Source organism: Carlito syrichta, unplaced genomic scaffold, assembly GCF_000164805.1.
Source record: "Carlito syrichta isolate Samal-C Ts95f unplaced genomic scaffold, Tarsius_syrichta-2.0.1 Scaffold314025, whole genome shotgun sequence".
Taxonomy (NCBI): domain Eukaryota; kingdom Metazoa; phylum Chordata; class Mammalia; order Primates; family Tarsiidae; genus Carlito; species Carlito syrichta.
The window spans coordinates 436,429-562,718 of record NW_007258121.1 but is presented as its reverse complement, the minus strand read 5'-3'; the positions used below and the strand labels follow the sequence as shown (position 1 = coordinate 562,718).

The window sequence follows — 126,290 nt, the reverse complement described above, 5'->3', positions numbered from 1 at the left end:
TGCCAGGCGGGTCTCGAACCGCGGGCTCAGGCAATCCACTCACCTCTGCTTCCCAAGGCACGGGATTACAGGCTGAGCCACCAAGCCTGGCTCTTTTTATTTTTATTATATGGATTTACAGCCTTAACTGCCTAGCTGTCTTACTTCTAGGAACACCATAGCTTAATAGCCATTTTAGGAGAAAACTCTATCACTTTTTACACTGGATTATGTCATGGTGACTTCTAAACAGCAATAAAAATGTCCAAACTCAAAAAAAAAAAAAAGAAAAGAAAAGAAAATAGCCATTACCACACCATAGATCCCTGTGGATCAGGCTATCTGGTTGCCATTCTGACCTGCTGTCTATTACAGTCATTGAATCCTCTTCCCTCTAATAGTTAAGTGCTGCCATCTGTTCTCTGTTATTCTGAAATCTCATCATCTCCATTAACACTAGGGATCCTAGTCCCAAAATAAGTATCTCCTACAGTCAGTTTCAGCCCGACAGAGGATAAGCCCAATGAAACTTTTCAATAATGGACCTCACCAGTGCATTTCTCTATCAGTAAAGGCAGTGTCCTCTGGCCTTCCTGGGGGACATATTCATCTGGTGGGTCTAATTGAATAAGTCTATTTTAGCATACCAAATTCTTTGAGCCTTTTGTTCCTTCCTCTACCCTCTGCCAAGGAAGTTCAATGCTTCCAGGAGTGATCCCAATGTCCTGAAGAAGTTCTTGGTTGCCAGATACCCTCTTTACAGCAGTAGCCATGGACACAGTGCTACCTTCCTCTGTGGGGGCTGTGATGGCCTGATGACCTTTAAACAGTCCTCTTCAAGAAATAATTTGGAAAAAATCATGATTCCTGGTTTACACCCCCTCTCATCTCCCTACAAGTAGCATAGGTTCAATTTGAATTCTGGCCAAACAAATAGAGAAGCCTTGTTTTATGAGACATGTGACATTTCTGTGCCTGTGATACCAGATAACATAAACTCCAGCTCCAGAGATATTCAGAAGGAAATGATATTCAATGCTCTTCATACAAAAATGAACAGGCACCCTTTGCACATCATTCTAGGTTTGAAAGGCCTGGGCATGTTTGGGACAGAAGAGAATAAAGGCAGCTGATAATGGTATAAATGTAGCAATTGCTCATTTGAGCAATTAAATATAATTGGGAGCAATTGGGTGAGTCAGGACAGGAACCAGGGAACACATCAATAGAAGAAAATGGAGGTTCTGTGGCTCTCCTCATCCCCAAGATATTTACTTCTGAAATATTAATAATTGGGATGATCTAATCATACATACTCAGAGGACACAGGCCAACTGACAGTATCCTCAGGGTCTTCCCACTCTCCCTGAGTGACCTCATCCATACTCAGATTTCAACAACTGTATAGAAGCCAACTCTTTATATCTTCAGCTTCAACATTTCTTCTAGACTCTAGAGGTTCTATGGGTATCTCAAACTTACCATGCCACATCCTGAACTTATCTTCACCTCTAAATCCAGTTCCACAGCCAATATTCTCGCCTTGATGATGGCACAGCCGTTATTCACCCATCACCTGAGGTAGACATTTCTATTCCTCCAGTCTCTCTGGTCACCTCATCCAATCAGCCTCTAATCTTGTGCTTTTATCTGCCAATTGTTTCTTGAACCTTCCTGTCTTCTCCATTCCTCTGCCACTTCCTCAATTACTGCCCCCATCATCATATACCTGAATTACTATAACAACCTCCTAGCTGGTTTCCCTGAGGCTTTCTGTTCTTGTCCTTCTCTCCCAATCTTCTCTTTACATTGTGCTCAGAAGGATCAACTTAAGATGAAAATATCAACAGTTAGTCCTTTACTTAAACCCCTAAGTGCCTCTTCAGCTAAGTGTCTACAGGAGAAATGCCCTAAAATACCAAGATCTGGCCTCTGTCTTCCTTCATATCAGCAGCACCCGCCTGCTGATGCTCTGGCAACGCTGCAACGCTGGTTCCACTCCACCCCTTGGAGCTCTTTTTTATTTCTGTGCCTTTGTTTATGCAGCCTTTTCTGCCTGGATTGATTCCCCACTCCTCTTCCTCCAGTGAATTCCCACTCCTCCATGGAAACCTACTGTGAGCTAGTCACAGTGGCTCATGCCTATAATTCCAGCACTTTGGGAGACCAAAGAAGGAGGATTGCTTAAGCCCAGGAGTTCAAGACCAACCTAGGCAAAATAGCAAGACTTCATCTCTTCAAAAAGATGTTTAAAAAATCAGCCAGGCATGGTGGTGCAAGTCTGTACAGATACTTGGGAGGCTGAGGTGGAAGGATCGCTTGAGTCTAGGAGGTTGAGACTGCAGTGAGTTGTGGTTATGCCACTGCACTCCAGCCTGGGCAATAGAGACAGACTTCTGCCTAAAAAAAAGAAAGAAAGAAAGAAAAGGATGAGGAGACCTATTTCAGAAAGACCAGGAGCCAGGCTCTGCTCCCTGGATTCATTCAGAAATAAATTTATTTCTATGAGTTCTCTGCCTCTCGATTTATTGTTGTTGAGGGAGAGCAACCGAGTGCTACTTGGACTGCCACACTTCAGTTCCTTACCACATGTGTTTGTTTTGTTTTGTTTGATTGCAGTTTCTCTCTTCATCCGAAAATAGGAATGATAGCTTTTCTTCTTTGGATCTTGTGAGAATGGTAGTAATTAATGTGCCTGATGCAAAATTTGTGCTCAATAAGTAATACCTATTACTGCTACTTCTGCAACTGTTGTTGCTACTTTAGTCCTTAAAGTGATTTATTAGGATGTCTAATTTCCCCTAAATCTTGAGCTTTTTAGAGCAGAAACTTTCATTTTCATCTCTGAGTCCCCAGCACTGACAATCACACCTGGCACAGACTGGGTGCTCGGTAACCGTCTGTTGACTTGAACTGAATGGCCATAGCACAGACATTGTGTGCTAACGCACACGCAGAGTCTCAGCTCCCTGCAGGAAATACTCCTGTAGCAACCTGGGAAGAGGCCAGATCACAACACGAAGATTGGAAGATGAAAGGATGAAAGACCAAAATGGGTTTAACACAGCCAAAGAGTAGCCATTTTAACATTGCTTAGCTTTGTCATGTTTCTCTACCAGTTCACTTTAATTTACCTTGGCTAATTTTAGCCAAGGACAGAACCGTTTTCCTGCAGCTAGCTATTGATAATTGTCTTACAACCTCCTTCCCCAAGCCTGCTTTGTGCTGTGTATTTTCCATTTCCAGTTTATCTTTCAGCCATAAAAAACCAGGATAACCTAATCTATTGGGATCAGCTTCCCATGACAAATTACAAAATCACTACCTGGAGTCATAAAATGTGTCACCCTGACCTCAAGGCACAAGATCTATGTTATCAACACCTAAGAATGCAGTTGCTGGAGATTTTTTTTCACTAGTCCTGCTCTCTTATAGAAACCTTAAATACATACTCTCCTCAGATCTTACATCACGCACTCCTTTAGTGCTAGTCCCTTCCCAGTCCCTCTCCCTGGGAAGTATAATAAATTATTTTGCTTTGTCTCTGCAATTCTTTGCTTTATTCCCATGGCACAAGCCTACCTCACAGATCTAACAGAGAAGGGCCTATGACAGAGGTGCTTCTCCTCCGAAGACCTTAAGGACATTGAAGGAAAGAGCAGAGAACCCCCGTTCCTGGTCAACTCACAGAAATGCATGCAGGGACAAAAGGAAGAGAGAAGAGAGGATGGAAAGGGAGATAAACGAGACCTGAAAAAGTTCTCAAAGAGGAGGGAAGCCTAGGGGGAATGAGATGGAGATTTATTATTTCAGAAGTAATGTCCCAGCAAGTCAATTTTTCCTGGGCTGTGCAGAGGAGAGGTGGGCTGCTAGGGTCTGAAAAAACTCTAAAGAAGGTAAGGATGGCTTTGTTCCAAAAACCTGTCAGTGAGCATTGTTTATTCTGGGAAAGTCTTTTGACCAAGCAAATGTCTAGAAAAAAAACACCATGGAAGTCTCTCAAGATAATGCTTTTAATTTGTCTGTTGGTTTTAAAAAGATGGTCATAGCAGAATGGAATACAAAGTTGGAACAGGTTCTCAACCTTGGCTGGATATAATGCCTGGATTCCATCAAAGACATTTGGATTTACTCAGCCTAGTATGTGACCCAGGAGAAGAGGAAAATTAAAAATTAGATCTCTGATGAGTTATTATGGGGCAAAAATGGGTAACCTGTTATCTATGCCCCCAGAGAACAGGACTAGCACTAATGAGTGAAGATAAAAAGAGACTTGGTTCAAGAGATGGAATATTCAGATGGTAAAAGATGTCTAAAATTAGAATAGGTTTCCTAAGGAGATAGAGAGATCTTCATGGATGGAAGAGTACAAGTAAACACTGGATAGTCACAGCTTGGTATACAAAAAAATCCCAGGTGGTCTAGATATTATTCACCCTTTCCAAGGTTGAAATCGTCAGAGTCAGGAATAAGGCACTAGTTAGACTTCAATGGCAGTGGCTTGAGAAACCTCACAGTGGACTGGGACAGAGATGCCTGTGGGGTTTTCTGGAGGTTAAGCTGATGGCTGTTAACCCAGTCTGACTTCTCAAAGTATTGAACCAAACTGCCCACGATAGCACTGCAGCTGAAAGGAAGGAGAGAGCCTAAGAATGCAACCATCCTCCACAAAGCATCTCCCAAGTGCAACCCCTCAACCTCTTTCATGAACTTGATTAGATGTTGCCTTCCACAGATGGCCTTCCCAGTCCACTTTGTCTTCCAAAGTTATCCATCAGTGCTCCGTCTCTGGAACTGTGCTCTGTGCATTCTTCCCTGAAAGGCTGTACATTTTCAGAGTCATGGATGAGTGCATCATGTTGACAAATGAAGGAGAGAGGAAGGTGGATAAAGGGATGGATGAGAAGATGGCCCTAGGGCCTGCATGGCCTATTATAGGAAGATGAGGGGAAGGTTAGAAAATGTTTCTATGGGGGTATGTGAGAAGAGAAAGGTCTGCCAAGAGCTAAAGATTCAAGGCCGATGATTCAACCAACCCTGGGGACCAAGAGTAAAAAACATGAAGTGAACCTAATCTCACTTTTTGGACCAAAGTTTAATAAAATTAGTTCACCATCTAGGTTATGTTTCTGTAGAAATGAGTATGTCTGATCAGGTAAGTTAAATTACCACAAAGACACTTCAAACCTCACACACAAGATAGCTTATGTTGACAAAGTAGATTCCTTTCCTATCTCCTGCATTTTACTTGGAACCATGAACAATCAATGGACAATCAATTGTTGAAGCTGTTTTCCTGTTGCTCAGCAGGGCGAGCATTCCTCACTGGCAAGCTGGCACTTCAGAATCAAAAAAGGCTAAGACTGACCTTCTGAGTTCCTGCAAGTGACAAAGCAGATCTACCATGGTCAAGTGCAGTCAGACTTCCTCTGTGATGGGATTTATTCTCCCGGGCCTCTCAGCGCAACCAAAGCTGAAGAAAACTATTCTTTGAAGCTCCAAGTAGACTTCCTTTCATGTCTCATTGACTAACGTTTAATTATATGCCCATTCATAGACCAATACCTGGCTAAGGAGAACAGAATTACCATTTTGGATAAGAACAAATCAGGGTCTACCTTCAGAGCTATATGTGGGATTTCGCTGAGTCATCTGAACACCTGAAAAAATGATGTGAATACCTGAACAAGTTTGGGTCCTGATAGGTTGGAAAAAGGAGGCAAAATGGGTTGGTTAGAATAATAATGTATCCACTGCCAATTTTTCAGAACAGATTTTTTTCCATGCAACTTAAAAAGGTGAAGAAACTGATTGTTGACTATTGTACTATTGTTCGCTTTAAATAAGAGCCCAGATAAAAAAGAAACCAAAATGGTTGAGGATGGAGTAGAGAGTGATCATGCTGAGAAATTCACTTCTCATTCTGGTGACAGTGTCTGACTCCTGCCTGCACACACCCATGTCCTTCTTCCTAGGGACCCTCTCCTTCTTGGATATCAGCTACACAACCTGGGAAAACATCTTCTTTGCAGGCTGCACCACGCAGATATATCTCTCCTTTGCCACGGGAGCCACATAGTGTACTCTCCTGGGCATGATGGTATTTGATCACCACATGGCTATCTGCAACCCCCACGAAGCTCTGTGACCATACACAAGGCTGCCTGTGTGCTCTGAGCAGCTGGGGTTGCTAGCTCCTGAGTAACTGATATCAACACTGTGGTCCAGATATCTCTGGCAATGTGGCTACCCTTCTGTGGGAACAACATCATCAATCACTTCACCTGTGAGATTCTGGTTGTCCTGAAGTTGGCCTGTGCTGGCTGATATCTTATCAACACCATCAGGCAAAAGGCCTTTTCCACTTGCTCTGCCTACCTCACAGTCATGGCATCTATGAGGCCATCTTCTTCATGTATGGTGTTACAGCAACTGTAGCAACTCACCGGGAACAGGAATGAATGCACTCAGAACAGGCACCAGAGACTGAGAGGAGAATCGAAGGTGTTTATTCTGGAAGTCTCAGATGGAGTAGCCTCCCAAAACCTGAGCCCGACTCTCAGTTTCAAACTGCTTTTATAGAGCTTTTTGGTCACAACATACATGGGTTTGTCATTGATGGGTTTACATTTTTAAATTTAGGACTGGGAACAGTTACTTCTACTTCTACAACAAGTATTGAAGCAGACATTTTTATGGACATTTTCATATGAGGTGTAATAAAGCATGTTTACAGAAACAGAGATTGCAGTTAAGGAAAATGGCTTGTAGCTACTTACAGAGTATTTACAGAAGTAGAGATGGCATGCAGTTGCTTACTGAAGATATGACCCTGAGGTCAGCTTTTCTGCTTAATTCCTGTTCTTTTCTATCCCAATGGGAAGTCCAAATCCAAGGACCCTCTGGGGGCAAAAGGCAAGACCTTGCAGACAAACTCATCTTTCTCTTCTACAAGGTGAGACCCCATGCTGAACCTCATAACCTACAGCCTGAGGAACAAGGATGTGACGACCACTGTGAAGATCCTGGTGTTTCAGAAACCCCTAACAGTGAATGGCTGTCATAGAATCCCAGACTGACAAAACACAGAATCTACAAGCTCCTCGCTGTCCCCATGAGAAATGCTAACCCAGAATAAAAAATGACTTTTCTAAGGTCCATGACATGGGCCGGGACTGAAAAACAAACTGATTTTTTTTCTGATTGCTCCATAGATAATGGAAACTTCTAAGAACCTGGAAGGAAAGAGCCCTCACATTTCTGCTTTTAATTTATTTCCCTTTGCCCCATGTCCTCAGCTATTTTTAATTTTTCGGCCACAAATATATTTTTGGGTTACCGCCAATCCTTTGTGAGATGAGGTTAGGCATAATTTGAAACAAACAAAGCAACAAATAGGCAAACAAACAAAAATAAGTGAAAAATGACAAAACATGGCAGTGGGCAGGACCGTGGACTGGCTATTGGAGCTACTTTCTTGGCCTCAGCTGTCTTTCTTCCCTGCTGGAAGTCAGTTTTAGGCTGAATAGCCTTGAGGTCCTTTCAAGGCTGACCTTCTAAGACAGGGATTCTAGCCGCAGGGCTCTGAGTACTGTGGAAAGTCCTATAACAAGACAAACTGAATTATTGCAACAGCTGCTCTAGTACTCCTGGAGAAAACAAGATAGCTGTGTAAGGAGCAACTGTGGGGAGGGAAGTGACAGGCAGGCATTCAGGTCAGCATAGACTGGGCTGACGCATCTACCCTGTTCTGCCTCTACAGAAGTGCTCCCAGCCCAGGCCAGGCGTCCTGAGTCCTGCCTTCCAATTCTGGCCCCAACACTATTTTCCACTGCTGAGCACTTGGCTGAGTCTTTTTCCCTCTCTGGGCCCCAATTTCTTTGTCTGTAAAATGAGAGGGTATCACCCATCCCTCTCACTAACAATGTGAAAACAACTGGAGAATACCCAGAGAGGAGGAATTCATGGCTCACACCCCATAATCTGCCACTCTTTCATTGGGGGAGGTCTCTTGCTCTCTCCCCCATTCATTTCCTCCACAGTTCATGAGCAATCACTTCAAACTTCCAATGCCACTCACAGGACGATTAGAAGGGAACTTGGGTAGCCGATTGAGGCTCTAGCTACCTATACCCGCTGCAAATTCGCCATCTGGTGGACATTTCTGAAGCTACCAATTGAAATTTCTGCAAGTTCCTGAAGTCAGCACTTCTCAAACTGTAACGTGCTCACAAGTCACCTGAGGATCTTGTGAAAATGTAGATTCCGTGAGGCTGAGGTGGGAGATTCTATGCCTACAACAAGTTCCCACGTAAGGCCCATGCTGCTGCCCTGCAGGCCACACTTTGAAGGCCTAGACGACTTGGGCCAGGTGCTGAGGGGCTAAAGGAAGAGGCAGGGTGGGAAGACTTCCTCGCAGACTTTGGCACTCCTACTGTGTGCCAAGCCCTCGGGCGCCTGCAAGCCAGCCAAGGTGTTTCCCCAGCCTGACAAATCCCTTCAAGGCAAAAGCCTAAAACTTTAATGCTTTTAAGTCTATGGGTTGCAGACTTAACTTCACTGGATTCCAGTTCTTGACCTCTGACGAATGTCTTTTACTTTCTGGAAATCTCATCAATGCATTTTTTAAAATGCTTTCACATTTTATTCCAAAATCAAGTTGCCCAGTAGCTCCCTTTGTTCAATCAATAGATTTTATTAATTCATGGGGATGAACAAATACTCCCTAGAACAAAGCATTTCCTAGAGTGCCAAATTAGACAATAGTCTTAAATTGACTTTCTGAGAGGAAAAAATGTTTAGAACTCTAGAATTTTTATTTTAGAGATTAAGAGCAAATTTAGGTTTATCAGCAGAAAGCTTTACTAAAAACCATCAAAGAGAGAATTCAGGATAAAATAATAAAGGTTTCCAACCTCCTACTGGGGAAATGGAGAACTTTATTGGCTAGAGGGTGGGTCAGAGTGACAATAAGAATCAAAGATAAAACTAGAATAAGATTCCATTGAGTCTTTGGGAGCGGAAACTAGCACCCTCTCCATCTTGGACTAGTACTCAAAACTAGAGGTGATGGAAATTCAAGATCTGTTAAGAACAAATTCGTGAACATAACTTCTTCTCTACTTCTCCAGAATGACCAACATGTTATGGAAGCTCAAGCCCATAGGGACTGGGCCTGCAACAGATCTCCACCCCCAAGACTCCCTCACCCCATGACACAGGAGATGTATCCAGAATTCCTGTGTCCCCTTTAGAGAGATACAGGGGTGGCTGGATGGATTATCTGATCCTATTTTTAGCAGGGTCACCATGGCAAGTGATGAGGTGATCTCATATCTCAAGGCTGTAGAGTGGAATAGCCAAGATTTAGAGTATATGGGAATTTTAGCCATATCTTCAGGAATCCACAGTGCCAGAGAGAGTCAAGGCAGGCCCTAGTCAGCTAGAAGTTGATGTTTCTAGGACACACCATAAACAAAACCTCATTTGTTTGTGTAAGAGTTATGCAGTGGAATAAAATTATTAAAATTTTAAACAAAACAAAACCTCATTCGAAATGAATCCTAGACCTAAATGCTTAAGCTGGCTTTATAAAAAGTCTAGAAGATAGGGGAAAATCTTTATGACCTTGGAATATGCAAAAGTGTCTTAAGATGCAAAAAAGCATGAACCCTAAAGGAAATAAGTGCTACACTGGATTTCACCAAAATTTTAAACTTTTATTCTTCAGCAACACCATTAAGAAAATGAGGGGGCAAATAACAGATTTGGAGGCAATAGTTGTAATATACATGTAATATATATACATGATAAAGGACTTGTAATCATAATATATAAAGAATTCTTACAATGCAATAAGAAGAGAACCTTCCAATTGGGAAAAAGATTTGAGCAGATGCTTCAAAAAAGAGTTTCAGAAAAGATTTATGAATAGCCAATAAGCACATGAAAAATGTTCAACATCATTTGTCATTATAAAAATTCAAATTAAAACCGAAATGAAATTCCATTATGCCCTCATTAGAATGTCTGAAATTTAAAAGACTGACAACACCAAGTGGTAGAGAAAATGTGTAGCAACTAGGACTCTCTCTTTTTTTTTTTTTCAGAAAGCAGGATTTATTGAGAGGACAGAAAAGCTCCCACAGTGGGAGGGGACACGAGGGGCTTGCCCACAACCAGGACTCTCATGCAGTGCTGACGGACGGGAATGTAAAATGGTGTGATCCTTTGGAAAACAACTACTAATTAAACACACGCTTTTTTACAACTCAGTAATTCCAGTCTTGAGTTGTTCTTACTGTGTTTTCTTAGATTCTGTGTTTGTCTGTTTGGTAACCATTAATTATAGGACCAAACTAACAACCAAAGTTGTTTACATCTTCCCTGAGATCCAGAGCCTATACTCTGAACCACCCTTAATCTAACACTCACACACCAAGCCAATATATCCACTGCTCTAAATCACCCAGGGCCAGGGACCAGACAACTAGAGACCAGTTCACATGGTATTTAAAGTCACCAATCCTAACTTGCTTACTCTGCCATGCCTTGCCCTTCCCAAAAAAAGGCTCTGGCTTAGGCTTTCCCCGCTTCTGCCTCCTGATCAAGGCCTGGTGCTTCCCCATGAGGCCCTGCATGGCATGACGTGCCCCTTTCCCTTGGGAAACATATGTAATAAAAATACCTCAAGTACTTTTTTTTTTTTTGAGTTGGAGTCTCACTCCGTCGCCCAGACTGGAGTGCAGGGGCCGCTCCCGGCCACTGCAGCCTCGACTTGCTGGGCTCCGGTGATCCTTCCGCCTCAGCCTTCCAAGTAGCTGGAATTACAGGCATGAGCTACCACGCCCGGCTGATTTTTTGATTTATTGTAGAGATGAGGTCTCGCCAAGTTGCCCGGGCGGGTCTCGAACCCGCAGGCTCAGGCAATCCACTCACCTCAGCCTCCCAAAGGCGCTGGATTACAGGCTGAGCCACCGAGCCCGGTTTCAAGTACTTTTTGAGACATGAGTGTTAACACAAGAGATATGAAAATATATGTCCACATAAAGTAGAATCTTTATTCAAAATAACTCCAAACAGAAAATAAGCCAAATTTCCATCAATATGTCAAAAGATAAATGGATTAGGGTATATCCATACAATGGAATACTAACCAGTAATAAAAAAGAACAGACTATCCAAAAAATGCTAAAGCATGAGATTAGCTCAAAAACATTATACTAAGTGAAAGAAACCAGACACAAAAAAGTAATGACTGGAATTCTAGAAAAGATAAAACTAATATAGTGACAGGAAGCATATCAATTGTTGACTAGAGTTAGGGGTTGATTTCAAGGGCATGAGGAAGTATTTGGGAGTGGTGAGAATGTTTTACATCTTGATTTAGTGATGGTAGCTATGTAAATGCATATATTTTTTAAGACTCATAGTACAATTTCTAGTATGCAAATTATATCTCAGAAAAGTTGATTTTTAAAAAAATAAGCAACTTTTTTCTTTCTTCAATTCTTGTTTCTTATCTGAATGCTGTACAGTTTTTTTATTTGACTGAACTAGTAATTTCCTTTAAAAACTATCTTCTCGTAAAACCATAAACTATAAGAACCTTAGAAAACACAGGAGACACCCTTATGGAAATTGGAACTGGCAATCAATTCCTGATCAAAACCCCAAGTTCCCATGCCATAAGGCATAAGATAGACAAGTGGGACCTCATCAAACTGCCAGGCTTCTGCAAAGCCGAAGAAACCATCAAGAGAATGGGAGACAGCCCACAGACTGGGAAAAAATATTTGCCAACTGTGTGTCTGACAAAAGCCTAACATCTAGGATCTAAAAGGAACTCAAATGTGCCGAAAAGAAAAAAACAAACAACCCCATTACAAAGTGGCCAAAAGACATGAATAGACACTTCTCAAAAGAAGACATATGAGCAGCCAACAGATACATGAAAAAATGCTCAGCCTTACTAGTCATCAAAGAAATGCAAATTAAAACTACACTGAGATAACACCTAACTCCAGTCAGGATGGTCATCATCAATAACTCAAAAAACAACAGATACTGGAGAGGACGTGGCAAAAAGGGAACACTTCTACACTGTTGGTGGGAGTGTGAACTAGTACAGCCTCTGTGGAAAACAGCTTGGTGATTCCTAAAATATCTAAAAATCGACCTGCCATATGACCCACAATCCTTACTGCGGATGTACCCAGAAGAACTCAAATCACTCTATAAAAAAGATACCTGCACATGTATGTTTATCACAGCATTGTTCACATAGCAAGAACATGGAACCAACTGTGCTGCCCATCAAAAGAGGACTGGATTTTTTTAAAATGTGGTACCTCTACATGATGGAGTATTATGCAGTTATAAAAAAGGACAAAATCATGAACTTCACAGCAACCTGGATGGATTTAGAGTCTATAATACTGAGTGATGTATCATAGAAACAAAGAACTGAGTATCACATATTCTGACTCATAAGCGAAACTTGGACAATTATCATAATACTATAAGAAGAGGATTGGCAGTAGTGGGAATCTGCCTGGGGAGAGGAGGCACACCTCATCAACAGGGGTACTTGCATAATGAACATTTGTATACCTAACCCTGAATTATACCCCACATCTTTAAAATAAAAAAAGTAAAAGAGATAAAAACTATCCTCTATCCTGCCACAACCCTAGTTCTCATTTCAAATAGTTCTGAAATGCAACCAACTGCAAATATATATTCAAATGTGACCAAATGCAAAATAAGAGTTCAGAAAAGTTAGGAGACAGAAATAACTTCCCCCAAATCAATTGTATGTCTACATGCCCACATATACATTCCTATATTCGATACACAACAAAACAAAGAAAACCAAAGGTATTAAAAAAAGGAGTACTATTTTATTCACAGTAGTAATAAGTATCAAATAATTGGGAATAAATAAATATAATTCCAGACATGACAGATCAAGTCAAGAAGAAAAGTATAAAACTGTTATAAGAGTATAAAGGAAGCTCTCAAATTGCAACAAACGAAATAACTCCTTTAATATAAATACCACTAAGATTCAAATTCCAATATGTCTAAGATAGAACTGATAGAAAAATCTGGCCTTATAAACATAGTTATCTGATGTTTTAAACCCACAAAAGATTCTACTGAACAATATAAATTGCCAGTGAAGAATAACTGAACAACACAAGGATCTTTTGAAGGTAGCAATGTTAGCTTCTCCCTAGCAGATTTGAATTTGTTTACAAAATAATTACTGAACTATACACCATTGGTTTTTAAAAGTTTTGAAAAATCAATGGTATCCATGATTTTTTAATCCAAAAATGACTTCAAGCTGTGAGAATTTAATACATACACATCAGATCAAAATTAATAGCCTTAAGAAGGAATCACTTTTTCATAAATAGTGGAACAGCAACAACATTCAATTGAATGAAGGCCTGCCTTTGATCTGAACATCACACCATACGCTGCCATAAACTTCAGCTGGACTAGAGTTAAACAACAAACACCAACATGATTACAAAGAGATAAAAGCAGAACAGAATGACATATTTATGCCAGCTGTGGAAGGGAGTGTGATTCATTATTTTGGAAGAGAAAGAGGGTATCAGAATTAAAATAGATATGTTCAAACACACATTGTACAAAGCTCTGTATAATATAGTCTAATGAAACCAGAATCAAATTTCTCCCAAATGGAGATTTGTCAGGTTCCACAAGTATTTGATTTGAATTTATTTAAAAATATAGACATTCAACCTGGGTAATGAACATTTGTATACTTAACCCTGAATTGTACCCCATATATTTAAAATTAACAATTAAAAAAAAAAAAAGACATTCTAGGCCAGGCACTGTGGCTCATGCCTGTAATCCCAGCACTTTGGGAGGCCAAAACCGGAGGATGCTTGAGCCCAGGAGTTCAAGACCATCCTGGCAACATTGAGACCCCATCTCTACAAAAAGTCAAAAAACTAGCCAGGTGTAGCAGCAAGCACCTGTAGTCCCAGCTACTCGGGAGGCTGAGGAAAAAGGATCAGAAGCCCAGAAATTCGAGGCTGCTGTGAGCCCTGATCATGCCACTGCACTCCAGCCTGAATGACAGAGTGAGACTCCAACTTAGAGAGAGAGAGAGAGAGAGAGAGAGATTCAAATAGATATTCTAAATAACTTTTAATAACTTTTAATATGCAAGACAATGGACACATGTTGATTTGTTATTTTTCCATTTTTTATATGCTACAGGCCACCACTACATTAATATATATGCTGTCGAAGTGACTCACTTTTGTACAGACTTCAGAATAAATCTTTCCCTGCTGTCTCTGTGCATTTATTTTATCTTCTTTAAATGTCCTTGATTAGAAAAAGTATAGCTTGCTCTGATCTTTTTTTTCTGTGTATTGCTAGAATAGGTTAGGATGTAAAATGATCTTTTCTTTAATGCAAGCCTATGCACATAGTTTATGTACATAGGCTATGTAAAATTATACAAAGAAGTACACATGTGCTGTTCTCAATTAAGCCTTGGGCAAGGCTCAGAATCATCTGCTTTGTTGCATGTTCTTTCTATGGTGTCATAGCCAATTGCACAATAACAAGTGAACATATAACTAGTCACACAAAGATAATGTTGCATTATAAATAGTATCAGGATTCAACATAAATTTGGGTTGCTGCTACTTTATAAATAGTATCAAGTTTAAACGTAAGTTTGCTTGCTACTTTGATTTTTTTAATATTCGTGATAAGGAATTTGAGCAGTTTTCAACTCTTATTAGTGAATCAATTTTTTCTGATTTTTTAATGTCTAACTAACATTTTTTAAATTAATAAATATTTTAGAGCAGTTTTAAGTTCACAGCAAATTTGAACAGAAAGTACAGGGCATTCCCAAGTACCCTCTGTCCCCATATAGGCACAATCTTTCCTACTCTCAACATTCCACACCACAGTGGTACATTTGTTACAATCAGTGAACCTACATTGACACTATCACCCCAAATCCGTAATTTACATTAAGGTTTACTCTTGGTGTTGTACATTATATAAGTTTTGACAGATGTATAATGACATGTATCTATCATTCATATTGTACAGGATCATTTCACTGTCTTAAAAATCCAATGCGCCTTGCCTATTCAACCCTCCTTCTCCCTAATCCCTGGCAACCACATTTTTTTTTTCTTTTACTGCCTTCATTGTTTTTCCTTTTCCAGAATCTCATATAATTGGAATCACAAAGTATGTACCTTTTTCAGATTGGCTCCTTTCACTTGGTAATACACATTTAAGTTTCCCCTATTCTTTTCATGACTTGATAACTCTTTTTTTTTTTTTTTTTTTTTTTGAGTTGGAGTCTCACTGTCGCCCAGACTGGAGTGCAGTGACCACTCCTGGCCACCGCAGCCTCGACCTGCTGGGTTCTGGCGATCCTTCCGCCTCAGCCTTCCAAGTAGCTGGAACTACAGGCGCACGCTACCACGCCCAGCTAATTTTTTTGATTTATTGTAGAGATGAGGTCTCGCCTGCCCAGGCGGGTCACAAACCTGCGGGCTCAGTCAATCCACTCACCTCAGCCTCCCAAGGGCGCGGATTACAGGCTGAACCACTGAGCCGGGCTGATAATTCATTTTTTTTTAAGCACTAAGTAATATTTGCTAGTCTGTATGCACCATGGTTTATTTATCTACTCACCTATTAAAGGACATCTTGGTTGCTTCCAAGTTTTGGCAACTATGAATAAAGCTGCTATAAACATCTGTGTGCAGGTTTTTGTGTGAGAATAAGTTCTGAGAAGCAAAAATTTCTCAGTACTTGGTACCATCTTAATTTAACAAGTTGTCTGAGATTGCAAGGTGAGTTATTTCAAAAACTGACCGTTTGCAAACTACTCACCTGTATGAATTAGGGTTTTCTGTAAAGCAGATAACCGAAATGAAAATACAAAAATAAATTAGAAGCTGAAAATTGTGTGACTTCAACAGCCATCCATAATTTCAGAATTCAAGTTTTTATGTTCATAAAAATCTCACTCATTGTCTTTGAATTCTTATTTATTATCTTTGAATGCATTAATTGTTATAAATTTGAACTTATAAAATAAAGGTGGCAATATGACACAATTTTTTTCTGGTTTATATGGCAGAAACTCTAAGATTTGTTTGGAAAAAATATTCCATTGCTAACAAAATAATAGTATTTTGTAAGCTTGCAAATTACCAAAATAGACAGAGTAAAGAATGGGGGCCAATTTCATACTCACAGGCTCATGTCTTTGGAGGACTTATTGGAAGCTGGCAGGATGTTGTACCAACATCACCAGTTAAGGTCACAATACTGAATGTCATAACATGTTGGATGCCTAGGATTAGGGCTTTTCTTCCTCCTCTTAGATCTTACTATAGAAGTCTATGTGGATATTAGAAATGCCAGTTCTGCTCCAAGGCACAGAGGCCCTTTGTTCTCCAGAACCATATTCCCAGTTATTAAATTCACATGAACATGACACATTTTCAGTTGGAAAATATTGTCTCTGGCTGGGTAATTGCTTTTAAGAAACAACTTCTAGAAGTGATGATCAAATTTGTAATGAACAGTTAGTTGACTCTGAACATCTTCCTGCGGAATGACTAAAATCTAATTTGAGTAAGTTCAATGGAATCTGTTTAGCTAAAGTCCCTCCCCAAATCACCCTCCTCTTTTCACTTTGTGAGGAATATATGGAGCCAAAACTAGCAGTCGAGACTGGAAAAGAAAGCAGGACATCTGGTCCTCAGTCATCATCAATCCCTGATGACACCTGCATTCTCATCTGGTGTCCAGCTGTCTAGACCATGCAAATAACAGCTAAAGCCTCCTCGTTTTGGTCTTGAGGCCTGTTCAGGCTATTAGCTCTCTCCTACTCTGCTCCTTATAAGGGACATAAAAAACATTTGGCTACTCTTCTATGTGGACACAAGAACAGGGCACACTTGCAGCCATTTCTATGCTACACCCATGTTATGCCAAGTGCAGGAGAATTTTATGAGGTCTGTCACTTTCCTGAGCTCCACATGGGAATTGGGGCTTAGATCTCTCTTATCTCATATTCTCAAGGCTTTATAGGGGTTCTATGTTCCATCGCACTGCATCCTTCACAAATAACCCCTTCTTCTCCTCCAGTAGCTATCCTCCTCCCACATAAGAGTACATCAAAGAGGGACTTTAGCTGGGGACTGATGGGAGTAGGAGGGACTGTGTCTGACTAATCACAGTGTTCTTCCATGTCTGTTGCTCATACAAATATTTTATGCTCTCAACCTTTCAGGTGAGATTCTGATATTTCAAAAGTTTTTTCTCTTAAAGCCACTGTCTCTGCCTGAAATTGTAAGTGTTTGTGTTTTAAATCCAAAAGCTAGGAATTATCCTCTTTGCCTATTTTTCTGCTGTATTGGTCATCACCAAAGAAATGAATGTCTTTCTCTCATGTTTTAGTTCTAGTAAAGAAACTACTGGGAATTTTTTTTAAAACATGAATTAATATTTCACAAAATTATTCTACTATATGCATAAGAGACCAGATGCCATAAAGTATTAGCTAAATAAATCAAAATGGACCCTTTCTTTTTAAGATAGGTCTATTCATCATGATAAAATGCGTTTATGAGCCAGGCTTGGTGGCTCAGCCTATAATCCCAGTGCTTTGGGAGGCTGAGGTGAGTGGATTGCCTGACCCACCTGGGCAACTTGGCGAGATCTCATCTCTACAATAAATCAAAAATTATCTGGGCATGGCAGCACGTGCCTGTAGTTCCAGCTACTTGGAAGGCTGAGGTGGAAAGGATCCCTGGAGCCCAGCAGGTCGAGGTTGCAGTGGCCAGGAGTGGCCACTGCACTCAAGTCTGGGTGAAAGAGTGAGACTTCAACTCAAAAAAAAATGTGTTTATGATCAATAAAGTCAAAAAATTATTTCCATTAAAGATCAGCTTTTTAAATTACTATGCATAAATTCTAGAAAACAATATATAGACTCCTATTTAATTAAAATTATTAAAATCTGCCATTTTCTTCATTTAAAAGTTTCTCTTTCTCAAAGAGATTCAGACTCTGTTGCAGGAAGCAGTTAAGAAATGAGATGAGGGCAGGCATGGTGGCTCACACCTATAATCCCAGCACTTTGGGAGGTTGAGGCAGGAAGATCACTTGAGCCAGGATTTCAAGACAAGCCTGGGCAACATAGTAAGGCCCTATCTCTACCAAAAAAAAAAAGTAGCCAGTTATGGTGGTACATGTGTGTAGTCCCAGCTATTTGGAACACTGAGAAGTAAGGATCACTTGAGCCCAGGAATTCAAGTCTTCAGTGAGTTATTATTGCTCTACTGCACTCCAGCATGGGTGACAGAGAAAGACCTTGTCTCTAACAACAACAAGATGAACAGATACTTAGTAGCCAATACTAAGCTTAATTGGAAACTGCATTCAATTGGAATCCCAGAATAAGAGATTGGGAGAAGGAAAAAAAAAATGACAAAATTAATGGCTAAAAATTTTCCAAATTTGATAGGAAACATAAACCTACAGGTCCCATAAGCTCACCATATCCCAAGCAGGATGAACACAAAAAGAACCACACCAAAGCATACCATAATCAAATTGCTGAAAACCAGTAGTTTAAAAACAACAACAGTGTTTAAAGCAGACAGAGGGGGAAAGACAGACACATTATCCAGAAAAGTGAAGACAATAATGACAGAAGACTTTTTGTAAGAAATTATGCAAGGCATAAGACAGAGGGGGAAAGACAGACACATTTTCCAGAAAAGTGAAGACAATAATGACAGAAGACTTTTTGTAAGAAATTATGCAAGGCATAAGACAATGGAATAAATTCTTTAAAGTGATGAAAGGCAAAAAAAGAAAAAGAAAAGAAAAGAAAGTCAGCCGACATCTCTATATCCAGAGAAAAGTAAAGAAAAAATATAGGCTTTTTTGGACAAACAATTTAAGATAATTTTTTGACAATATACCTACATTATAAGAAAATTTCAAGAAAGAAATGAAAAAATTATACAATAGAGAAATTTGAATCTATACAAATAAATGAAGAACACCAGAAATAGGTATACGTGGATAAATATAAAAGACATTATTTCTCATTTTATAATATTTCTTAAAATAATTTACTAAATAAAGCAAGATAAGAATATGTGGAAGCAAAACATATGAAAAAATTAGCACTAAAGATGAGGGGGAGCTGGGCTCAGTGGCTCAGCCTGTAATCCCGTGCCTTTGGGAGGCTGAGGTGAGTGGATTGCCTGAGCCCATGGGTTCGAGACCCACCTGGGCAGCGAGATCTCATCTCAACAATAAATCAAAAAATCAGCCGGGTGTGGTAGCGCATGCCTATAATTCCAGCTACTTGGAAGGCTGAGGCGGAAGGATCGCCGGAGCCCAGCAGGTCGAGGCTGCGGTGGCCGGGAGCAGCCCCTGCACTCCAGTCTGGGCGACAGAGTGAGACTCCAACTCAAAAAAAAAAAAAAAAAAAAAGATGAGGGGGGAAATGGAAGCATATTGTTGTCATGTTCTTACCCTTTACAAGAAACAATAATTACTTTAAGGTAGACTGTAATATGATAAAATGTATTTTATAAACCCTAAAGCAATTACTAACAGTAAAATAGCCGATGTCAGTACCTGTGCTTACCTGTTAAAAAAACAAACAGAAATAGCTAATAAGTCAATAAAGGAGATAAAATGAAATTGCAACACCAAAAAACAACACTGTTATTCCAAAAGAAAGCAGAAGAAAAAAGAATTCAGAGAAAAAATAAAGAACTAATAGCAAGATAGCACATTTAAACCTAACCATATCAATAATTATATTAAGTCTAAATTGTCTGAGCACACCAATTAAGACAGATATTGTCTGGTTAGATTAAGAAGAAAAAGACCCAACAATATGACTTTTGCAAGAAATTCACATTAAATGTAAAGGCACAGATATATTAATGATAAAAATGATGGGGAAAATACACCACACAACACTAATCAAAAGACTTGATGGGTTAAATTTACCTTAAAATACAGAAAGATGGTTTTCTGGCTCAGAACAAAAACATTAGTGAATAAAGTGCTCTAAGAATTAACCTTTTTTAGAATGATGATTACACTAGCACTATAGGGCTTAAAATTACATATGTGGTTCACTATGGACTCACAGAGCAGAGCCCAAAGTGAGCCACATACATAATTTTAAGTTTTAATAGTCATATTTTTAAAAGTAAAAGAAAATAATATTAGATACATGTCATTATGCATTTGTCAAAATCCACAGAATGTACCACACCAAGAATGAATACACCACACAATTTTGCTGGGAACTTAAAACTATTCTCAAAAACAAAGGAAAACTTTGTTTTTTTTGTTTTTTTGTTTTTTGAGTTGGAGTCTCACTCTGTCGCCCAGACTGGAGTGCAGTGGCCACTCCCGGCCACCTCAGCCTCGACCTGCTGGGCTTCGGCGAGCCTTCTGCCTCAGCCTTCCAAGTAGCCGGAATTACAGGCATGCGCTACCATGCCCGGCTGATTTTTTGATTTATTGTAGAGATGAGGTCTCGCTGCCCAGGCGGGTCTCGAACCCGCAGGCTCAGGCAATCCACTCACCTCAGCCTCCCAAAGGCGCAGGATTACAGGCTGAGCCACCGAGCCCGGCTCAAAGGAAAACTTTAAAAAATAGAAAGAAACAGGCAAAATTAATTTTAACAATAGTTTACCTTCTTGTTTTTGTACTAAGTCTTTAAAATCTGGTTTCAACACATTTCAATTTGAACCAGTCACATTTCAAGTACTCAAGAACCCCATGTGACTGGTGATTACCATGTCGGACACTGTGACTCTAGACTTTTTGACCCTCTCTCTTAAAGAGGAGGGGGCAGCGAGGTGGGAAGTGAATTTAGCCAATGAGTACTGTGGCCAATTTTGAAGGGTGTTCTAATTTCTCATTACAGTTTTAGAGCGTTTAACATCATTCACTATCTATCAAGCACTGTGTGAAACATTTTATTTTATTTTATTTTTTTCAGTCGGGATCTCACTCTGTCGCCCAGGCTGGAGGGCAGTGGCATGGTCACGGCCACTGCAGCCTCGACCTGCTGGGCTCAGGCAATCCTTCTGCTTCAGTCTTCCAAGGAGCTAGAACTACAGGCACACACCACCATGCCCAGTTATTTTTTTTTTTTTTTTTTTTTGTAGAAATGAGGTCTCACCAAGTTTCCCAGGCTGATCTCAAACCCATGGGCTCAGGCAATCCTCTCATCTCGGCCTCCCAAAGTGCTGGGATTATAGGCGTGAACCACCACACCTAGCCTGTGTTAAACATTTTAAATGCAATATGTCCTTTAATCTTCTCAAGAAGTGTAAAAAAAAAAAGTAAGGAAAAATCTGAGACCCAGAGGAGTTAAATTACTTCACCCAAGTCAAACAGCTAGTTAGTGCAGAGTGCAGTTTGAACTCAAGTTTGTTTTAACCCCATGTTGTTTCCACTACACTACATTACTACTCTCTGTCCCATGGGAAAGGGGACTGCCTCTGGTGATCTGAATGAAGGGAAACCGGAAGTAAACTATTGACTTCACCACTAAACAGTAAGGTAATTCCAAAATGTACGAGCTATTTTATCAAGCCCACTGACAGTGCCTGCAGCTAGTGTTAGGCCACTTGCCTCAATGGGAAATAGTCAATAGAGTCTCCAAATTCCACCTGCTTTATGGGATCCCCTTACAGACAAATGCAAGAGGCATATAGAGGACGCTTGACCAAGAAGGGCTTCAATTCCCTATTTCCTGACTTTCCTCAGTGATACGGTGGCTGGTCAGCAATCTTTCAGGGCAGGAGGATCTCAAGCAGCTCCCACTTAGCGAGACTCATCATCACAACTCAGATTTCAGTCTTCTAACATATTTATCCCAATTGTACATCTTGGTAGTAGAGGAATAACTGTTCTCTCCTCCCAGGCACCTCAGCCTCATTAGCATAACTACATTGATTCACTTGTCCAGAGCATCTTTGTTGCCATATTTCATAACAGTTACCTGGAGATAGTCATTTATGCCTTTATGGCCAAGAGATTTTTGAGTATCCAAGTTATATCTTCATGCATGAGACCCAGATATCACCTCTGTGAGATGAGCTCAACCACTCCTGTTATTAGGGGACTTAGCATATTTGAAATGCAAATTGTCAGTTCTTTATCCTTTCTTCCTTCAGTCTCTCCTTCAGAGTCAGTGATTTCTAAGGTACATGGGAGTGGTGGATAATCTTTCCTGCTATGTATGACTTGATTTGTGCCCCACCTCAATTTATATGTTGAAATTCTAACCCCTTGAACCTCAGAATGTGGTATTATTTGGAAAGTGGGTCATTGCAGACATAATCTGTTGAAATGAAGTTACAGTGGAGTAGGGCGGACCTCTAATCCAATATGACCGATGTCTTTAATTAAAAACAGTTAATTTGGACATAAATTAAAAGAGATAGGATTAACATCAAATCAAAGTGTTTTTCCTACTCTCTTCTATCACACAGTACTCAATGCAACACTTCTGATATCAGATTTGTGGAGAGTTTTTCCCCATACACCAACCAAGCAGTTCACCAACAGACAGCAACTGGGTTTCTTCTAATACAGTCTAATGCTGACACTATCTACCTGGAGAGAACATCAGATTCCACAGGTTAAGGGCTCAGTCCCACAAGATTGCCTCTCACTTCAAATGCCAGTAACAAGCCCTAGGATGTGACATGTGCTACACTGGTTGGCTATAAAGCCTGGTTCCCATGCTACCTCTTCAGGTCTGATTAATCTGCTAGAGCAGCTCATAGAACTAGGGAAACTCTTTACTTATGTTTACCAGTTTATTACAAAAAATATATAAGGAATACAGATGAAAAGTCAGATGGAAGAGATACATAGGGCATGACATGTGGAAAGGAGCATGGAGCTTCCATAACCTCTCTGGGAATGCCGCCCTCCAGGAACTTCCATGTGTTCACCTATTCAGAGCTCTCTGAATCCAGTTCTCTGAATCCATAAATTTTTATGAAGACTTCATTATATAGGTATGGGTGATTATATCAATGACCACTGGTGATCAACTCAGCCCACAGCCCTTATCCCCTCCCCAGAGGCTGGGGAAGGGGGTATGGAGCTATAAGTCTTAACCCTCTAATCACATGATTGATTTCCTGGCAACCAGTCCCCATCCTGAGGATATCCAGAAGCCCACCAAAAGTCACCTCATTAAAACAAATGATACTACTATCACCCAAGGAATTCCAAGGGATTAGAAGTTCTGACAGATTCTCCTATCACTCAGGAAATTGCAAAGTCTCGGGAACTCTGTATCAGAGTTGGGGTGAAAGACGAAATATAGAGCGTTTAACATCATTCACTATCTATCAAGCACTGTGTGAAACATTTTATTTTATTTTATTTTTTTCAGTCGGGGTCTCACTCTGTCGCCCAGGCTGGAGGGCAGTGGCATGGTCACGGCCACTGCAGCCTCGACCTGCTGGGCTCAGGCAATCCTTCTGCTTCAGTCTTCCAAGGAGCTAGAACTACAGGCACACACCACCATGCCCAGCTAATTTTTTTTTTTTTTTTTTTTTTGTAGAGATGAGGTCTCACCAAGTTTCCCAGGCTGATCTCAAACCCATGGGCTCAGGCAATCCTCTCATCTCGGCCTCCCAAAGTGCTGGGATTATAGGCGTGAACCACCACACCTAGCCTGTGTTAAACATTTTAAATGCAATATGTCCTTTAATCTTCTCAAGAAGTGTAAAAAAAAAAGAACAAAAGGTTCTTCTAGTGTCCCCATTGCTCAGAAAATTAGAAAAGTTTTAGGAGCAGTTCTAGTCAGAAACTATGGACAAAGACCAAATATGTGTTTCACAATATCACACACACAGGTGAGCATGAAAGCAGAAATTGAGGTGATGCATCTACAAGCCAAAGATTGCCAGCATATCAACAGAAGCTGGGAGAAAGGCATGGATCAAATTCTCCCTCACAGCTCTCAGAATGAACCAACTCTGCCAACACCTTGATCTTGGACTCTAGCCTCAAGAACTGAGACAATAAATCTCTGTTGTTTAAGCCATTCCCTTTGTAGCACTTTATTACAGCAGCCTACGAAACTAATACAAGAACTCAGTAGTCTAATGATCCAGCTCCATGGCTTATATTAATCAGTTTACCTATTGAATTACCTTGGAAGTGTTATCTATTACCTATCTAACCTTATTTTTTCATATTGAAGACTTTTTACAGGCCTTTCTTACGATATTTTCTGAAGTGCATAGAGCTAAAAGTGACCAAATGTCTCATTTTGTCCAGGATTGAGGGGGTTCCTGGGATATGGGACTTTCTGTCTTAAAACCATGAAAGTCCTAGGCAAAGAAAAAGGTATTGGTCACCTTACACCTAGCTCATTTCCTGCACAGGTCCTCACAAAGCACAGTTGGGACCAGAAAAACCATCTTAGCTCCCGCAGCCAAATTCAGTTATCACAAGAATTAGGCGTCTGGGCAAAGAAGACAAACGTGATTACAGAGGGATGACCTCAACTAAGAGTTCTGGAATAAAAGGTATGAGAGTCTAAGAGGATGATGGCAGGGATGAAGGGTGTATATGGAGATTAAGCTGGAAAAAGTGATTTGGTAAATTTTTACGAATCTCTGGTCCCATGTCAAATAATCACACATTATTCTATGCCATAAGAAAAGAGGTGGCCTCTCAGAGAGTTTGACTGTTAAAGTAAATTAAAATAGAAACCAGGTCTGAAGAACACTTGAGCAGACAACGCCAATTATGCCTTGTAAGTGTCCTTAACCTTGCTTGATTTTCAAACATAAGAGAAACTTAACCTGAGCTATTTCTTGTTAATACATATATTTAAAAAAAAACAAAAAAAACCTTAAGCTCAATCAATCAGAAGTAGCCCATAAACTTATACTTAAAGTAAGGTCTTTCTAATGAAATAGACCAAATAAGGTAACTTTATAACTTCAAGATCAATTATTTTATTTTTATTACTTTTCCATTCACTCTGTAAAAGCCTAAGCCTTGTACTACTTCAATGGAGCCCTGGAATCACTTCTGGTCTGGAGCTGTCTAATTCATGAATCACTGTGTGCTCAAATTATTTAAAATTGTATTGGGCCCCAGCTTACCTTCTTAACAGTTCTGGTGTCAGAAGTGAGGTCCAAAGACCACCACCTTCCCATTCGATAACCCCCAGAAGCAGAGTAACCAGGCATAGGTCTCTACTGGCCCTGCTGTCCAAATTGCTTTCCTACTGCATCTGGAGGTCATGGGTAAGTCCCCCTCAGATGAGAGGTCCACAACTTGCATACTGAACTCTCCAATTTTGAGCCTTTTTTTATCCAATGGGTCCAGATATCAACTGGGTCTGACAGAAACTAAACTGGGTCCAGTATGAGACTGACAGAAACTGAACTGGGTCCAATAAAAGACCTTAAAAAAATTGATCTGGGTTAAATAGGAGGCCAAAGGTAGATAAATTAGAGTTACAGTGGAGAAGCTTTAATCTAGACAAAACTGCTCATTTTGGGGGTGCATCAAAAAAGATGTCTCAGTAACAATGAGATATATTTTTGGATTGATATGCAGAAGCTTCCAAAAGACAGAACAACTTTTTTTAAAATAGCCATTCTAAGAGAATCTCTGTGGTATGCTAATACAAAATTATTCTTAACCTATTAATCCCTTTAATCTGTCTTCTTTTCCACCTGAACTTTCTCAACATCTTTTTATGAATTTTTATTTTTTAAAGTTGTGAGGTATGAGTCAGGATGGGTACATAATTGATTTAGGTAAAGGTGAAGTTTTGGGTCTACCATTGGACCTCATTTCATCTGGTTTAGGATCAGGCACCCTTACTGATGCTATTTGCCCCCCACCCTTCCTCCCCTGGCAGTGTCCCACTCTACCAATCCCTTTTTTGAGGTACCATGCTAGGTTTTCAGGGTCCAGTTATAAGAACATATGGTACTCAGTTTTTTGTTTCTGTGATAGATTACTGAGTATGATAGACTCCAAATCCATCCAAGTTGCTATGAAGTCAATAATTTTGTCCTTCTTTATGGCTGCATAATATTCCATTGCTTAATACCCATTTCCTTTCAAAATTAGACCCTCAAATGAGCTGGGTGTACCTACAACAAGTAAATTTACTTTATTTAATTAATGAATTCATTAATGTACTTATTTATTTGAGTAGGGGTCTCACTCTGTCACCCAGGCTGGAGTATAGTGGCATGATCACTATGATCACATCTCGTGGCAGCCTCAACCTCCTGGTCTCAGATTACCCTTTTACCTCAGCATCCCAAGTAGCTAGGACTACAGATGCATGCCAGACATGTCCCTCTAATTTTTTTTTAAATTTTTTGTAGAGACAAGGTTTTGCTATCTTGCCCAAGCTGGTCTTGAACTACTGGGCTCAAGCAATCCTCCTGCCTTTCCCTTCCAAAGTACTGGGATTACTGGCATGAGCCACCAGACCCAGCCAACAACTAGATTTAAATCTTGGTCTTGCACAAAACTCACAGACATTATAAAAGCAAGCCATCTGAGGCTAAAGGGGGAAAAATAATTATTGGCAATAGATTGAATGTCTCCTCAGTAACTCACCTAAAATTTAGTCTGCAGTCAACTTCTGATAATAGGTCAACATGCTGGAGAGGATGCAGGGGAAAGGGAACATTCTACACTATTGGTGGGAGCGTAAGCTAGTATAATCTCTGTGGAAAACAGCATGGCTATTCCTAAAAGATCTAAAAATTGACCTTCCATATGATCCAGTAATACCCCTCCTGGGAATATATCCAGAGGAACTCAAATCATTCTATGAAAAAAAAAATACCTGCACATGCATGTTTATTGCAGCACTATTCACAATAGCAAAAACATGGAAGCAACTGTGCTGCCCATTGAAAGTGGACTGGATAAAAAAAATATGGTACATATATAAAACAGAATATTACACAGTCATAAAGAATGACAAAATTATGGACTTCACAGCAACTTGGATGGATAAAGAGTCTGTAATACTCAGTGAACTATCACAGAAACAAAGAACTGAATTCCACATGTTCTCACCCATAAGCGGACCCTGAACACTTATAATATTACAAGAAAGGGATGGGTAGTAGTGGAAAACTGCCAGAGGAGTGAGGGCATATGACATCAATAAGCATACCTGATCAAACCAGGTGAATTGAGGACCAAAAGGAGACCCAAACTTCACCTGTAAGATGACCAACTGTATGCCCAACCCTGAAGTAACCCACATATTTAAAACAAAATAAAATAAAACTGTAAAAAAATAAAATAAGGCCATGTGCGGTGGCTCAAGCCTGTAATCCCAGCACTTTGGGAGGCCAAGGCGAGAGGATTGCCCGAGATCAGGGGTTTGAGACCAGCCTGGGCAACGATGAGACCTCATCTCTACAGTAAATCAAAAAAATTGGCCAGGCATGGTGGCTCGCACCTGTAGTTCCAGCTACTTGGAAGGCTGAGACAGAAGGATTGCCTGAGCCCAGTAGGTTGAGGCTGTGGTGGCAGTGAACGTGCCACTGCACTCAAGCCTGGGCAACAGAGTGAAACTCTGACTCCAAAAAAAAAAACAAAACAAAACATAAAATGAATAAAATAAAATGCAGGCTTCATGGAAAACAACCTACCAGAAGGAAAAAAATAAACAAGTGGAACTATTTAGAAGCAAACTGAACTGACAAATGAAAAATCTTAAAAGTCTATTACACAAATATTAGTAAAAAGTTTTGGCCATCTTAGCAGGTAAATTTACTTGCCTAAAACCACAATTTGGATCCAACTATTCCTTTATAAATGAGTGAGTTTTATATTATTGTGCCTGGCACATAGCTAAAATATTGTAACAAAAGCCATAAATCTCTTTGCATCTGTCTGTATGTTTATGTATGTCTGTATATTTGCATGCTGTATATATAACATGTTTATACCTCTGGACAGTATTAAAATTAATTCATAAAAGAACTCTATTTAATAGCCTAAAGAAACATAAGTACTTTACTTATATAAACTTTCTCTCTGAAAAAAAGGAACTAACCTAAATGGTTTGCAAATTCATATAACTTGGGTAATCATAAGTAAATTAGAATATTGTCAATTTAATACAAAATGAATATACCTTTAGAATTGGAAACCCTAAATATAATGCAGTCACACAACTTTTATTCTATCTAAGTTGTCAAATAAGTTCATGTATCTCTGTTACAAAATGTGTCAATAGGAAAAATAACTTGAACAGATGCTGGAGAGGATGTGACGAAAAGAGAACACTTTTACACTGTTGGTGGGAGTGTAAACTAGTAGTCTCTGTGGAAGTCAGTATGGCGATTCCTAAAAGTTCTAAAGATCAGCCTTCCATATGACCCTGCAATCCCCCTATTGGGAATATACCCAGAAGAATTAAAATCACTCTCTCAAAAAGATACCTGCACATGTATGTTTATCATAGCCTTGATCACAATAGCAAGAACATGGAACCAACTGTGCTGCCCATCAAAAGAGGGCTGGATTTAAAACATGTGGTACATATACATGATGGAATATTACGCAGCCATAAAGAAGAACAAAATCATGAACTTCACAGCAACCTGGATGGAATTACAGTCTATAATACTGAGTGATCTTTCACAGAAACACATGTAAGTATCACATGTTCTCACTCATAAGTAGACCATGAACAACTACCGTAATACCATAAGAAAAGGATTGACAGTAGTGGGAAACTGTGGTGGGAGGTGGGGTGGGGAGGTGAGAGTGACAGTAGTTGAAATCTGCCTGGGGTCCACACCTCACTAACAAGGGTACCTGCATGACGAATATTTGTGTACCCAACCCTGAATTGTACCCCACAATTTCAAAGTAAAAAATTTAAAAGTTAAAAAAAAGAATAACTTGAGATTACAGTTAACTTTGCATGATGTTATAATATGTCTGCCTGAAAAGTTTCCAAAATCTTTCTGATAACTTGAAACCTTATTCAAGCACTAAGTTAAATGATAGATATTCATTAAATATCTAGATCATTTCCAAATAAGGTAAATATAACTTGATGAACATAAATTAAGGTGATCTGTTTTTGGCTTCTTATTATGGAGGAACTAAAGATATTTAAGTCTGCTAGGAAATATGTCCTGTGCTACATTAAAAAGCCATACTACAAGGAGGCATATGCTTCCAAAAATTATGAAATTGTGTGTTTCCTACTTGTCACTAAACACTGATTACTGAAGGTTAAGAATTCTAATTAATACATATAATTTTAAAATAATAAAAATGAAAGAAAACAACTATATGAAAAATGTGCAAAATAGGATGTGCTTTTAATAAGGAAGTAGACAAAGTATGTTTTAATTAAAGGAAAAAGAGTGATTTTGTCTGAAAAGAGAAAGACATTGTTCTAGATAAAAAAGAAAAAATAAGACGAAAACTGAATGGATATAGAAAGCTGCAGAAGGTCTACAGAAATAAAATGTGATGTATGATCAAATGATTAAGATTAGATAGATTTATTTAAAAGTTTTTCTTGTTTTTTTTGAGTTGGAATCTCACTCCGTCACCCAGGCGGGAGTGCGGTGGCACGCTCACAGCCACCTCAGCGTCCACCAGCTGGGCTCAGGCAATCCTTCCGTCCCAGCCCTCCATGTAACTGGAACTACAGGCACATGCTACAGCACCTGGCCAATTTTTTATTTATCGTAGAGATGAGGGCTTGCCATGTAGCCCGGGGGGGTCTTGAACCTGCAGGCTCAGGCAATCCACTCACCTCAGCCTCCCAAAGTGCTGGGATTACAGGCTGAGCCAGTGTGCCTGACCATCCTTAGTTTTAAAAAACAGTCTAATCACAAGGAACCTTGATTAGACCTTTAAAAGTCTCTCCAGTCTAAGAAGACAAGCCAAGGACTTACCCAACTATGACTTGCTACAAGGAAAACAAGTTATTATTGAACTTACGTAAATACTGATATTGTCCTGAAAATAAGAATATTTAATACGAGTTTCTAAATTCTGTAGGGAACAGGTAGGGAGAAAAAAGATAAATGTCTTATTTTTGTTTCAAATTGCTACAAATTATAGACGGCTTAAGAGGAAAGAGAAAAAGTGATCCTTACAAATCTGGAAAACAAGACATTAAAAAACTAGCAATGTTAGAAATAAAAAGTAATAAAAATTATAATTATCCTCATCAGTTAATTCAGTCTTATGTAATTCATTTTTATTTTGGGTTAGGAGGTTTATGAGTCTACCAGTTTTCCATTAGAATTTTGAAATTCCTACACAGTACAATAACATGATCTTAAAGTTATCAGAAACTTGAATTTGTCAGATACTTTTTTATGAATCTCTTGAAATTGTATATCATAGCCGTTTGCAAAAGCTTTCAGGAAAGTGTCAGAGTAAAACAATAACTGTCTGTGGATGACAAAAGACAAAATGATTATGGTTAAAGATCTGATGAGAGTTTATTATAATGCAATTGCCAAGGAAATTTGGTTATTTTGCAACACACAGTATTTTAAGATAATATTTAAAACTATGACTTATAACATTATATTAGGATATATCGAATTTCTAGAAAGTTTGCATAATTTTAGAGTATTTATATTAATAATGTATTCTCATACAGATGTAATATAAAATGGTTAACCATCACCTGTATTTGACAATGCTGCCCATTTAATTTAACATATCAAATAAATCTAAGGATGATTTTATAGAGCCAATAAAGCCTCTTAGATATTATCAAAGGTTTGTCTTAAATGTTATACTTAGCAATAGTCAAATTGCGGCACTAATGTAAAAATCAGATCAAGTTTAATGAAACTAGATTTATACAAATTCATCTTACTGTGATCACTTTTGGTAAAAATGGAAATGACTGTAAAAATTATATTTCAGTAGAATACTATAGTGCATCATTATGAAATTCTAGTCATGTTCATTGTCTGTGAGGTTTTGTTACTATCTGTAGACTGGATTGGATTGTGAATTCTTCCAGTTTAACTAAAAACTAAAACTGATGTTTACCCAAGTCCTGTGCTAAAACTGAATGACTTGATAAAAACTTCAGAAAAATCACAAGACATCGTGTATAAACAACTGTCATGCCTGCTACTGTGTGGGTCACTCAGAATGTTCACCAGAACACCTGATGACATAACCAAAGATATTCAATCTGCAAACTCAAGGAGCATCCATCAGATTGCAACTGCCATCTTTGTTCCACCATCTAAAGACATGCTTCAAACTCAAATCTAAAAATCTTTTCAATTAGCTACCCTCCTGACTCAAAAACCAATATCATAATTTGCTATTAATCTTTGGGTCTTTTTGTTTTCATTTAATAATATCGTCAAGTGATACAACCTGAAATTAACAATTAAGCATCAGTAGTGAAATTACCTATATAAAATTAATATAGGCCACAGGGCAAAAGCTATAGAAGAGATCTGTGCCCTGCAAAACTGTGGCTGTGGTTAGAAATAAATAAATCTGTTGTTTCTAAGTTCACTTTCACTTCGATAAGGAGCAATTGATTGGCTTCATGTCCTGACCTTTGGGGAGGAGAGAAGATGTCTGTGAGACTGATAAGCATATTTTTCTTTAAACAATGAGTCTAAAGTCACACGGATCTTCTTGGTGGCATCCTGAAGTTTATATCTGCTGAAGGGCCTGGGCACCTCTAATCTTCAGGGATCCCACCGCCCACATACCTTACTCTTAAGCTACCTCTATAATGGTTTATTGCTCAGGGATCAATAACTGATAATTGTGGGACTTACATTATAGACAGCATATATTATAAAACCTAAGAATTGTGTCTGAGATGTTTTTTAAACTTTGTACTCTGATGGACCTAAGGCTCCACACAGACCCAAGACACATACCAAGAAGATGACTCCAACCATCCTGCAACATCCCTCCTTCCCAGAAACTGACTCTATGGCATGAAGACAGTTTAGACACCCTCATGACTTTACGTCCAATCAGCAACACCCATTCCCTATCCCCCCCCCCGCCCACCAAATTATTCCTTAAAAACTCTAGCCTAAATTCTCAAGGAGGCAGATTTGAGAAATATCTCCTGTTCTCCTTGCTCAGCTGCTCTGCAATATTAAACTTTCTCTACTGTTACATCTGGTCTCTGTTTTTCTGGGCAGCAGGTATAAGAACCCAGTCAGGCTGAAATGGTAGTACTCTAAAATGAGTCTTGATACTTTAACTGCTTAAGAAGGAGGATCTTTTGCTGTTATTGATAAAAAATGTTATTTCTATGTTTATGAATCGGGAATTGCCCCAAATTTAAAGGATCTTAAGGAACAAATAAAAGTCTCTCATCAGATAGGTACTATCTCCTCCACTGATTTATTTTAATAGGTTGAAACTTGGCTCCTGAAAATCTTTATTTAGGGAATTTTTCAGTCTTTGGTTATTCTCCTTGTAGTCATTGTATGTACTTCCCTACTGTGTTGTATCCTCTCAAAGGTTTTAAATGCTTTCTAGTAGCCACTCACACATCAAATGATTGCCATCAGAATTAGACAAAAGAATCCACCAACTCAACTACTCAAGACTGTGATGTCTATGTACTTTTGGATAACTGTGACTACATGACTCTACATCTCAATGCAACTGTTGATAATGATAGCATCTACATGACCCTTTAGCCTGTAGATACATCAATAGTGGTAAGCTAGAATAATGCTATACTATTTGGTCAAACTCCCAGCTTACTGAGAAAATGACCAAAAGGACAGAATTGTTGAAGTGAATTAAAATGGAGATTAGGCCTGAAGAGTCCCTAAGCAGGCAAAGCAAATTAATCCTCATAAGTGACCTAAACCTTGCTTAATTTGCAAACATAAGAGAAATTTAACCTGAGCTATTTCTTGTAAATGCATATATTAAAGAAAAACAGAACTTATGCTCAACCACTCAGAAGCAGCCCACAGACTTATATAACTAAGGACTGTTTAATGAGATAGACTGAATAAGTCAACTTTATAACTGTAACCAATCAAGTATTTTATTTTTATGCTTCCCCATTTACTCTGTAAAAACCTACTTCTTCAACAGAGCAGAGCCCCAGAACCACTTCTGATTTGCAGCTTCTCAATTCATGAATCTCTGTGTGCTCAAATAAACTCTTCAAAATTTTATTGGGTCTCAGTTTACCTTTTAAACAGAAACAAGAGAGTTGTCAAAAAAGATGTTTTAGAAGTATCATGGTAATTTATTGTAAACCCTCCAGGGAGAGAATAAATTTAAACAGATCTAAAAGACATAACAACTAAATATGGATTTTGTTTAGAACTTGAAATTTTGTAAAAAGAAATTATGAGACAATAAAGAAAATGTAAACATTGACTGGATATCTAATAATATTAAGGAATTTCAGGTTTTTACCCGTGGTTATGCTTTTTTAAAAATGAAAGAGAAAAACGAGTTTAATTCAGGAACCCACATACACACAGAGACAATGAATTAGCTTTGCTTGCCAGTGAACCTTCTCAAACATTCTCCACAGTAGTTGCTGGGGTGATGGGTGGAGTGGGACCCACCGCTAATATATCTCTTGAACAAAGTCTGTACTCCTTAGTCTGTAATTCAAGGCTCTCCATATCTAGATACACAAGCATTCTCCCATCCCCTTTTCCTACAGGCATTTAATAGGACATCAAAGGTACACTAAAGCTACATGTGCCAAAGAGCTTTGGTGGCAAATCCATGCCTCAGGCCCTAAGCCCTTGTCGGGGGCCGGGTCTGTGGGGAGGCGGAGGTGTTCTGGGTGACACCCCTTCTTTGGGTGTGAGGCGAGAGTACCGTAGAAGGTACGTGAAGGAGAGAAGCCCCATTTGGTTCAGTCTTGGACTAAGCCCTAGAACTCCGGCAAAGATCACTCTTGAAGCGTGATCTGGAGTAGGTCAGTCTCCTCTCTCAGTAGCCCCATCTGTACACCCAAGGAAGTGGCAGGGGTTTTCTAAGGACCCTTCCAGCTCTGACATCCACTGACGTCCCTCCTGGAGAACGCCGGCTGGTGGACGCGCCACGGAGCCGACACACAGCTGGGCCTCAACAAAGAGCCCGGGTCTGGGGCACGTTCCCGCCCCCAGGAGGTTTTGGAAACTCTGAGCTGCGGGGGGCAGGGCCTGAGCGCGCCGCAGCCAATCGCCAAGCGCCGGGGGCGCCGGGGGCGGGGCCTCGCGCGAGCTGTAGCGGCGGCCAGGCTGGGTCCGAGCATCCTGCGGCTCTGGACCCGCCCGGCCCGGACATGGCGACCGTCCGGGCCTCCGTGAGAGGGGCGCTGCTGCTGCTGCTGCTGCTGGCCGTGGCGGGGGTCGCCGAGGTATCAGGGGGACTGGCCCCGGGCAGTGCGGGTGAGTAACCTCTGGAGCAGCGGTTCGGGGCAGTCGAGAACGGCTGCCTCAGCGCTCCAAGATGGCGCGGGGCAGGGGGCGGGGGTGCGCGCGACCCCCAGACCTGGCTCACGTCCGGTGACCCCGGGTCCAGAGGTCTCGGCGGTCCCCAGGGCGGTGCCGAGGCGGGGCGAGTGAGGAACTCTCTCTGCCCCTAAGAGCTTCTGAACGGTGACCCGGGTTCAAGGCCTTGCTCTGTCGCCCACCGACATGGGCCCCCTGCTCGGCTCTGACCCCCTCGTCTGCCTCCGGTCCCTGTCAGATATGGGTGAAATGCCCTCGCTCAGGATCGTCGCCAGGCTTGGACGGGATTTCGGATTGGCAGCCGCCTTGCCGACGCCCCGGCCAGTTACTGTTACTTGTTACTTGACCCTCACTGGGTTCAGCGAGGCCGACCCTGGTGGCGGGGAGCACCGAGGGTCCCCACAGCCTGTCTGATGAGTGCACCGTCCGTCACTGACAGGGCTGGGGCTCAGGCGGGCGACGTTAATGACCAGTAAGCCCTGCCCACTGGGGGCTGGCAGGCTTGAGAGTTTTAGTGTTGCTCTAGAGGAATTCAAGCAAGGAGAGTTAGGAAGGAAACCGTTCGGTGCTTATCGATGGTCTTCTCCTGCTGGGCTTTGGAGTGCGACGACGCCTGCCCCCCAGGAGCTCTCTGGCTAGGAGATGGGATACAACAGAAGCTTGGAGTAACTTGACTTCAAGGCAGAGGTGTCCAGAGGAGGGAAGGGCTATGTGTGGGTGCACAGAGGGCGAGAGATGGCATCCACCTAGGATGAGAGGAAAATCGAATCATTCCGCCGACTGTACTAGCCTTTAAAAGATGGCTGGGATGTGTACGTGCAAAAGTGGTGCATTGCATTGCTTACGGGGAGAAACACCTTAAAAAAAAAAGCAAAGTCAATCCCGACAAGGTTTTAAGGTAGCTTACAGTGATAAAATAAAGATTTAAAAAGAAAGACATTGCCGGGCTCGGTGGCTCAGCCTGTAATCCCACGCTTTGGGAGGCCGAGGTGAGTGGATTGCGTGAGCCCGCGGGTTCGAGATCCACTTGGGCAACTTGGCGAGACCTCATCTCTACAATAAATCAAAAATTAGCCGGGCGTGTAGCACGCGCCTGTAATTCCGGCTACTTGGAAGGCTGAGGCGGAAGGATCGCCGGAGCCCAGCAGGTCGAGGCTGCGGTGGCTGGGAGTGGCCACTGCACTCTGGTCTGGGTGACAGAGTGAGACTCCAACTCAAAAAAAAAAGAATTAATTTCATGGTCTGTGAATTATATCTCAATTTAATTTTTATAGAAGCAAAGAAACTTGTTTGTTCATAAAGTTCTTTCTTATACCACCTAAAACTCACTTTAGAAAATGATGGACTAGCTTATTTCTAAAGGCCTTTCCAGCTCTAAAGGTCCATAACAACATATAGTTTGCATTGTTTGATAAAAAGAAAAGTCCAAGTTTGATCTAAAAATGAGCTTGTTCTTTGTACTGAATTGTAGGAAGCATATATTGACTGGTTCCTTACATAAAGGACATTGAATAATATAATGGACAAAGGCTTCCACTGTGGATATGTAGAAAGTGCAGAAAATGTTCTTCAATTCTGAACAGAGATTGAGAACACAATATAAAATTGTATTTCAGTGAAGGCCGGGCTTGTATTCTTGCTCAGTCTTCTTTCTCTTCTCCTTACCCCCATCCAAGGCTGGGTACTTTTCTCTCTGGTATAAGGCTTTGCAGGTTATTGACCCTCACCCCCCTACTATACAAGTTTTATCACCCCTGGCTATTCCTGTTTCTGGGGGGTGGAGGTGAGGGAATGCTTCAACTTGCTCAATGATTTTTTCTGTAGTGTCAGGATCTGTGTGTTATGGCACTTGGTAGTAGCTCTGTTTCTATTTAAGATGTTTTGTAAAAGTACAAAAGAGGAAAAGATGTAACATTAAGGGCCAGGTTTCAACAACTTAACATTTAAAGAATTACGTAATAGTAAGCCTAGAATCCTAAAAAAAAAAAAACCGTAATGAATTTTAAATTAAAAAAAGCAAACACCTTTCTGGAGGAAAGTAATAAGAAACAGGTTCTCTTACCAAAGAAGTATCTTGGCCCACACTGTAGAAAAAGCTAAGGTTGGTAATAGACCAGATATGAGAGTTTATTATGGTATGTGGCTAAAAGTTTCTGCCTTGCATCCATAGATTTAAGCAATTTTTCATTAATCATTCTTTTCACTGTATGCTGTTTATAGAAATATGTAGAAAAAGGTCAAGGTGATTTTTATGTATTACAAATGTGGCTTTTAAAAGAGCAAAACAGATACTATGAGGTTTGTCCAAAAAATACTGTATGAGTTCTTATTATATGTTGTCAACCACTATTTTAGGTCTAAAGCCACTGCTCCCAAGCAGCTTACATTGTAGGGAAGGTGAGATAGTAAACAAACCAACGGGGGAGCTGAGAGACAATACAAACATACATAAAATGATTTCTGGGTGTGATAGAACGCTATGAAGGGACTAAGCCAGATGGTAATATGGAGAATTCAATTCTCTATGTGTCAGTGGAGGGGGAGTAGTTCTTTACGTGGAGTTGACAAGAGTGGCTTCTGAAAAAGTGAAGTTTAGAGCTGAAATCTAAAGACTGAGAAAGTCCTATTCTTAGGAAAAACAGAGGTGGGATCCAGAAAGTACAGAGGACTTAAGGCATAAAGCTGCTTACCTCTTACCTGAGAATGTGATTTGGTCCAGTTTATCTTTTGATCTAGGCCAAAAAAAATCATATGATGTTTGCTAAATGATGGGTAGTACTGAAATGTGGTAACAAAGTAGCACAATGAGAGAAATAAAACTTTTTGCCTGTGAAAAAGTTTTTTGTATAACTATTGTTTATTGTATAACTATAGGGTATTATCACTTATTAATCAATAAAATTTTTTGAGCTGAGCACCACTAATTGTATGAAGAAGCTTACAGTCAATCTGGGGATACTGTAGGAGAACCCACACAAAATAATTAAAGAAGAGTTAAATTTTAAAGTTTCCAGTGCTGACTAGAATAGAAGGGTATTAAATAACCAAAAAATCAGCATGACCGGGAGTTGTTGGAGAAGAAAGATTTCTTACCAAGAGTTGAGATGGGATTTAAGCCTTGAAATATGTTTGGGGTTTAGGCCAAAGACTGTGTTCCAAGTAAATGTAGATTTTCTTTGCTAAAATAGTAACAGAAGTTTAGGGGAGGAAAGGCTAGAGTAAGACTTGGAAGATGTAGCATTGGAATAGCAGGAAGCCCTTGATTAGAAGAGTGACGTCATGAAATTTGTATTTAAAAAATGTAATCTGGCAATCATGTTGGCACTAGAATTGAATGAATATAATTGGCTGCTGCAGCAGTGTAATATAAAGCAAGCAATGGAGAAGGATATCTAACTTGTAAATGATTCAGATAAATACAATATATGTCACACAGATAGATAAAGCAGTATGACAAGATGTTAGCAATGTTGAATTGAGGTGGTGAATATATTAGTAATCATTTTGCTATTTGATTCTTCCTTAGTTGATTATATTTTATGTAGCTAAACACATACACCTATATTTAAAGGGATATAAATGTGGCAATTGCATGAATGTATTTATAAGTGAAAGTAGCAGTTGTCATTTAAATGTTTTTAAAGTAATTGTCATTTTCCAAGTTGTTTTGAAAATAAAAATGTGATTAAAAATAAGATTTCACATAATAATGACGCAGGGTCAGATTTTTAAATTAATTTTTAATATTTGCAATAACCTTTTTCCAGTGTCAGCTCAGACTTAGTTTTTTCTCCTCAACAGTGTGAAATATATGTACACGCGTGCATGTGTGTGTATTCTGTTCTAATTTTCTTTTTTTTTTTTTTTTTAAGTTGAGATCTCACTCTCTCTCAGGCTGGAGGGCAGCGGCACATTCACAGCTCACTGTAGCCTTGCCCTCTTGGGCTCAGGCAAACCTTCCATCTCAGCCTCTTAGTAGCTAGGACTAAAGGAGTACCACCACGCCCTGCTAATTTTTTTTATTTTTTGTGTAGAGATAAAGTCTCACTATGTTACCCAGACTGGTCTTGAACTCCCAGCCTCAAGCAATCCTCCTACCTCTGCCTCCCAAAGTGCTAGCATTACAGGTGTGAGCCATTGTGTCTGGCCCTAGTTGTTCTTTAGGAAAACATTAATTAGAGGGAAACTTTATTTTCTTTGGAAAAAACAAAAATGGCTTTTCATTAGCCAAATTGAATTATAACTTTTGGGAGACTTCTGTGGCAAAATTTCTTTTAACTTCAAAAATCCTATAATTCTATGGATTTTCTTATTTTTAGATTAGGATGTATATTTGCCTTTTTAAATCACAGCTGGCTTTGGGAGCTACATTTTTCTGCATGTGGCAGGAGCATGTGCTTCCTATCTTTAGTATACATGTGGCCAAAACCAACCAAATCTTTATGTTTCTAATTATCGGATAACTCAGCTTGCATATTTTCAGGTTACACCAATACCTTCTTAAACTCTAAAATATGGCCTTTAGTAGTCAGTTTTTAGTTTTTATTAATTTTGTAATCATAGACTCCTAGAATAAGAATGCAAGATATGATGCTAATCCTAATGTCTTTAATGAGGATAACACCTGTGCTTTTTATTTTTATGAAATCAAGTTTTATTTTGAACTTTATTTGTTTAATTAATTCTATTTTATGAGAATAAGCAGAGTTTTAAACTATTACTCTTGAAGAACATCCTGGGATCAAATTATAAAACCAAAACATTTCTAGAATTCATTGTCTTCTCTTGTAGAAAACATTAGGCCTTGGAGAGGTTTTTTTTTTCCTTCATTGTAATAGTTGAATGACCCGATTAATCCATTTTCATTGCCCTAAAAAAGATAAAGACTCTTAATTGCCACATTAATTGCATTTGAATTCTTTCCCCCATTCTTAATGATGGCATGTGAATTGATGTCTATTTGTAGACATTTATTTCTTGAAAAATATGCAATGTTAAAGATTCTAATAAGTTTTTATTCTTTTAAAGGTAGAAAAATGTATACTAACACAATAATGCCTAAGATTAAGAATAGGATGTCAAAAATGTGATAGAGCAGATGTCCCCTAGCTTGTTCATGGAAGGTGGTAGTCCTCTCAAAGGAGGATGTATACTATTACATAGAAATGCTTGGTTGGGAGGGGGAAAACAGTTATTATTAGAAGTCTTCAGACTGCCGTATTTCATCTCATTTTGTCAGAAATATCAAAAAGGCTTTTGGAAAGACTGGGAGGAAAAATATGCCAAAATGCCAACAGAGTCTGTGGCCGGACTGTGGAAATATAAATACTTTTTATTCTTACTTGCCAATTTTTTGTGAAAAAATAATTATTTAAAATTTTTAACTTTAGGGGGTCCTATAAATTTGACCTTTACTAGTAAGTAGGAAAAAAATAGGCCTTTATCTTTATAAAATGTTCTGTAGTTGGAGTTTTAATTATAACACATTTTGTGTTTCTGTTCTAAATTGACTTTTGCTTCAAGAAACTTTTTTTCCCCAAAAAAATCTCTATACCCGAATCAGACTCCTGTCTGCCTGATTGTTTACTTTTTGCTAAGTCTTTTTGTGTTTATTGGGACCATATGTTACCCTGAATTATCTGTTCGTGATCAGCTGGATTTTCTGCCCTTGTATGACCTTTGTGTTAGAGGCTAGTAGAAAGTGCCAACTTTTATAGTATTTCAGAAGAGCACATCAGTATCACACAGTATCCTGCCTGCCCTCCTATTCTAATGAGACTAGGGAAATGTAGAAACTCAGGAATTGGAGGCACTTTGGTATGCCATTGCAGGAGAAGTGTTGTAAGAAAGCCTTGAGTGCTTGGGCTCTCTCTTGTTTTAGCACTTCATAGAAAGTAACTACACCTAGCCGGGCATGGTGTCTCATGCCTATAATCTCAGCAGTTTGGAATTATGTATATATGTAATGTGCATATAAACACTCATACACACACATACATAGTTTAAAAAATATGGTGAGTTATATATATTTTAAACCACTGTACCAGATATAGCTGCCTGAAATGTAACATTTTCACTTCCATGTGTCTTTTGACTTGCCAATCCTAAACAGTCTCTAATCATTCCAGCTGTATCTTTTTTTCAGTCTTCTATACTCTAGAACAGTTTCATACTCCTGCTGATTATCTCTATAGCCAATAGCCAATGAATTCCTCTGGGCCCATAATTCTGCTTGGAAACCTTTTTCCCTTTCTTTTATTTGATGTTTCATTCTCTAATTTGATGAAGCGGTGTTCCTTTGAATACAAGTTTGAGAAATATATGCATAGTTGTTTCCTTTCTCTACTCTCCAAAGTAGCTGTTTCAGACCTCTATAGTTTTAACTCAAGCCCACAACCCTATCTCAGTCCTATTTATTTTCAGACCTAATCTTTGTTTCATAGAGAAAATAGATGTTGTCCACTTCCTCTTATTGGTGTCCTTAAATCCTTTCTTCTTGTCTAGACTTTGTCCTACCATCAGATTATAGGCTGGATAAAGTCAGAGAGCATACCTTTTGTTCACTATTGTATTCCTGTCCCTAAACACGATGAACCCACAAGGAATCACCTTGTTTCTCTGTATTTTGTTACACTTGCAACTATATATGCTATATATGCTATAGTTCAGTTCTGCCCTCAAGAGTCAGCATACATCCTACAAGTTTAAAGGGCATGGTCCCCAACAAGATGATCTTTACTCTAGATTCCAGCCTTAGTTCAGGGGTCTCCGGGCCACCCATAGTTTTGGCCAACTGTCTGTAAATCCCAGGATTCTCATTACCCCCTCAAGTTCAATAATTTACTGGAATGACTCACCGAACTCTGGGAAGCACTACACTTAAAATTATGGTTTTATTATAAAGGATACAGTTCAGGAGACCAGCCAAGTAAAGAGGGGAGAGGTTTAAGAGGGAATGCAGAACTTCTGTGTCCTCTTCTCATAGAATTAGGGAACATGTATCATCTTCTCAGCATATCATTGTGTTCACCAACCAGGAAAGCTCCACAGTTTTTATTGGGGTTTCAGTACATAGGCGTGATTGATTGAATTATTGGTCACATGGTTGAGTCTATAGTCCTCATTCCCCTGCTGGAGGTTGGAAGGTCAGGTTGTTATCATGTAGCTCAAAGCCCCAACCCTCTAAACATATGGCTGTTCTTTAAGTGTTGTCAGCCCTCCATCCTGAAACTATCTAGGTGAGACCATGGGGCTCGCCTCATTTGCATAACAAAGGCATCCTTATTACTCCAAAAATTCCAAGGAGTTAGAACTTCCTCCCAGGAACCAGGGGAAAAGGCCAGTCAGACTATTTATTATATAATACTCTACTACTACTCAAAAGTGGAACTCCTCAAAAGAACTGTCTGTGTTCTTCCTTGAATTCTCTCTTGAACTCATTCCAGTCAGGCTTTTGCCTTCACCATTTCACATTGATGACACTTAAAGGTCACCAATATCTTTCCCGTTGCTAAAGACTGTGATCAATTTGAAATCTTCAGTACCTGACAACAGTATCTACCACAGTTAGTGTCTCCTTCTTAAATTTTATTTACTTGGCTTTTTGGACACCATTTTCTCTCTTAATTCTTTTCCCAAACATTGGCCACTTTCTGGCATCTTTAAAGGATAGCATGCAACTCAGATCTCTTCCCTTTCATGTGCCATCATTCAGATACTGTCATGGCTTTAAATATCATATACACAGTGTGACTCCCAAATTTACATCTCTATTTTAGAGACTTCTGAACTGATGTATCCAACTGTGTACTCATTATATCCATTTAGATATCTAACTGGCATCTCAAAATTATGCCTAAAACTGAATTTCTGATCATCTCATCCTCTGCAGTCTCACCTGGTCTTTTCCATTTCAGTTAATGGCACTTGCAGATATTTCTGTCTTTTCACTTTCTTGAACCAAAAACCTTAGTCATTCATTATTATTTTTCTTCCTTGTTCCATGTCCAACCCAAAAGCATTTCCTATTAGCTTATATTCATATATATATATATTTTTTTTTCCTGGCTACTTAATACCACCTCTACTGCTACCACCCTAGTCCAAGACACCATAATGTCTTATCAGAACTACTGCAATAGCTTGCTGACGTTTCTTCTATAGAGTATATTTTTAACACAGGAACCAGAGTGGCTCTCTAAAAATGTTATTTAGATTGTGGCATCTTGCTCAAAGCCCTTCAGTGGTTTTTCCACCCATATCAGAGTAAAAGCCAAAGTCCTTACAGTGGCCTATAGAAACCTGTATGATCTAGTCCCTCTCTCTGCTCTCATTATGCACTACTCTCCCTGTCAGTAATTCTTTTCTAATCACCCTCCTTGCTATTCTTAGAACACACCAGAAACTTTGCACTTGCTGTTCCTGTGTGGAAAACTCAGTGTGGTTTGTTACCTTACTTCCTTTAAGGTCTCTGCTCAATGTCATCTTTTCAGGGAAGCTCCCTAGCCTGCCCTGTAAAATATATAATCTTTGCCACACACACAGCCTCCTTACTCTTTAACCTGCCTTACTATTGCCATTTAGATATCTAACTGGCATTTACCATCTTCTCATATGCATATCCTCTCTCTGTGTGTCTCTTTTCACATATAATAATTATATATGTTTATTTACATCTGCATTATGTATTTATTTATAACATGTTCTGCCAAGTTTTATTATAAAAAACAATTTTGCATGGTTTACTTTTCACCAATTTGTTTTGACATGCTTTTAATAATATCAGAAACACCTGGATCAATGATAGCCAGTGTGCATACTCTGTAGTCTTTTCCATACACTGTGCCCAATTCAATATTATTACCACTGTATTGATGGACACCTGTTTTGGCCAACATAACATACTCTACTTCAGATTTCCTCAAAGCCAGATGGTGGTTGGTGAGGATAACCAGTTTTGCTTTGCCTTGTCGGATCATCTTCAGAGTTTCCTTGTACCCCAGCACATACTTTCCACTTCCCACAATGAGTTGGAGCCTAGAGTTGATGGACTCCAGAGACTTTTTCATCTTTGCAGCCACCATCTTCCTGCTTTAGGTGTGGGATGGCCCCCAACCAAGAGCAGCCACCAAGATGATCGGGGAGCAACATCTGTCTCTTTAATTTCTATGAGAACAGAGACTTACGATCTTTGAATGAATGAATTGATGCTTGGTACTTAATAAGCTGCACATAACATATTTTGTAAGTTAATAAATATCTTGGAGGAAGAAGTATTCCCTGCTTCTTTCCAGGGATAATGTCGTCTCACATACACTTTATTTTATCCTCTTGGGACTCCTCTTGAGAAATTTTTCTATCAGAGAAGCATTAGCTCTCTACTACTTTTTTGTCTGTAAAAAAGCTCAAGTCTTTTCCACTCTAAAAAAATGTGTGTTGGGGGGAGCTTCCTGTGACCCTGCCTCCTCTTGTAACTACCACTTTTATCCTTCTGTCACTACCAGACTTCTTAAGAGTTTATTTTTGCTTTCTTATACTTTCTAACCTCTGGTCTGCTCCCTGATGACATTCACTACTACCAGCTCCATAAAAAGTACATGTAAGGCTCACCAAGTGGCCTTCTAATTCGTAAACCTATTTCCTTTTTTAATCTTCAGTCCAGTATGACTCTTGTACATGACACTAACTACTCCCTCTCCTGTGATGCCACTTTCATGGTTGACCTACCCCTCTAACTATTCCATCTCAATATCTTTCTCTGTTTCTTCCCATGTTTTAGATATTGATGTTCTTTTAGACTGGTGCCACATTCACTTCTCACTAGAAGTTCTCCCTAGACAGTGCCGTTGATTTCCATATACCTCCTTTATGCTGATGACTTTTACATTTGGATCTTTAAGCTTGGCTTTACCTGCACTCCAGGCTTGAATTTTTGCTTTACTGGCATTTCCATCTGGATGTCCCATAGGAACCTCAAATTCTCGTGGCCAAAACAAAATTCACTTTTTATCTTTTGACTTTTTTGGGGGGGTTGGAATCTCACTCTGTCGCCCAGGCTGGAGTGCAGTGGCACACTCCCGGCCACCACAGCCTCGGCCGGCTGGTCTCCGGCTATCCTTCCGCCTCAGCCATCCAAGTAGCTGGAACTACAGGCACGTGCTACCACGCCCAGCTAATTTTTGATTTATTGTAGAGATGAGGTCTCACCAAGTTGCTGGATGGGTCTCAAACCCCCGTGGGTTCAGGTAATCCACTTGCCTCAGCCTCCCAAAGTGCTGGGATTATAGGCTGAGCCACTGAGCCTGGCCTTGACTTTTTATTTTAGATATAATAATAGACTTTTATGGGGTAGTTGCAAGGATGGAATAAAACAAACTTAGTAGAATTCTGGCACTTAAAGAGCACACAATAAATAGTAGCAACTATTATTATATGACTGTCTCCCAAATTAGACTGAGGGCAGAGACCATATCCTCAAAACTATCACTGTATTTGACTTGTTATAGGTGCTCAGTAAAGGTTTGTTAAGTTAAAGTGAACAATAATAATAATAATCTGTTGAATAAATGGTTTGTGTAACTATCTGAGTTAGCTTAGTCATCTTGTTTTTTTAACAGTGGGACAAACATATGATATTTATTCTTTCTCTCTAGGTGCATTGTGTTGTAGTCATTCAAAGGATAACCAAATGTGCCGCGATGTATGTGAACAGGTAAGCTTCCATAATAATTGTAGAGGCTATTTATGTAACTGCTATATTAAATGTGATTGTTTTGGAGAAATCTGGTGAATAGCATCTTAAACAAGTGATCAGAGTTCATGTTGCCAGTAATGGGACAAATTGGCACGTCTGCTGACATGATACACTGAGAAGAAACACAGTATCTTATATAGGATTCCTGCCAAAAATGCATAACCTGAATTATGGAGAAACAGTCAGGTAAACCCAGAATGAGGCATATTTGTTAACCCATACTCTTAAAAAACATCAGTGTTATCATCATCCTAAGTAAATGGACTCAGAAACAGAAAACCAAACACCACGTGTTCTCACTCATATGTGGGAGCTAAATACAGAGATGGGAATAATCAACACTGTAGATACCAATAAGGGGAGAGGGGGTGGGGGAAAGGAGGTTAGCGTTTAGCAACTACTTACAGGACACAATGTTCACTATTGGGGAATGGGCCACCTGAGACTCAATCCCCACCTCTACACAATTTGTTCACTTAATGAATATGCATGTGTACCACCTGAATCTTAAAAAAAAGTCAGTGTTATAAAAGAAAAACTAAGAAACTTTTCTGGAGTAAAGAGACATGGCAGTGAAATGCAATGTGTGATCCTGCTTTAAGTACATTATTGAGATAAGTTGGTGAAATTTGAATATGGACTGAATATTAACTATATTAATTATATCAATACTGTGATGCTAAATTTAGTGATTGTGTTGTGGTTAGGTATGATGTTGTTCTTGTTCTTAGGAGATCCATGCTAGGATTTAGAAATTAATGATCATAATGTCTATAATGATTCTAAAATGATTCATCAAAATAATAGTATGTGATAATATGTGGATAGAGAGAAAGAAAAAAGGAGATATTATAAAATGTTAAGAATGGGTGAATCTTGATGAAGGCTGTCGGGGTATTCATTGTTCTAGTCTTAAAACCTTTCTGTGGCCGGGCTCAGTGGCTCAGCCTGTAATCCCAGTGCTTTGGGAGGCTGAGATGAGTGGATTGCCTGGGTCTGTGGGTTCAAGACCCACCCGGGCAACTTGGCGAGACCTCATCTCTACAATAAATCAAAAACTAGCCGGGCGTGGTAGCACGTGCCTGTAGTTCCAGCTACTTGGAAGAATGAAGTGAAAGGGTCACCGGAGCCCAGCAGATGGAGGCTGCAGTGGCTGGGAGTGGCTACTGCACTCCAGTCTCGGTGACAGAGTGAGACTCCAACTAAAAAAAAACCCAGAAAGCAAAAAAGCCTTTCTGCGGGTTTGAATTTCGATGATTGAGCCTTTTTATGCAGGCTCCACTGAAGCAATGCCTACTTTAAAAGTCCTGCTTTTCTGTCATCATCTTGGTCATGTAGTTCTAGCCTTAGCACTTGGGAGATAATGGTCTTGGTCATCTTTTGGAGCCATTTTCAGCCAATAACCTAGATTCTGTCACATTCTAAAATGGAGAGAGCTACTTCCCTTGGACTGTAACTTCTCTCAAATAGTACTGTGGACTTAGAAATATTTTGTAAGAGATGCTCTGATTGTAAGGCATGACAGTGATTCAGCTCATCTAAATAGTTACTAGAGAATTCAATGATATGTCAAATCACTGTTGCAGATTATGTTTTCTATAAATTTACTGCCAGAAAAATAGCTTTTTAAAGCAAAAATGGCCCATTGGTGGTATAATTCATCATAAGGAAGCTTTTAAAATAGCTCTGCTACTTTTGGAAACATCGCCTTCCTGACTTTTCCCTTTGTTTCTTCTTGCTTTTTCCACTGATATTCCATAGGTGAATGATTTTTAAGAGGTGTCTTGTAATGAGGCACCTGCAGTAGGCAAGGTCTAATTTCTTAAAATCTTAAATATTAGAAATTCTATGATTTGGCTGGGCACAGTGTCTCAGCCTGTAATCCCAGCACTTCGGGAGCCTGAGGTGAGAGGATTGCCTGGGCCCAGGGATTTGAGACCAGCCTGGGCAACTTGGTGAGACCTCGTCTCTACAATAAATCACACACACAAAAAAAAAAAAGAAAAGAAAAGAAAAGAAATTCTATGATTTAGCAAATTAATTTAATATCATTAATAATAAAGAACATTCTTCCCCAACCAAGTTCTTAACTAATTGAGAAATAAGGCAAATAGATCCCAAAATATTACCTTTATTACTAGTTACATGGATGTTGAATGTGGCTTTTATCTCTAGGTGCACACTAAATGACAGAATTAGATTTTTACTCCCAGAGGAGGAGAGGTAAGAGCTGTGTTGCATATGTTCACTTCCTCCTGCCAAACTCAGCAGTCAGCAAAGTCAGTCATCTTGATCATGGGAGAAGTGAATGAGGAGTGTGGAAAGAGGCCAGGGCTGTTCAAACTAGTAGAGCTCACTCCAAATGGAAGGAAATACCACATGAGTGAGGAATCATTATTTCTTCAACTAGGAAATGAAGTCAGGATGAAGTCCTGATGACATTTAGGTTTTGAGTTGGCATGAATAGTAGTATTCTTGATGACTGTGGGAGGTTGGGGAAAAGATTTGGTTTGAAGGGAAGGGGAATTGTTATCTTCACTGTGTGAAGGCAGAGATTAGGAGTTAAAACTTTTGGAATTGGAATTTAGGCAAGAAGTCAGGGCTGGCGGCTTACACAAAATAAGTGTGAGGGATTACAGTGAGGCTGTCAACAGTGTCAGATGCCAAAGAAAAGGAGTCTGAAATCTGAGAAAAGGCCCTTAGTTTAAAAAAAAAAAAAAAAAAAACCCTGTTAGCAGAGATATTCTGGAGCAGGGACTTTTGTTTGTTTTGTTTATGCTGAATTCCTTGGTGCCTAGAACAGTAACACTTAAAACTCTCAATAAATATTTCCAGATTGACTAGAGTGGAGCTAAAAGTCATACTGCAGGAATTTAAATTTTTTAAAATAAAAATGTAAATTTATTATGTAATTTTTCAGACTTACAAAAATGTGTTTTATATATGTATATCTTCCCAATTATATTCAGTTCTTTTAATATAGGGAGTGGGTCTTATTTCTCTGTTTTGTACTCATCCCTCACTTATGCAGGCTGATCAATAATGTCTGCAAGTTGATTGATGAAGAAATGGATGAAAGGAAAAAGCTGGAGAAGTCAGTAAGTCAGTGCAGGAAATTAAGATTTATTTTAAGATGAAAGGGCTTTGCTTGTTTCAAGACAAAGGGAAAATGAGTTATGACAGAAGGAGGAGATAAGTATGGGTAAAAAACTTCTCAAAATTCAGGATTGTAAATGCTATGATTTGATTATTACTGCCTTGGATGATGTACAAGTTTGGTTATTAAATTTTTTACTCTGAGATGATTTGCATAATTACAGTGTATATTCTGAATAAGCATTCATCTTTCTTTCTAAGTGTGATTACCAGTTGCTTAGTAAGAAAAGTGACTTTTTTTTTTTTAATTTAGAAAATAAATTAGAGCGAGAGAGAGAAAGAGGAGATTCACCTCCCCAAGGTAGGGGAGGGAACCACAGCTTAAGAAAACATGGCTTGGGTATAGCTCAAAGAGCACATGTCCCACACCATAGTTTAGCAAGGCAGTGACTGAAAAGTGACCTCTTATATTCAAGTCTACCTTACTGTCTGGAAGTATATACAGTGCATGCTGATTTCTTTAAGCTAAATGTATTCATAAGAAGTATATGTTTATCAGTTACATTCATTCTACTTTATAGAATCATAATTTTTTTTTTAGTCAGAGTTTTTACTCTGTTGCCAAAGCTGGAGTACAGTGGCACGATCATGGTTTGCTGCAGCCTCCAACTACTAGGCTCAAGCAATCCTCCTTTGTCAGCCTCCCAAGTAGCTGGTACTACAGGCATGTGCCATCACATCCAGCTAATTTTTTGGTATTTTGTAGAGACAAGGTCTTGCTGTGTTGCCTAGGCTGATCTCAAACTCCTAGGCTCAAGTAATCCTCCTGTCTTGGCCTCCCAAAGTGCTGGAATTACAGGCATGTGCCACTGTACCCTACCTAGAATCATACTTTTAGAGACAGAGGGAGCCTGATAGATTATATAACTTTGAAACTTTGCTTATTAGCTATTCAAGAAACTACAACCTGAGAGTTAAATGTAGAAAAATGTTTCCTTATGTGCCATACCTTGTGCTATATACCCCTTTGCATGCATTATTTCACTGAATTTTTACACCAAGTCCTTGATGGAGGTAATGTCATTATCTGCATTCTATAGATAAAGAAATTGAGATATAGAAAAGTTAACTACTTACCAAGGCCCAAGCTAGTAGTGACTTGAAGAGCAGAGACTCATGCCCAAATGTGACTGATTACAGAGTCCATACCCTTAGCCACCAGTATATAACTACCTTCTTTAAGGTCTTGTAGGTTGCCCAATGTTCCTCAGAGTATATCCAACTTTCAGGTCCATGTTCTTTTCATTGTTCTAACCTGTTTCAGGTGTTTGTAGATTTTTTACTTTTGTTTTTGTTGTTTTTGAGGAGAAATGGAATTGGGGAAAGAGAATGAGTGAGATGGCAGAGCCTTCTCTGTGCTTCTTCCTGTTCCCCTACTAGTGTCATGGACTTGCTTGCTTCCTTTTTCTCTCTGCCTGCCTGCCTTTCTTTCTCTCTCTCTCTTTGTCATTCTTTCTTGTCTTTCATTGTTCTTCCTTTATTCGTTGATTTTTTTCTTCTCTTTTCCTTTTATCTTTTTATAAAAGTGGATAATTTCAAGTATATACAAAAGGTAGAGAGAAAAGTATAATAAACCCCCATATTCAGCCTCAACTTTATTAAGTCATGACCAGTATTTCATTTATAGCTCCCTGTACTCTTCACCTCCCCGTTTTATTGAGGCAAATTTATATTGAAGCAAATCTCATTGTCATTATTTGATTCATAAATTTTCAGTCTGCATCTATAAATTATAAGAACTCATTTTTTCAGAAAAAACATAACTACAATACCATAATCACTGCTTTGAAAATGTAATATTCCAGTATCTAGTTTTTATTCATATTTCTTAGTCATTTCATAAGATTTTTTTGTTGCGTTTTGATTAGAATTCAAGTGCTATATATGCATTGCAATTGATGATATGTCTTAAATATTTTTTTATTTGTAGGTTTCTCCTTGCAATTTTTTTGATAAATAAATTTAGTCATGTATCCTGTAGAGTTTTCCACAGTCTAAACTTTGTTATTCACATCCCCCGGTGTCATTTTAACATGTTCTTCCTTCGTTTATATTTTTTAGTAATCGGTAGTTAGATTTAGAGCAAAGCCTCCGATGGTGCTTTCTATAATGATGAAAATATTTTATACCTGTATGATAGCCACTAACCACATATGCCAAGTGAACACTTGAAATGTGCTTTAAAAAACTGAAGAACTTGCCGGGCTCGGTGGCTCAGCCTGTAATCCCGCTTCTTGGGAGGCTGAGGTGAGTGGATTGCCTGAACCCGTGGATTCGAGACCCGCCTGGGTAACTTGGTGAGACCTCATCTCTACAATAAACCAAAAAATTAGCCGGGCGTGGTAGCGTGTGCCTGTAGTTCCAGCTACTTGGAAGGCTGAGGCAGAAGGACTGCTGGAGCCCAGCAGATCGAGGCTGAGGTGGCCGGGAGCGGCCACTGCACTCCAGTCTGGGCGACAAAGTGAGACTCCAACTCAGAAAAAAAAAAAGATTGAAGAACTTGAATTTTAAATTGTATTTAATTTTTTTTTTTGAGTTGGGGGGTCTCACTCTATCACCCAGACTGGAGGGCTTGGCATGATCACAGCTCACTGTAGCCTCGACCTCTTAGGCAGGCAGTCCTTCCTCCTCAGCCTCCTGAGTAGCTGGAACTACAGATGCACACCACCATATCCTGCTAATTTTTTTACTTTTTTTGTGGAGGCAAGGTCTTGCTATGTTGCCTAGGCTGGTCTCGATCTTCTGGGCGCCAGTGATTCTCCTGCCTCAGCCTCCAATGTTGGGATACAGGTGTGAGCCATGGCACCCAGCCTGTGTATCTTTAAAACATGCCCTTCACTGCAACTTTGAACTCCTGGGCTCACATGATCCTCTCACCTCAGTCTCCTGAGTAGCTGAGACTACAGGTGTGTGCTATCATATCATGTCTGGCTACTTTTTAAATTTTTTGTAGAGATGGGTCTCACTATGTTACCCCAAGTCTGTCTCGAACTCCTAGCCTCAAGTGATCCTTCTGCTTCAACCTTCCAAAGCACTGGGTTTCCAGACATGAGCCACTGCACCCAGCCTGATATGTGTAATAATTTATAATTTACTGAGGCACCAAATTATAATTACATGAATTAAAGTCCTGTTTGGAAGGGAGTAATTTAGCTTACTGATTGAACTGTGTCAGCTTCTCTGCATCAGTGTTAAAAAACTGCTTTGTCTCTAGATTATGGCATTTTATGGAGAATATATGTGTCATAATACTATTCAAAAATTTAATCTTCACCAATATCATGGGACTGACATTGTCTATTTTTTATCATTATTGGTCGACTAAAAGTTGATTTTTAGAATATTTTGAAATAAATTTATCTTTTTTTCTTTTTTACTCTCTCTCTTATTCGCTGCCCCTCAAACAGGTTGGTAGCCTGGGTGTCTCCACTTTAGATCATTAGAAAAGGATCTAGACTTGCTCTATTTGAACTTTCTTGTTTATTTGTCAAACTGATCAGCCTTTTAAGAAATATTACCTCAGCTTAATTTAGATGCTTCCAAAGGTTTTCTGCTTATAAAAGGAAGTTGGAAAAAATAGTCTAGACACCTGAAAAACCTAGAAGATAATAAATTCTACCTCTTTTTATTTCCTATAGAACAGCAGTCCCCAACCTTTCTGCCATCAGGGACCGATTTCATGGAAAACAACTTTTTCCACAGACCAGGGTGGGGGGGTGGTTTCAGGATGATTCAAGCACATAACATTTCTTGTGCACTTTATTTCTATTATTATTACACTGTAATATATAATGAAATAATTATAAAATTCACCATAAAAAAAGAGGCGTGGACAGAAGTGGCAAATAAAATAGTGGGCAGACCATGCACTAACTGAAATAAATGGCAGGTTCTAACTTAAAGCCTGCCACCAGATGCAACTGTACAATTGAAGTACATCAACTCACTTGCCATTCACTGATAGAGTTTTGATATGAAACTGCAAGCAATTCATTTATTATGGTCTCTGTGCAGTCAGACCTCATTGCTAATGTTAATCTGTATTTGCAGCCCTCCCCAGCACTAGCTAGCATCATCACCTCAGCTCCACCTCAGATCTTCAGGCATTAGATTCTCATAAGGAGTGTGCAATGTAGATTCCCTTGCCTGTGCAGTTCACAATAGGTTCCCTTGCCTGTGCAGTTCGCTCTTATGAGAATTTAATGCTGATGCTGATCTGAAAGGAGGCACAGCTCAGCAGTGAGACCAGTGATGGGAAACAGCTGTAAATACAAAGGAAGCTTTGCTCACCTGCCGCTCACCTCCTGCTGTGCAGTCTAGTTCCTAACAGACTACAGATGAGGGATGGGGGGGGTTGAATGGTTGGAGACCCCTGTTATAGAAAAATACCACAAAACCTTTTTTTTTTTTTTGGGTCAAATAGATTTTTTCCTCTAAAAGTGAATCTCGATTAAAACATCTGTTGCAAAGAGCCCCAGATTATTGCCCAGAAACAATGGTAAGTCTTGTTTAAGTCTTGTTGAACTTAACTGTGGAAGATTTTTGTCTAAATGAAATCATCTAATGAGCTACTTTTACATTTAACAAATTTTTATTTATTTGTTTGTTTATTTATTCATTTGAGTTGGAGTCTCGCTCCATCACCCATACCAGCGTGCAGTGGCATGCTCATGACCACCGCAGCATCTATCTGCTGGACTCAGGAGATCCTTCCACCTCAGCCTTCCAGGTAGCTGGAACTACAGGCATGCGCCACTACACCTGGCTAATTTTCTGATTTGTTGTAGAGATGAGGTCTCGCCAAGTTGCCCAAGCTGGTCTCGAACTCCTGGGCTCAGGGAATCCTCTGCCTTCACTTCCCAAAGTGCTGCGATTACAGGTGTGAGCCACTGTGCCTGGCCAGATTTTTTTTTTTTTTTTTGTCCCACCCTCCCCCCTCCCTGGCCAGATTTAACACATTTTTAAATGTGATTGGGATTTGTGGTCAAAGTAAAGTGTGAAGTTTAACTAATTACTTTTTTTTTTAATCAATATTTTTTATTTTGGTTTTGTGGGGTACAGTTAAGGGTTAGGTGTACTAACTAATTACTTTTTTAAAAATCTTTATACAGATTGCCAGATTGTATATTATCTTTCATCTTTTATTGTCTAGTCTTTGGTATAGGTCTAAAAGCAATCTTAAATATAAATGAGTTCCTGTGTTTAAATTCTTATTATAACATTTTATCTGGAATTTAGAATTTTATTTATTGTATTTGACTAATTTTATGAAGCCTATAATAACTAAATATTACCTTCATCTTAATTTTGAAAAGTTGGATTTGGGATCAGGGAAAATATGTGACTTATTTCTATTGTTTCACTTTCTGGCGTACTCTTGATATATTGCTTACTTATCTGAATGAGGTAACTTAAAATGTCTCTAATGCTTGGGCTATCCTTAGTGTTTGGGATGCCCAGGTGCCAGGTCAAGTAAACCTGAGCTTGAATGCAAGAGGCTCTTTAGATATGGTAGCTTGTATTATGTGAAGGGACAAAAAGTTGATGGTCAACTGGTTCTGACTGACACACTCTCCTTTAGTCTGCAGACACTTTTATCAATTTGCTTGAAAGGAGTGATGTCTAAGTTACCAATACATACTAGACTTATCCTTAGTGCTCTTAGATGGGAAAGTGGAAAAGAATAAACACTATTTTATATCTCAGCTTTCCCTGAGTAGCTAGTTGATGTGCATATAATCTTAGAACATTGACTATATAGACATAGCTATAATCAAAGTAGCTGTACATAATTTCTGTAGAAATTAATTGTCATATTTAGGAACTGGTTATCTACATAAAAGCCTTTTGATGATTACAATTTTAGGTTGAAATTTGGAGTTGCATGAATTCATCTTTGCCAGGTAAGCAATAGAAGTGCAACATTTAGCACTTTAATTTTAAACTTGTGAATGTAAATTCTGTGTTGTTGTCTTATAACCTAATCTGTATGCTGGAGTTTCTGTCCTGATGACCTTCCCATCGGCACCCAAATTTTCTTTCTTTTTTTTTCTTTTTTTTTCTGAGTCGGAGCTCATTCTGTCCCCCAGGCTGGAGTGCAGTTGCACACTCTTGGCCACTGCAGCCTCCACCTACTAGACTCAGGTGATCCTTCCACCTCAGTCTTCCAATTAGCTGGAACTACAGGCATGTGCCACCATATCCGGCTAGTTTTTTAATTTATTGTATGGATGAGGTCTCGCCAAGTTGCCCAGGTATCCTCTCACCTCAGCCTCCCAAAGTGCCGGGATTATAGGCGTGAACCACTGCTCTGGCCTTCAAATTTTCAAATACATAATTTGATTCTAATTCATTCAGTCCTTAATTTTGTGCTCTTGTCTTCACTTCTACCATTCTACTGAAACTAATCTTTGAAAGATCACCAGGATCTCATGATTCCTAGATCTTGGGACTTTTTCTCCTTTCTTTGACTTTTCTGTAACACTTAATATCATTGACCACTACCTTTTATTGACCACTACCTCCTTATGACTCCACCTTGGTCTCAGAACCTTATTCTCTCTTCCCCTTTTACCTGCCATAAGGACTGTAGTTATTCCTGAGTAGTCTTCCTCCCTTGTCTTCACACTCACCCTGGTAATCGCATTCCTTCCCAGAACTGTTAACTAATCAGCTCTACAAAGGAAACTCTCAAATCAAAATCATTGTTTGTAACTTCTAGACATCTCTTCATCTGGTGCCATCTGAAGATCTCTATAGCTCTCTGCATCCAGGTGCTATCTGAAACACATATTTAAAAATCAAACTCATACCTGCACCTCCTGTAAATGATACTAGACTGGAAACACTTAACTTATTTTTTATTCCTTTTTCATTCTAGTTCCATTGACTCTCTCTCCTTGCAAAATCTTACATTTGTTCTCTTTCTAGTTCAAGACTTTATTATTATACTCTTGGGGTAGAATATTATAATAACTTTATAACTAATGTTTCAACACATTGTATCTTTCCTTTCCATTCCCTTCAAAAAGAATCCCTCAGGGAATATCCACTGCCATCAGAATAAAGCCCAAACTCTCTAGCCTGGTAATCATGTTCACCTAGGATTGAAGCTCATTTTCCAACTCTGGTTAGAGCCAATTTCTTGGAAAAAGGAGTATACTCTGTGTATTTCTGAGTCAAAAGACATTGCCTTTAAGTTTGTTTTTCTTTTGTTTGTTTTTTTTGAGTTGGACTCTCACTCTTGTCCAGACTGGAGTGCAGTGGTACACTCACGGCCACCACAGCCTCGACCTGCTGGGCTCAGGCAATCCTTCCACCTCAGCTTTCCAAGTAGCTGGAACTACAGATGCACACCACCACACCCAGCTAGTTTTTGTGATTTATTGTTGAGATGTGGTCTCACCAAGTTACCCATATTTGTCTCAAAATACCAGACTCAGGCAATCCTTTTGCCTCAACCTCTCAAAGTGCTGGAATTACAGTCTGAGCCACTGTGCCCAGCCTAAAGTTTGTATTTCAAATAGAGTGGGTTATTTACTTTCCTGGAATTGTTCATTTCCTTGCCTGTTCTCATAGTTGTCCTTCTACATAGTGTCCTAGAATTTTATACACACACACACACACACACACACACACACACACACACACACAGAGAGAGAGAGAGAGAGAGAGAGAGAGAGAGAGAGTTTCTAACGAACTGTAGTCTCTGTAATGGAATAAATAATATATTTTATCTTTTCACAATTTTATAGCCCATATAGCACCTAATAGAGTGCATTGTACATAGTAGTGACTCAGTAAATATAAATGCTTGTTGAATAATTTAATATTTTCTAAGAGGCCTCTGGGTACATGGAAATGGCACTAAACTAAATTATAGTATAATACTTACAGAGTTCATGACCTACATTGATTCCATTTACATTTCTTACAATTCTTTACCTATTGCCATGAATCTCTGACATTTTTTCAGATGTAAATAATAATCAAATTTAATATAGATGTGGATTTGCAGATTTATGTCTTACATAGGAGCAGCATAAAGCAATTTTTATAGGAGATGAGGAATTTGAAGCACTCCTACAAGCATAAATCTTTCCTCTTTTCATAATTATTTCTTGTGTCTCCTAATTTTATCTCAAGAGTCATTCATTTATGATTGCAAAAAGGATCTAAACAGATTAGAACAGATTGGATTTTTTTTTTTTTTTGAGTTAAGGTCTTACTCTGTCGCCCAGGCTGGAGTGCAAATGGCATCATCACAGCTCACTGCAGCCTCAATTTCTGGGCTCAGATGATCCTTCTGCCTCGGCCTCCTGAGTAGAGTGCTTTGTGTAATTTTGTCATCTTTTAGTTTCACAGTAATTTATGTGGAGAAATCACTGCTGTACATAAATCAAAACAGAATAGTACCTAGTCATTTTGACCCATCATTGTATCCATAAAAGGCAGACCCAGCCCACAGAAATTGTTCCTGCCTGTTTACCAAATATAATTTTTTTTTTTTTATTGTAGAGACAAGGTCTCTCCAAGTTGCCTGGATGGGTCTCGAACCCACGGGCTCAGGCAATCCACTTGCCTTGCCTCGCCTCCCAAAGTTCTGGGATTACAGGCTGAGCCACCGAGCCTGGCCTAAATATAAATTTTTCAACAGGATCATGGGTTTTATGCTGTTCCTAGGTATTTAATATTTTGAATACAATAATAGTTGTGCCCTTTTTTGTGTGTTTGCCTAAGTTAAATTAAAATATTTGCCTCTGATTCACAGTCTAAAAGTAGGGAAGGTGGTGGTGCGTAATCCTAGCTACTCAGGAGGCTGAGCCAGGAGGATCGCTGCAGCCCAGAAGTTTGGGGTCGCAGTAAGCCGTGCTCCTGCCACTGCACTCCAGCCTGGATGACAGAGCAAGGACCCTATGTCAAAGAAAAAAAGAGACCTTGTGTCCAAAAAATAAGTAAATAAATAAAGTGAAGAAGTCCACTCCCTTGCTTTTCTTACCCTATATGTCTTTTGATAGACCTTTGATAAACTACCTACCCAAGAGTGAGACTGTCTTGAAGAGAGTTTAGGATAGGAGAGAAAAGAGACAAAAAAATGCACAGGACCTGATAATTATGTTGTGAGGGACTCTAATGAGACTGATAGCATTGCAAGTAGCAGTAAAAGAAGGGACTTAATAAATTTGAGACCCTGCTGTCTGAGCTAGTTTTCTTATAGACACCTTATTTTACTTTCAACGGTAACCTTGAAATAGTTTGGCATGCTGTTTGCTTTCATTGCTACCTATGACTAAAACATTTGAACATTTTGTTTTTAAGGTGTGTTTAAGAAGTCTGATGGCTGGGTTGGCTTAGGCTGCTGTGAACTGGCGATTGCCTTGGAGTGTCGACAGGCATGCAAGCAGGTAACACTGAGCAGTCAGGCTCTCAAGCATCATGGAGTGCAGTTTGATTTTAGCTGTGCATATATCTTGGGCCTTGCCCACCTCATAGTTTTATAGATGTGACCCACAAAAACTGCAAATTTAGCATTTCTTGCATGGACCATTTCCTTTTAGACTTGTTGCTTTTTTATTTATGGTTGCTGCATATGGCCTTAGCCTTCTTTTGTTCTTTTTTTTTTTTTTTGAGTTGGAGTCTCACTCCTTCGCCCAGGCTGAGGTGCAGTGGCATGCATGCTCACGGCCACCCCAACATCGACCTGCTAGGCTCTGGCAATCCTTCCGCCTCAGCCTTCCACGTAGCCAGAACTACAGGTGTGTGCCACTGCTCCCGGCTAATTTTTTATTTTATTGTAGAGACAAGGTCTCACCAAGTTTTCCAGACTGGACTTGAACCCACAGGCTCAGGCAATCCACTCACCTCAGCCTCCCAAAGTGTTGGGATTACAGGCTGAGCCACCAAACCGGCCTATTCCTTCTTATCTTTCCTTCTCTCTGCCACACAAAGAAGGAATATTGTAGAAGGCAAGGCCTTTTATACTTTACCCATGGGTTATGCCAAGTCAATGCTGAGTGACTCCAAATAGTCATGTAAATTTAGCGTATGTTTGCATGAGAACAGTTGACACAGTTGGCTTATTTTGTTGTCTTCCCTTCTCTCTTTCACCATGACTTTGCCCTGAGTATGTTCTCATATCTCTTCTCTGCTCCTAGGTTAAGTGTGACTCCTACAATGAATTATGACTTCTCTTTGATTTGATACATCTCTGTTCCAATTCAGCTTAGGTCCCTAAGTTCTGCTTCACTATTCATATTTTAATAGTGGTTTCTCAGAGAGGAAAATTTGGCCTCCTGGCTTCTGCACTCCAAGCAGTAGGAGTAGACTTAACTGGGAAAGACGTAATTGTTTAGATGGCCCTGAAACCACAGCTGGAAAGCCTTCTCTTGATTTCTTCTTCTAGGGATTTGTCTCTGGAGAAGAGCATATAAGACATGGCATTACCTTGACTTTCACGCAGACCACTGTACTATGGCCTGGGCAACACTCTTTGGGCAGCACATGGCCTTGCTATCTGGTGCTCTCCTCCAGGCACTGAAGTGAAGCTGTGTTATGGAGGATTTAAACTATAATTTAGTTCAAATTATAGTTTAGTGGAACATAAGCATTTACTGACCCCATTCTGCTTCTTGCCCTCCCTATCCTCATCAGCTGGGCTGTCCTAAATTGCATGGACCTAGGCGCTAGAACAGGAGTAATGGAACAAGGAACCAGGGCCCATGGCTCTGCAGCTACATCTCTAAATGGAGTCTGATGGCACGTGGAAGCATATGTGTTTTGATTTGCTTTATATAGAAAGTACATATATAAATGTGGTAAATAACTTGCTATTTCTGTGTGTATCAGTTTCTCACTATAGAGGAGTTGATGTCTTCTTCAAAAACATGTTAGGAAACTTACATAAAAATAACTGTGTTGACCAGGCACAATGACTCAAGCCTGTAATCCCAGCACTTTGGGAGACCAAGGCAAGAGGATTGCCTGAACCCAGCGGTTCGAGACCTGCCTGGGCAATTTGGCGAGACCTCGTCTCTATAATAAATCAAAAAAATTATGTAGGCATGGTGGCACGATCCTATGGTTCCAGCCACCTAGAAAGATGAGGCCAAAGGATCGCCTGAGCTCAACAGGTGGCGGCTCCAGTGGCTGTGAGTGTGCCACTGCACTCTAGCATGGGTGACAGAGTGAGACTCCGACTCTAAATAAATAAATAAATACTTGTTAAATGCCTGTTGTAGTACCCATTCCTTCTTTAGTTGGCTCTTCCATTGTATATGGCACTTTTCTGAGGAAATTGACTTAGTAAGTTCAGGATAAGAGCTTAGAATGTGAAGGGTTAAAGAAAAAGTAAACTATAAGTGCCCTGGCAGAGCTTCACAAGAAAATTTGCTATGGCAGAGCTTCACAAGAAAATTTGTTACAGAGTGGAATTCAGCTAAAAAATAAAAAGTTCCCTGATTTACATTTTCTTCAAAGTCATCTAGTTTCTGAAATAACAAAAGGACCATGTTATTATGTGAGATTAAAGCCGTAAAAGTTAGAATGAAGCTCTAGAATATTGAGGAGGCCCTAGAGGTGATTTGTGTTTTAAAGAAATTGCATGAAAATGTTTGTTGTATTTTAGGAACCTTAAAATATTTGAACATAAGGTTTTCCATGTCAAAATAAAGAATACTATACCAGCAATTAGCATATGCTAAGTTGTGTGAGGTTATTTTTTTTGTCCTATGCTAAATAGCATGTATAATAAATTAATGGAAAAATTTGTTGGCTTTTAGGCATCTTCAAAGAATGATATTTCCAAAGTTTGCAGAAAAGAATATGAGGTATGCATTTTATTTAAGAAATTTGAATCACCTGTTCTGATACTATTATAATTGAAAATACCATTTAAATTTTTTTAATGAATTCAGTTTTATACAAATTGCCTTTTACCTCACAGAAAATTTGGCTTTGACAAAAGTGTCATTTACCCTGTTAAGAAATGTTAATAACTTTAATTGAGTTTTGTTGAAATTAAGTATTAATTTTAAAGAATTGCCTAAATCTCACATGCAAAGGATTTAACCTATTATGTTTTCATAAAAAAGCAACTGGTTGTACCCAAGGTTGTGAAGTAGTTTTTCTTAGGTTTCCTATCCTTTTTTGTCCCCTTTCCTATCTCTTGATCTTCCAGGTGTCCATTTTTATAAACTACCCCTAATCATGAAGAAAGGTAACCAAAGAAACAGAATCACACTGCTAGTGTGAATACCTTCACATTTTCCTAGAATCTTGCATTTCGGGGAAAAAAAGATATTCAGTTACAAAAGCTGTATTAAATCTGAAGGGCTCTTGTCTCCCAATGGTGGGATTTCAAGTGCTGTGGCATCTAGCTGGGGCAGATATTAGGGAAGGGGTAGAGGAGACATTTTAGATCATATAAATATGTGCAGAAGATTGTCCCTGATGTGAAATAGCTCCTCATTGGGGCTACTTTGTTCATTTTCTAGAACTCCATTGTTAAATATGACAATATTATTGCTTTTCATTGTGTGAGGCCATGTAATTAAGAATTCTTAAGTACATATGCCTCATTAGTCATTTTTATATATAAACATTGAGATTTCTATTGCTGTGTTTTCTTGAAGAAGAATGATAGAATAACTCTCTTAGCTGCTTCTAGGTTTTAGTTCTCTTTTTTTCCCTTTTCTCAGAGCCTATAATTATCTCTCTTCATTAACATTTTTTAACTGGAGAGTCTTATTTATTGTGTCCCTTTGTACTGTTTGCTAAGTTATATCTGTTCCTCTGAAGACAGATTTCTAAGTTAACTGCAGCTCTCCTCTGTTCTTACTGAAAGGATTCTTGCTACAAAGAAGTAAAAGATCTTTTTTTCTTGTCTCTACCTTTGAAATGATCAATTTCAGTTTCTCTTGAACAAAGTGGCTAACTATGATAATTCCTTCTTGTCTCCCACATGATATTTGACACTGTCCATCTTCTATAGCCTGTCCTCCATTATTTTAGTGTGCTTCCTTCTCTTGTCTGGATTTCTGCATTGCCCTAGGAAGTCTGCCAGTATGTGTTGATGAAGGACGGGACAGGAAAGGTAAGAGAGACAAACACTGTCCTATGATAGAAATGCTAAGAATCGTTTACGTTTTCCAGTCCTACCCTCCCTTATTTGGCCTAGAATTAAACAACCGTTTTCCAAAAATCTACATGCCAAGAGGGTTCTTTTATTTTTATATTAAAAGTTGACCCTACAAAATATTCAAGATAATTTAAGACTCAATTTGATTTCTTACGTTATTTAGAAATAAAAAGAGAGATAAGAGAACTTTAGTGCAGGAAAAGGGTGTATTATAAACCCCAAATAATGGTCACTGTCATGATTATAGAAGTCTAGTATAGAAAGGAAAGCTATTTGTTATAAAGTGAATTTGGTAAATTTGGTGTAATACAGCCTATTTTAACTGGATTGGTTGTTTATCAACATCAGAATCATTTATAAAACTAGGCTTTTAGTATCTTTTCCTTAACATTGGAGTGGTCCCTGGGGTAAACTACATGTATGAGCCATTTCTTTAGGCTTACAATTTTAGGGGTAACATTTACCCTGAAGGGTGGTTTTGTGTAGTTTGATAGGAGTTTCAGGGAGTGAGTAATTACATTTGGAGGAACTAATGTTTATCTTTATTGGTAAGCTGCTGTGGTATTCCTTTTGAGGGAATTTGCTAAGACATTTACTTAAATAAATAAAGCTTAAAATTTTTAATGCAATTTAAGATTTTGTTTTATTACAACCAATCTTAGGTAAACCAGTTAAATGTAAAACATTGTTACATCTGAATTTATACTGTGGCTTCTTTCTTTTATAAATCAACAAGTATTTACTGAATATTGAGAGGTGTTGCATACTTAGAACACGCACAGACTTTGAAAGCAGACTTTGGTTAGATTTCTAATTAAGCAATTTACAGCTTATCTCCAAATAGTAAAGAAGTATATCTAATTGAGTCAAGCTAAACAAAATATATATTATACACATAAGGGCTCAGGGAAATCAGAAAGCCAAGCAAATATATTGGGAGTTATCAAGGAAAACTTTCCAATTAAGAGACCTGAGAGGATTGGTATAATTTTGGCAATAAGACTGGGTCAAAGGCATGTTAGCAAAAATGTACATGGCTAATGTAGGGGGGAAAGAGAAGACAGATCTATTTTGGGCTGAGAATCTGTGCTTGGATAGGCAAAGTAGGACCAAATTCTAAAAAGATGGCATTTTGGGGTTCAGCCCATTACTAATTAGGGTAATGATGAAGATTCTGTAGTAGGAGACCAATATAACAAATAACAAAACCAATAGTTTATAAAGCTTAAATAGTTAATCGTGTGCAGGCTAAGTTTTAGATTTCCAAACCCCTCTAGCTCAGCAAAAAGGAGATAAGGCCCAGAACTAGGATGATAATAATAGAGGCAACTCTTCATGAATAAGTTAGAGATTTGAAGGCAAACTTTATCATCAGGATTTGTTGTGATGGATTGAATATAGCTGATGATGTTTAGGGAGTAGAAGAAACAGTTCTAATCTTTAAGCCTAGTTTTCCTGGCATACTATTCTCCTGTGCTTAAAGGTGTCCTGTAAAACTTTCTTTTCTGGCGATAGGGTAGACTTGGTACCTGAACCAATCCTCCAGATAAATATAAAAATACTAGATATAATTTTCTGGAAAGAAAATATGGAATGCTCAAGCCAAAACTAAGTGAAGGCAGGAATCCAGAGTAGTAAGAACACTGAAGAAGGCATTAGCCTTGAGGGCATTTGTGGAATCAATTTTAATGGTCTTGTAGTTCAATGAGGCTCAAAGTCAGGAGACAAATTTTTGGTTCTGATTGAGAGGTGGAAAATCTAATTGAAGTCCCCATCATTCCAAAGGGACTACACTTTCAGTATTATGGTGAGTAAGATATATGTTCATCTCCCTTTCCAGGGGCCTGCAAGGAAAATTGCTTATCTCAAACTTTAATGTTGTCTCTATTGAAAATTTGTAACTATAAGCTGGCCTTCACTTGAGTTGGCAACCTAAATTCATACCGAGTGGGTGTTTATAAAATCTCAAGCTGAGAATGTATTTAAAGTAGTTCTGAAATGGTAGTGACCCTCAGGTGCCTGAGAAAATGTAAAACAGAGCCTCTCTGGAATAGCCTGTCTTTATTCCACACCTCTTGGGATTTCCACAGATAAAATTTTAAGAAAAATATGCAGCTCACAATAAAGAAATAACCAACCTCACCAGAAAACAAGGCTCATCAAATGCAAGCTCACAGAAACAATGGTGAACAAAGTCAGACCTAAAGATACTTCAGATATACAAATTATCAGATGCAGACCATAAATGTTTAATATATTTAGGAAATAAAACAGCCATGAAAATATGAAGGATATTTGAAAAAGAACCACTCACAAAGTCTTCCTGTGGGCTTCCAACAGCACTAGATGTGCACATCATGGATTCATAACACGAACGGTTCTGCTAGTTTCTCCTACTCAACAAGAGATCCAAAGTGTGCATTAATAATGCTCTTGGAATGAAGCTTATTAATGTTTGATTACAGCTTCATTATTTCTAACACTTCTCATTAGTACTGTCACTTAGGCTTCCCAGAATAATCCATCCATGCTGTAGTTCGCCAAACTGGGGTTGTATGACAATATGGGAGGGGATCTAATGAACTGATCAAACTCTTTCAAATGACTAGCCTAGAGTTAATTAACTTCTCTAAATTAAAAAAAAAAAAAAAAAAAAAGAACCAAAGAAAGTATAAGGTATGAGGGGGGATTCAAAAAAATGGAATGTATTTATTAAAAATTGTGTATTTATTCTTACATGCTTAAGCTTCCGTCACCTTCAAAGTGTTCTCTGGTTGATGCATTACACTTATTGAGATGCTTTTTCCACTACTCAGAACAGTTTTTGAACTCATCAATTTTTATGTCTTTTAGTGCTTCTGCTGTTTTTTGTTTCACCTCTTCCATGTTGGCCAAACATTTTCCTCCAAGGACCTTTTTCATCCAGGGAAACAAAAAAAAGTTGCTAGGGCAAGATTGAATAGAGAGGGTGAGGCACGGGGCTCGTGCCATTTTTTTGTCAAAAACTGCTGAATATTCAGTGCTTTGTGGGCAGGTGCACTTGTAAATCACCTGTCAAGAAATGGGCAAATGCATTGAAAGAATCTCAAAAAAAAAAATTCACTGAAGCCAAACACCACCCCTTACAACCAATGCTAGCTGGTATACTGATGTCAACCAGTTCCTAGAACACTTGCCTAGTAGGGGAAGCCTACACTACAATGGGCCTGCCCTACAAAAAATAATTGCACTTTTTTGGTTCCCCCTTATATAATAATTGAAATGTAAACAAAATGGATGGGTGTTATAGTAGATTAGGTGCAACAAAGACATTTAGTGATTGGAAGATAGAATTAAAGAAATTATATGGAAAAGCAACACTGAGGGACATGAAAGATAGCTTAAGAGATATGAAGCTTAAGAGATATGAAGGAAAGTCTCCTACAGTATGTCCTCTACATACAAACCTTCAAGATGTGAATATAAGTTTGCATGTCCAATCACATAAGTTAGTTCATGTGTCTGGCATATATCGTCACATGCGTGCATCCTCTACAAGTGGTTGTGCTTTGTGTACTTTACAGTATGGAGTACAGTAGTACAGTATCTTTATTTCAAGTCGTGGATGTCCAGAAGCAACCATAAAAGCAGCAGTGATGTAGCTGGTACTATATAGCCTATTGTGTTAGTTGGGTACCTAGGCTAACTTTATTGGACTTATGAACAAATTGGGCTTTTGACTGTGCTCTTGGAATGGAACTTGTTCGTATGGAGGGGACTTACTATACTAAAAGAAAAGGAAATAGTATTGGCAGAGGACAGTGTTTAAAGAAGTTCTGCAAATCCCCAGCAGGATTAAAAGGAAAAAAACCCCACATATTATAGACACACATCATAGCCAAAGATCTTAAGAGAAAAAAAGGCATTGCCTTCAAAGGAGACCAGCAGCTGATTTCCCAATAGCAACAGAGAAGCCAGAAGACAGTAGAATGATTCCTAAACTGTTCTGAAAGAAAACAACTATCAACCTAGAATGCTATCTCCAGCAAAAATATTTTTCAAGAAAGAAGGCAAAATTATGATACTTTCAGACAGTAAACACAGAATTGCTATTACTGGATCCCTTCTAGAAGTCCTTCTGTAAAGGAAGTTCTAGAAGATCTACTTCAGACAGAAAACTACTTGAGATGTGAAAGGAAATATGAAAATAGGAAGTAAATTAAAATACACAGATTATATAAAACAATAATGCATTATATAAAATATAATTAAAATACAACAATAACTTATACGTTGGGAAGGTGGCTTGAAGAAATTGAAGCATATTGAGTGTTAGGTCCTTTTAATGTAAAAACCCATATCTCAGAAATGGTTAGAAAACCAGGACTAAAGCTGAGGAAAGATATTATGCTCACAAACAAGAGAAAGTGTAAAAAGAGTAGAGAGCTGGGTTTGGAAAATTGCTTCTTTAAGAAACTAGACGAGAAGGAGCCAGATAGTGTTCTGAAATGTATTAAATGGAATGAGGTATTTAAAAAAGAGAGAGGAGATAACTTCCTATCACTGGAAATGTTCAAGTAAAGACTTGCTGTATTCACATACTGCGAAGGGAATTTTTGCAGCAGTCAGAAGATTTGACTGATGATCTTTGTTTCAACTCTGCAGTTCTCTTATTTGGACCAATACCTGAGTAAGAATATATACTACAGTACTTAAGAGTATTTCTTGGCTGGGCTCAGTGGCTCAGCCTGTAATCCCAGCACTTTGGGAGGCTGAGGCAAGTGGATTGCCTGAGCCCGCCAGTTCGAGACCAGCCCGGGAAACTTGGTGAGACCTTGTCTCTATAATAAAATAAAAAATAGCCAGGCATGGTAGTATGCATCTATAGTTCCCAGCTACTCGGAAGGCTGAGGCGGAAGGATTGCTGGACCCCAGAAGGTCAGTGCTGGGTTGGCTGTGAGCGTGCATGCCAATGCACTCTGGCCTGGGTGAAGGAGTGAGACTCCAACTCAAAAAAAAAAAAAAAGAATATTTCTTTGATTAGGGATTACCAAACCCTGATCTGTAGATGTTAGCTTGATAACTCCTTCTTGGGCATGTTCAAGTGTCATGGGCATGCTCAGTTCCAGGTTCTCTGTGCATTTTCACACCTCTGTCCTTGGCCCACCTAGCAGTATTGGTTGGGCCACATGGGGTACGTGAATGTGTGTTGCTAGAATCAGGAATGATAGTCAAAATATTCAGCAACTGGCATGATATAGGCATCCACAATCAGAACAGTTACTAGCTATAAACCATAGGTAGAGCCATACTTATGTACATTGACTGATAGAACTAAAGTAAAAATGTACTCTTGTTTTCCATGAGGTGTGAAATTATAGGGTAGATTTTTTTAACTTGGTCTTTGTCCACAGGTTGGCTGTGAACATATTCTTCTAACCTCCAAAATTGTGATTTTTAAAAAAAATTTGGATATTGATTGTTATTTTCTGCATTGAATGTCAGAATAAGTATCATTAAGATGATATAGCCGGGCTCGGTGGCTCAGCCTGTAATCCCATGCCTTTGGGAGGCTGAGGTGAATGGATTGCCTGAGCCCATGGGTTCGAGACCCGCCTGGGCAGCGAGACCTCATCTCTACAATAAATCAAAAAATCAGCCGGGCGTGGTAGCACATGCCTGTAATTCCGGCTACTTGGAAGGCTGAGGTGGAAGGATCACCGGAGCCTAGCAGGTCGAGGCTGTGGTGGCCGGGAGCGGCCACTGTACCCCAGTCTGGGCGACAGAGCAAGACTCCAACTCAAAAAAAAAAAAAAAGATGATATGAGGTTGGAGAATTTCCAGAGACCTGGAAATGGCTGTAAAGTGATGAGATAAATTTTAGTTTGGGGTTCATAAATCCATTTTATACCTTTACTGTTAGACCTTACCTGCCATTCTCTTTATATAATGACCATAAATATAAGTACCTTTCCATTTGCTTGCTTGAGCCACTGAAGTATAATACTAAAAATTTGCCATCACATTTTTACATTTTTTACTTCTTCCTTCTTCCACAGACTCTTCTCAAGATTTTCTTTATAGTCTTTTGAAATGTCATTTTCTTGTCTCTCTTTGCTAGCTTTCTTCAATCCAGTTTTTTTTATATTATTTCATTAAGGAAGGTGAGAAACTATGAAGGAAAGTCAGTAGGAGATATTTTTATGAAAACTAACTTTTTTTTCATTGTAAGGCAGTTAAGTTTTAAACCAAACAAACAGTTCCTAATACAGCTGAAATGCTGTTCTGCCATGAGGGTCTGGTTCTATGAGAATGCTAAAATTAAGACTCTGAGGATATTATAAAGGTTCTAGGACCACAAAAAGAGAGATGGTCAACCTGTGAGTTCCAGGCACAGTTCTGTCAGCAGCACCTGTCAGTACACAGCTAAGAAGGGTGCGGGTATGTGTTAAATTTTATTTTTTGGATGTCCACATGGTTAAAAATTCAAAATGGTATGTATTAAAATATCTTTCTCACCTCTTGTACCACAGCCACCCAGTTCCTAAAGTTATTAAAGATACTTTGGCATATAAAAGTGAATAGGATATAGAGTCCTCCTCTACCCCCTTCTATCACAAATGGTAGCTTACTGTACACTTTGATCTGCTCTTGGATGCCAGTGATTGGTGTGCAGTATCTCCTCAAGAAATGTCGCAATAAGAGGTTCTGCTTAAAGATTTCTGTGCATGAATTTTATTTTGTTCCTTTTTCTCTAAAATTAACTTTGATTATAGATTTACTGCCAGCATAAAGGAAAGGGGATGAAAAAGTAGCCCAATTTAGAGATAAGAAGGGTAGAATGGATGTCAGTACCAACAGAATTCTCTAGACAGCTAGAGGCCTCCTACGTATTAATGTTATTGGATCTGTGCTGCAGTGGTTCTAAGAATAGAGGAGACTCTCTCATCTGGTTATAGACTAGGCTGTGGACAGTTATGTTCTCACCCACTCAGCTTTTAGGAATTTTAACAAAAAGAATCATGTGATGCTTTGCCCCAGCAAAACCATCGGGATCCAAATGTAAAGCTCTTGTAGTTAGTGCTGAGGAAACTCCAAGAATTATCAGGATATGGTCACTAGAAGACTGTGAATGTGAGGCTTTGTAAAATGGTAAAATGCTGTATAGGTATATTGTAGGAAAGTAGAGTTGAGCCGTTACCTGCAGCTGATGAGCTCCAAAAAGAGCGAAACCTATTAGGTCCTGCAGTACTGGCTTAAGATAATGTAAAACCTTGTATGCTGTTTTGTTTTGTCATATTTGTATTGTCATTTGGGAAGGAGAGTAACTCCTTTTTAGTCTCCTTGCTGCTAGCCTATTTCCTTTTCCAGTTCATTCTTCTCAGAAGTCAGCTGAATGAGATCATCCCAAAAGGGAAATCTGATCATGTCAGATTAGATTGTGACCTGGTCTAATCTTAAATAGCCAGTATTTTCACCCTAGACAATCTCATCTACTCCCAAAGCTTTAATTGTCACTGTATGATAACTTCAGAAACAATTTGCTAACCTCTTTTTCTGAACTCCTGAACACTGGATAAGTGTACTTTTGATTTCTATTGGAATAGCAACCAGTCAAACTGAAATTAATTGATTTTAACTCAACCAAAGTGATTATTCCCTACCTTCCCTACTTGCCTTTTCCTTTCCCCTCCACCCCACTCAACATCATACACACACACAACATCACACACACACACACACACACACATACACACACACACACACACACCCCAAAACAAAAATTTACCATTTTTTTAACATTTTTTGCTTAGTTGTACCAATACAGACATCCCAGGGATATCAGCTATACGCTTTAGAGGTATTCTACTCTTTCTTCTTTCTCATCATCTCCCACAAATTGCTGGCTATCAAACCCTAAAGATTTGCCTTCTACATATACATTAAATCAGATCCTCAGTTACTGCTTTAGCTCAGGCCTTTCTACCACTTTTCTGGACTACTACCGTAGCTGCCAAATCAGTTTTCCTTTGTCTCATTTCTCCTCTTACTTACTATTACCACTTCTCCTAGAGTGATCTCTTTAAAGACCAAGTTTGGTCATATCGCCCCCTTCCTTAAACCCTTGGGTTGCCCCTCAGTAGAATATAGCTCATGCCTCTCGGCCTGGTATCTCAGGTTTTTCTTGATCTAGCTCCTGGTTCTAACCTCCTTTACACTTCAACAACATGTTACTTATAATTTCCCCGATTGATCACATTGTTTTACTTATTACTTGAACAACCTGTTTGGACCTGTAATTCCCTTTTCCCGAATCTATCCTAACGTACCCCCATCCAGGAGAGAGTACTGATTATTAAATATTTAGAAATTTTGCATTCAGTTGATAACTTGAAATCAGCCATGGGTAGAGGTATTTACATCATGAACATCAGCAGATACTATAAATCAGGACTCCTCCCTCAAACTCCCCACCAAGAAAGCTGGTCCCAGCATATCACTACTTCTGTTCAGCTGACAACCTTTGCCTCTGATTCTGATTTAGATGGTACCTCTTTGAAACCTTTCCTGATCATGTCTCTTCCCTCCACACACATAAAATTCACTGCTACTTCTAAACCCTTCACATGTTTTATTATAGCATTTGTTACCCTATAGTGTAACTCCATATTTATATAATCTATTTTTAATACTAACCTCTGAGTTCCTGGGGGCAGATTCCATATATTAATAAATGTTTTTGTATCTGTTATTCATTCACTTAACATTCATTGAGCTGATACACACTGAACCAATATGCTTAATGTGTATCAGGCACTGTCCTCAGAGTACAAAGATGGAAGGATTTAGCCACTATCTGCTTGGAGCTTGTAGTTTAGTCCATGGGAAGAGAGAAATTCAAATAACCCATTATAATACAGTGCAACAAGTACATTGCTAGAGGTTCTGTACAAGACACATTGGAACCTGGAGGAAAAAATCCTGCTCAAGAAAATGGGAGCAGGTAAGACTTAAAGGGTGACCAGAAAACTTCACAGAGCAGGTAAGACTGAAAGGGTGACCAGAAAACTGCTGCCTGTAACTAGATGCTGCAGTCAGTACTTTTATAGATAGAAGTTTGTTGTAGAATTTTTCCCATTCTGGACAGCTGAATTATACAAGGTTCTGTGTTCAAAGTAAGTATGTGGAAAACCTGTGTAAATGTCTGAATTAAGGCACTTTTCAAATGAGTAGAGAAAGCACTGAATACTGTATTTGTTATCCCAATAATGTTGTATAGTAGTAAACCATCCCAAAACTCCTTAGCCTAAAACAATAATAGTTTATCATTTCTCACGAATCTAAGGGCCAGCTCGGCAATTCTGCTCTTGCCAGTCTAGCTGATTCCGTTGATAGGCTGGCCTGAGGCTGGCTGGTTTAGGATGCCCTTGGCTATGAAAGTTCAATTCTTCACTATATCTTTCCCATCTCTCTAACAGACTAGCTCAGGCGTGTTCCCACAGTGGTGGCAGGGGCCCAAGAGAAGAGATGGAAGCATGCAAGTGTGTATTTTCAGGCAACTGCTAGCTTCAAGCTTGCTTAATGCCCACTAGGTCAAAGCAAGGCAAGTAGCATGGCCAAGTCCAGAAATAGATATAAGGAAAGGTGAAAAATCGGGGCCATTAATGCAGTCATTCTACCACAAACACGCTCTGTGCTAGGCTCTCTTCTAGACCTTGTGCTATATTGCATGTGTTACTTGCCAGTGAATTTGCTTCCAGCTGGTTGGTTGCTCTGTGGTGATAGTAAGCAAACTTCTCTGAGTAGTCTAGACCTATAAAACTCATTTCAGTTTTGGGTGTTCATTTTTATCTAACTACTGAAATGATATTTGGAAGACTGAAGGAGTTGAAAAATCACTTGTTTAGTGACAACCAGGTCATGATATTAAGTTCCTTTACATAGTCTAGTTACCTATGTTTTTGATAGGCATGGTGTCCACAAGGAACACCTTGTAGAGATTTAAAAACACATATGAGCCGGGCTCGGTGGCTCAGCCTGTAATCCCGCGCCTTTGGGAGGCTGAGGCGAGTGGATTGCCTGAGCCCGCAGGTTCGAGACCCGCCTGGGCAGCGAGACCTCATCTCTACCATAAATCAAAAAATCACCCGGGCGTGGTAGCACATGTCTGTAATTCCGGCTACTCGGAAGGCTGAGGCGGAAGGATCGCCGGAGCCCAGCAGGTGAGGCTGCGGTAGCCGGGAGCGGTCACTGCACTCCAGTCTGGGCAACCGAGTGAGACTCCAACTCAAAAAAAAAACACACATGTTTTTAAAGGTCAGTTGTTTAACTTTTCCTACTTAGCATTTGATAAGCTACATTCTTTGTATGAAATGCAAAACTTCAAACTTTTAACCCATTAGTGAAAAGCTGACATTTATTGAGGCCTTAGGAACAAAGCAGCCCCTTTACGTTTAACTTAGCCTAGTCAAATAGAAAGCACTGGGTATAGAAAACACTAAATAACAGTTCAGAAAAGTTGATTTTTGGTCTTTGTCCAAAAGATACTAAAACATCCAAAATTCAAACCTGGTGAGAATGGGAGAGAGAGCTGGAGTGGCCAGTAGTAAAAGGATACATGTTAGAAAGAGGTCACTGAACTGGCAGAAAATAAATCTGCAGAGCTAACTTCTGGACCAGCAAAATCTGCCTCCCAGGTGCACCCACAGGCTCTTCCCCCCCAGAAGGAGGATCAGTGTGGCATGAAGGATCACATAAGTTTCCCTCAACTTTTATTTACTCTATTGCTTTGTTTTTCTGCCAGATTTGCCCACAGTTCACCTGTTCCCAACACTAGATGGAAGGGCTTGTTGTACTTCTTAAAACCAGTGGGATTAGGGCAGAAAACTGGTTATTAGTGAAAGCAGCTATTAGGGAAAGATTTTAGGATCAAAGTACGAGGAGGGACCCCAAAAATGCCAGAATTATCTTTTGGATGGCAGGCCTCTTGTAGTACACTCCGAATTTGTTCCTCTGGATCAAATGGTCAACCAAAGTTTTTTCCAGAAGTTTGAGAAGATTGCATCACAATTTGCAGAAGAAATGTTCTAAGTTATAGCAAACAGGTGACTGGTTCTTCTACCATGACAGTGTACCTCCCCATACCATGCTGAATGTTCAGGAGTTTTTGACCAAAACAGCATAATCCCTGTGTCCCTCCTTCCCCACTCACCCAATCTCCCATGAGTGACTTTTTTTTGTTTGTTTCCCTGATGAGAAAAGTCCTTAAAGGAAAATGTTTTGCTGATGTGGAAGAGGTGAAACAAAAAGCAGTGAAGCACTAAAAGGCATCAAAATTGACGAGTTCAAAAACTATCATGAGCAGTGGAAAAAGCATCTTGGTAGGTGTATTGCATCAAGTGGAGGATACTTTGAAGGTGACTGAAGTTTAAACATGTGAAAATAAATGCACAATTTTTTATAAATAAAGTCCAAATTTTGGGGATTCCCCCCTCAAGATTTTAAGGAAAATAATACTAATCCCAAGAAAATGTTTACTTTTTTTTTTTTTTTTTTTACAATTTTCGGTGCTGATTTTAAAAAATAGGGCATTTATTAAATAGATGGCTCTGGGTACATATTCAGCCTTGCGTCGACTGTGCTCAGAAAAACAGTCCAGACTGTTCTCATAGTACAGTGTCATGGAGGAGCACTGGTGGAGCAGTTTGGGTTCTACCCCTGGCTTTGCCTGTTGCTTGCTGTGCACATCTGGCTTTCCAAGTGGATCGTGCAGGCTTTGGGATTTGAAGTTCTTGAGACCCTGTCAACTCTGGTATGCTGCTGTGTTCTCTGGGTCTCTGAAATTGTGACAGATCCTCACCTCGGACCCACTGTGATTTTGATCTCTTCTCAAGTAAGCTGAGTGGGGTGAGGGAGTTGCTGTGTGGAGGCACGTTGGCATTGGTAAGCAGGACGTCAAAGGAGGCTCCATAAGGAGTGAATACCAACCCTCAGTTATCTCCTGCTTTTGCCACCAGATGGCAGACTTTTGAAAGACTTAAGAATTCACTTGCTAAACCTTGAAGACTTAAGAAATGAAAAATCTGTTAGGTGTATGTCTTAAGTCATGTCTAGCTAATCAGCAATAGTTAAGCAATGAAAAGGTAGAATTATCTATAGTAAAGCCAGACAGCTTTCGTGAAAGGGGGGGCATATGATCAGTCTATGAAATCATGATGGGTGTAACAGAATTGATGAATTCATCAAATATTAGTATGCTAGAATGAAGAAACATTATTTTAAACCTTAAAATGGGTAAAGATGTAAAAATGGTATTTACTAACACTAAAGTGCTGCTGTGTGAATAAATAAAAGTTTTTAGTTTAACAAATTCAGATAAACCAATGCATGAAAGGTTTATTAATAAACATCAAGAGAAATGACTGGAGAGATGCAGGAACATCTCTGAACGCAATGTGATATCAAAGGAAGCAACTGTGCCTCTTCCTTCTTCTTTAGAGGTTGGCAAATTTTTTCTGTAGGGCCTGATAACAAATACCATATAGACTTGCAGACCATCCCATCGCTGTCTACTCAACTCTGCCACTGAAGTATGCTTAGTGTGAAGTCACCATATAAAACATGTCAACAGGCCGGTATATACCTGTTGTCCCAGGTGCTCATGAGGCTGAAGCAGGAGAATCACTCAAGCTTAGGAGTTTGAGGCCAGGCTAGGCAACATAGCAATACTCTGTCTCTTAAAAATTGTTTTTAATTTTTTTTAAGTGTAATGAATGGGTATATCTGTGATCTAGTAAAACGTTATTTACAAAAACAAGTAACAGACAAAATTTGGCTTGTGTGCCATAGTTTGCTGACTCCTGTTTGTGAGTAAAAGCTATTATCAATAGGTATAACCTCTTTCTAGGTTTTGGTCTCTGGCTTCTGTAAATAAGGAAGTTAGACAAGATGATCTCTGACATTTCTCAGGTTTTATGTCCTTTAGTACCTCTCTCTGAACCTAGGTGATCCACAAGACTGACCTACAATGACATTTCTTTTCATTGTAAGATCAATTTTTTAAAAAAATCAGCTTGAACAAATTTGTAAGTCTCTAGAGCAGGGTTCAGCAGTCTTGGCACCATTGATATTTTGGTCTGGATAATCCTTTGTGGAAGATGAGGGCAGGCAGCTGTCCTGTACTATAGGATGCTTTTCATCATCCCCAGTGCCTGTCTACTAGATGCCAGCAGCAGCCTCCTACTTTACCCAGTTGTGACAACCAAAAATGTCTCCAAGCATTGCCAAATGTTTCCTGGGAAGCAAAGTCACCCCCTGGTTGAAAGCCACTGCACTAGAGACTTTAAGAATAATTAGAAGAATATCAAAAGTAGAAATCAGGCCATACAACCCGGGGAAGCCACCAAGACTCAGACACATTTCTTCAGGTACAAAGTCAAAAAAGCCAAAACCATAAGGAACAACCAGCTTATTGGAGGAAAAAAGGATGGGGCCAGGCCTGGTGGCTAACATCTATAATCCGAGCACTTTGGGAGGCCAAAGTGGGAGGATTGCTTGAGACCAGGAGTTTGAGATCAACCTGGTCAACATATTGAGACATTGTCTCTATTTAAAAATTAAATGAAAAGAAAGAAAAGGGCAATGAGAATTGTATTCATCCAAAGGGAGCTGGAAAGTTGGTAGCTGACTACTTTTTAATATTGATTTAGATCATATTATAAGTGTTCCTGAGACCAGTGAAGCCAAATAGAGGGCTGTCTGCAATGGGTAGCTGAAGAACCAAACTAAAACAAGGAGGCATGAGTGAAGAGAGATGTAAAGATTATTATTAAAGAACATTAAGAATATTTACTTTCTCACTACTCTAATACTGCTTGATGAAATCTCTAGCAGAAAAAAAATTCATACTGGGTGAATGCATTAGCCCTTATCTGTAAGATCTGGAGGTTTTTGTTTTGTTTTGCTTTAAATGGTTAACTCACGTGTGGCTTATTCCTATAATGGAATATTATTTAATGGAGAAAAATGCAGTACAGCTTTACACAACTACATAAATGAGTCTTTGAAGCTAGGTTTTAAATATCAGTAAAGATGGTCCTTTAACAAGTCCATATCACTAGCTGGCTTGTGATTTAGCTATAGTTATAAGCCAGAATTATCTCAATTCAACAATAAGGGTGCACCTGACTTCCTTCCATATTTTATTTGTGCTTATATTATTTCTTTTAAGAGGTCATTCTCTTCAAATTGTGATTGATAATCATAGCTGACAAGCCCTGAATATTCAAATGACTTAGTGCAAGAAGTTTTTCATTTTTGTCTTGTTTTTTTGCTTCTTATTTTCTCTTATTTTTCTTACCATGACTTTAACACAAGCTGTGTTCTCTGAACAGCAAGCTAAGAGCTCTAGAAACACTAATTGTAGTCTCAGGCTCTGCTTTTGACTTGCTCCATGACCTTGCTCTTTCCCCTGCTGAGAAAACAGTTTCTTCATCTGTAAAATGGTAGGGAGATTCCCAAACTCTTGTCCCAGAATGACTACGTAAGAATCATCTTTGAAGCCTTGTTTAAAATTTAGATTTCTGTGCTCCACCCCTGGTTCTGATTCTGTAGTCCAGGGTAAAGCCTAGAAAGCCCAGGTGATTCCATTTTATGGCCATGTTGTGAGCAATTACAGATGATTTCTAAAGTTCTTTCAATTCTAAAATGCAGTGGTTATGTAAAGTATAGTATATTTCCCTAAATGTCCTAGATGTATTAGATTTTTTTTTTTTTTCGTCAGTGTCTCGCTCTGTCATTCTGGATAGAGTGCAGTGGCATGATCATAGCTCATCGCAGCCTCAATCTTGGGCTTGGGCGATCCTTCTGCCTCAGCCTCCCGAGTAACTGGGACTACAGGCATGCACCACCATGCCTGACTAATATTTCTACTTTTTGTAGAGGCAGGGTTTCGCTATGTTGCCCAGGCTGGTCTCAAACTCCTGGGTTCAAGTAATCATACTGCCTTGGCCTCCCAAAGTGTTGGGATTATAGGCGTGAGCCACTGTGCCTGGCCTATTAGATTATTTTCTTGAAAGTTTTTTATATTCTGTAAGAAATATTTAAGATTAATACATCGCAGCCTCTCCTCTCCCCCCCCCACCCCACACTGATTCAACTTTACATAAACTTGCTACTGTAACATGGTCAGTTTATGGCTCTAGGTGATCATCTTGATCTCCAATATGTGTTGGAAAATAGTTTTCCAGGATGTCACTTCATACCTTCTTTGTTTTCAGTCTTGGACTTAGAGGAGAATTAAATTGTTTGATATCCTGATTTCCATGAAACATAAAGTGCAATAAAATTAGAAATGTTGTGTGGTTGTTAATTTCTGTTTATTTGTTTTTCTTTTAATTTACAGAATGCTCTTTTCAGTTGCATTAGCAGAAATGAAAGTAAGTATATTGTCAATGGTTATACAAGCAGCCCAAAGAGCAAAATATAGCTTACAGACCATGATTAGCTGTTATAAATATTGACAAGACCCAGGGCTTATAATGTAGGCTATGAGTCATCTGAAGAAAGGTGCACAGCAGGATTCTGATAGGCTCTTTCCTCTGGAGTGCTCAGTTCATTCATGTGTTATAACAATTCCCACGTCCTAATAGTAGATTTACAAAGCAGATACTAGAGCTAGATGTGCTAGAGGATGATCATGACCTGATACAACAACTTTCAGAAAAGCATACACATGTTATGTAACGTAGCACTTACCTAGGGCTGCCTCTCAGTTAACTCATTCGTGACCAATGACATGAATGTGTGTCATTCCAAATTCTGTTCCTGGTTGCCGCTGATGTGAATTTACATCATGCAAATTCTATTTCTGAATGCTGCAACATTGTCATATGTATGTGTTATATTTTGCTTTTGAAAATGAATAGACAAGGAGAGAGAAAGTTAATTGAGATAACTATCTGATATCAACTGTGAAATGTTATTGGTTTACGTAGTTGGTAAAAATTGCAAGTCATTATTTTATTGCAATTAGTGTTGTATACTTGTATTTTGATATTTCAGGGCTTTCATGCTTCAACATTAAAAATAATTTACCATACTTATGGAAAATGAATAAATATATGCTGATGAGATTTCTGAGGTCGAAGGTGAATCTAGTGAATTTATTAGTGATAGTGAGACAGTGATGTAATGATGCAATGTAAACAAAGAAATATAACACAGATAATCTGAATCTAGTACTGATGAGAACGAATCAGACACTGAGTGGACAAAATATGATCCAAAAAGAAACATAGAAGTGTTTGTTGTTAATCCAGGTGTTGAGGTATTTCCAAGTGATCCTCAAAGTATAAGTGAAGTTGTCAGACTGTTTATTGGAGATGATTTTATAGAAATGATCTTAACTGAAACTAACAGGTATTATGATCAGGTGCACCACAGATATAAATGTCCAAAGAAATCAAAAAAGTGGAGCAATACTACAGTGTCTGAGATGAAAAAATTTCTGGCATTAAATATTTTGATGGGACAAGTGAAGAAAACCACAATACATGATTATTAGTCAACATGTGTGTCAGTTGCAATGCCTTTCTTTTCAAAAACAATGACACAAAATAGATTCCTCCAAATTTTGTGGTTTTTGCGTTTTCCCAGTAATGCAGAAAAGCAGTCAAATCTAAGCAGATTATGCAAAATTGAACCCTTGACAAATTTTGTGTACAAACGTGAACAAGAACTTTCCTTGGATGAATCCATGGTACCTCATTATGGAAGACTGTCTTTCCGGGTTTGTAATCTGAATAAAAATACAAAGTACGGAATGCTAGTCAGAGTGGTGTCTGAGGCAAATACTGGATATGTCTGCAACTTTAAGCTGTATTGTGAAAAAGTGACAATTTAGAAAAGACCATTTCATTTGTACTTAGTGACAGAAGTTTGCAGCAACTAGCTTCAGGTGTTTTTTATTTCTACCCACTCTCAGTATTAGGAAAGTGAAAAATTTGCTGGTCGCGAATGTGTTAATTCAGCAGACATTGATTGACAGTGGGACAGACACACATCTGTGGAGGATACGACCTGAACACATAGAACTCCGAGACATGGTAGGATATGAGATAGTGTCACTGGATGAGTGCTGCCGGAGCTTAGAGGAAGGAAGACTCACATTCTGCAGTGGCGCTTAGAGTTGACTTCATAGAGTTGGTAGCCGACATGGGCTTTGAAGGATGGCCAAGATGTGAACAGTAGAGACTGGAGGAAGGGCATTCCAGGTGAAGAGAAAACAGTGAGAGTATTAGAGATGGGAAAACACATCTAAGGAACAAAGATTTTTTTAGATTAGCTTGGCAAGGGGATATGTTTAAGAATAATAAGAAACAGCCGGGCTCGGTGGCTCAGCCTGTAATCCTGTGCCTTTGGGAGGCTGAGGTGAGTGGATTGCCTGAGCCCGCAGGTTCGAGACCTGCCTGGGCAGCGAGACCTCACCTCTACAATAAATAAAAAAATCAGCTGGGCGTGGTAGCGCATGCCTGTAATTCCGGCTACTCGGAAGGCTGAGGTGGAAGGATCGCTGGAGCCCAGCAGGCCGAGGCTGCAGTGGCCGGGAGCGGCCACTGCACTCCAGTCTGGACGACAGAGTGAGACTCCAACTCAAAAAAAAAAGAATAATAAGAAACATTAGCTGTTCATACTTTATCTTCTACCCTTTCTAACTGAGGCTTATTTCAAGATTTTTCAGGTAGTCTGTGACACATAATATCATGTGCTCCCACACTGGTGAGGAAGCCAACCTAATGGAGAGTCAAAAGATGGGCATCTTGGCCTATGCCTACTTGTGTATTCTTACATGTCTTCGCCGTGCCCCACCACCACCTCCAATTTATCCTCATTAGATTTCCAGTGATAAATACAGCCATTTATAATTGTTATTTATGGTGAAAGTGAACTCTTCAGCAATGGTCACAGTAATTGCAAGTCGAAAACAAGTGACACAACAAGTATGGAACAGATTCCTAGTCCAGAAAACTGAGGCTTGTTATACATCAGTTCAGCCCTAGTTCAGTTCATTTATATGACTTTACCATTGTCGTTATCATTATTTCTGGACATCACCTGAGTTTCTTCCTTATTGGTCTATGAAATTCACCACAAACCTGATTCTGGTTCCTCCATAGCCATCACTAATAATTACCAGGGGTTTCCTGCATGCCTTTCTCTTAACCTCTTCCTGCCACACCCCTACCCTGGCTCCCTTCAGCCCCACCCCCCACAGACTCTCTCAGATTCCTGTGAGGATCTCTTGCTCTTCTCCATCATAAATTCCACGTGTTCACCCCAGCCACTCATACAGCTCTCCCAAGATACCTGAAATGTCAGTCCACTGATTTTTTTAATACATAAATCTAGAGTCATATTTCATGTAAGTTTCACCTTTCAGTATTGGAGCAGATCATATCAATTGTGAGATGAAGGCTGTCTCAGTTTAGGTATATTCTTAAAATTGTGTATTCAGACTATAGAGAATTTTTGGGGTTGTTGAAAGATAAACAGTTATATAATTGACAAATTTATTGGGTATTCTTGATATCTCTTAGTTTTTTACCGTTAAATGTGAGGCATTTGGGGGTTGGTTTTATTTTGAGTTGGTTTGGTCTTGCTTTGCTTTGTTTATAAACTCCCACAGATCTAATGCAGAAAGAAGCTACTTCAGTGGTTCTCAACATAGGCACTTTTGGCATTTTGGGAGACAGTTTTGGTGTGTGAGACTGCTCTGTGCTTTGCAAGATATTTAGCAGCCCTGACTCCCATACATTAGTAGTATGCCAGTAGTAGTCCCAAGTCATCATGACAGAAATATTTCTCCGTGCATCCAAACTCTTCCAGGAGAATAGTGCTACTCCTGTGGAGAACCACTGGATGTAGATTATAAGTTGATGAATATTGACTTTTCTGTACTAGTGAGCACTTGAATGTCCCCATGAATGCCTACAGAAGTAATTTTAAGTGCTTATCTTCTGTGGCATGTATTTCTTTCTCAAATTTAGAAAAACTTACTGTTCCATTATTATGATGATGATGCAATGTTAACAAAAAGCTGTTTCCATTTCAATATCATCTCTTTTTTCCCATAGTGGGCTCGGTTTGTTGCAGTTATGCAGGTCATCACACAAACTGCCGAGAATACTGTCAAGCCATTTTTCGAACAGACTCTTCTCCTGGTCCATCTCAGATCAAAGCAGTGGAAAATTATTGTGCTTCCATCAGTCCACAATTAATACACTGTGTGAACAATTATACCCAGTCTTATCCAATGAGGAACCCAACAGATAGTAAGTAAAAGGGACATATTCCTCTCATTTCAGTCTTTCTGCATTCTGGGTCATTTGGGAAATACCAGATTTCCTTTGGTATTTAGATTTGGCAAATTGAACATGATCATCACAGCTAAAAGCTGCCAAGAAAGGTATGAAGAGAGTGCCAAGTGGTTATGAAGAAATGGGAATTCTCTATTCTGTGGGTGGGAGAGTTCATTGTATGGATATTTTGGAGAAAAGTTGGATCATTAGAATTTCAAGTTTATAGTACCTTTTGATCTAGCAGTTCCATTTCTCAGAATTTATCTTGCAAGAAAACTTACACAAATTTTCAAAAATGTGCTGCATATACACATATAAAAGATGTGCTCTATAACGTTGGTGTAATAGAGAAAAATTACAAATAACCCAAACATCCATCAGTAGGATATTGGTTAAATAAATTATGATATACCAATATAATAACAACACTTTGCAACCAATAAAAAGAAAGGAGTTGGCGCCCAGGCTGAAGTGCAGTGGCATGCTTATGGCCACCACAGCCTCAACCTGCTGGGTTCAGGCAGTCCCAGCAGGGGATAGTGTGAGCTTGCCACTGTACTCTAGCCTGGGCAACAGTCCAAAACATATTAAGCAAAAAAAAAAAAAGTAAGTTATAAAACTAAAGGTATAGTGTGATACATTTTTAGTTATATGCCTAATTGTTTCACATATTTCTGGATTTTTACCAATGAGCAGTTATTTTTTTTGTGATTTTAGAAATTATAGACCAGGCACGGTGACTCACGCCTATAATCCCAGCACTGTGGGAGACTGAGGTGAGAGGATTGCCTGAGACCACAGGTTTGAGAACAGCCTGGGCAACTTGGCGAGACCTCATCTCTACAAAAAATGCAAAAAAAAAAAACATTAGCTAGGCATGGTGGTGCATGCCTGTAGCCCCAGCTACTTGGAAGGCTGAAGTGGAAGGATCGCCTGAGCCCAGCAAGTCAAGACTGTGGTGGCCGTGAGCATGCCACTGCCCTCCAGCCTGGGCGACAGAGTGAGACTCTGACTCAAAAAAAAAAATTGTACAAATGAGAAAAGAGACTGATATTTTTTAAAAATCAGGGCCTCAGCCGGGCTCGGTGGCTCAGCCTGTAATCCCGCGCCTTTGGGAGGCTGAGGTGAGTGGTTTGCCTGAGCCCAAGGGTTCGAGACCCGCCTGGGCAGCAAGACCTCATCTCTACAATAAATCAAAAAATCAGCTGGGCATGGTAGTGCATGCCTGTAATTCCGGCTACTCGGAAGGCTGAGGTGGAAGGATCGCCGGAGCCCAGCAGGTCGAGGCTGTGGTGGCCCCACTGCACTCCAGTCTGGGCGACAGAGTGAGACTCCAACTCAAAAAAAAAAAAAAAAAATCAGGGTCTCCTAATGAAACCATATCTTATGGAGGTCTTCAGAGTCTCAACTTTGTACATCCTAGAATCCATTTGCTTCATCTAGAGGTGTTCATATTTTTTTAAAACTGACTTATTAACCAAACTGACAAAAGACTGATTTATAAGCTAGATGCCAATGTTTTTATTTCCACTGAAATATTGAAGGAGTTATTTTTGTAACTCAAAGCAGTGCTGTGTGCCTTGTTTGGCCACCATCTAAATCAGAATTCTAATGCTTTTGGCATTCTGTGGTGTGACATGTGATGAACATCAGGATGAAGCATTTGCCACAATAACCTTAACTTTTTTAAAGACAGGTCTGTGCTCCCTGACATTTAGACTATCTGGAGGTATTGCTGGAGCTCAGGAGATAGTAGCTAAAAAAAAAAAGTAGTGGTTTTAAAGGGTGGAGGACAGCCATCTATAATGCCTTTGCTAATACCGAATAATTTGGAAAAGAAGGCTACAAACAGATATGCCTAAATAGGTTTCCTCAAAAGTCAAAGACATCTGAGAAAACTATTTCAAAGAAGTCCTTCTGAATTCTGTAGTCTGGTTGAAAGTGTTTTTTCATTTTCTATTTCTTTGCAAAAATTAAAGGCAGAAGCAAACTGATAATCTTGTCAGTTTGCTATTGTATTATTTAAATTGCAACTTAGATTAATTAACTTATACAGATATATAAAAAAAGAAAAAAGAGAATTAGTCATTTCTCTCATGTTAAAAACATAATCCCTTCTAAGTAGTTGTTTCTATCTAGCGGGAAATAATTCCAGTTCCAGAAATAATTCCAGGTATCTACAGTACCTTTTCCAGAAACCTAAAATATCTTTCCTGTGAGCACTTCTTAGGTGTAGTATGGCCTTTCATTTTGTGAGGATGGTGCTAGAGATCCCATTTGTGGGAACAATGGTGTATTCTGGTTATAGATACCATGTCTCCTTTAACTCCTCACCTTTTTGCTATACTGCGAAGTAACGGAGAGAGAATTTGGTAGGTCCTGTGTTCTGCAGATGCTGTACTGACATATAACTAGCAGTAGTAATGGTTTCCACTGTGCTGCCATGTTGTTCTGAGCAGACCCTAATTTTAAAAACAAAACAAAAAACCCCAGCTAATTAAGCCACTTACATTCTGAAAATATAGGTTTATATTGCTGTGACAGAGCTGAAGACCATGCTTGCCAAAATGCCTGCAAGAGAATTCTGATGTCTAAGAAAACAGAAATGGAGATTGTTGATGGTCTCATCGAGGGCTGTAAGACCCAGCCCTTGCCTCAAGATCCTCTTTGGCAGTGTTTTCTTGAAAGCTCACAGTCTGTTCACCCTGGAGTCACTGTACACCCTCCTCCCTCTACTGGCCTTGATGGGGCTAAATTGCATTGTTGTTCTAAAGCAAACACTTCAACGTGTAGGTCAGTATTTTGTTTTCCTTTATTAAAATCAGTAGAAAATGACATTTTAATTGATGATTTTAAAACTGGGAAATGTGTGTTATATTCTTGTATGGTATAGGTTTAGTGTTCAGAAGGTATCAGATTTTTCATCCAGCAAATATTTATTGAGCATCATGTAATGTGTACAAAACAATGTTTTGTATTGAGTGCCAAAAGCACCATGTTTGGGGTGTGGAAGATTAACATTGACAGGACAATAAGTATTTGAAGATGATGCAATATGAATTCTACCTTCACAGAGATCATTAAGTAAGCTTACAATTTAGATTTGACAACTAAGGGATATTCTCTTTATAAAATTATGAAACTTTGAACTTTATCAACCTTGTGTTATATTGGTGAATAATCTGGGTTAGCACTTATAACCAAAGTTGGCAGTGTATTGGCATTCATCTGAGTGATACACTTGAGATAAAAAATTAACAATGCAAATATACCGTAGAGGAAACAATCTAGGGACAAGAACAAATGAAGATAACTAAGATTATGCAAGAACACAGGTGGAACAGAAGTTTGCTTTATTAGAGATGTTTGGGGTATAAACGGACCACATGTCACTAGAATATCCTGAAATACATCTGAGATTCCAGGAGTAAAACAATCTCTCCTGTGGTTTCTAAATTGGATGGGCCATTAACAAAAAATTGCCCCTAGAATCGCCCATCAAACTGATAAATTTTTTAAAAGATATGAAAAGTCTGAAAAGTATCAGAAGAAAATTAGCAAAAGGGCTTAAAGGGAAAATAAATTGACCCTGTAATTAAGGAAACTAGATTGCTTATAGAAGTTAATAATTGTATTTATGAGGGGATGCTAGGTTGTTCTTTGAATGCCTACAAGAGTTTATGCCTACATTGAGTCGTTAGAGATTGAAATGGCTACATAGTCCCAGAAGAGCCTCAGTAAGATGTGCTTTTTCCTCTCTCTTACCTTGATACAGGGTTCTATAGTTTTAGCTTTCTGAGTGCTTTCATTTCCATGAAGATTTAATCTTCATGAAACTTTAAGAGAAAATTGGGGAAATTTTTGTTTCACATTTAATAACCTAACTCAGAAATGTTAAATAATCTGCCAAAGGTAAATATCACTTGAGCATCACTAGTCCTAAAATCTGAACTTTGAAATGCTCCAAAATCCAAAACTTTTTGAGCTCTGGCATGACACTACTAGTAGAAAATTTCACACCTGACCTTATGTGAGAATTCACTGTCAAAACACAGTCAAGACTGTTTCATGCACAAAATTCTTTAAAATAGTATATAAAATTGCTGGGCATGGTGGCTCACACCTATAATCCCAGCACTGTGGGAGGCAGAGGCAAGAGGATTGTCTGAGCTCAGGGGTTCAAGACTGGCCTGGGCAACTTGGCAAGACCTCATCTCTATAATAAATCAAGAATTAGCTGGGTGTGGTGGTGCATGCCTGTGGTTCCAGCTACTTGGATGGCTGAGATGGAAGTATCACTTGAGCCTGTGAGTGTGCCATTGCACTCCAACCTGAGTGATAGAGTGAGACTTCGTCTCAAAAATAATAATAATAAATAAAATTACCTTCAGCTATGTGTATAAGGTATAACATAAGTGAATCTTGTGTTTAGACTTGGGTCCTATCCCCAAATATCTGTTTAGGTATATGCAGACTTCCCCACCCCCCAAAAAAAATTCCAAAATTCTGGCCCCAAGCAGTTCAGATGTGGGATATAGAAAGTTAAGGGCTATAAGAAGGACAGGTTTCTAGATCAAACTACCTGATGTAACTTGACCCCAACTTCCTCATCCTCATAATGTGTGAGCTTCAGTGGGAGCAGACACCTTACCTGTTTTATTCACCACTGCATTTCCAGTACTTTATACAGGACCTCACACAAGATAGACACTCAGTGGACTGAATGAACAAATGTGCAAGTAAAATACCCTCCTCATGGGGTAATTATGAGAGTCAAATAATGTGTGAAGAGAGTGGAGAATTTTCACTTGTAACTGTGTATTTCAGTATGAAATTGTTATTATATATTTAACATATCTTTTATAAATAAAAAATTAAACTAATGCATATAATGTGTGAAAGCACTTTAGAAATAACACAGATATTTTAGCTACATACATATACTTAAGTTGCTTTGTAATCAATGAGTTCTAAAAAGAAGAATGTCCTGAATTAACTATAATAGTATACAGAGGCTTTGGAATATCTTAAGAAATATTAGTGGCTTTGGTATAGTTTTTTAGGTATAAACTAGTACACTCTAAGTGCCTTTTAAAAGAAATCTAAGCATAAGAATATATCTCTGAAGGTAAACCGTGTACTTTACCTTAAGAAAAGTAAAAAAGAAATCAGAAAGATATAGGGGGAAATAATTGTGCCAAGAACTAAGGATGTACAAATACTATTACTGAACATTAAATTTAGCCCTAGGATTTTTAGCAATTTTGGCAAAAATGGAAGAGAGGGAGGCCTGTTTTTTTATGGGAAAAAAAATCACCTTTCTGGCTCTAAATTGCAGGAAATAGTCATTTGTTTTTGTACTTGTTTCTCATTTACATTCCAAAGTATATAGTTCATAGACTGTTAGTTTATGCAAATCAAATATTTATTCATTTGGCTCATCTCTATATTTGCATTTGTGCTCTTGTTTCAGGGAACTCTGCACTAAACTTTATAGCATGAGCTGGGGCAATACACAGAGTTGGCAAGAGTTTGATCGTTTTTGTGAATATAATCCAGTGGAAGTGTCCATGTTGACCTGTTTAGCAGATGTCCGGGAACCTTGCCAGTTGGGCTGTAGAAACCTTACTTACTGTACTAATTTTAACAACAGGTAGGAACAAGTTATTTTACATAGAATTGGAATACTTTATCATTATCTTGTTTTTTAATAAGTGAAAATACCATTTTACTATGATTTTGTTTCTGTTGGGTTAAAAGAAAGTCATATTTCTTCATAATTTTATTTTAAATGCTATTCCATCTGGTAAGTCACCTCTGGGAAAGGAACCACGATTACAAATTCTCTTCCAATCTAGAGATACCGCAAGCTTCTGGAATTCAGAGAAGCTCTTCTGCCTTCAGTTCCCTCTCCCTTTTATTGTACCACTAGTGGAAATAATTCATTGTAGAATAAATCATTATGAACTATTTGGTCATCCAAATGTTCACCTGTGGATAGTGTACTTAAAAGCCCTTCAGACTGGTTGAGGTTTCTGCTTAGAAACCCCATTCAAAAAATATTTCTTTTTTTTTTTTTTTCCAGTCAGTGTCTCTGAGGCTGGAGTATAATGGCACCATCACTGCAACCTTGAATTCCTGGGCTTAAGCCTCCCATCTCAGCCTCTGAAGTAGCTGGAACTACAGGCATGCCACCATGCCCAGCTAATTTTTTTTATTTTTTGTAGAGACAAGGTCTCACTATGTTGCCCAGACTGCTCTTGAACGCCTACAAAAATATTTCTTTACAGAAGCAATTCACATAAATGTTTTCCTGAGGTATGAAGTATAGTAAGGAAAAATAAGGGGCCAAGAACTGAGGCCCCCCATATATAGCCATAGTCAATGGCTGAAGAAACAGTGAATAAAACAGAAAAATAAAAGTTAAAAAACAGCCAAAAACACAAAATGAGAGAACTCCATGTAGGAGCAAGAGAGAGAGTTATTAAAGAGGTGGCTGATTTTGTCACCTGCAGCCCAGAGATCAAAAGGGAAGAGAATCTCTCAGTTGGGCCAGAAGTAAGTTCTAGAGAATCTTGCCAAATGATGTTTATGTCAAGTGGACACACAGCCTATCCTTTTAAAAGTATTCAGAGTACTACTTTGAGTAAACTTATGACATCTTTACAAGTGGTGATAGTGTTAGTCACTAAAGACATGGCTTAGAGATTGAGTAAATATGAAGCGTTTGAGGTTAAACTTGGGCACACAGTTCTGGCTTCTGGTAATGGTGAAGTAGCTTGTATCAGAATATCACCCCTGCCAATACCAATTATTAGCTCTATACAAAATATAAAAACACAATTGTTTTGAAGGCACTGGAGCGTGATCAAAAGCAAGAGAGTCTACAGCTCTTGAAAGACAGAAACCACACATTTCTGTCCACATTTATTCACTTTTTCCTAAGGGGCACTCTTAGTCTCCTTTCATGGGGAATAGAGTTCAAGCAGAAAGCAGCAGTCTTGGGCTAAGGAGTTACAGATATCAGAGTTTAGGATCAGTAATATGTAAAAAGGATAATACAACTAGTTAAAGTTTATTCCAGACAGGTTAGGTACGGTAACTCACACCTATAATCCCAGTACTTTGGGAGGCCAAGGTGAGAGGATTGCCTGAGCCCACGAATTCGAGACCAGCCTGGGAAACTTGGCAAGACCTCATCTCTACAATAAATAAAAAAATTAGCTGGGCGTGTGGCACATGTCTGTAGTTCCAGTTACTTGGAAGGCTAAGGCAGAAGGATTGCCTGAGCCCAGCAGGTTGAGGCTGCAGTGGCCGTGAGTGTGCCACTGCCCTCCAGCCTGGGCAACAGAGTGAGACTTCAACTCAAAAAAAAAAACAAAAAACTTTATTCCACAAATGCAAAGTTGGTTCAACATTATAAAGTCAATCGATGCAGCATACTAGATGAACAGAATAAAGGAAAACCTTGTAAGCACTTTAGTAGATACAGAAAATATGCATTTGACAAAATTCAACCCCCATTCAGGATTTTAAAATTCTTGGCAAACTAGAATATTTTGGAAAGTCCCCAATCTAACAAAGGGCATCTATGAAAAACCTAGAACTCACATCATAATGGTAAAACCTGGCTGGGCACTGTGGCTCATGCCTGTAATCTGAACACTTTAGGAGGCTAAGACAGGAAGATCACTTGAGACCAGGAGTTCAAGACCAGTCTGGGCAACATAGTACAACCACCCCCCCATCTCTACAAAAACAAAAAAAAACACAAAACAGGTATGTTTGCTTATGCTTGTAATACCAGCACTTCAAGAGTCTGAGGCAGGAGGATCGCTTGAGGCCAGGAGCTCTAGACAAGCCTAGGCAATGGAGCGAGACCTCATCTCTACAAAAAAATTGGGGTTCCTTTGGGGGTTTTTCTTGTTTATTTTTTGAGTAGGAGTCTCACTCTGTCACCCAGGCTGGAGTACAGAGGCATGCTCACGGCCACCATAGCCTCGACCTGCTAGGCTCAGACTATCCTTCCACCTTAACCTTCCAAGTAGCAGGAACTACAGGCACACGCTACCACACCCAGCTAATTTTTTGATTTATTATAGAGACAAGGTCTCGCCATGTTGCCCAGACTGGTCTCAAACCCATGGACTCAGGTAATCCTTTCGCCTCCACCTCCCAAAGTGCTGGGATTACAGGCTGAAATGGAAAAATCACTTGAGCGCAAGAGTTTCAGGCTGTGGTAAGCTAGGATCACACCACTGCACTCTAGCCTATATGACAGAGCAAGACTCTATCTCTTAAAAAAAAAAAAGGAAGGTGAAACCTTGAAAACTTCTCTCCTAAGATAGGAAACAGGATTAAAATGACCATTCTCATTACTTCTGTTTAACATTTACTAGACTTCCTATCTTGCACAATAAGGCAATAAAAATAAATGGCAGAAAGGCTAGGAAAAGGTTAGAAAGAAAAAACTAATAAATGAATTTAGCAAAGTCATATGATACAAGGTTAACATACAAAAGCCAAATGTATTTCTGTATATTAGCAAAAAACAATTGGACAATGAAATTTGCAAAACAATATTAATTTACACAATTGCATAAAAAAGCATGAACAACTTGGGGATAAATGTAACAAAAGGTATGTAAGAACTCTATTCTGAAAGCTAGAAAACTTTGCAGAGAGAGATTAAAAATGACAAATAGACTGGGCTCAGTGGCTCACCCTGTAATCCCAGCAATTTGGGAGGCTGAGGCAAGTGGTTGGCCCATGGGTTCGAGACCAGCCCAGGCAACTTAGCCAGAGCTCATCTCTATGATAAATTAAAAAAAAAAAATTAGCCATGCATGATAGCACACGCATGTAGTTCCAGGTACTTGGAAGGCTGAGATGGAAGGATCACCAGAGTACAGCAGGTCGATGCTGGGGTGGCCATGAGCATGCCACTGCACTCCAGTCTGGGCAACGGAGTGAGACTACAACTCAAAAAAAAGACAAATAAATGGAGAGAGATACCATGTTCATGGATTGGATGATTCAATAATATTAAGATATAAATTCTTCCAAAACTGTTCTCTAGATTTAGTGCAATTTAAAATAGAAATTGCCAGGCTAATTCTAAAATAAATATGAAAATAAAAAGACCTAGGGTAGCTAAAACAATTTTGAAAAGGGAGAAAATTGAAAATGAAGAAAAAATTTGGAGTACCTGGTTTCAAGATATATTATAAAGCAACAGAAAGTAAAACAATATAATATTGGCATAAATTTGTACAAATAAGATCTATAGGACAAAATAAAAAATAGTCCCTCACATATAGTAAATTGGTTTTCAACAAGGGCAGCAAGACAATTCAATGCAAAAAAGAAAAACCTTTAGTCAGGCGCGGTGGGTGACTTAAGTCTGTAATCCCAGCACTTTGGGAGGTGGAGCCAAGAGGATTGGATTGCCTGAGCTCAGGGGTTCAGACCAGCCTGGGCAACTTGGTGAGACCTTGTCTCTACAATAAATAAACAATAACCTGGGTGTGGTAGCGTACTCCTATAGTTCCAGCTACTTGAAAGACTGAAGTGGAAGGATTGCCTGAGCCCAGCAGGTCGAGGCTGCAGTGACTGTGAGCGTGCCACTGCACTCCAGTCTGGACAACAGAGTGAGACTCCCACTCCAAAAAAAAAAAAAAAAAAATCTTTTTTAACAAATGATTATAGAATAATTGAATATCTGCATGAAAACAGACCTCAACCTCTATCTCACACCATAGACAAAAATTACTTCAATTTTGGATCATAGAACTAAACAAAAAAGCTAAAAATTTAGAGTTTCTAGAAGAAAACATAGGAAAATATATTCAAAACCTTGGTGTGGGAAAAAATTGCTATTAGAAAAGAAAAAAATTAGTAAATTAGATTTCAACAATAAAAAATTTTGTTCTCAGCCCAGGCAATCTAGCAAGACTACATCTCTACAAAAAATTAAAAAGTTAGCTAGCCATGGTGATGTACACCTGTAGTCCTAGCTACTTGGAAGACTGAGGCAGGAGTTTGAGTCTGCAGTGAGCTGTGATTGTGCCACTGCACTCAAGCCTAGGCAACAGAGCAAGACCCTGTCTCTCAAACGAAAAAAGAAAACTTTTGTTCACCAAAAGATACCATTTAAAACTTGAAAGGGCAAGCCACAAACTAAGAAGAAAATGCACAATATATCATGCACAGGTGCATGCATACATACACACACACATTTGGCAAAGGACTTATGTCTAGAATATATAACAAACTCTTACAATTCAATAATTTTCAAAAGCTCAATTTTTTTTCCAAGGGCAAATAGCTAGAAATATATTTCACCAAAGAAGATATTTGAGTGACCAGTAATTACATGAAAAGGTACTCAACATCATGATCATGAGTGAAATGCAAATTAAAACCGATAAATACCACTATACACTAAGAGAATGGCTCCAACTAAAAAGACTGACAAGCATGTAAAGCAACTGGAATGTTCACACATTGCTGGTGAGAGCGTAAAATGGTATAACCACCTTGGAATACAGTCTGGTGGCTTCTTAGAAAGTTAAACCTACTCTATGGCCTAACAATGCTATTCCTGGGCTTGAAAACTGGCAATAACCTTAATGCCCATAAACAGGTAAATGGATAAATCAACATTTCTCAAAGTGTGGTCCATTGCCCCTGTATTCCTTCAGGGAGTCCCTGAGAGCAAAACTATTTTTATAATAATACTATGATATTATTTGCCTTTTTCACTGTCACTGTCACAAGGTGAACAACGGGGTTGTTATATATGTGATATAGCAACAGACTGAATGCAGAAGCAGATGTGAAAATTCAACTGTTTTCTATTAAGCCAGACATTAAAGAGATTTTGCAAAACTGTAAAATAATCCTACTCTTCTCACTGATGTTTGCTTTGGAAACTATAGTTATTTTCTATAAACTATAAACTATAGTTATAAAAATAATGTTTACATTAACGTGTAATGGGTTTATTATACTTTAAATTAATAACTACTTTTAAAATCTGTTTTATTTATTTTTTTGAGATAGGGTCTCGCTATGTTGCTCAGGCTGTCCTCAAACTCCTGGGCTCAAGTAATCTTCCTGCCTCAGCCTTCCAGGTATCTGGGACTAAAGGCACATACCTTCATGCCTGGCTCTATTTTAATTTCTAATGTAGTAAACATTGATGGATATAACTCACATAAACAAAAGCTTTTTGAGAATAATTTTAAATGTAAATGGGTTCTGAACTTAAAAATCTGAGAACCTCTGGGACAAATAAATTGTAGTTTGTTTATTAATGGAATACTATTCACCAATAAAAAGAAACAAACTGTTTCTATACACATGTATGCATCTCAAAAAGATTATGTTTGGCGGTATGTGCGTGCATGTTTGTGTGAGAGAAAGGGGGAAAAAAGAAAATAAATATTTTTTAAAAGACTATGTTTGGCTAAAAATCCCAGACCCAAAAGAATGCCATACAATATGGCCTTACTCCTCTGCCCTTGTACATTGCCGAGGAAGCATTGTTAAAGTCTCTCTCCCCGCAGCCATCATGTCTAAGAGTCCGCTAAGGAGCCCAAACAGCTGCAGAAGCTCTTCATCAGAGAACTGAGCTTCAATACCACCGACAAGAGCCTGAGGAGCCGTTTTGAGCAATGGGGAATGTTAATGTTAACAGACTGAGTGGTAATGAGAGATCTGAACTCCAAATGCTTCAGGGCTTTGGTTTTGTCACATATGCCACTGTGGAGGAGGTGGATGCAGCCATGAATGCGAAGCCACACAAGGTAGATGGGAGAGTTGTGGAATCAAAGAGAGCTGTCTCAAGAGAAGATTGTCAAAGATTAGGCACCCTCATTACTGTGAAAAAGATATTTGTTGGTGGCATTAAATAAGACATGGAAGAACATCACCCAAGAGACTATTTTGAACAATACAATATAGGAAAATTGAAGTGATTGAAATCATGACTGACAGGCAGTGGCAAGAAAAGGGGCTTTACCTTCGTAACCTTTGACATCCATAATTCCGTGGATAAAACTGTCATTCAAAAGTGCTATACTTCACAACTGTAAAGTAAGGAAAGCCCTGTGGAAGCAAGAGATGGCTAGTGCCTCTTCTAGCCAAAGAGGTCAAAGTGGTTCTGGAAACTTTGGTGGTGGTCATGGAGGTGGTTTGGTGGAATGACAACTTTGGTCCCGGAAGAAACTAGTGGTCATGGTGGCTTTGGTGGCAGTCGTGGTGATGGATGTGGTGGCAGTGGGGATGGCTATAATGGATTTGGTAATGATGGCAACAATTTCAGAGGTGGTGGAAGCTACAGTGAGTTTGGCAATTACACAATCGGTCTTCAAATTTTGAGCCTATGAATAAGAGAAACTTTGGAGGCAGAAACTGGTCCCTGTGGTGGTGGAGGCCAGTAGCTTGCCAAACCACGAAACCAAGATGACTATGATGTTTCCAATAGCAGCAGTGGCAGATTTTAATTACTGCCAGGAAGCAAAGCTTAACAGGGAGGAGAGCTAGAGAAGTGAAAGGGAAGCTACAAGCCGGGCTCGGTGGCTCAGCCTGTAATCCTGCACATTGGGAGGCTGAGGTGAGTGGATTGCCTGAGCCCACGGGTTCGAGACCCGCCTGGGCAACTTGGCGAGACCTCATCTCTACAATAAATCAAAAAATCAGCCGGGTGTGGTAGCGCATGCCTGTAATTCTGGCTACTCGGAAGGCTGAGGCAGAAGGATCGCCAGAGCCCAGCAGGTCGAGGCTGCGGTGGCCGGGAGCGGCCACTGCACTCCAGAATGGGCGACAGAGTGAGACTCCAACTCAAAAAAAAAAAGAAAGGGAAGCTATAGTTTACAATAGACTTGTGAACTCAGCCAAACACAGTGGTGGCAGAGCCTAGCTGCTACAAAAAAGACATGTTTTAGACAACACTCATGTGTATGGGAAAAACACTCGAGGACTGTGTAACTAATTGTATAACAGGTTATTTTAGTGTCTGTTCTGTGGAAAGTATAAAACATTCCAAAAAGGAGGTTTTTTATTTTTTGTTTTTGTTTTTGCTTTTTTGAGTCAGAGTCTCACTCTGTGAAATTTAAAAAGTAGTTTGGTGTGGTGGTGCACACCTGTAGTTCCGGCTACTTGGAAGGCCAAGGCAGAATGATCACCTAAGCCCAGCAGGTGGAGGCTGCAGTGGCCGTGAGCGTGCCGCTGCACTCCAGTCTGGGCAACAAGAGTGAGACTCCAACTCAAACATAAATAAACCAACAAACAAATAAAAATTTTAAAAACTTGGACCCGTAGTATTTATTTTGTGAAATGAAACGGGACTGAGATAATGTTCTTATCCAGAGCATTTTGAAGTTTTAAACTGCCTCACAAAAATCTGTGTCCAAAAAAAACATGCAATCAGTGTCTTAATGCTAGTATCTATATTGAATCTTCATATACACAAAGCTGATGTCCTTTGATGGGTTGTATGTGTTTTCTTCCTTAAGAAAATCATATTTTCCTGATGCAGTAGTATGTTAGGTTTTTACTCATTGCTTCTCTCTAGAAAATAATTGCCTCTTGATTCCTCCGGGCCTTTTTTCTCTTTAGGCCAACAGAACTTTTCAGGAGTTGTAATGCTCAATCGGATCAAGGAGCCATGAATGACATGAAGCTGTGGGAGAAAGGAAGCATAAAGATGCCGTTTATCAACATACCTGTTCTTGATATTAAAAAGTGCCAGCCAGAAATGTGGAAAGCAATAGCATGTTCACTGCAAATAAAACCTTGTCATAGTAAATCCCGGGGAAGTATTATTTGCAAGTAAGTTTCTTTCATCATAATGATTCTCCAGTTTGGGTTCAGGGCTTCATGATCTCTACCCAGAGCCTCTCTTTAGACTTTTCTCTCCCGCTACTTTCCTCTGCCTGTCACCTCCCCATGTCAAATGATTGCCCACGTTTTCCTGCTGCACTTGAAATATTGTTTCCCCCATCCCCACTTGTCTCCTCTCCAATACCAGACTTTCCTGTAGTCTTCCCAGATTTCCCCCAGTTAATAGTAATTTATCGTTACTGCAAATTCCTGCAGATCTTTATTTGAACTGCTCTATGGAACTTATTCAAGAAACAGTTATTAAATACTTTTGACATATAACTCTACTTTTATATTTTAACTTGTGTACTTATTTTATATTCTGTTAGACTTTGTTCTTCTTAAGGAGTTTGTTGTTCTTTGTGCCATTTTTCTTTTATCCCCTTTCCTCTATTTCTCCTCTTCAGGTATTAGCATAATCCTGACAGTAGGTATTCCTTAAGTGTTTGCTGAGTGAAGGAGTTAGTAAATACAGTCATTAAGAACTGTTCCTAGTAAACAGTTTTGAATAGTTTGCTTAGGAAATCTAGGGTAAAGTAAAGATAGGAGCTGTGATGGGATGAAGCACTGTGACTCAGTGCTGCTAGGTACTTGATGACTTATTTCAGATCATTTCAACCTTAAGTAGAGTCCAGACCTGTTCTCTGCCATGACTTGGGCATGACTTGAGTAGGGGAGAAACTGAGGTATTGTTGCTTGGGTGACAAGCAAGAGAACATGAGTAGGAGATGTGTAGAATCTTAGCACAGACAACTTATAGGAGTTAAGTCCCTGCTGAAGACTAAGAACATCTTGAAGTAGTGGACTTTCCAGTTGTTATAGGCCAAACACTAATGTTGATAACTAAAAAGATATTTTAAAAGAAAAAGGAAGGAAGAGATGGATGTAGGAAGCATGCAAACAAACAAGTAAGGATATATGATTTGGCAAAGAGCAAATCATACTAGCTTAATTTAATTTCCTTTCAAAGACAGTGAAAAGTCACAGTGATGGTAGTAAGAGTAAGTAGAAGCATATACAACATTTGAGCAAGGCCTTTGATCTCAAATAAGAGAAGTTAGGGATGCCTTGAATTTGCTATTCAGCCTAAAATCCACTATGATGTCTGTTCACTTGTGCCATACTTAACCTAGCCAATTATGAAACATTGTTAAGTTATGAAAACTCACTTTCTGGAAAGCCTCAGAAACAGAAGTGACATTGACTAGACAACATGAAGAGGTTCTTTGAGCCCTATTCATGTGAATTCATTTTTCCTTTCAAGGTCAGATTGTGTGGAGATTCTCAAAACATGTGGAGACCAGAACAGATTTCCTGAAGACCACACAGCTGAAAGTATCTGTGAGCTTCTGTCACCTACAGATGACCTGGAGAATTGTATACCTTTGGATACATACCTCAGTAAGTACTTTGTTTAGATTTCAGATACTTCTCTCTTCTGTCTCTATCCTTACTGCTGGTTTTGGATGGGCATCTATCTGTTAAGAATATGTGGTTCAATGATACCATCTCAATCACAGACTCTTATCTTACTTGTTTGGCCTTTCTGGCCCAGGAAAGACTTGTCATCATAAAATATGTAAACAGAAGTGATTGTTATATCAGTCCGAGGAAGTATGAACTGTTGTCGATCAGGAATTCTAAGCAAGAATCAGAAGGCCAGCATTCTCAGATAATCAGCCCTAATTGCTATCTCCTTGCCATAGCAAGACCAGAAAGTGGAATTTCTCCCAGGGAGTATTCAGATTTTTGGGTATCAGTGGACCTCAGCCAAACATTGGCTTGGACTTAATCAACCAATAGAATGTAAAGAATGACCGTCTGGGTTAGTACATGAAAATGGAGCTTATCTCACTGCTTTGGCTTCTCTCTGCCAAATACTAGAAGAGTATGTTGATATCTCATTGAGGGATGAGCTGGAGCTGAGCTTCTTGGTGGTAGAAACCAGGGAATGCTAAGAACTCCTCTAAGCTCAATAGTTAGGATAAAGGAGGTGTTCAGGCTGCCACCAGGGGGCATAAGTGCCATGCGCTGGCTGGAAGGGCAGACAGTGGTATCAGCTAGGACCTTGTCCAGCATATTGTAGGTACCCAATTCATAAACAAATAAATGAATGTGTGTATGTTTATACTAAATTCACAAATGAGATAACGTGAGTGTTTTAATAGCTTATTAGGATCAGACCTTGCTTTATGCTCATGAGCTCTTCATTTATTCCAGCCATAAGTAATTCAGATAATTAACCTCTGTTAACTCTAATTCATTTAGGTTGGTTAAACTAATCTGTTTTGGTTTTTTCAGGGCCAAGTACTTTAGGTAACATCATTGAAGAAGTGACCCATCCTTGTAATCCAAATCCTTGCCCTGCCAATGAGCTCTGTGAAGTGAACCGGAAAGGATGTCCATCTGGAGATCCCTGTCTTCCTTACTCTTGTGTTCAAGGTAAGAGGTAGGCAGGTGTGGGCGCGGGGGGAAGTATGGATAGACACAGCTGGTGTTTCTTTATAAGGGTTCTCTTTGGAGTGATGTTTATAAGAAACTTCATTTTCCATATTGAGTTTTTCTTTGTTTGAGGTTTTCCCGTGTATTGTTTATGAAAGCAGAAGACAAAGACACATGTAATTTTCAATTGTCATTTAGATTATAAACTAATAATATCAATCCAAAGCTTGACTGTCATAATAAGTTATAGGGTTCTTGGCTACAAAAGAAAAGAGAAGTTTGGACCAGCTTTTTGTACTTTCTTTTCCATGTTGTAATGTTTGAGAAAATATACATTGTTCATGATTGTTTCTTTCCTTTAGCACACAGCGAAATGGCATAGTCAAAAAGATGTATTGAGATCTCTATAAAGATTAATGTTATGTTGAAATGCATTTGATTTTAAAGCCAGAAGATTTTTATCTCATAGAATTGTGATAGTCTTTATCTTTCTGTCAGTCCCTTAAGAATATAGTTGGGCAATCCCTTCAGGTCCCCTCCAGCTGTGGGAGCTTTTCTGTCCTCTCAATAAATCCTGCTTAAAAAAAAAAAAGAATATAGTCATGGCAACACTGTGCTTCTTTTTATCTATCTCCCAAGTGAAAATATTCCTTTATTATGTCCGTATCGACATTTTAAAATATCTTTATGGCTGGACACAGTGGCTCACACCTGTAATCCCAGCACTCTGGGAGGCCGAAGCAGGGGAATCATTTGAGCCCAGGAGTTCAAGACCAACTTTGGCAATATAGTATCACCTCATCTCTACCAAAATAAAAATCAAAAAATTAGCCAGACATCGTAACACACGCCTGTAGCTCCAGCTACTTGAGAGGCTAGGTGGAAGGATTGCCTGAGTCCAGGAAGTCAGGGCTGCAGTGAGCCATGATTGTGCCACTGTACTCCAGCCTTGGCAACAAAGTGAGACCCCAGCTAAAATAAATTAATAAATAAATATATTGTTAAAGTAAAATGAAGCAAAGGATTAAATAAGCATGGTATCTCAAGGATCATCTATAGTATTTGTGTAATACCATAACACACCAACTGTAGATCATAATAAGTCTTATTAAAATTGGAAATGTTGGGCGGCTGTTTTAAATTTCAAGATAGTATTTTCCATTTATCTTTATATTATAATTTGGTCAAGATTTTATTTGGGCCAAGTATGGTGACTCAGGTCAGTCATCCCAGCTACTTGGGAGGCTGAGGCAAGAAGATTGCTTGAGCCTAGGAGTTCAGTGCTGAAGTGAGCTATGACCTTGCCGCTGTACTCCAACCTGGGCAGCACAACAAAATCTCTTCAAATTAAAAAAAATTTTTTTTTCTTCAGCACAAAAATAAACATAGTTATTTAAAGTGGTGATATTTGTATTCCATATTATTTAAATATGGAACTCAATTCAGAATGATCTTGCTTTGTCAAACTCAGAACACCCATCTTGTGATAAGATAGGATGTATAAGATAGAAAATGTGTTTCCCAGCCGGGCTCGGTGGCTCGTAATCCTGGGCTTTGGGAGGCTGAGGTGAGTGGATTGCCTGAGCCCGCGGGTTCTAGACCCGCCTGGGCAACTTGGTGAGACCTCATCTCTACAATAAATCAAAAAATCAGCCAGGCGTGGTAGCGCATGCCTGTAATTCCAACTACTCGGAAGACTGAGGCAGAAGGATCGCCAGAGCCCAGCAGGTCAAGACTGCAGTGGCCGGGAGCGGCCACTGCACTCCAGTCAGGGCAACAGAGCGAGACTCCAACTCAAAAAAAAATAAAAAAATAAAATATGTTTCCCTTAAGCCCGTGCAAATATTCAGTTTTTCTTTGAATTTAAGGTATTCTTATATCCCATCCCTAAAAGTTTTTCTGACCAAGATTATTCTAAAAATACTGTCAGTTGTCATACTCCATTTTTAAAATATCTGTGATTTTTAAAAATATCTTTGATTAGCCCAAAGAAATAAAAAACTACATTTCTTAGCATTTTTGTACTGAACTATAGGTAACATTAGGGTACATGTCCTTAGTCACCATCATCCCTCAGAAAATGGAATTTTCATTTGAGAGGATATATTTTTGACCAATGAACCAAAGCAATTCCTTAATTTGGTGAAAGTTCTATTATGTAATCTTAAATAGCTATATCATATCTACAAGACTTTCGAAAAGCATATATCTAATGTCATAAACAGTGTCATAGAACAATACCATCTCTGCTAATTTTTGTTTGTGCAGGTTGCAAATTGGGAGAAGCTTCTGATTTCATTGTCCGTCAAGGGACACTAATCCAGGTGCCATCATCTGCAGGGGAAGTTGGTTGTTATAAAATCTGTTCATGTGGACAAAGTGGACTTTTAGAAAACTGTATGGAGATGCACTGTATAGACCTGCAGAAGTCCTGTATTGTTGGAGGAAAAAGAAAAAGTGAGTCTTGAGGTGTATTTGTTTTTGTTTTGTTTTGTTTTGTTTTGTTTTATATGAGATCAGTTATCTTTACTTTGTAGGAAGAACATTGGATAGATTCTTGCCAAAGACTAAAGTCTGCAAATCAGATACTCCAGGGCAGTATTTTTCAAACTATACCAAGTGCTAGAACTTCTAAGGAAATATTTTAGAAGTCCCCTCAAGAAGGGGCTAACAGCTAATAATACTAATGAATACTAATTGAATTTCAGTCCTGTGCTAAGCACAATGCTCCAAGTTACTCTTAGATATAGGTATTATTATCCCTTCTACATAGATAAGGAAACTGGTGCTTAAAAAGGTCACCTAGCCAGTAAGTGACCAAAGCAGGATTTAGCCTCAGATCTATTTGACTCCAAAGCCCTTACCCTTCACAGGCAAGGACACAGATATCCTTTCTCTAACCCTTTCTCAGTTATACCTCACCCTTACTTCACCAGAAGTGAAACTCAGATGTTGACATCATGGAAAGCAAATGGGGACAGCACCTACGCTGGTTAGGGGTTTGGAAAGAGCCCATTTAAAAGTGTCACCACCTTGACCACCTTCCCTAAAAATCATAGGGTCTTACCTTCTCACTGCTTCCTTATCCATCTTTTGCTGATAGTCCTAATGACTGTTCATGTAAATATTTGACCTTCAAACAGTTGTGAAAAAACACTACTTTTGAGAATGTGCTCCCTCACCACCTGCTAACTCAGCTACTCCATCCCACCTCCATCCCCCCACTCCTTCAACCATAGTAGTTCTGCTTTGATGTGCTTTTTGGTTTACTCTTCTGTGTGAGATCTGATTAGAAAGAAGAGTGTTCTTGGCTAAAAAGAGCTCATGAATGTCTTCCTTGGAGCAAGTCAGGTGTTTGTTTCCACATTCCAAGTAGAATTCATCCACATTCTACTTGGCTAAAATGTGAAGGTAGGTATCACAGAAAATATCTGAGGACAAATTCATTCCTTCTATAAACTTTCATTAACTAAATGCTTATTCTGTACAAATACTAGTGCCTTGGGGAACTGAAACTGGGATGGAGGATCACACTTTACATGTTAAGATGGGAGAGAATTTGAGCCACAAAAAGTGGCAGTCCAAAAGCTCTTCTGGGAGTTAGTTATTGCTGCCAGGGTATCGGGAAAGTCTTTGATCTGAAGATAGCATCAGGTCTGTCTCTGGAAAGATAGGCATTCAAGGCAAAGAGGGCAGCCAGAAATATTCTTAGAGAAGAGGGAGCCGCTTCATAACATCAGCAATTTAGGGAGTTGGAGGAATATGCTGGGGGGTAAATATGAAAATATTCACAAATATTCACAAATTTAGCTCACTAGGTTGTATATTCAGAAGTCATCTTTCAAGAATTTCCATTTGTAAACTTTTGAACTATTAAAATTTTAATTCATGCTCTATTTCTCAATGCATGATATAGATCAACATTTTCTTTCTCTTTATCTCAGGTCATGGAACGTCCTTTAGTATCGACTGCAATGTCTGTTCTTGTTTTGCTGGCAGTTTGGTATGTTTTACCCGCCTCTGCCTCAGCGAGCACAGTTCAGAAGATGACCGCCGTACCTTCACAGGTGACCATGGTCATCCAGAGGCACAGTCCTCAGGGACCATCATTCCTTTGCACACTTTTCTCCCTTCAAGGCAGCCTCCCTTCAAGGCAGCCTTAACTACAGATGTATGCAGTAAAATAAACCAGAGCCTGAGGAAGATACCTTCCTCTCTGGATCTCAGTTTTGTCCTCTCTGAATTGAAGGCATTAAACTAAATGGTTTCTTAGGGCCTTTCTAGCACTAATAGCCTGGAATCATTCCTCGAGTCAAAAAGAACAATGCCAGTGATTGGGACAGTTTTAATTTAACTGAACTTTTCTACCTGGTAAAATATCCTGCTTACCCCTACCATTGTGGTCTAAAAAATATCCATCTAGTTTCTCGGTTTGTTTCTCAACACCTTCCTCAGCCTCCTTAGCTCACTGCTTCATTTAGGCCCCCACAAACAATCCTGTGCGACAGTACTACTTTCTTGACTACTATGCTTTGCTGCTTTTGTTATGCTGTCACAGCTACAGTAAGTGAAAAGGCTGGTGAGAGGGGATGCTCTTTTCTTGTGAAGCTGTAGTCGTCAACAGCAACAGCACAGTCTGCTGGTAGCTGGTATCTCTTGGTGTCTGCTTTTTCCCAGATCTGAAAAACCTTTGGTTCTGAGTAAAGAGGTACTAGGTAACTGCCCTTGCCCTATTTCATGCTGTTGCAGTGGCAACTTGATTCTTCTTTCCCTGGAGTAGAACTGAGTAAGGATTTACCAACCTTGTACCTCCAGCCTGTCAGAAATAAAAAGGAGATCAGAAATAAGAAGTTAATAGCAGACTGGTGGGGAAGAGAAAGACTGCCCTCACCCCATCCTCTCTCCACCCTAATAAATACCAGCCTTCACTGCTTTGGTATTATTATTATCTTTTATCTGTCCTTCTTTAATTAGGACAACTCATTCTGCCTAAAGAAACCATAGAGGGGAAATGGGAATGAAGAGTGACCTAAGGATTTACAAGGGGGACTCTTTTTTTTTAAACATCTTATAATGTTTTGGGAAGATGAGCTTTACAACTAGCAAGACCCTTGTTCTCTATAGTGTGTGGCACCTCATGTCCTGGGATAAATTAGGTCAATGACTGTCAAGCTAGCAAACTCAAAGGAAATTTTACTGGCCCAAAAGTATACCACATTTCTTGGGACTCAGTATCTTAGTCCAAACATGACTTAGAGGGAGATATTCATTTAAAAATTTAAGTCTTAAAATTGCAATAATTTCCCAAGTTACCTTCTTCTTCTACCCCTTCCCCAAAGAAGAAGAAAGTGAAAGGAAACTGTGTGAAGGGCTTACAACCTTTGCTTTCTTATTTTTGAAGCCTGTCTTGGGAAATATCTTGAATGTAACATTTGAGACATCTCCCAAGACAGGCTTCAAACATCCAAAGTCTAGATTTTATATGCCAGATCTGGAGAAATATTCTTTACTTCCCCTACCTGTAACTTTTTTTATAGGGGTCTCTACCTGGGATCAATGTCTGGAGACCCTCAATTCGCTGGCGATAAAAAGGAAAAAGGAAAGCCATTTTGTCGACAAAGGACTTTTCAGAAAGTTGTTGACTTTAAAAACCCTGTCAGAGCTTGAGGTCAAGAGTTGGAAGCCAGCCCGGGAAACACAGTGAGACTCCCATATCTGCATAATTTTTTTAAAAAATTTATCCTAGCATAGTGGCATATGCCTGTAATCCTAGCTACTTGGAAGCCTGAGGAGGAAAGATCATTTAACCCAGGAGTTTGAGGCTGCAATGAATTCAGATCACACCACTGCACTCCAGTCTGGGTAACAGAGTAAGACCCTATCTCTTTAAAAACAAACAAACAAAACCCATTTCTGAGATTGGAGGGAAGTTTTTTCTGACTTAATTTACAATTCTCTTCTAACTGAAGCTTTCACATGATTGTTATTGATTTGCCTTTAGGAAATATGAGGGGAAGGGGAACATACAAGTACATGTCTTTGAGGCAATCTCCTCTCTTCAGGTCTGCCATGTAACTGTGCAGATCAGTTTGTGCCGGTGTGTGGACAGAATGGACGCACTTACCCCAGTGCCTGCATTGCTCGCTGTGTGGGTCTCCAAGACCATCAGTTCGAGTTTGGATCATGCATCTCAAAGGATCCATGTAATCCTAATCCCTGTCCAAAAACCCAAAGGTAAGTCAAATGGCTTATTTTTTTCAACTGAAGACCAACACTTGCAAATTATCTACCATGTACCAGTGAAATTACAAACATGAATTAAGAAGTGGTCTCTGCCTAAAGAGTTTAGGGTCTAGAGGGAAAGAGCCATGTGAAGCTGCTTGATAAGGTGCTGTGATTGGGAACCCAGAGGTGGAGCGGTTCACACAGCCTAGGGAGGGAAAAGCCTGGGAACGCCTCTAGAGGATGTGACCTCAGCCGACTCTGGAAAGATGAGCAGAAGATTACAGGCAAGGCTTACAGTGGAGAAAAGGTGCTGTGTGCAAAAGCAGACAGAGTCACAGGAGCAGAAGTCATGACTATTGGCAATGAGGAGATAACCCTGCTGGGTACTATCACAGTTCTGTAAGACAGAAACAGAGTGTAATGCAAGGAGAGGTAGCAGATAAGAGGAGAGAAAAGGGTATACTCATTAATAGCTGTTTATGCCTGATAGGCAAGGGAAATTTTCTTCTTCTTATGTGCCAACATTTTAGGAATTAGACATGAGAAATTTTTGGAAACACAAGTTTAGTACTATTTGAAATTACTTGTTTAGGGCTCCTTTCTGTGCAATTTTCCCACTAAGCTCAGAGAACAGTGGACCCAGCCTTAATGGTGAATTTCTATATGTGGTGGCCACCAGGGCAAGTGACTTACTGACTCTTAGATTGCAGCCTACTGGAACTGGAGTGTTCTCTAGCCCCCTGAGGAGTCTGATCAGGACACATTCCAGTACCACAATCCTTTCCTCATGAAGGATTTGTGGAGTATAAGCAATTGCTTTTCCACCCTGAAAGCCCCGGTGCAATATGGAGGAAAGGGAAGATTTCCTTATGTGCTAAAACAAATGGCAAAGAATTGGTTACCCATCTGCAAAGTTTATACAACAAAACTAAGCCAAGAAAGTTTCTGTAGAAAGATGACAGGATGCCATGCATAAAATAAGCCAAAATATAGGTTGTGTTGGGAGGTAGAATTGACAGCCATTTTGGTATGTTTATTCATTTGCTTTCTCTATTGACTAACCTTTCTGAATAAGGTTGTCTTGCTTTTATAATAAAATGGCAAAAAGAAGTCTCAAAGTAGGAAAACCGTTCTGGGCGTACTATAAAACCCAAGAAAAGATTGAAAATTTCAGCTATATGAAAATCAAAATTTTCTGCATGGTAACAGACAAATGATAAACTAGGAGGAATATCACAGAGAAAAGGTTGATGTCCTTAAATATAAAGAACCCCTACAAATCAATATGAAAAAGATCAATCTAATATAAAAATGGGCAAAAATCAATAGCCTAATAGAAAAATGAGCCAAAGGCATAAACACACACACGCAAAACAAATAGTTCTTAAACACTTGAAAAGGCAGTTTTGTTAGGGTAACTCTAACTACTGTATACAAACCCCAAAATATCATTACATTCACATAGTAGAAGATCAAATAAAGTCCATGTGTGTTCAGCCGGTGGCTTTCCATGTGGCTAATCAGAAGCATAGGAGGCTTTCATCTAGTGACACTGCCATCTTCCACAAGCCTCATAATCTTGCTCTGTATCTGCATCTGGACAACAGTTAAAGAAGGGAGATATTGGGGATTGCTCTTGAGAAGCTTTTGTGGACCAGGTCCAGAAGTGACATTCGGGCCAGCACTGTGGCTCATGCCTATAATCTACTACTTGGAAGGCTGAGGCCTCCAGGAGGATTGCTTGAGCCTAGGAGTTCAAGACCAGCCTAGGCAACATAGTAACACTGCATCTGTACAAAAACTCAAAAAATAAGCCAGGTGTGGTGGCGCACATCTGTGGTTCCAGCTACTCGGGAGGCTGAAGCAGAAGGGTTGCCTGATCAGGAGGTCACAGCTATGGTGAGCCATGATCATGCCATTGCCCTCCAGCCTGGGCAACAGAGTGAGACCTCAACTCAAAAATAAATAAATAAATAGTGGCATTGATCACTATTTCCAGCCACACTCATTATCTAGAACTCAGTTAGCTGCAACTAACTGCCAGGGAGACTAGGAGCTATTATAATCTAGATGTATAGCCACAAGGAAAATTAAATGAATTTGGTAAAAAAAAAAAAAACTAGTCAAATTCACAAACTGAACCTTCCTCATATTAAGAGAAATTTAAATTAAATTAAGACTTCAGTTGTGTACCATTTTCCATCTATCAGAGTGGCAAAGATAAAAAGTGTGACAACATAATCTTGGGAAACGGCTACTTTCATACAAGAGGAGGTTGAAGGAAGATTGTTACATCCTCTGTGGAAGGCAGTTTAGCCAGATTTACAGTTTTAAATGCATATAACCTTTGGATCTGCATGTATAAATGCTTATACTTACATAAAATAGCTCCGGAAGGTAAATAAAAAATTGGTACTAGTGGTTACTTCTAGGGAAGAGAACTAGGTGTCTAGGACAGAGTGGAAGAGAGGCTTGTTTTTCACTGTGTACCATCTTGTACCTTTTCAATTTCACTACAAGCTTATGTTACCAAATAATTTTTTAAATAGTTCAAATAGTTTAAAAAATAATTAATTGTCAAAAAAGAGGTCAGGTGTATTGGCTCACACCTGTAATCCTAGCACTTTTGGAGGTCAAAGTGGGAGGATTGCTTGAGCCCAGAAGTTTGAGACCAACCTAGGCAATATAGAACTCGTCTCTACAAAAAATTAGCCAGGTGTAATAGTGCTTGCCAGTAGTCCCAGCTACTCTGGAGGCCGAGACAGGAGGATCACCTGAGCCCAGGAAGTTGAGGCTATGGTGAGCCATGGTCATACAACTGCACTCCAGCCTAGGCACAGAGTGAAATCTCGACTCACAAAAAATGAAAAATAAAAAGTTGTATTTATTCATCAAGTGTCTACTGTTGTACCAGGCATTTTCCTAAACATGAGGATATATCCAGGCAAACTAGAACAAGTCACTGCCCTATTCATGTTTACACTTGTTTGCCCCCAGATTGTCAGCCATTTTTTATGATCCCCTTATTTCCATACACTCAAACTGATCAGATTTTTTCCCCCAAAATTACAAAATTTCTCCTGATATTCCAGGTTCTCATCCCTCACATATTAATGAGGAATGAAGTTCTAAATACTCTTTTCTGGCCGGGTGCGTTGGCTCAAGCCTATAATCCCAGCACTTTGGGAGGCTGAGGTGAGAGGATTCTCTGAGCCCGCAGGTTCGAGAGCAGCCTGGGCAGCATGGTGAGACCTCATCTCTACAATAAATTTTTTAAAAATTAGCTGGGTATGGTAGCATGCTCCTGTAGTTCTGGCTACTTGGAAGGCTGAGATGGGAGAATTGCCTGTATCCAGCAGGTCAAGGTTGCAGTGGCTGGGGGCGTGCCACTGCACTCCTGCCTGGGTAACAGAGTGAGATTCCAACTCAAAAATAAATAAATATTCTTTTCCATTATTTTTCTTCAAACATCTTAAAACCATATCTAAGTGCATTCTAATTTTAGATCACATCAGACTGGGTGACCATATACAGTGGTGGTGGTATTTTCGGTGCAGGAGATTATCCCTAAAAAAGAATATAAGTAACTTCCTTTGAAACTGAAATAACACTAGCTACTATATTCTTTTTTTTTTTTTTGAGTTGGAATCTCACTCTGTCACCCAGACTGGAGTGCAGTGGCCGCTACCGGGCAGCACAGCCTCGACCTGCTGGGCTCCAGCCATCCTTCCACCTCAGCCTCCCAAGTAGCCAGAATTACAGGCATGCACTACCACGCCTGGCTGATTTTTTGATTTATTGTAGAGATGAGGTCTCGCTGCCCAGGCGGGTCTCAAACCCGCGGGCTCAGGCAAACCACTCACCTCAGCCTCCCAAAGGCATGGGATTATTGGCTGAGCCACTGAACCCGGCTCTATTCTTCTTTTATTTTGCAGACTAATATTTGTGTATCCTGTTGCTGCAAATACCCATTGAAAGCTAGGCATTTTTATAGGTCTTAATCTTCTTACAGAAAGTTATACATACCTTTGTAAAAATTATGAAAGCAAAAAAGTCTAAGGAAGAAGAGAACCAGCATCCCTATTCCCTTGAAGGAGTTCGGGGATTTAGAATGAAGTAAGGTCCAGATAATACCAGGAAAGACCAGCTTCACGGTGCCCTTCTCTCAGGGATTTGCAGGCAGCCGGGGTCAGCTCCTTAGTCGTATAGGCACAGAGACCTGAATTGTTTAAGACATAGAGTGAAGCCTCTTCTTAAGATAGACTCATGTTAGCCAAGCTGAAAATTAAGTGCCTGAAAGTTTCATTTGCTATTGACTACAAGTCCTCCAGCATTGACCCTAGCCCACCTGTTAGCCTCGCATCACAGCACTTCCACGCTGTGTGCGCATCCTTGGCTCCTGCCCTCGAGGTCATCTGCCATTTTCCCAGCACCACAATCCTTGCACATCACACCCAAGTACAGGCTGCTTCCTCAGCCTGCCAGGCCCATGCAGCCCCAAGCTCCAACCAAAACACCACCTCTCCCGAAGCTTTCTCCAGGGTCCTCAATGAGAATGACTCGTGCCCACGAGCATTTTGCATGTCTTTTCCACCTCATAGTCTTCCTTATGTGGAGGCTCAACTCTCCCGCTCTACATAAGCTCTGTGAGTACAGGAGTATTCCAGTTTCTCTCTTACTTTCTCCTCAACCTCCTGTGGCTTATCCAGTGCCTTGCCAGCCCCACCGCAGGCCCTCCCTAGAGTGGCTCACTGTGCTGCCTTCATCTTTTTCAGGTGCGTACCCAAGCCACAAGTCTGCCTGACAACTTTTGACAAGTTTGGATGTAGCCAATATGAGTGTGTGCCAAGACAGCTTGCCTGTGACCAGGTCCGCGATCCCGTTTGTGACACTGACCACATGGAACACAACAATCTCTGCACTTTATACCAAAGAGGAAAAAGCCTCTCTTATAAAGGCCCATGCCAGGTACAGGGGTTTGGCTGACAAACCAAAGTACATTAGGCATGAAATTGATTTATGATCTTTTACAGTTGAAAGGGTCCTCTGTGAATCCTACCAAGTCCAGAGAACCCAATCCTTCACTACAGATAAGGACTCTTTCTCCTTGCTCGGGAAGGCTCTTGCTGGTTTGTGTACCCTTGTGCATCTGGTGCAACAATCAAGAACAGAGAACAGCTTTTTGTAGCCCACCTCTAGGAAAAGCATTTAAGGCTTCACACCCCTGGCATGGTCCACACCATTTTCACTTCCCATGGCTCTATGGATCCTCACTAGAAAACAGCAAGAACATGAGTTAAAACCAGGAAAAGAGTTTCTCCACTCTTCCCACCACAGCCCCACCTCTCGGGGTACTGAAAAGTGATGGAACATTTCTCTAAGACTTAAAGTCTTTGTATATCAGTTTATGTCTCAGTCTTTTAGAGTTGTGGGATCTACATTTATGTTTAAGGAAAAAAAAAAACCAAGGCTGGGTGCAGTGGCTTACGCCTGTAACTCCAACACTTTGGGAAGCCAAAACAGGAGGATTGCTTGAGCCCAGGAGTTCAAGACCAGCCTGGGCAACATACAAGAACTCATCTCTATAAAAACCCAAAATATTAGGCTGCCATGGTGGCACATGCCTGTAATCCCAGCCACTTGGAAGGCTTAGATGGAAGGATCGCCTAAGCCTAGGAGGTCAAGCTGTGATCTTACCCCCTGCACTCCAGCCTGGGTGACAGAGTGGAACCCTAAGTCAAAAAAGTATTTTAAAAACCAAGGACAACCTCTTTGGAGCTTTCCCCATGCATCACTGATTTTATGCAGGCCCCTCTCACTGGGTTCCATCTTTGGGCCCAGCATCCCCTGCCCACAACCAGCTAATAACACCTGACATGACTGATCCAATTCCCTGGTCTTCATGGTTTAGAAAAATCCCTCCAGTTTGTCCCCCTTGGCTTGTCTTCTCTCAAAGTTTCTGTGCCAATCTCATTGACACCACCTACTTTGAATTCCCAGTCTTCTCTTCTTACTTGTTCCCTCTTCCTGGCTAAGATTTTTCTCTGATTATTCCTAACCTACCTATTGGTTCCAGAGTCTGTCTGCCCCACTAAACTCTCCCCTCGCCTTTTTCTGTACCCAGCACGAATTGATAAGACTTCCACATTTGTACAAAGGTTGATCTTGTTTCTTCAAACAGGCACTTCTGGGATTCTAAGAGACCTGAGCAGAGCAGGGAGAGGGATTTTTATCTCATATCAGTTCACATGGAATGAGCACTCAGGTCCCACAGAGGCTGAGAAAAGTAATCTTTTCAGTTCATCTTGAGACAACCCTATTGTTCACCATGCCCCATTTAGCCCCCCTTAAGAGGGTCCCCACAATCTATACCTGTGTCTTTTTTCCCTCCTGAAAATAGGGAGACATGCTGTGTACTCTTGGTTAGGGAAGGTGCATCACAGAGGTTTCCAGGCTAAATGTGATTGTTTGCCCTCAGCCCTTCTGCAGAGCCACAGAACCCATCTGCGGGCACAACGGAGAGACCTATAGCAGCGTGTGTGCCGCCTACTCAGATCGTGTGGCAGTTGATTACCATGGGCCCTGCCAGGCTGTCGGGGTCCTCTCAGAACACAGTTCTGTGGCTGAGTGTGCTGCTGTGAAATGTCCTTTGCTCTCAGCGACTGGGTGTAAACCCATCATCCCACCCGGTAGGCTGGCAGTATTTGGGATGGGATCGGGAAGATGTGTTTAACTACCTCCAGAAAGTGAGTCATTGAGAAGAGAGTTGACTAAGTTCTTTTCAATTTTTCAAAAAGTCTTGAAAAGACTCTTACACTGATTAGACCCATTACTCTGTGTTGACCTTAAAAAGCCATGGATTACCTTAGATATCATCTGGTCCTGTGATTTTAAAACAACATAGAGCCCTTTTTCAAGCAAAATCTTACAACCAACACCACCATATAAACAGACAAAGCAGTATTTTTATTATTTATTACTAAAATTAGGGTTATTAATTTAAATGTTTAATGTTTACTTATAAAATTAATGAAAAATGAATTTATAATTAATGAATGAATAGCTAAAGTAGTTTGGATGAACACAAACATTTGAAATTGAGAGAAACAGAAGATAGTTGTTAGATTGGCCTTAGCATCTAATGTAATTGTTTTAGTTGCATATAATCAGGAAGGTCTTGTTTCATACGAATGTTGTAAGCAGTAACCATTTTTTATTAAACAGCTTATCTTACAATCTCACACTCTTCAGTTAACCAGAGGTAGCAGAAGAGACTTCATTCCAAGTCTGCACAGAACAGGTTAATTCCTCCATCCGTTAACTGATTGAATGTTTACTGAGCTTCCATTATGTGCCAGATACTCTTATAAGCACTGGAGACACAGCAGTGAGCAAAACAAAGCCTTTTTCTTCTTGGAGACCATGCTCTGAGGGAGGTGGCAGACCAAACACATATTACCATGTAAATCAGTACTGAGGTGGCAACAAGTACAATGAAGCAGAATGAAGGGAGAGAGGCCCAGGTGGAAAGGCTGCTAATGGATTGGCTAATAGTCTCTGTTGTGTTAAAATATGGTATAATATTATATTTGATTATACCATATTCTGTAGTATTTTTTTAAAAACAGTTTAAAATAATTTTCAAAATTAGGGGGCCAGGTGTGGTGGCTCATGGCTGTAATCTCAGCACTCGGGGAGGCCAAGATGGGAGGATTGCTTGAGCCCAGGAGTTCGAGACCAGCCTAGGCAACATGGAAGACCTCATCTCTACAAAAAATCAAAAAATTAACCAGGCATGGTAGTATGTGCCTATAGTTCCAGCTACTCAGGGGGATCACTTGAGCCCAGGAGTCTGAGGTTGCAGTGAGCTATGATCATACCACTGCACTCCAGTCTGGGTGGCAGAGTGAGAACCTGTCTCAAAATAATAGTTATTATTATTGTAATTATTTTTAAAATTAAATTAGCATGAAACCCCTGAGACACTAGCTCCCTTATTTTGCAGACAGGAAAACAAAAGGCTTTCCCAGAATCACACAGCGAGTTTTGGGGCAGGGCGGGCTCAGGCCCCATGTCTCCTGAAAGGCGAGCTCTCTGTGCTGTCTGCACTGCAGCCTCCTCACCCTGAGAAGTGGTAGTGAAGGATGAAAGGGTGGAGAAGGATTTTGGGGAGGGAATGTATCTGAAGGTGCAATCAGCAGCAAGGGCAGCTGTAGCTCTCCTTGCCCAGAATGAAGTACTGGTCATTTCACCAACATTTTTTTTTTTGAGTTGGAGTCTCACTGTGTCACCCAGGCTGGAGTGCAGTGGCATGCTCACGGCCACCACAGCCTCCACCTGCTGGACTCAGGTGATCCTTCCATCTCAGCCCTCCATGTAGCTGGAACTACAGGCACATACCACCACACCCAGTTAATTTTTTGGTTTATTGTAGAGATGAGGTCTTGCCAAGTTGCCCAGGCTGATCTCAAACCGGTGGGCTCAGGCAGTCCTTTCACCTAGGCCTCCCAAAGTGCTGGGATTATAGGCATGAGCCATCCCATCCAGCCTCACCAATAATTTTGAATGCTCCTTGTTTCTAATTCTGAACACACATAAAATGGTTTCTGTTACACAGGTGCTTGTTGCCCACTATGTGCTGGGATGTTAAGAGTTTTATTTGACAAAGAAAAACTGGATACCATCGCTAAGGTAAATGGCTTTGTCTGCCAAGTGCTGTTGAAACCTTATTACTAAACCCCTCAGTAATCCTACAGGGTCAAATGTATGTCCCCATTCATAGATGAAGAAACAAATCTTCAGAAATTTAACTTGCCCGAGGCCATCTAGCCCTTATCAGCAGGACAAGGGTTTGCCCCCAAGTTGGCTAACTCCCAAGCCTGTGCTCCTTCCCTCTGTACGCTGGCTAGGCACATTATAGTCAGCCTGAACCTTCCTTAGGAAAGGTCCCTGTTGGCACGGTCATAGGTAGGGGCTGCAGGCAGAGCCAGGGAGCTAGAGACAGGTGGGTTCCTGGGTGGTTTCAAGCTCACCTCCTCTCACACCAGTCCCCAGGCCTCTTGAGGGAACTTCCAGAGCCTGCCCCCTGTCCTGCAGGGTTTTGCCCTTTTCCCTTTTCTGTTCCATCACTTTTGCTGCTTCCTTTTGTGGAAACAGGGCTGCAGAAATGTAGCAGCCAACACCTGTCCCTGCCTGGAGAATTATGTCCATTTTGATTAAAACACTTGTACTGGGCCGGGTGTAGTGGTTCACACCTGTAATCCCAGCACTTTGGGAGGCCAGAATGAGGTCTGCCTGAGCCCACAGGTTCAAGACCAGCGTGGGCAACTTGGTGAGACCTCATCTCTACAATAAATCAAAAAATTAGCCAGGCGTGGTGGCACATGCCTATAGTTCCGGCTACTTGGAAGGCTGAGGCAGAAGGATCACCTGAGCCCAGTAGGTCGAGGCCATGGTGGCCGTGAGCGTGCCACTGCACTCCAGCCCGAGTGACAGAGTGAGACTCCAACTCAAAAAAAAAAAAAAGTACCTGTACTTTTACAGGAAGACTTTAAGTACCCCGTGGCCTCTGACTCAGAACAGTCACAGTCACTTTTTAAAAAGTGCTGTGGTGAGAGTGTTTATCTTCACTCAGAGCTCCACAGTCAGGCAAGATCCCATCATAATGGCCCCTGGAGCTTCAGAATCTGGCCTAACAGGGCTGTGTCGGGGCCTGACCCTGAGGACTTCTTGGTCCAAAGAGCCTCCTCGACCAGCAGCTGAAGCCAGGTAGCTTAGCCAGTCCTAGGGAATTCCATTTTTCAGGTAATGGAATGCTTTCTCTTTCTAGGTAACAAATAAGAAGCCAATAACAATTCTGGAAATACTTCAGAAAATCCGCATGCACGTGTCTGTCCCACAGTGTGATGTATTTGGGTATTTCAGCATTGAATCGGAAATCGTGATCCTGATCATCCCTGTCGATCACCACCCAAAAGCTCTGCAGGTGGGGTCAGCACACGTTGTGCAGCCATCTTGTCACTTTCAAGTTCGGTGTACCTAGGAGGGGTAGGCACAAGCCAGGACCAGGGAAGGATTCAAGGGAGGGGAAATAGAGGCATAAGTTTAGCAGGACTGGAGGGAGAAAAGCAAGGCAGTCTTGGAAGAACCAAGCACTTCACCAGGCACTGATACCTAATACACATTGGACAGTGGAATGCAAAGAAACCAAGGAGGGAAGAGGTCAAGATGCTGTGACTCCAGAGTGTGCAGAGACGGAAGAGAAGAGGTCTGAGAAATCATTGAATCTGAGCTGAGGCCCAAAAGGGAAAAAACTGGCCCAGGTCATGCAATGACAAAACCAGAACAGACCCTGGTCTCATGAGGACTGTGCTCCTCTCACTGTGAAGGAAGAGCCCATCAGAGCTGGTCTTGTGAGGCCCGGTGTTTCTTCCTCACAATCTAGAGACACTTAGAACCCCACTCATACAGGCTCAAATTTCAGCCTCAGCGGTGTGAGGGCTCAAGTGAAGGGAATGAATGTGAGCTATTTGGAAGCTGCCATCACTGGAAACCTCATGAAGGTGAATTGTTTTCATCCTCATGCTAAGTACATCCCCAGCTGGTGCAGTGGCTCACACCTATAATCCTAGCACTCGGGGAGGCTGAGGCTGGAGGATCACTTGAGCCCAGCAATTCAAGACCAGCCTAGGCAACATAGTAAGACCTCAACAAAAAGTTAAAAAATTAGCCAGGCTGTGGAATAGTACATGCCTATAGTCCCAACTACTTGGGAGGCTGAGGCAGAAGGATCGCCTGAGCCCCGGAGGTCAAGGCTGTGGTAAGCCATGATCATGCCATTATACTCTGGCCTGGATGACAGAGCAAGTTCCCCAACTGAAAAAAGAAAGTGCATTCCCTGCAACTCTAATGTAAAGATAATGTCTTAATGGGTAAGAGGTGAACAGGATTGTGGGAAAATGAAAACAGTTGATTGATTAGGGCAGTATCATTCCACAATGATCATTCTTTTCTGGCTTGGTTTCCATTAATGCTGTTATATTTATGTAATAAATTAAGACTACAATAAAATGTTACTTTGGCTAAGAAAAGAAGGACAAAGAGAAAGCAGATGCCCTTGGAGGCCACCCTACTTTAGGATATATGTGGAATTTGTCTTACTTGACCTTTTCATGGATTCTGTGGTTTTATATTAAGAGAATCTTACCTCTGCCCTCCCAGATTGAAGCCTGCAATAAAGAAGCAGAGAAGATCGAATCTCTTATCAACTCTGACAGCCCTACCCTGGCATCCCACGTCCCTCTCTCTGCCCTCATCATCTCCCAGGTGCAGATCTCTAGCAGTGTGCCATCAGCTGCTGTCAGGGCTTGGCTTTCCCGCCGTTCCATCCTTCTCCTCCTGCTCAGCCTGGGCCTCACCTCATGCTTGCTCCGGACACATAACTGAATGCCCACAAAGGAGCAAAAGGTTCCTTGACCTACTTTTCCATTTTGTAAAAGACATTCAGGACTATTGGTTTATAGTTGAATAGTGGCCAAGGAAAACCACACGTCACCTCTATTCACCACACAGTGTTTGTTTTTTTTATCTGCCAATATGAGTAGAGTTTTATTGTTTTATTTTTACAAATGTTAAAATACATTCTCCCAAATACTCATAAAAAGAAGATATCTATTGCTGGTGGATTGCTACTTTATGATTTACATTCAAAGCAAATTTCTTGTCAGTGATAAATGAGATGATCACTTTTTAGAAAGATAACTCACTTTACTATCAGGTTTATATCAGAGAAACTTCATTTCAGAGTTCCTTTAAGTATTAAGGTTCCCTTTGTGTTTGTTTTTGTTTACAGATAATTATCTACTCTACCTAGAAGCTAGGGGGTCTTAGTGAAGAGACACTACTATTAGAGTATGAAATCAAGATAAACTATCTTTGAAGTTATCATGTAAATCATCAGGCAAATTTACAGTAAATTACAGAAGTTTAATTCAGGACCCCATATTTTGTGTTAAGCAAAAGCAAGCTGATTTAATGGCACTCAGATAATTGTATGTTGTAACAGTCTCAGTGGTCACTGATTTGTGTCTGTGACTTTTGTGAAAGGGAGAGGTTACATCGCATCAAGGCATCTTGCATTATGCAGTTTTTATATTAGCCAGATGTCTATTCTTCAGTATTCATCCGAGTTAAATTTAGAGTTTTTAAGCATCAATCTTTAAACCAATTGCTGCTACTTATATAATTGCCAAAAAGTGAAATAATTAGTAGTTCATGTAAATAATACATGATATTTCTATTTTATTATGAAGAAGGTGAATAGCCATATTTGTAAAATGACAATCATGTGTGTTAACCCAGGACTTTCTGTTCATGAAAACACATTTGCTTTTTGTGATATGCACAATGTAGATAAATGTTCTGTCTTTCTTTTTTGATATAGAATTATAAAGAATTGTGGTTTATATATTTTTAAATGTGAAGTATTAAAATGTTTGCATGTTGTCTAAGAAATTGAATATTTTGAATGTGTTTCACAGTTTGGAATAAGCTATTCGATGTAATACTTCTTGTTTGTGTGCACCCAAACGTAGATTTCACATGAAGTATTTTTTCAGTATTATATGTACCCTCTGAAATACATAGGGATATACTTATTATGCCAAAATGTTGTTGAAAAGTGGGCACTTAAAGCTTTCAGATTATCTCAGTGCTGATGTAGCATGTTTGTTGCAATTGCTTCTTTTCTGTATAAATGTCTTCAATGCAATATACTGGAAAGCTTTTCTATTTTAATAAAAATAATTTTATATGATTGTGAATGCTTCCAAGAAATGTGAACATTCAAAGTGAAACCACTAATCACCCTTGGGTGAGCTGTGTCCTTTGCTCTGGAATAGGAAGTCATAGAGTATTACTACCCAAGCCAAGGGCCATGGGAGAGCCAACCAGCTAGGACAGAGCAAGTTAGACCAGAGGACAGGCAGTAACAGAGTCAAGTACAAGGACTCCAGCTTTAGACCTTAAGGACAGAGAGAGCTTTAGGCCTCCCAAGACTCAGGACCAGGCAGTTCCACTCCCTACTGAGTTGGGCCTGATGTTCCAGCTCAAGGGTACATCCTGGCACAGAGAGCACTTTGGAATATGAACGTAGAGGGGCCGTTGATAGGACCTAAGAAGAGTATCGGTCAGCTTAGGGTAAAACTCTCTAAAACTTCAGTAGCTTACAAGAAAAGATGCTTTTAGCAGCAGCTCCAGACACCATCTTCCCTCCAACCCCTTCTAGTGTCCTCACAAAGGGGAGAAGAGAGACATAAAGAACTACAAACTCGCGCGCCTGTAATTCCAGCCACTCGGAAGGCTGAGGTGGAAGGATCACCGGAGCCCAGCAGGTCAAGGCTGCAGTGGCGGGAGCGGCCACTGCACTCCAGTCTGGGCGACAGAGTGAGACTCCAACTCAAAAAAAAGAACTACAAACTGGCTGAGTCTCTGCTTAGAAGTGATGTTGTCATTTCTGCCTACATTTTACTAGCCAAAGTAAGCCACGTGACCATTCCTGAATTCAAAGGGTGGGGATGTATAATCTTCTCGTAGTGTTTGTATGTTGGGGGTGGAACTCGTGTTTTGAATAATACAGTCTACCACAGAGGTCTTTTCTCATCAGGACAGGACAACAGCCAGGACTAATAAAATTTTTATTAGAAAAGTAGATGATGCTGGCCTAGGCAACAAGGCAAGACCCTGTCTCTAAAAAAAATTTTTTTTAATTAGCTGGGTGTGGTGGCGCATTTCTGCAGTCCCAGTTATTTGGGAGGCTGAAGCAGGAGGATTGCCTGAGCTCAGGAGTCAAAGGCTGCAGTGAGCTTTTTTTGTTTGTTTTTGTTTTGTTTTGTTTTGTTTTGAGTTGGAGTCTCACTCTGTCACCCAGACTGGAGTGCAGTGGCCGCTCCTGGCCACCGCAGCCTCGACCTGCTGGGCTCCGGCGATCTTTCCACCTCAGCCTTCCAAGTAGCTGGAACTACAGGTGCGTGCTACCACGCCCGGCTACTTTTTTGGTTTATTGTAGAGATGAGGTCTCGCCAAGTTGCCCAGGCGGGTCTCGAACCCACGGGCTCAGGCAATCCACTCACCTCAGCCTCCCAAAGGCGTGGGATTATAGGCTGAGCCACCGAGCCCGGCTTGCAGTGAGTTTTGATCATGCCACTGTGTTCCAACCTGGGTGACAGTGCAAGACCTTGTCACTTAAAAAAATTTTTAGCCAGGCTCGGTGGCTAAAAATCCCGCATTTTGAGAGGCTGAGGTGAATGGATTGCCTGAGCCCGCGGGTTCAAGACCCGCCTGGGCAACTTGGAGAGACCTCATCTCTACAATAAATCAAAAATTAGCTGGGTGTGGTAGCGCATGCCTGTACTTCCAGCTACTTGGAGTGCTAAGGCAGAAGGATCGCCAGAGCCCAGCAGGTCGAGGCTGCGGTGGCCGGGAGCGGCCACTGCACTCCAGTCTGGGCGACAGAGTGAGACTCAAAAAAAAAAAAAAAATTTTCAGTCAGCATTCTATGATCTGGGAAGGAAATGAGAAATGAGAAGGGTACTTGGGTTTAGGGTAGGGATAGGAGGATTTCAAGAGAAAGAGAGATCTAAAGGCTGGCCCTGCTCTGGGGACACAATCATGAGAACCTGTAATGAGAACTACAAAACACTGCTGAAAGAAATCAAAGATGACACAAATGGAAAATATCCCATGCTTATGGATTGGAAGAATTATATCATCAAAATGTCTATAACGGTCTAAAGCAATCTATAGATTCAACACAGTCCCTATCATTTTTCACAGATCTAGAAAAAGCAATATTTAAATTTTTATATGGAAACAAAAAAAAGCCTGAATAGTCAAAGCAATCCTAAGCAAAAAGAACAAAACTGGAGGCATTACACTACCAGACTTCAAGCTTTACTACAAGGCTACAGTAACCAAAACAGCATGATACAGGTGCAAAAATAGAGAACCCAGGAATAAAAGCGCCAATCTACAATTAACTCTTGGTTTTACAAAGTCAGTAAAAATAAACATTGAGGAAAGGACACCCTATTTAACAAATGGTGCTGAGAAAACGGGCCACATGCAGAAGAATGAAGTTAGGCCTTTTCCTCTCACCATGTACAAAAATTAACTCAAGGTGAATTAATGACTTAAGCATAAGCCCTCAAAGTATAAAAACCCTAGAAGAAAGCCTAGAAAACACTCTCCCGGACTTCAGCCTAGGCAGCAAATGTATGACCCAGTCCTCAAAAGCAAATGTAGCAAAAGCCAAAATCAGTAAGTGGAACCTAATTAAAATAAAGAGTTCTGCACAACAAAAAAAAAGCCATCAACAGAGTAAATAGACAACCTACAGTTGGGAGAAAATATTTGCAAACTCTGTATTTCACAAAGGTCTAATACTCAGAATCTACGAAGAACTTAAACAAATCGACAGAAAAAAAAAGCCCATTAAAAAGTGGGTAAAGGACATAAATAGACACTTCTTAAAGAAAGGCATACAAGTGGCCAACAAACGTTATGAAAAAAATACTCAACATCACTAATCATCAGAGAAATGCAAATCAAAACCACAATGAGATACCATCTCACAACAGTCAGAATGGCTATTATTAAAAAGTCAAAACACAACAGACGTTGGTGAGGTTGCAGAGAATAGAAAACCCACTGCTGGTGAGAATGTAAGCTAGTAAGTCCCTGTGAAAGGCAGTTTGGAGATTTCTCAAAGAACTAAACATAGATTTATCATTTGACCCAGCAGTCCCACTACTGGGTATATACCCATAGCATAAATTGTTCCACTAAAAAGACATTTATGCTCATATGTTTGTTGCAGCACTATCCACAATAACAAACACATGGAACCAACCTAGGTGCCCATCAATGATGGACTGGATAAAGAAAATGTGGTACATATACGTTGTGGAATACTACATAGCCATAAAGAAGAATGAAATCGTGTCCTTTGCAGCAAGATAGATGCAGCTAGAGACTATCATTCTTTTTTTTTTTTTTTGAGTTGAAGTCTCACTCTGTTGCCCAGGCTGGAGTATAGTGGCATGCTCCCAACCACCCCAGCATCGACCTGCTAGGCTCCAGCAATCCTTCTGCCTCAGCTTTCCAAGTGGCCAGAACTACAGGTGCATGCTACCACACCCAGCTAATTTATTGTAGAGACGAGATCTCACCAAGGTGTCCAGGCTGATCTCAATCCCAGGGACTCAGGCAATCCACTTGCCTCGGCCTCCCAAAGTGCTGGGATTATAGGCTGAGCCACAGAGCCAGGCCATGGAGACCATCATTCTAAGGGAATCAACACAGAATCAGAAAATTGAATACATGTTCTCACAAGTGGGAGCTAGCCGAGTGCAGTGGCTCATGCCTCTAATCCTAGCATTTTGGGAGGCAGCTGTAAGAGGACTGCCTGAGCTTAGGGGCTCAAGAACAGCCTGAGCAACATGCTGAGGCCTCGTCTCTACAATGAATAAAAAAATTAGCTGGGTATGGTGGCGCATGCCTGTGGTTCCAGCTACTTGGAAGGCTGAGGCAGAAGGATCGCCTGAGCCCAGCAGGTGGAGGCTGCGGTTGCTGTGAGCATGCCACTGCACTCCAGCCTGGGTGACAGAGTAAGATTCCAACTCAAAAAAAAAAAAAAAAAAAGATGGGAGCTAAACACTGGGTGCACACAGGCATAAGGATGGGAACCACAGACACTGGAGACTCCTAAAGGAAGAAGGGAAGGTAGAGAAATGTTGAAAAACCACTGGGGATAAGGGTTGAAAAACCACCCTTTGGGTACCATGCCCATCACTTGGGTGACAGGCTCAATAGAAGCCATACCACACCATCACAAAATATACCTATGTAACAAACCTGCATGTGTATCCCTTAAATCTAAAATAAAATAAGATTAAAAATGGTGCTGGGAAGAACAAGCCCAGGTCAGGCCAGTTCAGGGTGTTCATGCTCCTCAATTGCCAGCTGCCCCATGGACACCCCAGCTGCCTCTGGCACAGATTGTCAGTGACTTCCCAGCACCAGAGTAGATGGAGCCCTATGATGGCTCTCCCATGTTCCACTGGGGGCCAAGCGTGCAGTCTGGGATAGGCCTTGAGGTCCTAGGGCAGAGAACTGAGACTGTGGGGAGGGAGGGGGAGAGAGAAATGAAGTTCCTGTGTCCTAGAATATTGCCAGGGACAAGTAGCCAGGAGCACGTGGAAATCCGAGAGAAAGCAGTTCTGCAGGAGGGGAACAATTTAGAAGGCAAGGCAACTGCATCAAAAGTGGATTCTAGAGAAAGATTCAGACTTCCATGGTCATGGTAATGAAACCAAGACACTAGAAAAACAGATGGATGGCTCCTCATCTACTCTACAGAAAATAACTGGGAATGGACCCCAAGGGGCTCATAGGCCTGGCTTGGGTCACATGCCCACCTCTGAGGCAGAGAAGGAAAATTTAGGGGAACTTTGGCCCCACCTAAACCAGATAGAATGGATTTCCTACAGGAAAAAAATTCTGTTCCTAGAAAAAGTCTTTTGCTAGATGTGTCCTCTGAAGAGTGTACATCTCTCTATCAAGCCATTAACCCCCAAACCAATTCAACCTGGGACACTCAGCAGCTCTCACCCTCAGGCCAAGAACACACCTAGAGGAGCTGCTGTACATTCAGCTGCCAGAGCCCAGCAACCAACAGGGTACTTTGTAATAGCGACCCACTGAAAAAGCACATGACTCAAAGTGCCTCATCGTAATTGTGATACCCAGAGCAAAAATGGCAACAAAGCTCAGGAGAGACTGTGATGAGGGTAGAACATTTATATCAGTTAGTACAAAAAGAAGCAGGCTGGGCACAGTGCCTCACGCTTGTAATCCCAGCACTTTGGGAGGTGGAGACGAGAAGGTTATCTCAGCCCACAGGTTTGAGACCAGCCTGGGCAACTTGGCGAGACCTCGTCTCTACAATAAATAAGAAAATAGCCTGGTGTGGTGGTGGTGTGCACCTGTAGTTCTAGCAACTTGGAAGGCTGAAGTGGAAGGATCACCTGAATCCAGCATGCTGAGGCTGAGGAGGCTGTGAGCACGCCACTGCACTCAAGCCCGGTGACAGAATGAGACTCAGACTCAAAAAAGTAAATAAATAAAAAGAAGCAGACCACCTTGGGAAGGTTCTGCTCCCTTGCTGTGTGCCTACATCCAGAGCCAAGTCTGCCATGGTCTGAGTATCTGTGCCCCTCCCCCCAAACTCATATGCTGAGATCCCAACTCCCAGAGTGATAGAATTAGGAGGTGGGGCCTTTGGGGGGTGACTAGGTCATGGGGGAGGAGCTCCCATGAATGGGATAAATCCCTTTATAAAAGAGGCCCCCAGAGAGACCCTCACCCTTTCTACCAAGTGCGGACACAGCATGAAGGTGCCTGCTATGAGCCAGTAAGCAGGCCTTCACCAGAAGCAAACCTGCCTTGACCTTGGACTTCCCAGCCTCCAGAACTGAGGAGGAAAAAAAAAAATTCTGTTGTTTACAAGCTAACCAGTTTATGGTATGTTGTTATAGCAGCCAAACAGACTAAAACAAGCTCTACTGGAGTTTCTGAGACCCTGGCTGAGGACTTGATTGTCACTGGATGACCCTAAATGATTGGTCTCTCACAAAATGTCATTTTTCTGTAGGCCAGGGAGGGAAAACACATGTCATTTATGCCACCAAATCCTCACCTGACATCTATGGTAGAGAGATCACAGCTCTGTCCTCATGATCTCTTGGTGGCCATCTCAGCTCCAAGCTGAGCTTCAAGCACAGTGTTCTAGGCAAGAAGAAAGGGGATGCGAGCCACATTTCTTTGGCCGCTGTGCCTTTTATGAGGGGGAAAGATGTCTCTTCGAAATCTCCCAGCATGCATCCCTTGTCTCTTCTTGGTCACGATTGGGTCATATTCCCACCCCTAGACCCATTACTGGCCCAAGGGAGGAGCATGGCCGCAGGCAGCTCAGTCTGGGACTGTACACTTTGCTGCCCAGACCAAGCTGGGTTTGGCAGGGCAAGTAAGAAGCAAAGCACTGTTGCACTGACTACAGGCAGCATTTGCTTCCGTGTCAACCCAGTGTTTTTGCCATCTCCACTTGTTAGAGTATAAACATGAAAATGGTTTTATTTTTTCCAGTAACTGACCCCTTGCTGTACTATGTGGACTCCTGTTTCCAACTAGGCAGTGGAGCCCCCACAATACCGTCTCTGTCTGATTCCATTACTTGGTTACCTCCAGTTATTTAACAGCCTTACTTCGTTTCTCAGGCCTCTCTCCTGGTTTGTTTTTTGTTTGCTTGTTTGTTTGTTTCTGAGTTGGAGTCTCACTCTGTCGCCCAGGCTGGAGTGCAACAGTCACTGCAGCCCCGAACTGCTGGGCTCAGGTGATTCTTCCGCCTCAGCCTTCCAAGTAGCTGGAACTATAGGCACACACCACCATGCCCAGCTAATTTTTTGATTTATTATAGAGATGAGGTCTCGCCAAGTTGCCAAGACTGGTCTCGAACCCGTGGGCTCAGGCAATCCTCTCAAAGTTGTGCACTTTGCCACTTGAGGAAAAAAGAAGGCAGAGGGATCATTCCTAGGGAAATTGCTTTCTTCAGTCCAATAATCTTGAGGTGAGAGGATGGATTTCCACTGTGTACACAGAAGGAAACAGGCCCAGAGAGCACAGCATGGTGGCTCACGCCTGTATTCTCAGCATTTTGGGAGGTTGAGGTGGGAGGATTGCTTGAGCCCAGGAGTTCAAGACCAATCAGGGCAACATAGCAAGACCCTGTCTCTACAAAATAAAAATAAAAATAAAAATAATCAGCTGGGCAGAGTAGCATGTGTCTGTAGTCCTAGCTACTTGCCAGGCTGAGGCTGTGTGATTACTTGAGCTCAGGAGGTCGAGATTGCAGCAAGCTATAACTACACCACTGTTCTCCAGCCTGGATGACAGAGCAAGACCTCGACTCTAAAAATTGTTTTGTTTTGTTTTGCTCTGAGTTGGAGTCTCACTCTGTCACCCAGGCTGGATTGCAGTGGCTTAATCTCCTGGAATCAGGCAATGCTTCTGCCTCAGCTTCCCAAGTAGCTGAAACTACAGGTGCACACCACCACGCCTAGCTAATTTTTTTTTTTTTGATATTTTTTTAGAGATGAGGTCTTGCTATGTTGCCCAGGCAGGTCTCAAACTACTAGGCTCAAGCAATCCTCCTACCTCAGCCTCCCAAATTGCTGGGATTATAGGCATGAGCACCGCACCCAGCCTAAAAAGTAAAAAAAGAGAGTACAAGTACTAACCTAAAGTCACACAGTAAGTCAAGACAAAACCACAGCTAGAGGCCAGGTGGGGGCTTTCCCTAGTACAAGGCAGCTGGGTAGGATTTGTGCTTTTGAAGCCTGGAGGCAGTTAGCAGGAGAGCACCATGAAGGTGGGCACCAGGGGGTAGACAGAATGAAAAAGGTTCAAGACCACCAGGTCAGACTGAGGAGGCAGGCAGTCTAGGTAGGTCTGAGCAAACAGGTTCAAAGAGCTACAGGAATCGTGAAAGGAGTTAACACAGCTAGCTCGCCAGCTCCTTATCACCACGTTGCCTCACTGGCCCACAGCAAAACGACGTACACAGCAAATGTCAAGTCTAAGGTTGAGTTATGATCTAGAGTCCAGTCTCAGAGCCTCGGGGAGTCAGGCTAATGGGGGTGAGGACAGGGCAGGAAGCTTCACTTGGGGATGCATGCTAATATCCCCCCACTCCACCTGCTCTTCCATTTTTCCAAAACGAAGTTCATTGCATTGTTTTCTCCTTGTAAAAATAACATGTTCACGTTCCCCAAGATACCTGGAATATAAACAAAGGGAAAAGCCCATACCTTCCTCTCCCTGCCTCTACCCAGCAATATGCAGAATCCTTCTAGAGTCTTCTCTGTATGTATCTCACTATATGTAATCAGGACAGGGTCCCTCCTCTGTGATGGGGGAGGAGGTGGTTACCTCCCTGTCCTGTGAGGGGTAGCTCAGGGAAATATTTGGGATGTCGTCTGCTGCTGGTCGGCAGTTCCTTGTCTAGACGCTCACAGGTGGAAGCCCCATCTTGGCCAGAACCCCATCCACTCTTTTCCTGAGGACCACCTCTCCTGTCTTCCCAGACCAGTCTCCCACTGTACTGTGCCCCAGATGTGGGTAGTTGCCAGGTAAGCATTTAAGTTGGTCAGAGTCCCCACAGGAAAACAGGTGGCTCACACAAATTAGGATGAATTTGAGGAAGGTTTAATAAAGGGACTATTTGACTGGGCGCAGTGGCTCACGTCTATAATCCTAGCACTTTGGGAGGCTGAAGTGAGGGGATTGCCTGAGCTCACAGGTTCGAGCCCAGCCTGGGCAACTTGGCAAGCTCTCATCTTTACAATTAAAAAAAAAAATTAGCCGGGCATGGTGGCACATGCCTGTAGTACCAGCTACTTGGAAGGCTGAGGCAGAAGGATCACCGGAGCCCAACAGGTTGAGGCTGTGGTGGCTGTGAGCAGTGTGCCACTGCACTCCAGCCTGGGCGACAGAGTGAGACGCCACTCAAAAAAATACATAAATAAAGGGACTATTTACAAAGAAGTGGGCAGGGTGTAGGGAAACCACAAGAAATAGTACAGCATGCTGGGCCGTTAGGTGGGGTAAGGCAGATGCAGAACCCCAGGAGAGCACTGCAAAGAGAAGGTATTCCCTCCTTCCCTCTCCCTCAGGTTTCCTCCTGCAGCTCTCCTTGGGAATCCCAGGACCAGGGAACCTGTGGAGATAGCTAGACAGCCTCCAGCCCCTAGGCTCAGTATTCCAGGGCAGAGAGGAGGGCAGAGGGCCCAGTTAGGAAAAGAAACGGAGCAAAAAGGTCTCTAGCACAGCAGACCAGGGCAATACCAAGGAGGTACAACTTTAACCACTCTTTCCACTGCTCCACCCGCTGGGGAAGGCCTCTTGGCCAAACCCCTCAGACCATGTTCACTGAATACTCCTTCCTTCCTGGCCTCGCTCAGTCTCCTCAGTTCCTCTCCCTCCTCCTCTCAAAGCCCTTCTTCCTCTCACAGTCCACATTTTCCGGTATCTCTGCTCAGCTCCACAAGAATTCTCCAGCCCTCCACAACGCAGAAAGGAGACGCCTGGGTCCCTCGGCCCTTCTTGAGTCACATGAAGCACTGGCACTCAGGCCACAGTTCTTCAGGCTAGAGCAGAACTGGAGGAGAAGCAAACGAAAATAAAAAGACATTGCTCAGCCGGGCTCGGTGGCTCAGCCTGTAATCCCACGCCTTGGGAGGCCGAGGTGAGTGGATTGCCTGAGCCCCGCGGGTTCGAGACCTGCCTGGGCAATTTGGCGAGACCTCATTTCTACAATAAATCAAAAAATTAGCCGGGCGTGGTAGTGCTCGCCTGTAGTTCCAGCTACTTGGAATTGGCCATGAGCATGCCCCTGCACTCCAGTCTGGGAGACAGAGTGCGACTCCAACTCAAAAAAAAAAAAAAGACATTGCTCTTCATTCTCTAAAGAGACAAGATACCTCTTCTCTCTTTTTGTGGTTCTAGTATTGGCTAGAACTCTAAGAACAAAATTGAATAAGGGTAGGAAGAAACCTTATGTTCAGCCGGGCTCGGTGGCTCAGCCTGTAATCCCGCGCCTTTGGGAGGCTGAGGTGAGTAGATTGCCTGAGCCCACGGGTTCGAGACCCACCTGGGCAACTTGGGGAGACCTCATCTCTACAATAAATCAAAAA

At 40.2% G+C, this 126,290-nt stretch overlaps 2 protein-coding genes across 4 annotated transcripts; one reads left to right on the top strand and one right to left on the bottom strand.

Annotated features, from left to right (window-relative positions):
* The first annotated feature begins 34,287 nt into the window (after nt 1-34,287).
* RECK (reversion inducing cysteine rich protein with kazal motifs) lies at nt 34,288-116,300 on the top strand. Of its 3 annotated transcripts, XM_008070817.1 has the most exons (21): nt 34,288-34,487; nt 45,203-45,261; nt 52,883-52,957; nt 54,326-54,362; nt 57,778-57,863; nt 60,237-60,284; nt 76,977-77,010; nt 80,707-80,904; nt 83,457-83,724; nt 86,405-86,584; nt 94,555-94,767; nt 96,083-96,219; nt 97,120-97,260; nt 99,529-99,717; nt 101,205-101,327; nt 103,323-103,494; nt 108,261-108,453; nt 109,964-110,174; nt 112,103-112,176; nt 113,315-113,470; nt 114,706-116,300. In XM_008070817.1, the coding sequence occupies exons 1-21, from the start codon at nt 34,382-34,384 to the stop codon at nt 114,928-114,930; spliced, it is 2,925 nt and encodes a 974-aa protein (XP_008069008.1). In that variant the 5' UTR covers nt 34,288-34,381; the 3' UTR covers nt 114,931-116,300. The 3 variants fall into 3 exon arrangements, with proteins under 3 accessions (XP_008069008.1, XP_021574613.1, XP_021574612.1); XM_021718938.1 differs by lacking the exons at nt 83,457-83,724; nt 86,405-86,584; nt 94,555-94,767; ... (8 more) ...; nt 113,315-113,470; nt 114,706-116,300 and adding an exon at nt 82,624-82,997 and having other exon boundaries at nt 34,301-34,487; XM_021718937.1 differs by lacking the exons at nt 83,457-83,724; nt 86,405-86,584; nt 94,555-94,767; ... (8 more) ...; nt 113,315-113,470; nt 114,706-116,300 and adding an exon at nt 82,294-82,478 and having other exon boundaries at nt 34,301-34,487.
* LOC103273395 (60S ribosomal protein L30-like) lies at nt 43,292-43,633 on the bottom strand. Its single transcript, XM_008070816.1, has one exon. The coding sequence runs from the start codon at nt 43,631-43,633 to the stop codon at nt 43,292-43,294; it is 342 nt and encodes a 113-aa protein (XP_008069007.1).
* Nucleotides 116,301-126,290: the final 9,990 nt, after the last annotated feature.

Excerpts from the sequence above, each read along its gene's own strand:
- LOC103273395 (XM_008070816.1), bottom strand. The coding sequence starts at position 43,633 with ATGGTGGCTGCAAAGATGAAAAAGTCTCTGGAGTCCATCAACTCTAGG.
- RECK (XM_008070817.1), top strand. The coding sequence starts at position 34,382 with ATGGCGACCGTCCGGGCCTCCGTGAGAGGGGCGCTGCTGCTGCTGCTG. Across the intron at positions 103,495-108,260 it reads CCCTGTCCAAAAACCCAAAG|GTGCGTACCCAAGCCACAAG; the intron begins GTAAGTCAAATG and ends CATCTTTTTCAG. Across the intron at positions 110,175-112,102 it reads TAAACCCATCATCCCACCCG|GTGCTTGTTGCCCACTATGT; the intron begins GTAGGCTGGCAG and ends TCTGTTACACAG.